Genomic DNA, 144,179 nt, shown 5'->3' with positions numbered 1-144,179 from the left:
CTATAAAAACATGAAAGGGTCTTCACCGACTATGATTTATCTAAATGTGAATTTTGTTGTTTTGTTTGTTTAAAACAATGTTCAGTTTTGATGAATTTTTTCAGTATCAATACTGAGATATTTCTTTAGTTCTTGAAAAATTTCAAGTATTATCTCTGATATTTCCTATAGTTTCCTATAGCTGTTCCTCCTAGAAATCCTCTTAGATAAAACTGAAGCTTCTCATTCTGTTCTCTAGTTCTTTCCACTTTCAAAACATGTCGTCTCTTTATTTCTCTCTGATATGTTCTGTGGTGCATCTTCATTCCCAAATTCTAGTAATTAATTTTCTCTTCAGGATTGTCTACTTGTCTACTACTTATTTCCTATAATGACATCTTTTTTTCAGACATTTTGTTTTCATTTCCAAGATTTTCAAAAGGAAAAGATTGTGTGTGCTTTGTCTTTACTGTCTTTACTAGAACCTCTAACTGACGTTTAAAATAAATTGTAAATTTGCCCTAGCCACTCTTATTTGGTCATTTCAAATGCTATAAAATTTACCTGGTTTGTCAAGTCACTATGAATTATTGCCCTGTCCTCTGATGTGTCACCAGCTATCTTCCTCGTTAGTTTTCTTTCTACATTGATGAGGCATGTTCTTTTTTTTTAATATATGAGAACATAACAACATCTAATAAACTGATTATGTTAAGTTTTTCAGCATGCCCCATACCACCTGAACGCGCCCGATCTCGTCCGATCTCGGAAGCTAAGCAGGGTCGGGCCTGGTTAGTACTTGGATGGGAGGCTGACATTTTAAAAGGCATTATACCTAGGTGTCTTTATTGAGTTTGTGTAGAAAATTAAATTAGAAAAGAAAAAACATCTAGATATCTTTACAGAGATTTCTTCTTCTCCAAAAAGATTAAGTAATTCTATGCTAGACACTGAACTCAAAAGCAGAGTTTAAAGAAAATGACATTGTATAAAATTTGCTTCAGTACAATCATATTCAATGACTCCTACTGTTGTGCCTTCCAACCTCTGCTCTTAAAAACAAGCCCTTAGAAGATCACTGCAACCTTAAATGATGTTGATTTTCTTCAGATTATGCTGTAACTTGACAGGAGCCAAAAGAAGGCCACACTGCAAATGATATATGTTGGTTACTAATGTGACCAACATTTCTGCTGGCATTCAGACACTTCTTGTCAAAGCTCTTAGACCAGATAATGCTTCCCTACTCCTTTAAAGAATCATCTGAAAACACTACCCAGAGTGCTATAGAAATCCCAGAATTGTTTATCTGTAGATAGGTCATGTCTTAGGGGAAAAAAAAACCCCAAAAAACAACAGTCTCTAGAAAGTTTTCTTTTTTAGTCTCTTGGTACTAAGGTGTATACACACACACACACACACACACACGCGTATTAGGTTAAGAAATTTAAATCTCATAACATTTTTTTTTTTGGTAGAGGAGTTTTTATTTATTTATTTGCTGGTTTTTACCTATGAAGTTTAAACTAATGCAAGCATACCAGAAGACCTGGTACTAGTTTTCTTTCTGTAAATTAAGATATAGCCAAAAAAAAAAAAAAGTTGGGTGGTGCAGGCAAGAAGGTAAGTTTCTCTCTAGTCCATGGGAAGCATTTAAAAACACTGGCATATATATTAATGTGTCAGGTTAATCATGTGTCCTTATTCTTGGTGTATGTTGAGATTTTAGCATTTATATCTACAGACTTTAATAAGCAAAATAGTCTGGGGCGCCTGGGTGGCTCAGTTGGTTAAGCGACTGCCTTCGGCTCAGGTCATGATCCTGGAGTCCCGGGATCGAGTCCCGCATCGGGCTCCCTGCTCGGCAGGGAGTCTGCTTCGTCCTCTGACACTATCCCCTCTCATGTGTTCTCTCTCTCTCATTCTCTCTCTCTCAAATAAATAAATAAAATCTTTAAAAAAAATAAGCAAAATAGTCAGAAAAAACAATAATTTTTAAACAAATGATTATTTAAAACTTCTTTACTACAAAAAGCCCTTACTTTCTAAGCTGACAGGACACATCTTTGATATTATAAAATCTTTTATAATATCAAAGATGAGAATTTGTTATTCAGAACTTCAAGCTTTCATAATGTTTTTAGCGTTAAGAATGTAAAATCTTTGATGGCAGCGCTACTCTCATTTATTTTGTATACCCAGCACACGGCTAGGGAAAGTTGGTGCAAAATAAGTGCCATTTGATAAATTGAATGAGGGCAATAAGCTTTTAGCTTTGCTTCATTATTCAAACATAAGTAAAAATGTTTAACGCTTATGTGTAATTTTAAGAAAAAGGCAAAAAAAAAAACACATGCCTGTATCATTCTAAGAGAGAATTAAGGAAACAGAAATAAAATTAATTGCCAATGAACTGGTACAAACTGAATTTTTCAGAAGGAATAATTAACTTACAGAAAGCTTACAGACATTTGAAAGAACATGCCACAAAACTGCATGTCATAGGATTATAAAAATAATAACATTTTATAGACAAATGAGCCTATAAGGAACTTTAGATATCTTCTAGTTCTGTTTCAAGCACCTGCAAGACTGAACCGTCACATAAATTGAGCATTGCTGAGAGGTCAAATTACACTTTGGGGAAGATAGACAGAGTGATGAATAATAATAATGATTGCACTTTACATTTATATAGCAATGTATACCATTTAATCTACTTTTATATCCATAGCTCTAGAGCAGAATGCAAAGATTTCATAATATCAAAATTATGATCTAGCTTACATCTATCTACACTTTGCAGCTTATATGCTTTCCATACTTGAGTACCTCCTTTTCCTGGAAATCCCAGGAATTTTCAATACTCAAACTAATGCATTACTCAAAAATCAGACCTATGGTATAGACAGTATCATCTCTGTAACTAAATATCATTTCTCGGGCGCCTGGGTGGCTCAGTTGGTTAAGCAACTGCCTTCGGCTCAGGTCATGATCCCGGAGTCCTGGGATGGAGTCCCACATCGGGCTCCCGGATCAGCAGGGAGCCTGCTTCTCCCTCTGACCCTATCCCCTCTCATGCTGTTTCTCTCGCTCTCTCTCAAATAAATAAATAAATAAAATCTTAAATAAATAAATAAATAAAATCATTTCTCAATATAAGCAGTGATCTCCAGATTGAAGTAGACATATTTGTACTGATTTTTTATAGTGATGGAAAACCAAAGCAAGTACCATTCAAAATTTCATGTCAAATATATTCCCTAATGTAGCTGAAAAGTCTGTATGATAATATAAAGACATTACTTTAAGACTTTTTTTCTGAAACTAGAAATACAATAGCAATTATTCTAATGCCTCTTTGCTTCTGCCCACTGTCAATATTCAAGCAATGTCTGCATGGTGACCACTCTGCATGCTGTGGTAAAAATTCCAGAAAGGAAAAGTTTGGGAGTTGAAAAGACTGACAAATAGTACTCTTCAATTTTAAGAATTTATCATTCCAGTAATTTTATACTGCTAATGCGTAGAAAATATTTTTCACCACGGAACACATTCATGATTACAAATAAAGTATCTACTATGTTGTTTTCACAAGACTTTCATTCCAATTAATGTGAAACACTTGGATATAAGTTAGTGAGACAAATTCTAAGCCTTCATGAAATTATTTTCAGTATTATCATTACTAATAACTACATTAAGTCTCTTTAATGCATATTTATTTAAAATATTTTCCTCACCAGTTTCCAGGATAGTCAATGATCTGAAAAAATATCATTTAAGACAATTTTGGTAGAAACAGAAAGTCTAAGAGAGTAAAAGGAGCATCCTCTATGGCGGAAGATCAATGGCTATTACAAATTTTATTTAATTGGATGCCATGCTTTTTGGAAAATAGGTAACTAGGGCAATGTATCAAGTTGCATAATTTCCTTTTTTTCCAGTGAAACCAGACCATGAAAACTTATGCTGTGGGGTGGGGAGAATGGAGACAGAAGGCCTTCTGCATTGCTGAAGACAAGGGTGGCGAGGATAATGATAGCTGCCCAATGAGTCTTCATATATCCACCAAAACAATCCACAGCTACCAGCCCCATTTCTTTCTTTTTTTTCTTTTTTTATTATTTTGTGAAGTTAACCAACATATAGTACGTCATTAGTTTTTGATGTAGTGCTCAACAATTCGTTAATAGCATATAACACCCAGTGCACCAGCACCATTTAAATGATACAAAAAAAAAAAAAACCCCACAAAAAACTAACAAAACATATTCTTAGCATGGCTAAAAGCCAAAGCACACCTAAAACCACCAATCAAATGTAATTGTTAAAACAAACATTAAAACCCGATAGGGTCCCTTTCATGATCTTGCCACAGACCTTTGCATTTAGTATACCAGACACTCTCCTTCCCACCAGAGACACCAGAGAGATTTCAGGATCACTGGTGGGAAGATCCTGCCACAATAAAAATCCATTCAAGGAAGCTTTGTCCCCAGGCACTAAGGGGACTCTCTTCTCATAATGGAAGGCACCAAGGTAGACAGGTAGCATAGGCACTGGCAGCCTCTTCATTACTCTGGATCTGAGTCTCCACTCCCCTGCCAAGAGACCAGACACTCTGTGGCTCGGCCTGGAAAACCCGTCCTGTCCTCTCAGGTAAAGCTAGCCGAGACCAGTGGAAGCCACAGTAGCACCACATAAATAAACTGGCAGATCAAAATAATACTGCAAATGTCTGAAAATTAAATTGCAGTTAGAACCGCAATCCAAAATGCAACCCAGGACCATGTGCTAAACCTAACCAAGGTGGCTTTTCGCTAAAATAAAACATGAACTTATGACCCAGAGTCTCTTAACATAAGACAAAACGTTCAGGATACAATTAAAAATCACTTATCATACCACGATCAAGAAAACCACAACTTTAACGAGAAAAGACAATCAAATGACACCAATACCAAGATGAATCAGATGTTGGAATTATCTGAAAAGGATTTTAAATCAGCTGCCATAAAATGTTTTGGCAATCAATTACAAATTCTCTTTAAATAGATGAAAAATTAAAAACAACCTCAGCAAAGAAGTAGAAGTTATTTTTAAAAAGAACCAAATGGGAATTATAGAACAGAGAAATATAATAAATGAAATTTGTAAAAGACGTGCTGAATAGATTTAATAGTAGAGTGAAGATGACAGGAGAGAATCAGCAAATTTGAGAACAGGTCAGAAGAATATAACCAATCTGAACAACAAAGAGAAAATGGACTGAAAAAAAAACCAAACCAACCTCACAGACCTATAGAACAATAATAAAAGCTCAACATTCCTATTATTAAAGGAGAGAAAAAGAATAGGCTGAAAGAATACAGGTGAAATATCCCCAAATTTGGAATCTACCTGTTTTCAAATTTTCATATACTTACTGGCTATTTGTAAGTCTTTGGGGAAAAAAAGTCTATTTCAGATCCTTTGCTCATTTTTAATCAGTTATTTATTAATATTTTTGTTAGTGAGTTGTATGTGTTCCTTATATATTTTGGATATTAACCCCTTGTCAGATATGATGTTTGCAGATGTTTTCTCCCAATCACAATACACAGATTAAGCACACTACCTTTCAAAATTGCAATGGTGTTTTTTCACTGAAATAGAAAAAACAATTGTAGGATTTACATGGAACCACAAAAGACCCTGAATAGACAAAGCAAATTGAAAAAGAACAAAGTTGAAGGCAATATACTTCCTGATTTCAAATTATATTGCAAATCTATGATAATCAAATCAGTATGGTATTGGCATAACAATGGACTCATAGACCAATAGAACAGAACAGAACAGAAATAAATCCAAACATAAACAGTCAACTAATTTTTTAAAACTTTCTAAAAGATTTTATTTATTTATTTGTGAGAGAACATGTGCATGCACATGAGCAGTGGAGGGGAGAGGTAGGGGGAGAGGGACAAGCACACTCCCCGCTGAGCAGGGAGCCCCATTCAGAGCTCCATACCAGGATCCCAAGGTCATGACCTGAGCTGAAGGAAGATGCCTAACCGACTGAGCTACCCAGGCACCCCAACAGTCAACTAATTTTTGACAAGAGTACCAAAGAATACACAATAGGGAAAGGATAAATAAATGGTCCTGGGAAAACTGGATATCCAGATATAAAAGAATGAAATTGGACCCTTCTTACACTATATACAAAAATTAACTCAAAGTGGATTAGACTCAAATATAAGACCTGAAACTGACGCAGGCCTGACTTCAGAAGTGCCCTGGTGGAGGAGCTCAACAGACCGGTCACAGGGTCATCGGTGAAAGCAGAGGGGAGAGTAGACACTGATCTGAGCTTAGGGTGCAACTTGAAACCTCTATGGCTCTGGAGGTCACATGGGAACTCGACAGAGCTGGGCATGAATCCTGAATGGTGGGGAAACTTGAAACCATCACAACCAAGAGGTGGGATTCCATGACACCCGCTCCTGAGGTGAGCAGCCCCCAGACCCCTTTGCCCCCATTAGGGAAGCCCCACTCAACCTGACTTGTCCCCGTGGAGTGAAGAGAGGCCCCACTTTTGAGTGTTGTGTGTCAATAACAGTGTTGTGTCACTGGTGGTCATGTTGATTAGTTGAAGAGAATAAAGGGAATAAGATTCCCCCCCCCAAAAAAAAGACCTGAAACTGTAAAACTCCTAGACAAAAACATACAACAAAACCTCCTTGACACTGGCCTTGTCAATTATGTTTTAGATATGACACCAAAAGCTTAGGTAACAAAAACAAAAATGAACAAGTGGGGCTACGTCGAAGTAAAAGCTTCTGCACAGCAAAGGAAACAACAAAATGAAAAGGTAACCTATGGACTGAATAGACATTTCACCATAGGGAACAGAAAGATGTCTAAATAAGTACATAAAAAGATGTTCAACATCATTAGCCATTAGGAAATACAAATTAATACATGATCAGGTAACTCTATATACCTGTGAGAATGGGTAAAGTAAAATTTAAAAAATACTAACAATACGTAATATTGGCAAAATTCAGAGCAACTGCAACTATCACACATGGCAATACAAAATGGTACAGACACTCTGAAGAACAGTTCCGCAGTTCCCTGTAAAGTTGAGCATACCCTTAACCACGTGACTGAGCAAGCACTCCTGGGTATTTACTCTAGATAAATGAAAGTTTATATGCACAGTAAAACCGTACACAAGTGTTCATAGAAGCATTATTTGTGAGAGCCAAAAGCTAGAAATAACCGAAATATCCTTCAAAAGGTGAACGGATAAGTTATGACATATCCACACAATGGAATAATACTACTCAGAAGTAAAGAGGAAAACTATTGACATAAACAATGACCTAGATGAATCTCAAAGATGTCGTGCTGAATGATTACATGTCTCAAAAATCGTATGCTGTGTGCTTCCATTTACTTGACATTTTAAAAAAACCGAAAACTATAGTAATGGAAAACAGGTCAGTGGTTATCCAGAGTATGGGAGGATGTGATGCTGTCACTATGAAGTGAAAACATGAGAGGTCTTTTTGGCCTTATGGAGAACTCTATATCTTCATCGTGGTGGTGATGCAGACCACCATGTGGTGGTACCCAAATGTATACATGTGTTAAAACTCCTAGAACTGTGGGGCGCCTGGATGGCTCAGTCATTTAAGCGTCTGCCTTTGGCTCAGGTCCTGATCCCAGGGTCCTGGGATCAAGCTCTGGAGCCTGCTTTTCCCTCTCCCACTCCCCCTGCTTGTGCTCTCTCTCTCTCTTTCTCTGTCAAATAAATAAATAAAATTAAGGAAAAAATACCTCCTAGCACTGAGAAAAACATCAATTTTACTATATGATAATTACAAAATACATGGTGGAGGAATAAACAAAGATAAAGTCATTATCTCAAAAATCAGAGTAGTAACTACTTCCAGGAAAATATGGAAATGTGATTAACATGGATTCCAAAGGAGATCCTAAGGTCCTGATAACATTCTTTACCTTAACCTGGACATTTGCATTTGGCATGTCTTAAAATAATGGATACAAAATACATGATAGTGCTTGTTTCTTTGGTAAGAAGGAGAATAAAATGAAGGAAACAGAGGAAACTATAAATTCACCTGTAATATTTTACTAAAAAGAAGAAAATGACTGCATCAAATATGGTGACATTTGGTAAAGCTTGCTGGTGTGTGAAAAGTATTAATGACAGCATTAATATCTGTATATTTGAACTATTTTATAATTTAAGGGCAGACTGATTATATTTTTATCAATTGATTTTTTTTAAATGTGGGCCTTGAACTCAGAATCCCAAGATCAAGAGTTGCATGCTCTACTGAGTAAGCCAGCTAGGTACCTCCTAGACTTTTCTTTTTTTTTCTTTTTTATAATGTCCTTTTAAAATTAATTAATCAGTTTATTTATTTATCAGACAGAGCACAAGCAGAGGGACAAGCAGGCTCTCTGCCGAGCAGGGAGCTGGAAGCGGGACTCAATCCCAGGACCCTGGGATCGTGCCCTGAGCCAAAGGCAGATGCTTAACCGACTGAGCCACCCAGGTGTCCCGCCCCCCATAGATTTTTCTTAAATGTGAATTGCTTCTGTCATTTATGTTACTTTCCTGGCCCCTTGTGCATTTGCATTTGTAATTCCTGCACTTCACTGAGAGGCTAAAAATATTCCTTAGGCCTGTGACAACTGACAATCTTTGTAAACACTTGACTGCTTGGACCGGAACCCTTTGCTTTTAATTTTTTCACTCTTAGTTTACTACCACTATGGTTACCAACACTGCTCCTATTCTCTCACACTCAAGACCTGTTGTTCTAGGTCATCCAGACTCTGAGCAGGACAACTCTTTTCTTTGGGGCTGCTTTCCTTGAGATGCTGCTTCTCCACTCCTTTCTAAGTCTCTGTGAGAAAGATTGGGAACGTCACTACTGGGGCAAATTAAGGAGGTAGATATTGTCTCTTGTTGCTCTGTTTTCCCACAAATTAGAAAGAAGCCCCATCTTTGGAGAGGAGTAAGCTGGAGTGGTTTTTGATAGTTCGCAAGTGAGGTTGTTCCTGCCAGACCCTGGAAGCCTACAGGACCCCCCATCCATCAAACTATATTTTTCTGTACTCTCCCTAGGAAATCTTGGCATGATAGGCAAAACTGGATTTTTCTAAAGTCATCCTTAAAAAAGCAAAGCAAATTCCTGCCCTATGGAAATGAGGCTGGATCCTTACCAAACTACTAAGATTCTGGTAACATATCCACGTCTACAACATATCTCTTTTTAACATTTGTGCAAAACAAAAATATATAAAATTTCTAATCTAATCTTATAATCTATAAAATTCCCCCCTGAGGGACTGAGGTAAAGTAATTGGTTGCTTAAACAAAATGAAACACATTTCTTGACTTATGAGTCTGAAATGATCAGTTTTTTAAAATTACCTTTCACTTTATACAAAGTAGGTACATTTAATTAGTTCATCAATATGAAGTTCACTTAACAAGTTCACTGTTGGTAATAGATCCTAATATTAAGTTAATAGAGTATCAGTGTATGTTGGGAAAATGGGAATCTATTCACTTATGCCAGAAACACTTATGAAAATGTGTTTGAAAGATATTTCAGAGTTTGGGTGAAGGTAATTAGCATCTAAGCACCACTTAATAAAATACTTCCTTACAAGAGGCTACTTCTATATGACAGCTCAAGAAATTTATAATAAGGAAAGATGTAGATTGTGCCTGTCATTTAGCCCATCAAGTCTAAAAGAAATGGCCTTCCCTTCCTTTCAAGAAAAGGAGATGGCTTACCACTTAGAAAACACTTTATTTTTTAAACTCCTCTGATAAAGGCTATTTTTTTTCTTAAGTATTTTTAAATATAACATGCAAGTGTTAATAATTTATCTTGTAAAAAATAAACTATATACTCTGTAATATATATAACCCTGGGGTGTGTGTGTGGGGGGGTTGTTTCTTGCTTGTCATGTACTTATGTCTTCATGTGTTCATTGTATGGTCCTTCTACGTTATATAGGTGTGTGTGTGTGTGTGTGTGTGTGTGTCTGTGTATAAAGCCTTTATATGACCATGTTACTGTTTCTGACTGAAGGAACTGTGATTCTTTAGGTGAAGAATTTTGCATCCCATAGTACATAGCACAGCACCACACGTAAGACAGATGCCTTTAATAAGATTTAGGGGTAAATTTCGTTTTCTCAATGAGGCCAATTGAAGATAATACTTTACATGTGCTTGGAAGTCTGTGGTATAGAAAGCCCTTCCCACACACATTAGCTCAAAAAACACTATTACCCTGAAGCAATGCCTTATAATGTAAACTGCTTTGGATACTTACCTTCCAATCTCTTCCTCTATTGTGCTAGCTCTGTGGTCTTAAAGGACACAGAACTCTTGATTCCCCTACTCTGCGCTCAAGCCCTAGGCAACCATTAGTCTACTTTCTATATATAGATCTGCCATTCTGGACATTTCCTATAAATAGAATCATGATATATGTGAGTTTTGTGACTGCCTTCTCTAACTTAGGATGTTTTTGAGGTTCACCTATGATATATATACATATATATATATCAGTATTTCATTCTTTTATATTGCCAAATAATATTCCATTTATATTGCCAAAAAATATGCCACATTTTTTATCAGTTTATCAGTTAATGGAAGTTTGAGTTGGTTTTACTTTTGGCTATTATGAATAATCTTGATAAGGACATTCAGGTGCAAATTTATTTGTGGACAGATAATTCATTTCTCTTTGGTAAACATCAAAAAGAATTGCTGATTCATTTGACCATTATTTATTAACATTTTGAGACACTGCCAAATTGTTTTCCAAAGTATTTGCACCATTATACATCCCAGCCAGCAGTGTGTGAGGTTCCAGTTTCTACACATCCTTACCAGCTCATTATTTCCTACCCTTTTTATTATAGTCATCCTAATGTTTTTACTATGGTCATCCTGTTATTATTAATTATTATTATTACTACTATTATTGTGGATGTGAAATAATTTTGATTTCCATTTCCCTAATGATTAAAGACTGTTGACATCCTTTCATATGCCCATTTCCAATTTGAATTTCTTTTTTGGAAAACTGACTATTGACTATATGGTTGTCCATGTTTTGATTTATTTTTCTTTCTATTATTGAGATCTAAGAGCTCTTTATGTATTCTAAATACAAGTGTCTTATCATATATGATTAGCAAATACTGTCAGCAGTCTGTGAATTGTCTTTTCATCTTCTTGATTGTATCATTTGCATCACAAAAGACTTGAATATTAATAAAACAGTCTACTTTTCTTTACTCCTGTTTTCTTCTAAGAGTTTTGTAGCTTTAGCTCTAAATTTACATCTATGATACATCTTTAGTTAATTTTTGTGGCCCGTAAGAAGACATACAACTTCATTTACACATAGGTGACCATTGTCTCAGCATCATTTTTTGAAGAGATTTTTCTTTATTAAATGGGCTTGGTACCTTTGTACCATAAAAGTGAGAATTCATTTTTGAACTCTCAATTATATTTCACTGATCTAGAGATTTATACTTATGTCAGTACCGCATTGTCATGAGTACTGTAGCTTTGTAGTGAGTTTTGAAATTGAGAATGTTGACTTCTCCTAATCCTACTTCTGCAAAATTGTTTTGGTTATTTTGTATCTCCATATTAATTTCAAGATCAGTTCTCCAATTTCTGGGGGAAAAAAAGCCACCTGGGATTTTGGTAGGGGTTTCATTGAATCTGTAGGTCGATTTAATGAGTATTAACAGTATTGTCTTCCATCCAAAAACATGGAATGCCTTTTCATTTATTAGGTCTTATAAATTCTGTTCAATAATATCTTTAGTTTTGTAGAGTATAAATTTTGCACTTCTTTTGTTAAATTTATTATTAAGTAATTTTTTTTTCTTTTTGGTACCATTCTAATCTTATCTTCTTAATTTTATTTTTGGATTGTGCATTGCTTGTGTGCAGAAATGCAGCTGACATTTGTATATAAATCTTATATTCTGCAAGGATACTCACTAATACTCATTTACTGAATTCATTAATTACTTCTAATAGTTGTTTGTGAATCTCTTAGGATTTTCTAAATATGAAGACCACATAATCTTCAGATAATTATAGTTTTATATAGTATTTTCCAGTCTGGATGTCTTTTGTTTCTTAATTTCCTCTTCATATTTAAAAAATAATTGTGCTATACAGAGAGATCACAACTGATAGTCTTTTTCTTCAGGTACTTTAAATATATTATGTACTCTCTTCCAGCCTCTATTACTTCCATGAAAAGTCAGCTGTGAATCCTATTGAGGACCCTTTGTATGTAATAAGTATTTTTCTCTTGCTGTTTTCAGGATTTGTTTTTTGTCCTTGCATTTCAAAAGTTGGACTATGATGTATCTAGGTTGGATCTCCTTGATTGATCCTACTTGGTTTATGCTGTTTCTGGAATATGTGGATTAATGCTTGGTTTTTATCAAATCCTGACAGTTTTTGTTTTTAATCAAATTTTGATAATTTTCACCCATTATTTCTCCAAAGATTTGTTCTTCCTTTTTCTCTCTGCTTGTGAACACCATTATGCATATGTGGGTATGGTTGATGGTATTGTACAGATCAGTGAGGCTCTGTTCTTTTTTTTGTATTCTCTTTCCTTTCTGTTCCTCAGGCTGGATCATTTCATCTATCATTCAGTTCACTAATTTTTTTTCTGCAATCTCAAATCTGCTATTGAGCATCTCAAGTGAATATTTCATTTCAGTTATTGTAATTGTCAAGCACAGAATTTCTATTTGGTTCTTTTAAAAATAATTTCTATCACTTTATTGATATTCCCTATATGGTGAGACACATTATAATGTGTGTGGGCCTCATACAATCACTTGAGCGCCTAAATAGAAAAAAGACTGAACTTCCCTCAGCAAGAGAGAATTCTGCCATTCTTCCAGTAGACAACTTTTGGACTTGAATTGTAACATTGACTTTAAAGACTTTGAACTTGTCAGCCTCCATAATTGTGTGAGCCAATTTCATGAAGATTTATCTCTTTACGCATACGCATATCCTATCTGTTCTGTGTCTTTGGAGAACCCTGACTAATACAAAGGTAAACAGGCATTTCAGAATTTTAGGAATTTCAATACCTAATGAAGGGTACAGTTTTTCTCCTGTGTTTTACTCTAGCAAGGTAAGTGATGCCAATACCTTGCACACCTAGAATCCTGTAGGTCTGCCTCATTCAAGGGAGGTAATAAATATGAGATACAAGGATGCTGAACTGTTCCTAGTCATATATTTGGAAAGAAGATGACATTTTGACCCCTTTATATCCATACATGACACAGATGATAGCCCAAAGCATTCCAACTTCAGACACCCAGATTTACTCCCATGATTGTAGGCTAAGTCACTGAGAACCTCCTCAGTGTATCCACATCCCCTTTTAGTTCATGCCAAAGCTTGCTACCTGCCCATGAATTATGAAGGATACACACAAACTGAATTATTGGCAACATAAGCACTTTTTGAGAGGCTTAAAAAAGATGATTGGACCTAATGACTGTGGTCCTTGTATATTTTCCACTATAAAACAGGGACTAAAACCAATCTTATCCATAACTTAAAGACTCACCTAAAGAAAGTGATGTAGAAAAGGTTGAAAAATACAGAGAATACAGTTTTTATTATCTCTGCAAATATAAAGATGATAAAGCCTGGGAGGGAATATAATAATTTACTGATTACTTCATTTGTAATAAAGAGGAGTCAAACATGTTGTAAGTTGAAGCTGACACAAAGATGGGGCTTAGGATGCAAGATAGAGGTTTTTGTTTGCTTATTTGTTTGTTTGTTTTTAGGATCAACATGTGTGAAGGAAATGGGGAAGAACACTATTGAGCAGAAGGCCTGAAAATCCTCAGTTGGCTGGGGGAAGACATCTGGAATGAATATTGCCCATTAGAATTGTCCTGTATCAGGATGATATGGCTTAGACTATATACCTCACCTTGCCCAATAACAGGATGTAAGCTTCCCTGGAGAAGGTTTGGTCTTCAGCAGCACAATTCTCTGCAGCTCGGGTATGTTCAAGAGCCTCTAGCTGTCTGAAAACTGTATTTTCTGCATCTGGGCAGCAAGTCTTATGGCTACATACCATGTACCGAAGGTCATATAAATCTGCTCTAATAAAGCCAACACATCTGACACAGAAGCTATGATTGGAGGTACAATTTGTTTTATACTTTGGTGGTTTACATTCATCCTTCAGGACCTATCTGATTTTTGCAGGAGCCAGACTGGAAAATTCACAGTACTGTAATGAGTATGACCAACCTGGCATCTTTTATATCTTTCATAGTGTCATTGATGTCTGTCATCACTACCCCACCCCTTTGCCCGGTTGTCAGCATACATAGGATGCAGTATTGTTTCTGATTTACTAACATGATGGCGTAAGGTGGGATAGTTTCAGAGACTTTACTCAGCCTACCTTAGTATGATAGCTCTTACCTCACTGACCTGGGAAGATGGAGGCTGCATCAAGTGTTAAGCATCTAAATCCAAACTATGACTACAGAGACTAGGAAAATGATCACCAGGGGTCTGTGGATCCGTTGGCTCACTATATGGTCAACTTTGGCCATTCATTATTTGCCCCCATATATTCATATTCTAACAGGGGTACCATGGTCTCTAGTATCAGTGTCAACTCAGAATTTTTATTCAACATCCTCAAAATGTCTGGATATTCATCTTTCCCCTCTGCACTATAACCCAAATAAATGGTCATAGGCCCCTTTGGGGAAGAACTGGAATAATCTTATACCATATGATTATGCCATGTATAATCACCATGGTTTTACAGATATATTTTCTGCTAAGTAGATTCCAGGTCTAAAAATTAGCCCACATCCAAAAATTGATATGGAAACTATAAATTTTTTTTGAGACACTTGCCTTCAGATTCCTTGTTATCCATCCTTTATGTTTTCTTCTTATATAAGTTTAGTGATACTGTTTTTGTTTGTCCATCTTTCTCCTGGGAATGCTATGTTCCAGGATCTTTCTGCATAACTCTCCGCAGCTCAGACTTGCTTGACTGATAGTATGACCTTTTCAATATTATACCAATTGTCACTCCTAGCTTCTGACAGTTAGATTCTGACACTTTGTCCTCTATTGTTTTAGAGTCCTATGACCCCTATTGCCGTCAATAAACTAAGTTCTAGAATAGCCTCTTCTACCATCAGCTATGACAGGCAGAGGAAAGCCATCACCAAATGTTCAGTGTTGCTGGAGCTCCCTCATCACCTATTCTTTATTACTTCAATAACTGGTGTAATTGTTGGGTCCTACTGTAGCACATAGTCATCTGGGGAATTTTCCTGACTAAGCTGCCCACTTTTCTGAGCAATTAAATTCATACCTCCACCACATGCCACAGTAATTCTAACATCTCAACTTCTCTCATCATGGACAATCATTTTTCCTTACTTCTAGGATCCATTCTAGTAGTGAATTTGCATAAAAATACTTTTAAGATTACATTAATTTCTTTTACCATATTAACACAACCACTTTTCTGACATTTCTAACCTTCTTTAAATAGAGGGAATAATGAATGGCAAGACTGGTAGATTTAAAGACCTTTCCTTTTTTAAGTTTGTCTATTTTTTATAACAAGAAGTTCTTAAGTATTCTCACTTACCTTAAATTTCATATCTTTTAATGTGTCTCTCAGGACCTTTTGACACTGCTTTCCCAGTATCTAAGCATACTGCCTGCCAATTCATTTACTTAATCAGAGTTTGTGATTACTTATCTTTCCTTTGAATAAAGCTGTTCAAATTGCCCATCCTTCTCTACCATTTATTCTCTCAAACATACAAAAGAGATTATGTACATAATATAGTTTTTGAAAAATAAGCAAAAAATTGAAGACAATTCTTTTTTTTTTTTAAAGATTTTATTTATTTATTTGAGAGAGAGCACATGAGAGGGGGGAGGGTCAGAGGGAGAAGCAGACTCCCTGCTGAGCAGGGAGCCTGACACGGGACTTGATCCCGGGACTCCAGGATCATGACCTGAGCCGAAGGCAGTCGCTTAACCGACTGAGCCACCCAGGCGCCCTTGAAGACAATTCTTAAAAGACAATGATGATTTAAGTTTTCAACAATCTTCCTTCATATATATTACTCTTTGCTTCTCTCATTACTTAAAGGATAGCACATATTTAATAAGATAAAGTGCAAACTCATTTTTACTAACTTTTTTTAAAATTCTTTTTTTATTTGACATAGAGAGAGAGAGAGAGCAAGCACACAAGCAGGGGGAACAGCAGAGGGAGAGGGAGAAGCAGGCTCTCTGCTGAGCAAGGAGCCCCATGCAGAGCTCAGTCACAGGACCCTGTGATCACATCCTGAGCCGAAAGTAGATGCTTAACCAACTGAGCCACCGAGGCACCCCTACTTTTTACTAACTTTTAAAATTAAGGAGGGCACATGATGTGATGAGCACTGGGTGTTATATGCAACCGATAAATTACTGAACATTACATCTGAAACTAATGATGTACTATAAGTTGGCTAATGGAATTTAAATTTAAAAAAAAATGAGATAAAATAGACTAAGAACCACTTGGGCAAACTCCAAATACATAAAGTTTTAAGAAGCATGGTTAGCCTTTTATTTTCGAAGGCTGATATTTTTTCAGAAAATGTTTAATACCTATTTTTTTGTCCTCATTTATTATAGTATGTTGTTCTAATTTGTATTCAATAACTGTTGAATTGAACTTAATTGAACTACATCTTTTAAAAAGCAAAACCATTTTTCCTCATCCTTTATTTCCTTCTTTCTTTATAGTTACAGTTTTCAGAAAATTTCTATAATTTAAAAAATTTTTTAAATTCTTTATACCACTTGAAGAAAAAAATTGTTTCAAGTCCTTTTATATGAAAGCAATTATTTATCATGGTTGCTTTTCTCTATTTGGTATCCTGGGGATATAGTTCAATAGAGTTTTGGAAAATTCTCATTACTCTTCCTGGCAATATTCTGGTGATTCTTTGTACTTGCTGACTTAATTTTCTGTCTCTTCATTGAGTTTATGGCTTTGGCCACTGTGATGAGGAGCAAAGGAATAGGAAAGGATTCAACAGATTTTATAAAGGTTAAAGAAGTCCACCATTCATTTCAACTGCCAGTTATATACTGTACTCCATCAGACATGCTAATTCAGAAATCCTTACCTTAATGCCAGACAGTTAAAATGAATATATTATCATGAATATTCATGATTGTATTGAAAATAGAAAATTGCATAATGTTCAACTTCATCTAGTTGCTTTTCAAAAATTGTATTTGGATGGCCCTCCTTAGGTGTCATTACTTAAAAGGCCATCATTTTTTAAAGGTTTATGCAGTGAGTTTAGTAGGTGTGCTAATGTAGGTGATTTGATATTTTCACTGGTACTGCAACTTACAAAAGAGTTTCCTCTCATTTAAACCTTTCAGGATGAAGTCAAAACATACTTTTATGTAGACAGACAATAAGCACTTGACAACTTTGTAAGTGAAATAAATTACTCCATTTTGCTGCATTCTCAATATTTGCTTTAGGATAAAGTATGTAAGACAAAACTCTTGTGGTAAAGTAAAAATAAGTCACTGCTCTTTGGCAGCTTGAAGGAGGTAGTTGAGATCTCATATTCTTTTTCCTCCTGGTGATACTGTTTTAGGCCAATGGTTGTCAGCTATGTAGATTCAATGTAATATCTTTGAATTATACTAAGGCCAACATGAAGGGATTTACCATTTATGTGCTTCCATTTGACTCATCGCCATTGTTGAAGATAACTGTTTATTCACTTTCTTTGTGGAATAGAATTCATATGCCTCATAACATAAGAAAAAAGCCTATCTATTTATGTATATATCTACATATATATATATATATATATCTTATGTCACATGGCCTTCTTCTTGAGTGCCATTTAACTCGTTTAACTAAAGAACAAAAATTCCTTCTTAATGTATATGAAGTTATTTTTTCAAAGAAATCTACAAAAAAAGACAAAAATAATCCTTTCATCATATTTCTCTGTTAAGTAGATGTTAGGTAGTGATAAGGCAACCTTTGATGGGGCATTACTAAGGCTGTTTATGATATGTCCCAAATTTTTTCAATAATGGAAGATAGAAAAATAATCACCCTATCTGAGTATCTTACTATTTTACTGTTAGGTCAAAATACTTTACTTGTGAGGTAAGTTATTAGTAGAATGGGCAAAGACAAACTCAAGTATAGACTTACCAACTAACATTTTTATAAGTAAATTTTAGATATTCAGAACTAAAATGACAGAGAAAAATCATACTACATTCAGTTAATACAGTTAAAATAAATTGAGGTAGCAGTTGGTAATATATTTTGCACCTAAGTTATTGGTTATACAGTTTAAAATTTTCAAAAATGAAAATTAAAAGGGCATAACTAAATTTGGATATTAAATATGGATTTCTGCTTTAAAACTTGTAAAGCTTAATCAGCAGGTCTTCTATCTTGGAACCGTATTTGACTACTCAAATTTTTAATTTTTTTTTAAAAGTGGGTTTCGTATAAATATTTAGCACATCATTTCCTTCTAGATCTTCCTTAATCTTTTCTTCCCAGTTCAAGTTAAGGTGCTCTGTTTAAATTAGTTTATCAAGTCCACTTCCATAGTCATTAATTAACTAAATATAAAGACTATGTTGTATGACTCAGAGACTTCTGCTGTCTAGGAAAAATGTTTAGTATCTATTTTTTTGAGATTGATTGGTGATAAGATGACATTTGGAAGTTAACAAGAAACTATTTCTTAACAGGACTTTTCTTTTTTTTTTTTTTTTTTGAAACTAAGTACCACAAAACATTACACTAAAACTTGTGGGACTAGCAAAATAAAAGGAAGCTAATTTGTGAGAAGACACTTTTAGTAAAACCTAAAGCTCTTAACCTAATTTACATAAACACCTTATTTTTCTACTGGTTGAGCACCAGCACATTTCCTTAAGGGGTCTAGCTATAGTTCTTCTTTATTGCTAGATATGGTTATATAAAAGTGGGAATCAGGTGGCTCTTCCATTGTTTGTCTTAGTTTAGTAAAGTACTTAAAAGATTATTAGCTTAGTATTTTCCTGATTTTCTTTAAACTCAAACATTTCAGTGTCTTTAGCAAGGAGAATTCCAAATACTGTATGAAACCTAGAGATTAGAACTATAGTATGTTCTTATGTAAACAAATCAATTCCAGATTTTCCTGTGTTAAACTCTACAGTTGGTAAATATTCAATAATGGAAAATCAGAATTATGATCTAATGTAATAGGAAAATCCTTTGACATTATTAGTCATCTCTAGTTATGTAGGTTATATATGGCACTAATTTTTGGTTCTGGAAGCAGCGGCCTCAAAAATTAAAGCAATATTTATCACACAAAGGGAAAAAGGATGGATGTAATGCCTTTCTCTGTGCTGTTTCTTAAATAAGGACTCTAACACACTGATTCCCCCTTTTTCTTTTATTCTCACTGCTGCCCTAATTTTCATCTATACCCTCTATATGTTTATTTCATTTTCCTGTTTCTCACCAATTCGTGTCTTTTCCTTACCACAAGTATATCTTTATTCATATACCCTTTTATCTTCCCTTTGGTTGCCTACTGCTGATTACATCTCCCCAGAAAATGATTATGTTCATTGAGTCAATATTAATGAAAATAATAGGATTATCTCTGTTTTGATCACCGATTTTTTGTTTGTTTTTGTTTTTTTTGTTTTGTTTAATTTTCTTATCTACTCACTAGCCCACAATTATAAGCCAAAGACTCAGTATAGAAAGAGGTTTAAAATGGTTTCAGTGGGCCTTGGTTTCTCATCTATTTTGAGATTTTACTACTTGTTTCTCTGATGTATTTGATTGAGCCAGCTTGTTTCAGCATGCTAATGAGTGCCTAAGCTCCTTGGAGGGTCTTAAGAGCCCTCAGACCAACTCTCATCGAGGAACAGTCCATTGCAAAGAGTAATTATTTTTCCCCTCAAAGTTTTGTGGCTTTTCCTAATGTAGAGGTATATGGGTGTGCTGGAGCAGAGGGAAGATGTAGGAGACAGGCTGAAAGATGTATTTGTGTGAAGTACAGAATAGCAATGAATAAGGGAGAGAATGAAAACATAGTACTTATATTCTCTGTCTGATGATCAAGGTTAGTTTAGCAACAAAGAATGCCAAATAAATGTTAAGTGAATATGTGATTTTTTTCCCTCAATTCCCTTCTTATTTGTCAACATTTTGGCTGTAAAAAACACAGAATTAGATATATCTCTATGATATCTCTTCTAAATTCATGTAACTAATGTTTGTATTAAACACTTCTCATATGTACTGCCTATGTTCACAGTGCAATTGGGCTGTCCATGATCTGCTTTATGATACTTTGTACCCCACCACCCTCTTTATCACCAGAATTCAAACCAGCACCAGGTAATGAGCAGATAAAAACATCTTGTCTGACTAATGAGTAAATTTTTCTTGATAACTAAGTGAAATATAAACACAGCTTGTGATTTTGTTTCTTTTTTCTTTTGATTATTTTGTATTATGTAGTTGTAACTTACATCTATATGATGCCAGGTTTTTGAAAAACCCTACTAATATGCTTGATATAGTTAAAAAATGGGTCTTTGCTTTAACTTTATCTTAAGTTAGCCTAAGCTAAGCTGTTGACCTTTGACATTTTTGCCACACAAAGTGCATAACTACTAATACTCAAAATAGGTAACAAAAATGTAATAATTTAGTAAATTTAATCTTCAAGGCAATACACTAACAATAATAATACATGTAGTATAGAAAACAGGTTCTTTTTTCCAGTTTATTAAGAAATAATTGACATACATCATTGTATAAGTTTAAAATTTTAGTATCTTAATTGCTGACAAATGGTTTAATATTGTCTTAGAGCTTAGCAAAAGAACACTATTCAAGCAACTCTTAGCAACAAGAATGGAAGGTGCTTCAATATGTAAGAGATTCAAGCTTGTTGATATCTCTGGCATCAAAAAGATTTAAAAATGTTTTTTATTTATGCTCAAACAGCACAATAGGTAAACTCAGTTTTAATCAAATTTGCTGTAACTAAATATGATGTGTGTTGAAAATTTTAGAATAAATTAAATACTGTCTTTATTCTGACTTAGAAATAATCTGCATTAGGCTAAGAAAATATTAATGCAATCAGTATAGTAGGCAAAACAGGAAGAATAAATTGCTATTAAAATAATGCATGTGTGATTTTTAAATTTTTAACTATGTTGTTTCAAGTATACGCAATCCAGTAGATAAAGAAGTGAAGAATCTTATTATAATATCTCTTAAAATTTATCTCAACAAAATAAAACATACAACCCAATTATCTATTAAAATTACATACTAAGCTTTGAGTACAAAAGACTAGTACAAAATGAAGCTGCCAATGTTCTCAGTCAATATAAATCATCTACAAATTGGAAAATAATTTTATTTATTTTTCCCTTACAAAATAATGATCTTTTTAATTATTAAAAAATTGTGATGTGTCTACCTAAAACATCTATATACTACCCACTAGGCTGCAGTATTATAGAACTTATTTATTTATTTTAAGAACTTTAAAATTACAATCATGTCTTGCAAATTTTAAATTTGCTAGTATCTCTATAGTTAGATTTTTATTCCATCTCTATGATAATTTTGTAGTTCTTTAGAGGACATTCTTAGTTGAAGTTAGTGCTAACCATATCCATCACCTTATTGAGATGTCTGTGTGTAAAAATCCATTATATAGTTTAAGAGGAATCTAGCTGCCTTTCCTAAGAATTCATTTCACATATGATTTCATTTAAAATTGCAGTGATTCCACCTCCAAATTTTTCTCAAATGTTTGAGTCATTAAAATAGATTTAGCATCCAGTAAAAAAAAAAAAAATCAGTACTTTTTTTCCTATGAATTCTTAATTGTAATTGTTCTGTTTTAAGAGTAAATAAAAACTAGCCTACTGTATTATAATAAATAGACTATACATGGGTAATATATTTTGATTTATACAGTTAAAATGCTACCTATCAATATTGTAGAAACTTTTTTTTAATATTGTAGAAACTTAAAGAAGTTTATATAAAGACACAAATTCAGCTTTTTAAAAGATGGTGAAGAAAGAAAAGTTTAAATTGTTTACAATTTAGGTTTTTGAGTTATTATTAAATGTTAAGTTTGAATAACTAAGTATGAGTCATTATACATTTCCCCCAAATACAGTAGGGGTTAAGTTTAGATATTGTATTTTAACAATTAATGGTTCAAGTTGTAGAACATTTTTCTAAAACATGAGAATTAGGAAAATTCTACAATGTGTCTTTCCATTTCTAAATTATGTTGATGCCATCTTTTTGTTTAGTGTGATGTGTGATCAGGTCACTATGTTACTTTTCATTCTTTACTGTTAAAATGCTTATTTTAAAAATTTATTTCATATCTAGCCTAAATAGCCCATTCTTACTGATGTAAGCATGATAAAAATACAAAATTCTTGAGATTGTATAGTCTTAAATAAAATTGCTCTGATATACACATATATCAGATACATATAAATCTATTAGTAAATTCAGTAATAGTTGTCCAAAATGCGAATGTAATAAAATATCCTAACAAATTTGTGAAATGATATTCTAACTCTGAATACTGCTAGTTACATGATACATCCCTGGGCTTTTGAGTCACTTAATAAATGCCCCTGGGAAGCTTACCACCAACCATAATGCCACCCCATGTAAAGGTTTTCTGGATAACTGGACACTTAACTGCAGAGGAAATTAAGCAAGAGCAAATAATAATTAACTTGGTCTATCATTTATAAATGTACAAATATTAATATATTGTTTGATAAGAATACACTATACAACCATTATAATGAAGTTCTAATGGTAGTATTGGGTTGACTGAAATGGCAGACATAGATACCACTGTGGTAAATCATGTAGCTTTTATGCATTTAAAGAATTCAAAATAAAGTCAGTACTGTTAGAGTGTCAGCAACATTATCTCATATGAAGTAAGCTACACAACTCTACAGCTCACTATGTAAGACTTGGGACCAGGGACTGTGGGGACAATGAAAAAGGAAATTCTTCTCAAAAAGCAGAATTAAGGGCTATCTGATTGACTAATCATGGCATATACCCAATGTAATGGAATGAAGTCTTCCCAGTTCTTATCTAGTAGGATTTGGTGTGCTATGAACCAAGTTTTTCTGAGTTTTTCACATTCCCCCTTGTTTCTGAGTGAGAGTTTTTACTCTGTATGTACTGTTTCGTCTCAACCTCTGTATTTGGGGGATTGTGCAGAAGATAAATCCTATACTAGTTTATGTGTCACTTAGAGGGCCAAACTCTAGACATACAGACAAGCCTAAGCACTCCATAGAGACCCTAGGCTTGAGTTGGATGTAGTATTTTAGAGATAACTTCAAGCAAATTGTCATGTGGCAGTTTCTTGGAATATTCCTTAGGAGGCCACCCATGCATGCCTCATGCCCGTCCTTTTGCCATGCCTTAATCCTTATCTTTGGACTGTAAATATTAGTCTTGGAGCCCAATCTTTCATGAAGATAAAGGGTATAATAGGAGATTGTGGCATAGAAAGAGGTTTTGATCTCTGGGGAATTGGTGGAACAGATTTTTCATATCAGCCTATTTCCAAATTGTTACATAATAGAGAAATAAACTTCTATGAGCTTAAGCCAATGTTATTTTCATTCCCACTGCTCATATCTAAATCTAATCATAACTGATAACATCAATCGTAATAGAAAACAAAGAATATCACAACTACAATAAAATCAATACCATATAAACAATATTCACTTAGCATGTGCAATTAAATTATAAATCAAAATAAAAAGTTAATTTAGGGGCGCCTGGGTGGCTCAGTCGTTAAGCGTCTGCCTTTGGCTCAGGTCATGATCCCACGGTCCTGGGATCGAGCCCCGCATCGGGCGCCCTGCTTGGCGGGAAGCCTGCTTCTCCCTCTCCTGCTCCCCTGGCTTGTGTTCCCTCTCTTGCTGTGTCAAATAAATAAATAAAATCTTTAAAAAAAAAGTTAATTTAAAAAATTCTTAATATATTAATTTTAATATATACTTCCTTATAATTTGTGGGTAAAAGAAGATATGAGAATAGGAAATAAAAAAAGTTAAATGACTGATAATGAGAGTACTATTATTAAAAATCTGGGATTTAGTCAAAGTAGTTCTGAGGGAGTAATTTATAGAAGTAAATTCACTTATTAAAAAATGAGAAAGATTAAGAGTACCTTAACTTAGACTTTAATTCAAGAAGCTAAAGAAAGAATAATCAAATAAACTCCAATTAAATAGAAGTAAAGCATTTATAAAGATACAGACAAGAAGATAGTAAAACATAGAAGAGCGAGAAATGATCAAGAAAACACAAAACTATTTCTCTGAAACATACAATATATTAAAAAAAACTCTCACTAGTATAATCCTGAAACATTAGAGAATGGATAAATAAGCAACTTTAAGATTGAATAATAAGCCATAATTAAAAATAAGATTTTTAAATATAGAAAATTATGAGATGTTATTTTAAGGAAATATGAGGTACCAAATTGGCCCATAGTTATAAGAAAACCTGAATAACAAAGGAAAAGAATAAAAACCATTCAAATATCTGCCTCTCAAAAGACAATAAGAAAAATGTTTTAAAGGCAATTTCTACTATATTAATACAGATAACCTTTGGTACGTAACTAATGCCTTTCACATTTCCACACATATGCAAAATATTGCAATGTAGAAATAATCCAAGAGGATCAATAAATACAAATTTCTTATGGTGATGGACTGCATCTTATGATATCTTTTAAAAAATTATGAGAACAAAGATGTTTTATTTTTAGCTCTACTACACATTACATTGCAAATCATAGAGTATACTTTAATGAAGAAATAGATCATAACATTATGTCTTATTAATTTAAGAGAAAAGCTTTTTTTAAAAGAATGAAGAATAAACTAATTTAGTATCTAAAACCTCTAGGATTTTATAGATATTTACAAATAATTTTGTATAGAAGTAGACATTTTGCCAATTGTTGAAAAATTAGTCAACTTTCAAAATGAGTCTTTCTGCTGAGTTGATGCTATAAAACCCAAGTTTCATGATGACATTTATAATCATGATTTATAGGAGAGCACACTTTTTCTTAAACTAAGCTCCACTAATTTGCTCTCATGATTGACTGCCATGTTTTATCTCAAGGTTATCCTTTCTCAAGGATAAGACTGGTAGGATGTCAGAGGAAGAGTGCAAACATTCTGATTCTCCTTATAACACTCTTATAATTCAGTGTTGAGAAAACCAAACTTTGTTTCAGGGAAGATCCAGTAGAGAAGTCTGAGTATTATTTTGACCACTCTTGATGTATTCACTTAGGAAGACCACATATAAATATTCCCTTTCCTCATTCTTTTTTGTTTATATCTTTATGATCAAAATGATATTCTTCCACTAAACATCTTCTCTAATGAATTAGTTATTGGTCCAGAGCAGAGAGACCCGATGCTGGTAAGCAGACAGCTCTTTTGAACACAATATTATCTGAAAGATTGTAATTGTTATATAGCTCAATATGGAGCCCTTGGTTTTTACTTCAAGTAGAGAGACACATGAGAGCTTGCTGTTGTGCACAGCATTGGTGTTATATGAAAATTTAAAAATAACAAAAACATTTAAGTGCACCTTTTTGAATTAATTTAATGTGCTTGTCATGTGGAAATACCTCACAGTTCACATGAACTTTATATTACTGCAAAACTGTCAGAATTTATTTGAAGAAAATGTGTATTAGCAAATAACAAGTTTAGAATAATTACAGCCAAGTGATAATTATACACAATATTAAAGGTTTTTAAAAAATGTGTTTTTTTAAGATTTTATTTATTTATTTGACAGAGAGAGTGAGAGAGCACAAGCAGGGAGAACAGTAGAGGGAGAGGGAGAAGCAGGCTCCCCGCCAAGCAGGGAGCCCGATGGGGGCTCAATCCCAGGACCCTGAGGTCATGACCTGAGCCAAAGGCAGATGCTTAACCATCTGAGCTACCCAGGCGCCCCTAAAAAATGTTTTTTAAAGTAGTATTACATAAACTCAGCTCTCTATAGTCATCAAGTATAGGAGAATAAAATCTGCTTAGTTTTATAGAAGATAAATTTTAATATATGAGAAATATCTGGAAAATTATATTTATCTTTGTAACTATTTAGCTTTCAGTACTATTCAAAATCTATTCCTATCACAATCTGTATGCCTTGGTTGATAAGTTAGACGCTTTCCTTGGATATCAAGTTGGATAATTTGCTAGTAAAAAGCCAGTGAATAGTAGTGAGTATCTATGTGCTTCCCACAAGAAGTTATTTGAACCTCAACCTCAAACACACTATGTTAGAATAATAGGTTTTTCACATGGTTCTTTTTTATGTATTAATTTCCACATATTAATTTGCAAATAACTTATTCTAAGATTTGAATTACATGCATTATATGTTATTATCATTGATCCTATTATTATTATTATGGGAGTTTCAAAGGTAGATTCTAGTGCAGATGCAGGTACAAAGTCTTTCCAAGATATTCAGTGAAATGAATGAAAGAAGCAAAAAATAGAGATATGTAAACCTCATCAATGTTAAAGCTAGCAAATAGATATAGCATCATCTTACAAACAATGAGGAGTAACACCAATATCTAGTGAAATTAAAATCAGATGGGAAAAAGAAATTGTGGCTTGACAATTTCTCTACTCAAAGGAGGATGCACTATAATATAAAGCAATCATATGCATTTATGGAGCACCCTTTAGTATCCTTTTGTTACGAGTCATGAGTCAGAGACTTGTCAAAACAAGAGAATATGGAAATCATCCTGTATGTACCCCATTACCAAATTATGAATCAGCACTGGCATCAAGGATAAAAAAGAAACTACACAATTATACTTAGCCATATATTCTTGCCCCTGCCCTCTTGTAAAACTGAAGAGTGAAGATGAGGGAAGATGAAAGGAGAGTCGAAGAATAAACTATGACCCAACTTTATAGTTGCAGAGCAACTATCAAACATAAAGCATATGCACAGAAAAATATATTCTAATCCAAAAATAAGAGCACATAGTGCAGCACTTCACTCTAATTCAATTTCTCACCTAAGTAGCTAGTTCACTCAAAACCAGAGACAAAAACAAAAAGAAGGAAAAAAAACCTCAAATGGGGTATGAGTTATAGGGACAAAGTAGGACACAACAGGCAGAGAAACAAAGGAGAAGTGATTCCAGTATATAGAGGAATCATATAGAAGCAAAGTATACTGAATGTAATGGAGTTTAGACAATATTTCTCCTTCCTTGTAGAACACTGAATAACAGAAATCACTTAAATCTTTAATACTGAAAAAACAGGGTTAATTCTAAAAAACAAGCTAATGGGGCTAATAGGATCTAGATACATTTTCCCTCATTCAAATATCATGAAAATATGCAAGGAATAAAGTATGCAAAAAAAATAAGCAAACATATATTATGTAGAAATTGATAGTGACCAGACTTTTTTTAAGATTAATTTATTTATTTTAGAGAGAGAGTGCGAGTGAGCAAGCGTTGGGGGGGGGATAAGGGTAGAGGGAGAGAGAGAATCCTCAAGCAGACTCCACGCTGAGCACAGAACCTAACTCAGGGCTTGATCCCAGGACCCTGAGATCATGACCTGAGCCAAAATCAAGAGTAGGCACTTAATGAACTGAGCCACCCAGGTGTCCCATGGCTAGACTTTTTTAAATTGCATATCTGAAGTAAATATTTCTACATTTCAAATTCTTACTCATTTATTTCATTTGGTTATTTCATGTATATTTTTAGCATATTCTGGCATAGTGATAGGATCTGGTCATCATATAGGGAGCAAAATCAGACACAGGCTTTGCCTACATGTAACTTTACCTCTAGACAAATACACAAATGTAAAGAACAACTGAAACAAGTCAATAAAGGAGAAATACTATTCTAAGTGCATAAAAGGGGGATTTAGCCTTTTTTGGGATGAGGAAGCTTCCCTAAATTTGAGTTTCAAGCTGAAAGATAAGTGGGACTTAGTTATGCAACTGGGGGAAGGAAAGATAATTCCAGACATAAACAAAACCATATAGTAGAGGGAGATATGAAATAATAGTAAAAAGAGTGGTATAGCTGAAGCCTAATGTGGAAGAGAGCTAATGGTAACCTTTAAATAACAGCTTCAAACTCTTAAAAAAGTATTGAAAATATGAATTCTTTAGTAAATGTGGGCTAGTTTACATAGAAGCATCTTCTTGTTGGAAAAACAAAACATACTTAATTCTAAATTATAGATAAAATATGAAAAAATGATCTTCAAAAATTAAAGATCTGAAAGATACATTAGCAGGATAAATAGGAGAGAGAGCAAGAGGGGATGTAAACAAAGCACTCAAAGTAAGGGTTTCTCTAGATCAAATCAAGATGTGATATTGAAATGTGATTGTGATGGACTTGAAAAGAGGAGAATGGGATTTAGCATCCTATTAATGTTTATCCACAAGCGGTTCCACCTTCAAGGTAGAAATGAACCAGAAGTAAACCACTAGCACTCCTATCTTCCCAAGAGCACTATGAGGAGACCTGACATGCCACTAAATAGAATAGTGTGGAACAAATTTTTTTTTTTTTTGAGAGAGGGATAGAGATCACAAGTGGGGGGTTTGGGGGCAAAGGGAGAGGGAGAGAGAGAATCTTAAGCAGGCTCCACACCCCGCCCCCCATGACCCTGAGATCATGACCTGAGCCCAAATCAAGATGCAGTCGCCTAACTGACTCAGCCACACAGGCACCCCTGGAACAAATTTTTAAAAGCCTAAGAGGGCGCCTGGGTGTCTCAGTTGGTTAGGCGACTGCCTTCAGCTTGGGTCATGGTCCCCGGGGTCCTGGAATCGAGTCCCACATCCGGCTCCCCCTGCTCTGCAGGGAGCCTGTTTCTCCCTCTGCCTCTGCCTGCCACTCTCCCTGCTCTCTCTATCTGTAAAATAAATAAATAAAATCTTTAAAAAAAAAAGTTTTAAAAGCCTAAGAGACGTAACAATTTTAAACTACTATGTGTCCAAAAATATAACCTCCATATATTTAAAGTAAAAAATTGGCAACTCTTGGAACTCTCTTTCCAGGAATTTTAGCATATCTCCTTTTCAAGACAAACACTTATTTTAAAAAATCATACTATGCTGTTTGGCCAGTGAGCAAATTCTAACAAATTCTAATAAATTTGAAGCAATTGAAGTCATATAAAGCTTGTTCTCTGATCATAATGGAATTAAGCTAAAAGTCAACCGCAAAATAAATAATAAACTATTCTGAAAATTAACTAAGGTCTTTAGAAACTTGATGTTGAGGGGCACCTCAACTGAGGTGGCTCAGTTGGTTAAGTATCTCAGTCTTGGTTTCAGCTCAGGTCATGATCTCATGAGTCGTGAGATCAAGCCCTGCTTTGGGCTCCATGCTGGCTGTGAAGCTTACTTCAAAAAAAAAAAAAAAATCAAAAACAAAAACAAAGAGGTAAAAAAATAAGGCATAAGAAACTGGAAACACATACAGAACTATCTCAGGTAGTTATTACTCCCCACTGGGTTTTATGGCCCTCATACCTAAAAGCCATGGTTGTCAAGATGTTCTATTTTTCCTGATGCTCAAATTCTTAAAAACTAGTATCTGAGTTAAAATCTGAGTAAGATAAATGATTAATTCTTTATTCTAACAACTGTAAATAAGATTGAAACAAATCTTAGAGTTCCTCAAAGTGTAAGATTCCCTTTCTTCATATATTGGAGGGACCCACCCCTCCAATGAAAATCAAAACATAATTTTCAATAATGTTCAATTCCAGTAGCACCAAAGATAAGTGCTAAGAATCTGTCCCTCCCCCTACTCACACTTGCACACACACACACACATCTCTAAAACATATTAATAAAATCTTTAAAAATAAAAAAAGAAACTTGAAGTTGGGGGACATCAGCAAGTTGATAAAACAGGAAGCCCAGCCCTCCTTTCCCTCATTGACACAATTATTCAACACCAATTTCTCCTTTGCGAGAAATCCAGAGATCAGTGGAGAGGCTCCTACACCCCTAAGCAAGCATGGAAACAGGCACATTTAAGCTGATAGGAAAATTAATGGGACATTCTCTCCATAATTCCTCTCCCAGGCACACCACCACATAATCAGGAGGAAACTGAGCTCTAGCTTCTTCCAAAGGAGGGAGAGGACTGGATAACACACCCAACATTCTGAGTTTTCAGGGGACTGTCCAAGTAACTGGTTTCTGTCATGCCTGAATCTGAGCACCAACAAGGAAAGGGCCCCCCTTGCTAGGAGCTGCTGAAAATAAAGGAGACCATTTGGACTATAGCCATACTTACTGGCTATATCACCTCCCTCCAATTTATTGCAGAAAACATCAGGCAAATATTCCCAATCCTTGTCCCCCCCTGAGAAAAGAAAGCATTGGAATATGCATCTGACATTCCAGCTTTCTAAGGAGGTGCCAAAGGGACAAGATTCGGAATCACCTGTCTTAGAGCATTCACAGGACTTGGCACGCCACTGAGAGCAAAGGGGGCAGTTTGGCATAGTATGCAGTCACCACCTGATCCCCGTCCTTGGCTCAGTGTGACATGATCAAGAAAATACAGTGTCTGGCGCATCTCTAGGCAGGGAAAGAGAACACTGAAACATACATCTAACATCTAGATTTTACGGGGGGCTGCCCACGGGACTGGTTTCTTTCTGATCTGTCTCAGAGTGCTGATGGGAAATAAAGAAATCTAGATGCCTGGGGGCTGCTGAGAGTTGAGCTGTATACTGCTGCTTCAGAGGGTCCACACTACAGCGGACGGAAATGGGAAAGGTTACGTACTCCTTAAAAAGAAACCAGAAAATCCCTTTAATCAGGAATTTATACGTGTAAATCTAGACAAGATATGGCCCCAGAAAAGATATGAGAGACTGTAAGAATCTCTAATGGGGCTGATTGGCAAAAGGCTTTCCTCGTAGGAAGCTAGTCCCCAGAGACTGGGGAAAATGGCTGTTTTTTCAAATGTGCAACACCAATACAAAGTGTCAGGAAAATGAAGAAACAGGGAAACATAGTCCACATAAAGGAACAATAACAACAACAACAAAAATCTACAAAAGCTGACCCTAAAAAAATGAATCTATATTAATTGCTCGACAAAGAACTCAAAATCACTCCCATAAAATGCTCACTGAAATCAGGAAAATGATGTATGAAAAAAAAAATTAGAATTTCAACAGAGAGATAGAAAATATTTTTTAAAAAGCCAAAGAGAAATTCTGGAGCTGAAGAATAAAACTGCCCTGAAAAAATATTACTAAAGAGTTAAACCATGAACAAGAGTAAGCAAAAGAATCAGTGAATTCAAATAAAAGCCATTTGAAATGATCCAGTCACAGAGGAGCAGAAAGAAAAAGAATGAGAAATAGTAAAGAAAACCTACAGAATTAATAGGACGCCATCAAGTGGACCAATATATACATTATAGGAACCCAAAAAGAAGAGATAGAGGAAGGAGAAGAAAATTTATTTAAAGAAATAATGATCAAACTTCCTATTACCTGAGGAAGAAAATGGACACCCATTCTACCAGTCAATATCTTCATTGGTATCTATTTATATTTAAGTAATTATTGACTAACATTTGTTGATTTATATTTAGTGATTACTTAAAGATTTATCATTGTTTTCTGTATGATTTGTAGCTCTTTTGTTTCTCTCTTCCTCTCTTATTGTCTTCCTTTATGATTTGAGATTTTTTACATGTGTGTGATATACATTAATTATTTTTTCTTTATCTTTTTTGTATCTGCTAGGATTTTTTTCTCTTTGTGGTTACTATTAGGGGTGCATAACACTTTCTATTGTAACAGTCTTTCTGAACTAATAACAATTTAAGTTCAACCACACAAAAAAAGTCTATACTTTTATTCCCCCACACACTTTATTTAAATAATATCAGAATTTACTTCATTTTAGATTGTGTATCCAATAACCATTTTTGTGGTTATGGTTATTCTTAATTCTTTTTTCTCTTACCTTTTATACTAGGATTAAAACTGATTTATGAGCCACCCTTACATTATTACATTATTCTGTATTTGTCTATGTATTTACTTTTACCAGTGAGATTTAAACTTTCATATACTTTTATGTTGCTGCTTAGCATATTTTCATTTCAACTTAAAGAACTCCTTTAAGCACTTTTTGTAAGGCAGAACCTGTGGTAATGAACTCTCTCAGTTTTTGTTTGGGAAAGTCTTTATTTCTCCTTTATTTTTTAAAGGACAATTTTGCTGGGTATATTTTTGTTTGGTAGGGTTTTTTTTTTTCTTTCAGTACTTTTAATATATCATTACATTCTTTCCCAGCCTGCAGTACATTTGGTGTGAAATCAACTATAGTTTTTTAGGGGTTCCCTTCTATGTAATGAATCACTCTTCTCTTTCTGCTCTCAAAATTCTCTTTGTCTTTGACTTTTGACAATGTAAGTATAATGTACCTTGCTGTAGACCTCTTTAGATTTAATCTATTTGGGGACTCTTGGGCTTTATGAATTTGGAGGTCCATCTCCCTCTCTATATTTTATTTTGGGCCACTATCTCTTTAAATATGCTTTATGCCCCTTTCTGTTGCTTTTTTGTCTTGTATAATTTGTATATCGGTTTATTTGTTGGAATTCTGTAAGTCCCATAGACTTTCTTTGCTCTTTTTCATTCTCTTTTTTCTTTTAGTTCTTATGACTAGGTAATTTCAAATGACCTGTTTTTAGCTTATTAATTCTAATGATTGATTGAGTCTACTGTTGAAGATGTCTAATTGTATTTTTTCAGTTCAGTCATTGTCTTCTTTAGCTCCAAAATTTCTATTAGTTCTTTCTTAATGGTTTATGTCTCATTTTATTCATGTATTGTTTTCCTGATTTCATTTAGCTGTGTACATGTCTTGTAGATCTGGGCTACTTTGAGATGATCATTTTGAATTTTTTGTCAAGCAGTTCATAGATCTCCATTTTCTTCAGGTTAGTTACTGGAGCTTTATTTTCTTCTTTGGTAGTGTTATGTTTGCCCAGTTCTTTTTGATATTTATAGTATTTTGATGGTGTCTATACATTTGAAGAACTAACCACTTCTTCAAGTCTTTATAGACTGGCTTCAGCAGGCAAAACTCTTCAGTCAGCATGCCCAGATATTCTGAGTGAATCACCTGGGAAAGTCTGTAGGTTTTCTTGTTTGTAAGGTCCACAGGCAGTTAGGCTTGATTCTTAAATCTATAGGTGGGAAGGCCTGGTATCTGGGTCTACTGGACTGACCTGGAGCCAGCATCCACAGGGGTGGGCCTGGGGTTAAGGTCCATGGCAAAGTCATACAGTCACTTGGCTCTTTTTCCCCATAGATGAACTTCTAGATGGAGGGGATCTTTTTTAGCATTACACTATATGAGCTCTAAAGTGAAACTGTCCTTCTTATTCTCTTCACTGTGCTTTTCTTCATTTCTGTGCCCCACCTGGTTGCTGTAATCACTCACCTGGATTCTTAGGCTTTTGTGAAGGTATTTTGCCCATTGAGGCTTTTTAAATTGGTATTTCTATGGGGGAATGAGGGCTGGAATTTTCTATTTGGCAACATCCTGAAGTCACTCCTTACTGTTTTTCTTATCTTTGTCAAAATAATGGAGATGTGAGAATAAAGAATCAGTACACTTAAAGAAAGATTAGTAAAAATTACCCAATCTAGGGGCATGTGGGTGACTCAGTTGGTTAAGCATCTGCCTTTGGCTCAGGTCATGATCCCAGGGTCCTGGGATTGAGCCTCTCATTGAGCTCCATGCTCAGCAGGGAGCCTGCTTCTCCCTCTCCCTTTGCCTGCTGCTCCTCCTGCTGTGCACTTTCTCTCTCTGTGTCAAATAAATAAATAAATAAATCTTTTAAAAAAAATTACCCAATCCTTCCAAAAAAGAAAGACAGATAATTAACAAAGTCTCAGAAGTTTGTTAGACAATATCAAATGATACAATTTGTGTAATTGAAAACTCAGAAGGAGTAATAAAAAATGAACAGAATATATACTTAATGAAATAATGACTATAAACTTTTAGTGAAAACATTATTTGAAGAAACAAAAATCTTTATTTTTATAATTCCACTTATTTAAATAATTATTTTAAATAAATTTAACTAAATAGATAAGCAAACATAAATAAATAAAACATGCTAACTAATCGATAATATCAAAAAGCAGAATAAAGGTTTACTTCATAAAGAAATGGCAAAGTGGCATGAGGATTCTTTGGGGAGAGTAAGAATTGTTCTTGATTACATTGGTGGTTTCACAGGTATGTGTTTCTGTCAATATTAATTGAATTATATATTTTAAATGTGCATGACCTATTGTTTATAAAGTATACTTCAATAAATTGCAGAAAGTAAAAGTGAGTAACTATTAAGAGTATGAGTAGTTTATCCACAACAGAATTATTTAAACAGCCAAATAAAATATAAGATTTCCAATTTCACAAATAATTTAAGAAATTCAATTTTATGAAATAATCACATATATTTTTTCACTGAGTAGGCTTTCAAAATTAAAATATGATAATACATGGTTATGGAGTATGATAAATAGATGCTGCAATAAAGTGTTATTTGTATTTTTAACTTGCATATTACCTTAAGTTAAAAAGATTTACAAGGATACATACAGTTATTCACTGGGTTCTCTGTAAAAGAAAAAGAAAAAAGAAAAACCTAAATGCACACTAGTAGAACATTGATTAAATACATTATAGTTTATAAAGTGTGAAACAGTGAAAGCATGGGTAAGAAGTTTACATTGCGTGCATTTGTTCTTCCATTAGAATGTGTATAGTGTAAGCAAATTATGTAAACTTTCTATTTCAGCCTTTGTAAAATGGGAATGACAGTACCTACTTATAGAACAGCTACATAAGTGCTCAATATTGATCGTATTCTTCTTCTTCTTCCTCCCCTCCTCCTCTCCTCTTCTTCTCCTTCTTCTTTTCATCATCATCATCATCATCGCTATTATTATTTTACATGGTATGGCTTGCAGTCAGTGAGTTAAAAATATATTAGGACATGTAACTATTGTGTCAAACAATTATGGTATATAAAGAAGTATGAAAATAAAGAGATGTGCTAATATATATAAAGAAATAAAAAGACAGTCTCTTCAACAAATGGTGTTGGGAAAATTAGACAGCCACATGCAGAATAATGAAACTGGACCATTTCCTTACACCACACACAAAAATAGACTCAAAATGGATGAAAAACCTAAATGTGAGACAGGAGTCCATCAAAATCCTAGAGGAGAACACAGGCAGCAACCTCTTCGACCTCAGCTGCAGCAGCTTCTTCCTAGAAACATTGCCAAAGGCAAGGGAAGCAAGGGCAAAAATGAACTATTGGGACTTCATCAAGATAAAAAGCTTTTGCACAGCAAAGGAAACAGTCAACAAAACCAAAAGACAACCGACAGAATGGGAGAAGATATTTGCAAATGACATATCAGATAAAGGGCTAGTATCCAAAATCTATAAAGAACTCACCAAACTCAACACCCAAAGAACAACTAATCCAATCAAGAAATGGGCAGAAGACACAGACATTTTTCCAAAGAAGACATCCAAATGGTCAACAGACACATGAAAAAGTGCTCAACATCGCTCGGCATCAGGGAAATCCAAATCACAACCTCAATGAGATACCACCTCACACCAGTCAGAATGGTTAAAATTAACAAGTCAGGAAACAACAGATGTTGGAGGGGATTCAGAGAAAGGGAAACCCTCCTACACTCTTGGTGGGAATGCATGCTGGTGCAGCCACTCTGGAAAACAGTATGGAGGCTCCTCAAAAAGTTGAAAATAGAGCTACCTTATGACCCAGCAATTGCACTACTGGGTATTTACCCCAAAGATACAAATGTAGTGATCTGAAGGGGTATGTGCACCCCAATGTTTATAGCAGTAATGTCCACAATAGCCAAATTCTGGAAAGAGCCAAGATGTCAATCAACAGATGAATGGATAAAGAAGATGTGGTACACATATACAGTGGAATATTATGCAGCCATCAAAAAAAACCCCAACAAAAAACAATGAAATCTTGCCATTTGCAATGACATGGATGGAACAAGATGTTATTATGCTAAGCGAAATGAGTCAATCAGAGAAAGACATGTATCATATGATCTCACTGATATGAGGAATTCTTAATCTCAGGAAACAAGCTGAGGGTTGCTGGAATGGTGGGGGGTGGGAGGGATGGGTGGCTGGGTGATAGACATTGGGGAGGGTAATGTGCTATGGTGAGCGCTGTGAATTGTGTGAGACTGATGAATCAAGACCTGTACCTCTGAAACAAATAATACATTTTATGTTAAAAAAAAAAAAAAAAAAAAGAAGATAGTAGGAAGGGAAAAATGAACGGGGGAATCGGGGGGGGAGACGAACCATGAGAGACTATGGACTCTGAGAAACAAACTGAGGGTTCTAGAGGGGAGAGGGTGGGGGGATAGGTTAGCCTGGTGATGGGTATTAAAGAGGGCATATATTGAATGGAGCACTGGGTGTTATACACAAACAATGAATCATGGAACACTACATCAAAAACTAATGATATAATGTATGACGATTAACATAACATAATAAAATAAAATAAAAAAGAAATAAAAGTTATCTCCAATAGGAATATCAAGTTAAAATACTGGGATAAATAATTTTGCAACTTTGCAAAAGTTCCTCATCAATAAAGTAATTCATTAGTAAGTAAATGACAGCTCTTGTCTGCTCCTTGATTCCTGACATGCATTCTGACAGCATTTAGAATAACAAAAGAAAAGATATGCTTTACACGACTATGTCGCTAAAGCAGGACAAGGAGTTATTTAAATAAGAAACCTTAAATATGTAAACTATTCACAACCGTGAGTGAAGAGATTTAAAGAACCCCAGAGGTTATCTAGTGAAATCTTATTTTACAGGTGAGCAAAGTAAAGTTCAAGACTTTAAATAATTTCAACTAGGTAAATCGCAATGGACTTCCAGGTCAGTGCTGTCTTAATTATATCAATCTTCTTTTATAATTGGTTATAAAATTTTGGCCATAATTTAAAATGGCATCATATGTCAACACACATTCTATTTTGAAATATAATGTAAATACACAAAAGTACTCAGCAGTATTCTAGGAGTCCATGATATTAAAGCACCTGATAAGAATAAACCATTTTTTACACATTAGCAATCATTATCTCTGGATGAGATCAAAGGCAGTTCTATTTTACAGTAAAACAAAAATTCTTAAGTTTATCTTAGCATAAGTTATATATAGCACTTCCTTGAGTTAGACATTATAGTTCTTGTCTGTACTATCTATATGATTCCTATTTATAGATAAGGGAAGCAAAACAGAGAGGTTAAGTAACTTGTCCAACATTGCATAAACTAAAAATCCAAGATTACAACGAGGTAGTGCTCATAAAAGAATTAAACTAGAAATTATCATAAAGACAATTTTAAAAGTCTCCAAACACATGGCAATCAAACAAGATACTTCTAAATAAATCATGGACCAATAAAGAAAGCCCAGGATGTATATACAATGTATATATGAAAGTGAATGAAACTAAAGGTACAATAATCAAAATTCATGGCATGCAGATAAGACAGCATTAAAAGGGAAATATGTTGCATTAAATGTCATAAATTCCTCATTTAAATCTGTGCCTCTGAAACAAATAATGCAATATATGTTAAGAAAAAAAAAAAAAGAAGAAGAAGAAGGTAGCGGGAGGGGAAGAATGAAGCGGGGGAAATCGGAGGGGTAGACGAACCATGAGAGACAATAGACTCTGAAAAACAAACTGAGGGTTCTAGAGGGGAGGGGGGTGGGAGGATGGGTTAGCCTGGTGGTGGGTATTGAGGAGGGCACATTCTGCATGGAGCACTGGGTGTTGTGCACAAACAATGAATCATGGAACACTTCATCTAAAACTAATGATGTAATGTATGGGGATTAACATAAGAATAAAATTAAAAAAAATAATAATAAAATGAGGAAACATTCTAATCAATAATCTATGTTCCTATCTCAAGAGACTAGAAAAAACAAAACCAAGTAGAAGGAAGAAAATCATGAAGAGCAGAAATCAACAAAATTGAAACTAAACAAAAAAAAAGATGATCGGTGAAACAGTAGGTCATCTTTACAAAACTCAACAAAATTGGTGAATATCTACCAAAACTGACAAAAATAAAGGGAAAGATACAAATCAGTATTATCTGGAATGAGAGAGAGGATATATAGAGCCTGCAGGTGTTAAAAAAATAATAAGGAATATTGTGAAAAAAATGTATACTTATAATCTTAGAATTACTGGAATAATACTTGAAAAATCATAAAGTACAAAATACATCCAAGATGAAATAGATAATATGAATAGCTTTATAAATGTGGAAGAAATTTAATTTATAATTTAAAAGCTTCATATATTGAGGCTCAGATATTTTCACTGGAGAATTTTACCAAATATATAAAGAAAAATTAAGAGCAGTTTCACAGATTTTGTTCAGGAAGAGGAAGAAACACTTTCCATTTGATGAGTGTAACTCTGATACCACGGTAGAATAAAAAAAAAAAAAACGAAAAACACTACAGATATATCTCTCATGATTTTAGATACAGAGATTCTCAATAACATATTAGCAATCCAAATGCAACAACATTAAAAACAGTACACATCATGACAAAGTAGAGTATATTCCAGGTATGGAAAGCTGTTCCAACAATTTAGAGATCAATTTAATCTACCATATCAACGCACTAAACTGGAAAACAAAAACAAAAACAAACCAAACTGGTGCAGCCACTCTGGAAAACAGTATGGAGTTTCCTTAAAAACTTAAAAATAGAACTACCCTATAATCCAGCAATTGCAGTACTGGGTATTTACTGAAAGGATGTAAAAAAAACACCAAAAACCAAAAAACTGATTTGAAGGGGCACATGCACCCCAATGTTTATAGCAACAGAATTCAAGAAATGAAGCAGGGGAACATTGGAGAATGAAAAAAGCGGGAGGGGGGGAAAACCATAAGACACTCTTAACTATAGAGAACAAACTGAGGGCTGCTAGAGGGGAGGTGGGCAAGGGGATGGGGTAAACGGGTGGTGAGTATTAAGGAGGGCACTTGTATGGGTGTTGTATGTAAATGATTAATCACTAGATTCTACTCCTGAAATGAATATTACACTATATGTTAACTAACTAGAATTTAAATAAAAACTTGAAACATAAAAAAATAAGTCAAATAAAAAAATGGTAAAAGAAACAAGAGAATTAAAATTCTGCAGAAGAAAATATCTATTTAACAAAAAAGACAACAGTAATAAAGAAATAGAGGAAAAAGATATAGATATATAGAAAACGAAAAGCAAAGGGACAGAAGTAAATCTGATCTTCTCAGTAATTACACTAAATATAAATTGATAAGATACTGCAATCAAAGACAGAGATTAGAAGAATAAATAAGGAAAAAAAGCATGATTCAATTATACGCTGTCTGTAAGACACATTTTAGATTCAATAATACATATATTTAGAGTCAAAGGATGGAAACTGATATATTATGGGAACAATAACCAAAAAAGAGTTAGAATGACTACACTAACATTGGACAAAAATGTATTAAGACAAAAATTCTTACCAGATGCAAAATGGATATTTTATAATGCTAAAAGAGTCAATTCATTATAAAAATAATAGTTAACAACATATGTACCTAAGAACAAAACTTCAAAATAAATGAAGTCCAACCTGGCAGAATTGAAGAAAGAAATAGATAAGTCAACAATAATATTTGGAAACTTTGATACCTCACTTTCAACAATGAATAAAACAACTAAGCAGAAGAACAAGGAAATAGAAGACATCAACACTATAAACCCACTGGCTCAAACAGACATCTCTAGAATAAACCACCAATAGCAGAATATATCTTTTATTCAAGTGCACATAGCACATTCTACATTATAGACCACTGATATGCCCTAAAATACAGCTGAAGTCATGCAACGTATATTTTCTTATAGTCACTGAATCAAATCAATTTAAAACCAGTTAAAAACACCATCTTTTTAAAAAATTTCTTAGTAATTTCATGATATAAAATTTTAATCATTTTTTTCAATTTTGAACTTAATAGAGAACACGGAATGTTTTTAAGAACACAGAATTCCATTTTTAAAAATTCCAATGTTTATGTAATTTTTAAAGATTTTTAACCCAATCTTAGCTATATGTTTTACTAGCAATTTACTAGTGTAAATGGCTGAGAATAAGAGTGTAAAAAAACTATACAAGAAGAGTTGAAAATTGGACTGTATAGATTATAAAATGGGAGCAATTCTATGAAAAAGTGAGGGAAATATGAGTACTGAAGACAGAGAAGAATGATTGCAATGAAATTAACTAACTGAAAAATTTTAGGACTAATTAATTAGATATAGTGAAGATCAAAGACAAATGCAGAAAATCAAAATATATAAAATAGGTGTTAACAACTGTCTACACAGCAAAACATGAGGCATTGTTCTCAGAAGCTTCATCTCTCTCATTCCATCTTATACAAGAATGCCTTTCAGAATTAGAGAAAGTCAATTTTCTGAAAAGCAAAAATGCTAACACTTATTGACCATTGTTTTATGCCAGGGTCCATTCTAAATATTCCCTACATATCAATTGATTTAAGCCTCATTCTGACACATGAAAATAGCTTTATAGATGTGAATACTGTAGTTCAGAGAAATTAACAAACTTGCCCAACATCATACAGCCAGCAATTTTTAAAACCAGGATGTCAACATAGTTTGTCTGGCTCCAGAACTCAGTTGCTTATTTAACACTGTCTTCTGGACTATGCTAATAGCTTTTGAAGCTGCACGTAAGCATGGGCAACTTCAGGATTTGATTATTGGACTCACTGTTTTACCTTGGAAAAATGGATTGCTTAATTCTATGAACTTTGAAAAGATAAAAATACAACTAAAATGGATTAATACTTTATAAATAATATTAATATATTTTGCAATGCCTTATTTTGATACGATGGTCCAATAACAGTCTGAAAAACACTAGTTTAATTACCATGCACCCTACTATATTTTCTCCACTGTATTTTTTGCCCATTTTATCTTTTTGAATTTATAAATTTTTGTCTCTCATCTGATCTTTGTGATAAAAAAATGAAATTGGTAAAGTGCCTTTGATCTCAACCTGTAATAATTATTAGATTTTTTCAACTCTTGAACACTAGGAAGGATATTGTTTACTAAATTGCTACATGTGACCTGTCTTCATTTTTAGTCCTTTGGAGAAATCAGCTGCTTCAAAATCAACCCATAAATTGTTTAGTAGGGAAAATCAAAATTCAATTTTAGACATAAAACATATAGTTTGGGGATGACTGGGTGGCTCAGTTGGTTAAGCATCTGCCTTTGGCTCAGGTCATGATCCCAGGGTCCTGGGATCAAGTCCTGCGTTGGGCTCCTTGCTCAGTGGGGAGTCTGCTTCTCCCTCTGCCTTCTGCTCTCCCTGCTTGGGCACGCTCTCTTTCTCTCTGACAAATAAATAAATAAAATCTTTAAAACAAACAAACAAACAAAAAATATATAGTTTTACATAGAGAAAAAAATCCAAACTCAGATGAACTAGAATATCATAATGAATTAGACAAAAAAGATATTGGGAGGTATGATAATTTAGAAATAAATTTTAAATTGGTTAATCATATCCACCATCTCAATTTTTTTTAAGTTTTTATTTAAATTTGTTAGTTAATATACAGTGTAATATTAGTTTCAGATGCACAATAGTGATTCAATACTTCCATACAACTCTCAGTGCTCATCGTAATTAGTGCACTCCTTCATCACAATCATCCATTTAACCCATTCCCCCCCACCACCTCCTTTCTGGCAACCATCAGTTTGTTCTCTGTAGTTAAGAGACTGTTTCTTGCTTTGCCACTCTCTCTTTTCTCCCCCATGCTCATTTGTTTTGTTTCTTGAATTCTACTTATGAGTGAAATCATACGGTATTTGTCTTTCTCTGACTGAAAAACACTAGTTTAATTACCATGCACCCTACTATATTTTCTCTGACTGAATTATTTCGCTTAGTATAATACACTCTAGCTCCAACCATGTCATTGCAAATGGCAAGATTTCATTCTTCTTTATAGCTGAGTAATATTCCATTGTGTCTGTACCTCTTCCTTATCCATTCATCAGTCAATGGGCATTTGGGCTGTTTCCATAATTTGGCTATTATAGATAATGTTGCTATAAACATTGAGGTGCATGTATCTCTTTGAATTAGTATTTTGAATGTATAGTTGTAACTCTGCAAATAAATTTTCTTGGGGAGTCAGGTTTAAATAAAAATGTATTTCCATTCTAAGACAACTTTCGTTTTCTTGTTATTGGGGTATTTTCGTTTGTACAAGATATGACCAGATCACCATCACAATATCAGTGCAGACATTAATAAATTATCATTTTATTTCAGATTCTGTACTCAGAAGGATAATTAATTATTCCTGCTATCAGTGGTGCTTGTACTATCAATGTGAAGGTATTTCTATGGAAAAAGAAGCAATGTAGCTAACTCTATTTTTATCCAGTTAACACTAAATTTCTGCTATGGAAATAATTTTTAGTCATACAGCTTTAAAATTAGAATGAATTAAGAGTCTTAAAGTTAGAATTAGAAAAGTACTATTAAAATACTTTTAAGGAGGGCACTTGTGATAAACATTGGATGTTATATGTAAGTGATGAATCACTAAATTCTACTCCTGAAACCAATATTACCTTATATGTTAACTAACCAGAATTTAAATAAAACCTTGAAACAAAAATTAAAATAAAATACTTTTAGAGCTATGATCAATTTATATGTTATGAAAATCCCAAATTCTGTATAGAAAAAGTTTAAATGCTTCTCTCATTGCTCATCTATTTAGTAGAATGATGTCATCTGTGTTATTAGTCAAAAATTCTTCCTGTTATTCTTCTTATTTTTCCTTAGAGAATGTAAGCTAATATTAATCACTAAATATCCCTTTGTCTCCCTGGTGGTTCTTTAAAATGTGGCTTTAATAATGAACTATGGTCTTTCTGCTTCTGATATAGTTCAGGTGTTTGCAGATCACTAAAAAGAACAAGCAGCTATGATTTCACCAAACTTATATCTATAAATATTACAGAGGATCAGAATTTTACCCCACAATTGTATTATTGTTTAATTATAATGTGCTAAGGAGGATTTGTGAGGAAAACTGTTTCTTCTCTTTTGCCTATTGGAGGCTTCATGAGACCTATAAAAGAAGTGAGCTAATTCTAACCAATCTAAGAATTTTGCATGACCACATAGGTCTAAGTAATTCAGCTACACACAGCTAGGGGGATAGAAAGGCAAGATGCTGCATAGAAATGGCCTTGAATTGCTTTCCCTCATTGGCAGAGAACTAGAAAATGAGTGGGAGTGGAAGTTCAAAACAGTTGTACCTTTTGAGTGTTAGACATATCAGATGAGAATACAAAATTTCTGGATATATGGGGGGGCTGAGAAAAAGAAATATATATATGTTTTAAGATTTATTTATTTATTCAAGAGAGAGGCAGAGAAAGAGTCTTAAGCAGACTCTGTGCTAAGCATGGAGCCTGACACAGGGCTCGATCTCACGACCCTGATATCATGACCTGAGCTGAAACCAAGAGTCAGATGCTTAACCAACTGTGCCACCCAGGCGCCCCAGAAATACATACATATATATATATATTTTTTAAGATTGATTTATTTATTTTAGAGAGGGAGAGGGAGATGGGGATGCAGGGCAGAGAGAGAGGGAGAAAGAGGAAGCAGACTCTGCACTGAATGCAGAGCCCCCAATGTGAGGCTCAATCTCAGGACCCGAGATCATGACCTGAGCTGAAATCAAGAGAAGGATGTCTAGCCAACTGAACTACCCAGACACCCCAATATATGTTTAATCTTTAGAAAAAGAGACTATAGGAAATTCTTCATGATCTGCCCAACTGCCTATTATTTCTCCTTATGAGAAAAGTGCTAACACTTCAGAATGTGAATTACAAATACACTTAAAACAACATTTCCTGAAATGTTTAAGCTAAATGAGAAGAAATGAGCAAAACTTTTTTATAAAGTTTCTTTCTTCAAAATTTGTTAACAAAAGGCCTATCTCCTGGTAAAGGAGGTATGTGTGAGTCTACCTGAAGGTAAATTACCCACTGTATCACTCTAGAAAAAAAAATAAAAGTAAGACTGTCTAAGCAGAACTGTAAGAGGTTTATTTTTATTTATTTTTTGTTTTATTTAAAGAGAGAGGAGGGGAAAGAGAGAGAGAGTGGTGGAAGAATGGCAGAGAGAGAAGGAGAGAAAATCTCAAGCAGGCTCCACGCCCAGGGCAGAGGCTGACTTGGGGCTTGATCTCACGACACTGAGATCATGACCTGAGCCAAAATCAAGAGTCTGATGCTTACCGACTGAACAACTCAGGAGCCCCCAAACTGTAAGAGGTTTAGAGTAGGGGTTTCAAATTTCTAAATTTGAAATATGCCCAACATAATTACCATTCCTATGCTCAAAACCTTTATTATAAGGCTCATTTGAAAAAAAAAAAAAATGAAAGGCTATGGGTGTTTTCATTCAGGCTGAGGTATAATTACACATGTTTTGCTTCTATTAATTCATCAAATGTCAAAAACTGGGGTCATAGAATATGGAAAATAAGAAGAAATTGATATTCCTATTGTACCTGCTTTCAACTGATGGCAAGCTGATAAGAAAGAAGCAGGATGTACTCATAACTTTTTTATTTTCTGATTTATTTTCAAGGTCACTGTATCATAAATTATCTGCTTTATGTATTTTGGGCATTAGGAATTGGAAACCCTTTTCTGTTGTACTACACTCCTATTTTCACACCCTAACAAGAGGACCATTTCGCTTCATCTTTCGGTTTTACAAAGATTAGAGTGCCCCTACTTACAGCCAGTGGGATGGGATTTTCCAAGGAATTAAAAATGTATAGTTCCAGGGGCGCCTGGGTGTCTGATTCCTGATTTTGGCTCAGGTCATGATCTCAGGATTGTGAGATAAACCCGCAACTTGGACTCTGTGCTCAGTGGGGAGTCTCCTTGAGATTCTCTCTCTTCCTCTTCCTCTGCCCCTACCCCCTGCATTCTCTTTCTCTCTCCTAGAGTAATTCAATCAATCAATCAGTCAATCTTTTAAAAAATAAAATAAAATAAATATGTGTAGTTCCAGCAACTTGTCTCTTACCTTGTGGTTGTAAAATAGAACAGAAAAGTTGAAGCATAAGATTTCTTTCTTCGTATTATACGGAAGGAAAAATTCTTCCTCTATCCTTCAAGGTCTTCCAGCTGCACTAAGATAAATTTACATGAGACAGATAAATAGGAGGAAAAAAATTATTACGTGCACATGGAGGTCCAATAATGAAAATGAGATCTAAAGAAATGACCAAGGCAGGCTGCTATTATACTTTTTAGACAAAGAGACAATAAATTTGTAAGGAATTGACAGGATAAAGAAAACAAATGTTTGGGAGCTTTAATTAGTAAGGAATTCTAAATGGAATTTGGGCAGAGGTAGTGATTAGAATAAAGTAACAAGGTTTGCTTCTGTAGCTTTCTCAGCTTTAAAGTTCCTCTCTCTGGTGATAAGGATGTCTTTTTTACTTCTTAGTACAGGGAGAGTACATTTCAAATGGGATATTTACTTCCTGATTTCAGGAGGACAGAGGAGGGTCTGAGGGTCCTTGCACTGACTGTTATTTAAGTAATTTCTATTTTAAATAACCAATATGCCAAAGTGGCACATTTTGGGGTAGCTTGCCCCCGCTCCCATAGTATACTTTCTCTTCTAAAGAATAACTAAGTTCAGGGGCGCCTGGGTGGCTCAGTCGTTAAGCGTCTGCCTTCGACTCAGGTCATGATCCCGGGGTTCTGGGATCGAGCCCTGCATGGGGCTCCCTAATCCGCGGGAAGCCTGCTTCTCCCTCTCCCACTCCCCCTGCTTGTGTTCCCTCTCTCGCTGTGTCTCTGTCAAAGAAATAAATAAATCTTTAAAAAAAAAAAAAAGAATAAGTTCAGGACTGTAGTTGTCCGAGAAGGCATGGACCGATCACTTTAGGCAAAATCACTCTAAACAATGGGCCAGTGCTTTCCCTCTTGTCTTGTTTCCTGACCTTTATTTCCATTTATACTAATGTTCCAGTGTGGGATTTTTTCCTCCCATTTGTATTATTACTATTATTATAATTATTATTTTTATTATTTTAACATTTTATTTATCTATTTAAGACAGACAGAGAGAGAGCGAGAGAGAGCGAGATCATGAGCGGGGGGTGGGGGGCAGGCTCCCCGCTGAGCAGGGAGCCCGATGCGGGGCTCGATCCCAGGACCCTGGGATCATGACCGGAGCTGAAGGCAGCCGCTTAACTGACTGAGCCACCCAGGCACCTCCTATTTTTTTTTTTAATTTGTAATTTTATTGTTCTTCCTTTTGCTATAAGAATAAGAGTCTAGTTAACAAATAATGGTGCTCATATAGGTGAAGTAGTTACAACAGGCATTTTACTTACCGATCATTTCCCAGATCTAGCTTAGGCTAGTAGACTACTTTGCAAGGTTTATCTCAGCTTACGTGAGTTCTTGAGTTACTGAGAATCGAAATTAAAGCCCAGTTATAAATGAAATATGACTTTGCTTGTCATTATTTTCTGTTACTTCTCTTAGGAGCCTATGCAGAGTTATTCGTTATTTATTTGAGGCTGCATTTGTCGCCTAGGTAGCAGGGGCACCAAATCTGGTAAGTAGTGGAACCTGCGGAAATACAGGGGAAATACGACAGCTTGTCCTTTTCTTCTCATAACTAAGTCCAATTTGAGAATATAAACAGCCATTTTAGGTAATGCTCAATCTTTTGGAAGATAATTGCTCAACTCCCTTTTATTCTCTCTCTAGTTCCTCTCAGGGAGAGGTGTGATCATCTGACCTCATACTGGCAAAATAAATGACTCATCTTTACCTCCAGGTGTTCTCTGAATCCTCTGACCAAGCTGCAAAATGGCTGGTTTGGTTAAGTTTTGGTGTGGCTGGCCTGGTCCCGTCCTGGGCATCCTCATGTTGTTTGCTGCTGGCTTTTGTGGTCAGAGTTGTAGTCTTTCTCAGATGGATCAGAGCTTGGAAACTAAAACCTGCTCACTTAGCTTCCTTGGGCTAAGCCTGTATGTAGCTTCACAGTTATGTTATGCCCACAGCACTTATTATTATAAGGTCATTTCACTCCGCCTGGACGGACTTTATGGTAAGCCTACTAGCTCCTGACTCAACATCAGTGCTGTACAGGGAAGCAGCTGGAGTGCAACATCATCCAGCCTGACCACGTTTCTCTGCTTTTTTCTTTAAATTAAAAAAATTGTATTTACTCAGAAACATTCAGAATGTCAACAAAACAGCTGCAACTTTTTTTTTCTTTGCAATTACAGAGTGGTATTAACAGTTAACAGAAAGATTACTTCATGTAGGCTACATCAGAGACGACTGAAGATGAAAAACCTGCCATCCCCATCCATAACTAATCTGAACTGGGCACCAACAAGAACCTGCTTTCGATTTCCATACCGATTTACCGTCCCCACACTGTCCCAGGCAAGGTTAGTGGCCACTGAAAATACCATCAGGACAGGGCTATATAAAGACATCCGATAGTGTGTTAACCATACAAGAAAAAGACACTGTACAGCTTAAAAACAAATCTTACACAGCCTTACATTTCCATTCTTTTTCTTTAAAAACAGCTGTGTACAGGGTGGAGGAGTGTAAAATGATTTAGAGACCAGAAAAAAAAAAAAAAAAAAAACTGCGCTTGATCCAACTTCATTATCATCATCATCTTCTTCACCTTCCTCCTCCTCATCTTTATCTTCCTCGTCTTCTTCCTCTTCCTTCTTTTTCTTGCTTTTTTCAGCCCTGACGACTCTCTCTCTCTCTCTCTTTTTTTTTTTTTTTTTCTGCATCAGGCTTTCCTTTAGCTCGGTATGCAGCCACATCCTTTTCATATCTTGCCTTCAGCCTAGCAGCCTTTGGCCACCTGCAGCCGTGTTACTACCGCACGTCCCTCCCAGTTTCTTGGCAGCACCACCAACGGAGAAGCTGGAATGTTCTCCTTTGACTTGGGGGCGATGATCAGAACAAACCAAGAAAATGGCGAAAGGAGGCCACTTGGGTGCATTGTGATCTTTGAACTCTTTTTGGTTTCCCCTTGAGGGGGGTATGTTTCCATTTCTCTTTAGCAGACATGATCTTGCACCTCTCTGAGCACTTCTTGGAAAACTCTGAGAAGCTGACTGAAGAATCTGGGTGCTTGTTCTTTTGCTCCTCTGGGCCAGTTTGGACAAAGAATGCATATGATGACATTTTGTTTCTGGGCTTCTTAGGATCTCCTTCACCCTGGTTTAATTCTTTTCCTCAGTGAGGCACAGAGTCGCTTAGTGTCCGGCTCGCTCTCACTTGCCCCAGTGCTGTCTCTCTGGAGTTCAATGCACGCCAACGTTCTCTGCCTTCTTAACTGTTCTACCAAGGCCTCCCCTGAGTCTCCCCATAAATTTCAAGCACAACATCAGAGAGGAGCAAGTGTTGAGGCAACAATAACAGCAATGTTGAACAATTATCTCAAAGAAAGATCATTATGTAAAGGGAGTGTGGGAATCAGCAGCTGGGACTAAGTTTTAATTTTTTTCTTCCAGCGGGTAGGTTCTTTTGCTGAAGATAAGTAAATTATATGAAGAAATTATATTTCTTCTCCACATATGACTTGCTGAGAGAGTAAATTTGTGACTCCCAACACATTTATAATTGTTGTTTACTTCTTTAAAACTTCAAAATGGCCCTGTTTGCGTATGCATATATGAGAGCTATTTTTTGGTCTAAGTGTCAGACTCCAAAAGGAATTAAGAACATTAGTTTTTAGCATCAAGACAAGCACAGACAATACTCACCATTAACTATTGGTTAATTCTATTACAACACTTGTAAAAAAGTGATACCAAATTAGACCTGCTACAAAAAGGAAGATTTGATAGCATCAGAGTGAACTTTATGTTAAATGACATTTAACAGGGAAAATTATCCCCTGGAGTGAACCAGCTGTTTACTCTCACCGATATCGAATTGAAAAAATAATTCAACTTGTAGATATATGCTACCATGGGCAAGAATTGGTTCCTGGCTCTCCCAATGCTCATAGCAACAATCTACAAGGTAAATTTCCCTCCAGCTCTGAAAAATCATATTTATTGAAACAAATAAGTTTCCAATTACAAATATTTGAATGAGATACACAGATTAACTTGTTTAAAAATATAATTTCCCTTAGAAAAACAAATCCAAGAATAATTCCTCATGATGTAATGCATTAGCAGATTAATCTAGTCCTCTGATAGATGACCATAAAGTTACAGAATATAGAAACCTGTCTCAATATGGAATCTCTGTGGAGACTCAAACTACCAAGTGCCAAGTTGCTCAATAAATGCTAATTGCCAAAGATGATAATAATATGTTAACTCATTTCCCGAAGGGTCTTCTTTTTTTTTTAAAGATTTTATTTATTTGACAGAGAGAGACACAGCGAGAGGGGGAACACAAGCAGGGGGAATGGGAGAGGGAGAAGCAGGATTCCCGCAGAGCAGGGAGCCTGATGCGGAACTCAATCCCAGGACCCTGGGATCATGACCTGAGCCGAAGGCAGACGCTTAACCACTGAGCCACCCAGGGGTCCCGCCAAAGGGTCTTCTTTTTCTCTGTTGGTTTCCACGTCCATCTACCTTAAACATTGAAAAGGAAGAAAAAAGTCAGTACTCATAAGAAGTATAATATTTTCTACAATTTGTGACATTAAGAAATCTCTCATTATACCTTTTAATTGCACAAACACATATACACATGCACACACACCATTCAGTGCAGTTAATTAGTTTCTAATTATTAACTTTGGAAACTTCTCCTCTCTGAATTATAACAGACACTTCAGAACTTACGCGGCTGAAAAGAAAAATGAGGAAGAGACCTGATCTTCTGTTCATTAGCTTTGTCATGATTATTCCTTCTCTTGCACAATATAGCCATTTAGAGCTGGTCTTACCTGGTCCATGGGATACTATTGCTTTGGCTGGCAACAGTAATATAAAGGAAGTCACATGAACCTTATTGATACTACTAGAGACTGATGCTTCATTTTCAACCACATTCACTTTATTTTCAGTTATTGCCTCTCTGGTTTATGTTTGCAGAATATTTTCCTTATCTCCTCCTTGTCCCTTCAGAGAATCACAGCATGGCAAAATGTCCCTATGTTAGGGAGCATTATGAGAAGGAAAAAGGTAAGGGCATGTTTATGCCATCTTCCTGCTTTATATCCATTACCAGTTGGGCATCTTCTCTCCTTTTAATCTGATCTCTTTTGTGTTTTGGTTACCTGGGGTAAAAGGAGAAGCAGGTATTGTCTTTGTTTAATCATTGACATAATTCTGTCTTTTCATTTCCTTCAGGTTTCTCCCCCTGTACATATACAAACATGAAAGCAAGTTAAAAGGCTTTTTTTGGCTGTTAGGATACTGGTTTCCTTTTACCTGGATAGATGATTTTGTGCTTGTGAGTTATGAGTTCTGGAAAAATTTTCACAGATGGTTCTGAAAACAACTACATAGCAAATGGCTCCAGGTTTCTCCTACAATAACACAGATTCATGTAAGTGTTTTGTGTCCTTTGGGTAAATACCTAGTAGTGCAATTGCTAGGCCATAGGGTAGCTCTATTTTTAACATTTTGAGGAACCTCCATGCTGTTTTCCAGAGTGGCCGCAGCAGTTTGCATTCCGACCAGCAGTGTAGGAGGGTTCCTCTTTCTATGTGTCCTCGCCAACATCTGTTGTTTCCTATTGATTTGATTTTTGTGTAAGGTAAAAAATCCAGCAGCTTTTGTGGAAAAGGCGACATGGAATTGTTTTTGCATTTTTGTCCAAATCAGGCCGGTTTGTATGGATCTATTACCAAGCTCTCTATTCTGTTCCAGCGATCTATATGTCTAACCCTCTGCAATTGGCACAGTCTTGAATACTGAAGCTATATAAAAAACCTTGAAATCAGATAGACTTATTCCTCCCACTTTATTCTTTTTTCTGTCAACATTGTTTTAGCTATTCTGAGATCTATACATTGCCATATAAATTTTGGAATAATTTTGTCTACATTTACAAAAAGTCTTGATGAGAGTATGACAGGAATTGATTAAATCTGTGTTATCAATTTGTTGAGACTTGACATCTTTATTCTGTGAAGTCTTCCAATTCATAATCAGAAAATGTTTCCCCATTTACTTAGATCTTTAAAAACTTCCTTTATCATCATTTTTTAGATTTTGGCAAGCAAATATTTCACATGTTTTGTTAGATCTATACCTATGTATTCCATTATTTTTGAGCCAGTATATATGGTATTGTATTTTTAATTTTGGTGATCATGTGTTCATTGCTAGTACATAGAAATACAATTTATTTTTGTATGTTTATCTTGTATTTTATAAACTTGGTGAAGTTATTTGTTAGCTCTATGGGTTTTTATTTTTATTTCTGTATATTTGTTGGGATTTTTATTTTTTTTATTTATTTTTGTTGGGATTTTTAGATAGGCGATCACATCATCTACAAATAGGGACAGTTTTATTTCTTCCTTTCTAAAATATGTGTATTTTACTTCCTTTACTTGTGTCATTGCAGTGGCTAGAAAGTCAGGCACTGTGTTTTATGAGTTGTGAAGAGACTAGTAAATCAAAAGTCAAATGTTGTATATACATCGTCTTCTTACTCAATATGTGATTAGTTTACCATACATTTTACAAAATAAATAGAATTTTGATAAAGATTTTTTTCTGAACGCTATGCATAAACATATTTACAAACAGAACTCTTAATAATGTGAATTATCCAAAGATTGCTTCAATTTTCTTGCCAGGCACCCTATTAAGCATATCATATATGTCACCATTAAGTAATAACATTCTTTTCTCTTTGAAAACCTCTCGTTTATGGCCCTGGCTTACAGGTCATCTATATTGATCATTATTCAGTTTTCCCTCTAACGTGAAAATTCGGTGATATTATGTGATAAAACTGGGTGGCAAATTTCTCATATCTTTGCTGCCTCAAGAAATATATATGAGTCCTCTACAAATTTCTTTCACTGTGGCCTTTATCACCCTCTTTCATGAAGCTCAGAAATGTCCATTTCCCTATCTCGCCCCAAATTCTAATGTTTTATTTCTAATTTGATGCATATTTGGATTGCGAAAATTGTCCTAGGAGCAATCGTGTGCCAAAAAAAAAAAGTGCCATGAGAGGAGCAGTTACATATTCATGTATTTATTCCTTAGAGGCAGAGTCTGGTCTCAAGCCACTGACGTGCTCTCTAGTTGATTCTGCGACACTTAGAGAAAGCAGATGTATTTCCTCAGGCAACAGCTTCCTTTTTCTGCAATTGGGCAGTCGGGGGTAGCCGTGCTGGCATGTCATACTTACATACCTGCTCTAAGAGGTGAATGCTTCATAGCTAGTACTTTAGTTCTGTCTGCATACATTTACATAATTATTTCAGGGCCCAAACTTATTTATTTCTCTAATAATGTAGTTGTCTAAAAATAATGCTCTACTATTTTGCCTTGTAGCAACTGAAGCAAAAATGAAAAAAAAAATCCTATATAAAATAGCTATTTTATAAAAGTTACAAATTATATCATTTCAAAATCTTCAGGTGTATTAATTTTACTGTATTGGTACAGAGGAAGGAAATATGGTTGAGATGTACTTTCCAAGAACATAAATTCATGATTTCTAAACAGCAACTAGAATGCAGTTACCTTTTGAGGGCTTTGAAATATCTCTGAGGCAAGGAAAAACAATGTAACTTTTGGGCAGATTTTAAAGCTATAAATTTAGTGAAGTCCCTGTTGAACTAAACACTCATTGTGCTACATTTAAAGTCACTTCCACATTCCCACTTAAATCTTGAGTAATAATAAATTGATCATGAAAAAAATTTGCCTTTAGCCAAGTAAAAATTAGAAAACTGAAAAGAGTGTAAAAGATTTTAGGGCTCTAGAACAAAGGATGAGCTATTGCAGAATCAATAACTCAAAACCCTCAAACAGTTGCAAAAATGTCAGCAGGCAGATAAATGTTAAAAAGAAAAGGCAATGTTTGGCAGTTCTCAAAAGAAAACTTGTTAGTCAATGAAGCCAAGCCTGATGTTGATGTGTGGTAGTTTCAGTAAAGCACATATAATGAACCACCAAGATCATCACACATACGCATAATCATCATCAGAACGAAAGAGAAAGGTAAATAATCCCATTAGTTGAACTCAGAAGAAACAAAATAGTTCTTAAAAAGCTCAATTAATATACTTAGAGAAATTCAAGGTGATATCACCCATATAAAACATAAACAGCATGATATGAATAATAAACATTCAGGGAGAAAAAATAGCCATTGAAAAGTATTGAAAATAAAGATAATGTTGATAATTCCTTTATGCGTGAAATGTAAAAATAAAAAGATCACCCAGAGCAACTTCTCCTAATTTTTGTCTTCTTCAAAGTGCTAATATAGACCAAAAGCCCTAAGAGACAATCGACTAAAGGAAAAATTTAGTCACTCTAGACCAAAACAGTGTTTCTCAAAATATGGTGTGTGGGCTACTTGTATTAGAAACAATGGAGGTGTTTAATAAATGAATAGAATTTTCTAGACCCAGAAAACACCCACTAAATCAGAATTTCTATAAGCAATGCTGAGACAGATGCATTTAATAAGGCTTCCTACGCAATCTTAAGATTACTACAGTGACTACTATCTTAAAACCATTTAAAAGTTCAAAAATCTTAAATAACTTTCAAGTATTTTTATTTTTTAATTTTTTTTTATTTTGTAAAGATGTATTTCTTTATTTGAGAGAAAGAGTGGGGGGCAGAAGGAGAGAATCTTCGAGTGGACTCCCTGCTGAGCTTGGAGCCTGACACAGTGTTTGATCGCAGGACCCATGAGATCATGACCTGAGCCAAAACCAAGAGTCAGATCCTTAACCCGCTGAGCCACCCAAGTGCCCCACAAGTATTTTTAACCCCTCTTTTTAACCTTTTTCTGTATTTGAGAAACACTTTTATGCTTTTTATCTCCATATTACACTTAATCTCTATGAAAATGTTTGTCTTAATTTGGAAACCTTCCTTCATCACCAAATCCCAAAATTCAGAAAGCTTATTTAATTAAGAGTTAGTGTAATGTATGACTCATAGTGTGCTTATTAAATGTTTTTGAATTGAGTCCAGAGGTTCACTGTCCAGCCTAGCATTAACTAGCCACATGTGGTTACTGACACTTGCAATGTGCCTAGCCAGAATTTTTATGACTTATAAAAGAAAGGTAAAATGTCTTACTAATATTTTCTATAATAATTACATATTGAAATGAGTTACTTAAGAATGCAAACAATAGAAACAACAAAAATCATTTTTAGGTGCTAATTCTTCTAAGTATTATTAGTGCATTTATCCCATTCTCTCTAGACTATTAAAGTCTATTCCAAAAGTCATAGATTGTATGTTTTTGTTTCCTAATCAGAAAAACATTCTCATTAAGCATTAAGTCCCTTGAGTTTTAAGCAACAGATTGCCAAGAGGCACATGTGAAATGATTAGGGGATAAGGAGCATCTAAAAGTTTACCTTTGTATTCACCCTTTCTTGTCTGAAAAGTACAAATAACAAATGAGAAATCTATTAAGGTTTTAATTAATTCCTTTTTCTAACCAAGAAAACTATGACAAGTTTCCCTGCCTAATAGTTTGTTTGTTTATTTTCATAACTAGGTAAAATTAGGAAGTATAGGGCCAAGATTCTCACATGAAATCATCATTACTTTAAAAATTATTTCAAGTAAAAAGGGAAGGGAGATATGATCTGCTCAAGGGGAAGAACATACTAGAAAAAATACATATGGTATTGATTTGTTTTTTCACTACACATTTATTTGTACTTCATGCAAACATAGATACTGATTTTTATTTTTCCAAAGAAATATCAGGTTTCATAAATTGTATGTGGAAAACACAGAAATATTTTTTCAATATAATGATGTAACAGCAACTAATTACTGTTTTTCATCTCTTTAAGTTTACCAATTCCATTTTATTCATTTTACTATCATATAATTGTGATCAGCAAACATTGTGAATACATATTCTTACCATGTTTTATATTTTTTAAGTTATTTCACATCCTCTATTCTTTTTTTTTTTTTAAGATTTTATTTATTTGTCAGAGAGAGAAAGGGAGAGAGCACGCAAGTGCACAAGCAGGGGGAGCGGGCTTCCATCAAGCAAGGAGCCTGATGCAGGACTCGATCCCATGAACCTGGAATCATGAACAACCTGAGTTGAAGGCAGACGTTTAAGCAACCGATCCACCCCACTGTCCCTACGCCTTACCATGTTTTAAAATCATGTATGCGGGGCACCTGGGTGGTTCAGTTGGTTAAGTGTCTGCCTTCAGCTCAGGTCATGATACCAGGGTCCTGGGATCGAGCCCCATGTCAGGCTCTCTGCTCAGCAGGGAGTCTGCTTCTCCCTCTCCCTCTGCCCCTTCCCCCACTCGTGTGCGCGCTCTCTCTCTCTCTCTCTCTCTCTCTCAAATAAAGAAATAAAATCTTGGGCGCCTGGGTGGCTCAGTCGTTAAGCGTCTGCCTTCGGCTCAGGTCATGATCCCAGCGTCCTGGGATCGAGTCCCACATCGGGCTCCCTGCTCAGCAGGAAGCCTGCTTCTCCCTCTCCCACTCCCCCTGCTTGTGTTCCTGCTCTCGCTATGTCTCTCTCTGTCAAATAAATAAATAAAAAATCTTTAAAAAAAAAAAAAGAAATAAAATCTTAAAAAAAAATAAAATAAAATCATGTATGCATGAATAAACATGATTCTTGAATGTCCAAGATTCAGATTGGTATTGAGAGATTTCCACTATGGCATTAACTGTCATCATGTATCAGAATAGGAAAAATGGGTCTAAAGACAGTCCTACTCTATTAATATTCAGACACCAGTGCTGAATCTCATTTATAGTCATATCTTTAATGGAAAGCAACATATCACTAGGTAACTGAATGAAATTTATTTTTCTGCATAGCCTTTACACCATTTTTCAACTCAATATTAGAAAATAATTGTCTTATACATTCTATCATCTCTCTCTGTCTCTGTCTCTGTTTTTCTCTCTGGGTGTTTGCTTATTGTTAAGCAATAATGTGATGGACAATTAATTTCTTCTTTATCTGTATTCTGCATGATATTTAATCACTGCCCTTTCCCCTGCTTTAGTATATTTGGGGGGAAAAAAAGAGGCTATTTTAATCATAAACAAAAGACTTGTGGGGAAAAAATTAAAAGTGTCACTGTTATAACTAGACCACAATTTAGAGAAAGTACGGTTGAAGAAACAGATGATGTATGTAGTCCATACATAGCCACAGTATTTTTGGAAATCTGTGTGTAGAATGGAAATATGAATCAAAGTATAATAATGCCATAGTATTTGAAAAATTTGTTCAAAAAATAATTGCAGCATTATCATTGCACATTTGCAAGAGTACAACTTATTGTACTCTTATTTCTATCTCTTATTTCTATAGGAAATATCTTGCATGATTTATAATTTTTATTTTGTTTTTATTTATTTATTTATTTTAAAGATTTTATTTATTTATTTGACAGAGAGATAGAGAGAGAGAGCACAAGTAGGCAGGGCATTAGGCAGAGGGAAAGGGAGAAGCAGGCTCCGCTGAGTAGGGAGCCCAATGAGGGGCTCGATCCCAGGACCCTGGGATCATGACCTGAGCCAAAGGCAGACGCTTAACTGACTGAGCCACCCAGGTGCCCCTACTTTGTTTTGTTTTAATGTTTAAAGGAAAACTTTCAAGTCTTCCTAACTTTCTAGATTTCATTTTTTTAAACTAATGCATGATGTTTGATGTGATCCACTTTACATTAAATATCAACAATTATCACCAAATAAAAAGTGGATGCCCAATAGTTATTTGATGAAAGGAAAGCTGTTTAAAAAGAAAGGAATTTGAAGAACACCTCAATATTTCATTACTCAGGTAATAATCAAAATAAACTAATTTGTGTTTTAAAACTACTGTATGACCTGTGTTTGTTTTCAGTAAAAATAAAAACAAAACTTGATTTTGCTTCTTAATAGGACATAGTCTCATGATTTTTATTCCCATTTTTTTTTTTAAGATTTTATTTATTTATTTGAAAGAGAGAGAGAAAGGGAGAGATAGCACAGCAAGAGAGAGGGAGAAACAGGCTCTCTGGCTGAGCCCGACTTGGGGGGTGCAGGGGCTCCATCCCAGTACCCTGGGATCATGACCTGAGTGAAAGTAGACTCTTAACTGACTGAGTCACCTAGGCACCTCCTTTCATTCCCAATTTTAACTACAAAAACAAATGACTATAATATTGTATTATTCCCTCATTAGAGAGCTGAATATTATAATAAACTGGAGTTAATTAAAATATAGAGAATGCCAAGACATTCCTAGGGAAAGAAGATAATCAAAGCTGCTTTCATCCCTGAAAAAGAGGCATGAGGAAGAGGGATCAGCAGTCAATATTGATAAGAAAAAAGCCATATTAGTAATAAACTTTAACATCCATGTGTGAGTTGGTATAACAGATGAAAATTACCAAGAGCTTCAGTTGCAGAGAGTTTTTCCCACCATCTGCTTTTTCCCAAAGATCATCTCTGACTGCTTGGGAATAGCATACCAAAGTCTGGGTTCAAAAGAGAACTGAGATGGAAGCACAGTGAAAGAGTTGAAAGAAATTTTTCCCACATATTTCTATACTTTACTGAGGATAAGCTAATGGTTGTTGGCTGCTGGCTCTTGAAGGCTGGGAGCACAAGAGGAGACCTGAAGGAAATCACTTAAAAATTCTCTGAATCTTCACTGAGTGTACTTCAGAAGTCCTTCAAATGTTGGAGATAATGGCAGCAAGGCCGAGAGATTCAAAAAACCAGGATTGAAATTAGAGTGTGCAAAAATTCCACAAGAGCACTTGTTTTATGAAACCGCACAGGCCTAATACTAAAACTGATGAAACATTGTAAGAAGAAAATGACAGATTAATATCTGTCATAAACATAGACGAAAAAATATTTTACAAAATATTAACAAATTGAGTCCTACCTACAATAAGTAAAAAGGATAACATTTTATACCAAATTGAATTTAAAGTCAATTGAACTTTCAAGAATCAGTGTGTATAATTCAACATGTTAATTGAACAATGAAGAAAATTATGTGATTATCTAGATACTGGCAGGTGAAAAAGATTTGGGAAAAACCCTCATAATCTCAGTAAATTATGAATAAAAAGGAAATCCCACAATCTGATAATGGGCACCTATAAGAAACTTACAGATAACATCACATTTAAGAATGAAACATTGAATGTTTTAACCCTAAGGTTGAGAACAAGGCACAGATAATCTTTTCCCAAATGCCAACTAATTCATTTGTAACTTATTAAGATTATTTACATTTAGATATTTAATTCCTGGTAACTAAATAGATTCTCTGCTAAGATCTGAGTAAGTGTAAGAAGATAAATCTATTCTTCATATCAAAAGTATACTGAGCTTAATTTTCTTACATAAAATTTTTCTGTTAAATGCACACTTTTCTTTTCTTTTCTATATAAGATAACTGAATATTTTTCCACATTCTAAAGTATAGGCAAACAATATCAGTTTATCACTTGTTAAAATAGAAGTTATAAACCTAATTTGGAACAAATTGGAGACTAACAAAAAATATTGACATATTTATTCTAAAGCCAAAATTTGGGGCACCCGGGTGGTTCAGTCGGTGAAGCGTCTGCCTTCGGCTCAAGTCATGATCCCAGGACCCTGGGATCGAGCCCTGCAACATGTTCCCCGCTCAGCGGGGAGCCTGCTTCTCCCTCTCCCTTGGCTGCTCCCCCTGCTTGTGCTCTCTCTCTCTGTCAAATAAATAAATAAAATCTCAAAAAAATAAAGCCAAAATTCTTGGTGCAGTATCTCACTTTTACTTTTCTAAATTCCAAGTCCCAGACCAGAGCACAGGCTACTTGTATTTTCCTAAACAATTACGTAAGTGCAGCTTACGTTCAACATGTCAGATCGACCTAACCCCCAAACAAATCCTTCTAACTGGTGAGCGTAACACATATACATTACATGTGTCTGAATAATTATTTTTTTAAATCTCTATAGTATGTTATTAATGTATATTAATGTATATGTTTCCACTGTGTGCCTGGGAGAATTATTCAGCATTGTTAAATAAATTATTCTTACTTCCAACAGTAGGGCACGCTAAAAAGAACACCCCACATTAGAGGTTTATGAGGTGGAAGATGTGAAGGAGAGAATACATAGATGTTCTACCACCAAGACTTAGCATGACAACATTTAGCAGAAAAAGGGAATCAGGCAATAAAGAATAAAATGTAAAAATCATTGGTAGGGTGGTTCAGGTCAGACCGTATCGAATAGATTTTCAAAGTCCATCTAACAAATTTGGTATACAATAACAGAAAGATAGAAATTTAATATTATTCATTTATATAAGTAGTAAATAACACTACAAGAACTTATAAAATTGAATATGTATTTGAAGCTGGAGAATAATTTTATTCATTAAAAATGTGACTCATGATTATTTTACATAAAGTTGGTTATCAGTTATTATTTTCCAGAATATTACTTTATCCAAAAACGTTTTTCTTAATAGAATGTTCTTGCTTTTGGCTCTTTGTGACTCTAGATCTAGAGGTCAGCGAAGTTCTCTCATTATAAGTCATGCATATTCAAAATGTTCATGCATATTCAAGTACTACCGATCTTTTTTGCTTACACTAAAGAATTTCCAAAATAATAAAGATTGATCTTTCTTTTGTCACCCTTCTTTGAATGTCACTTGGTTTAGGTTATGTTTACATAAACCCTATCAGTTATACAATAAACTTGCCAAGAATGTAAATCACAGGTCAATTATGACAGATTTTATGACTAAAAATATACAACTAAATTTTCTTTTCATAATGCTGAGAAATATTGTTATCAGAAAAAACATAATTGGTGGGCTTTGGTTTTGCATTATGATTTGTGATTGATTTTAAAGATACTTTACTTTAGGGGTGCCTGGGTGGCTCGGTCAGTTGAGTAGCTAACTCTTGATTTCAGCTCTGGTCATGATCTCAGGAACCTGGGATTGAGCCTTGCCTTGGGCTCTGTGCTCAGCAGGGAGTCGGCTTCAGGATTTTCTCTCTCTCTCCGACCCACCCCCACCTCCACCCCCACCCCCCGCTGTCTCCCAGGTGGGCTCTCTCTCTCAAATAAATCTATAAAAAACAAAAAAAGATACTTTATTCTTTCAGAACCTGTTATTTTCTGTTACATTGTTTTTCAACTTCAGATTGTGGAAGTAAGATTTTTTTTTTTTCAAGATTTTTTTTATTTATTTATTTGACAGAGCGCGAAAGAGACAGCAAGAGAGGGAACACAAGCAGCGGGAGTGGGAGTGGGAGAGGGAGAAGCAGGCTTCCTGGCTGAGCAGGGAGCCTGATGCGGGGCTCGATCCCAGGACCCTGGGATCATGACCTGAGCCAAAGGCAGACGCTTAACGACTGAGCCACCCAGGTGCCCCAGTAAGATTTTAAAGATAGAAATTAATGCTTCCTATGGTCCAGTATGGAATCAAAGCCTTCATATCTTTTCCCCTAAAACCCATGTGAATAAAACTTTCCTTAATATAAGTATACTTGCCTCTATTCCTGATACTATCTCTATCAGATCTGGTTTTAGGGTACAGTATTTGCTGAGGAGATGTTACAGAATGAATTGTTTCCCCTACAAAATTCATATGTTGAAACTCTAAGCTCCAGTGTGACTGCATTTGGAAATGGGATCTTTAAAGAGATAATTACAGTTAAATGAAGTCATGAAGCTGAAGTCCTAATCTGATAGGACTGGTTTCCTTCCTTCCTTCCTTCCTTCCTTCCTTCCTTCCTTCCTTCCTTCCTTCCTTCCTTCCTTCCTTCCTTCCTTCCTTTCTCTCTCTCTCTCTCAAGGAGCTTGAGTTAAAGACCAGTGAATATATCCAGCTGACCTTAAATAATTATCTAGACCCAAACAAAAAATCTCTGCCTTGAGAATGAGAGCAGTGGTGGATTCCATTTTATAGATGAGGCATGTGGGAAGTGGTTGTGAGGTTCATGGTTATAAATAGAGGAACACAATGGGTAGAAACAGAAGCAGAAGTCCAGTCTTACAAAAATAACCTCGATAAAGCTATAGAAAAGCATGATAAAGGTGTAGAGATACTACTATTCGGAAAGACAGAAATGCCCAAAATTATGTCAATGGATGTAATAGTTCCTCTTGTAAAGTAAGAGGAAAACAGTGGAAATACAACTATTATTTTTAGGCTGATGGAGTCGATAGAAAAGTGGGCAGTTTATTCTGTATTTATCTATCACTCCTGAAACACCAACCTTCTTTGTCCTTCTCTGTGATTTATGAGGCTAATCTGGTTTTGTTTGTTTGTTTGTTTTACATTACTTGGGATTCCTTTCTTCTTGGCTTCTATTTGGGTTCAGATGATGCAAGTTACGAGCAAGAGATTGGTGAGTCGGAGGAAAAGTTGGGGAATTACTTCCTGGTTATTTCCCACCAGTCTGTGATGGCATAGTGGTATATATTTTCTACCTATAGCCATAGCTACTTTGTGGCCATCCTCTCCCAAATTTAAATTCTCCCCAGGTTCCATTTACCACCTTCCTTTTCCCCTTAAGACTAGGAATAATAAATAATTCACATTGTTGCTAGTTACTGGGTGTATGGACTTCCTTTGTTAGGTTCCTTAATCCATCCACATCTTTGCATATGATCTCTTTATTAAACTCTCTTTAATTGTCACCCTGAGTAAGCCATCCTTCTGAGACCTAGACTGCTAAAGTAATTAGTACTATGAGTGGGTCTAAGAAAAGGGCCCTCAAAATAGGATTCTAGAACTTGGTAGGTCATATATTTGATTAAATTGTGGACAGCCTCCTTGTTTGAGAACAAGAATGGAACAGTTATAATACATGGCAGGCAGTGATATTATGATTGCTTAAATTATTAACGATAGTGGCATTAAAACAGAGTTAGAGGGCTGAGCATTGGTAGAAAAAGTGGTTGTAGCACTTAGACATATGGCATCAATGGTGATTAGACATATGGCATCAATGGTGATTACAGTGTATTGGGTAGCCTGGAAGTTTCTGTTGCCCTAGAGAGTATACATAGTAAAGTAAAAGTATAATCCTTTAAATTAGTAAATTCAATAAATCTGATTAAAAATTAGAAAGCCTGTTTGACAATTTTAAAGTAATCTCTTATCTGATGTAGGTAAAGGCCAGACATGGCTAAAATTAAGCCTAGAACATGCACTCAATACCTGTAGAAAAGAAGAACCAAATAAATACACACCTGTGCCAGGTATCTTATGTTAAAGAAAGGGTCATGATAAGGAACGATTTGGAAACTAAATGGAATGCAAAATGGAATTTTTGTATAGACCCAGATAAATTTGATAATGTTGAAAGTCCTAATATTTCAGAAACTTCATTAAGAGTAGAATCATCTTGCTATTCCCAACTCAAGTATCTGAAGGAACCATTTTTTTCCAGGCACAAAAAGTCTTAAAGACACTATGTGGGTCATTGTTTCACAGAGGATGCTTATTTTCCTTGGGATAATTCATCACCTCTCATTGATTCCAGACTCACAAGGAGAGATAAATCTCTGTGTACTCCTGTGTAAGAGTATATCTGGGAACAGGATTTACAGGATTTGCCAGATTTTAGTGGCAGGAATCTGAATGGAATCTAGGATAAAAGGCAAAGATGCTTGTTAACATAATTATATTCCCCTAGGACTCAGAATTTATTATATTGGATGAGTTGTGTGGTTATAAAAGTCTTTAGGATACTTCAAAAGATGAACAAGTTGAAAACCAATACAAAGAAGAGTTTCTTCATGCTGAATGAGTTTATAATCACCTTCAATTAAAGCATGTGATCACAGAGCAAAGTTAAATTGTTATGCTATTATGTATGGAACATGTGCACATTCATTATTCAAATAAACCCCAAAGGATCATCAAGCTTTCCAAAGTTTATTCTAATATCTTAATATACATTGACATCAATCAGATATCTAAATTCAATGTTCTAATTGAATTAATGTGATGAATTGAAAAGGGAAAAAAGTGACATTTTCTTTAAATATCATGATTCCTCAGGCACAGATGTGTCAAATTTCCTTTTTAACTGTAAATAGAAGTTACAATAAATACTTGTGAATTGCAGGAATGACTGACTCCTTTCTCAAGGCTTGAAGTAATATTTAATTAATCAAAGAGCTGGAAAATCCAGGATACTAGATACCTGTTGAGTAGGCAGAAATGTATTATTCTGCTGTCTATCCACTAATTTTAAACTAAAACAATTAATGACAAAACAAAACATTTAAAATATCCCCGTATTATCACAGAGTTTTTAACCTTTGTTTATGGCTGAATAGTTTTTCATCTTTGTAGATCTGGGCTTCCTACATTTTAGAGTTGGATACAAACATTTTGGCTCTAAGGGAAAAGGACTTGTGGGGGGTTATAATCTTTTTTTAAATAAATATAATTAGTATTGATACAATTAATATTGATGATAACAAATAACTCCATTTACCTGATTTAAGGTGAGTGTGATGGATACATCTTTCATCATGCATTATTAGCAATATTAACAAGATCTCTTGGAAAATCCTGCACCAATTTTTCTCATTGTATTGTATTTTTTGACATTGAATTGTATTTTTGTTGCATCTTCAATGAACAAAATAATTAACACTAAAATCTTATTTCTAGATTTCCCTCCACAAACAAAATTGGTAATAAATATAATATAATAACTATATTGTTAATAATAAATTACACAACAATTTGGATTCCTTTAAAAATATTTTATATCTGAATCAAAGCACAGTTTTATGAATTTGAATGAAAGAAAAACTGTTACCATTACATAACTAATTATTCTCTGAACTCTAGAGATTATTTTATGCCATAGTAGAAGTAATAAATGGAGTTAAGTTACAAATAGAATTAACATAAGTTATTACAAATTCAGTAAAACTTATTTATGTACATCAGGAAAACTTCAGATTATGACTCTTTTGTTGAAAATAGTAAATATTTTCTCACATGACAATTAGTACTACAAATTCAACCCACATTTCTGTATTTCATAAGTTTTATTAACATGTCCAGATTTTTTTCTCAATAATAACTAAGATATAGACTACTCGTGTCATGAAATTTTCCCCCTATGAGCTTTATAAACATTACTTAACTGCCAGCAAACTTATGTTACTGAGTGGAACCCTTTCCAGGTTAATTTTTTCGTATGTCTTCTACCTCTACTCTTGTAGGATTTCTTCTCTAGACTTGAATTTCAGTCACTGCTCCAGTATGAGTCTTGGTGTTGATTGTTATTTATCAATTTCCCCAGGCAGATTAACTCTTTTTACTTTTCGTGAGATCTTGAAAAAATGAGTCCTTCCTTTTTATCTACAATCCACTTTCTTAAAACACTATTCTATTGCATCTCTTTTTAGTGATGAAGTCATAAATTAAAAAAGGAAGTGAGGAGGTTCTTAACTGGGGAGAGAGAAACAAGAGGCTTCCAAGGTAATTGGCAAAATTCTATTTTTGGGGTATAATGAGATTATGTTATTATTATCACTATTATTATTATTTAAATACACATCATACATACATTTTCATCTATGCTATATTTATGATAAGGAATGTGAAAACATAAGAAAATATAAAAAGGGATGTGTTATATAGACTTTAGTGTGTTTCTTGGAAAAATTTAAACCTTGAGTTACTTTTTCCTTCTATATCATGAAACCGGAGATCAATGACTAAATAAAACAAGACAATAAGAACAACAATAAAATAAAATCTTTAGGAGGGAAATATTGCTATAAGAATCATAATAAACAAATAATTAAAATAGAAAGTCATTAAAAGTTATAGGAAGATTTAAAAGAATAACATAAATAATCACAGAAGAAGAAAAACCAAGATGATTTAATTGGAGAAAAGTTCATGATCAGAAACAACAGACATTAGATGTCCTATATGAATCAGCTCCTGTATCTGAAACATGTAATAAAAAAATAGAACAGAGAAATCTATCTATATAGTTCACATGAGAAGAGGCCAAAAACATCCTTGTAAAATTTTGTGGTGTCTTTTCACTGCAAGCTAGAAATGGTAGTAAATGACACTTTAAAGCCATTAGATCCTTGTTTTCAATGGAAATAACAGAATTCCAGACAGAGGTGATTATGAGTGTTAAACTTTGGGCACAAGGTGTGGGTGATTGACATAATAAGCTACAGAGGTCTGTGACGATGGTGAACTCATCTCAGCATCCCAGGGAATTAAACAGACGGACGTTTCTTAAGGGCTACATGAATCACATAAAGAGAAGAATTGTAGGTCTACTGGGCATAAAACTTGAACTGCTGTAAGAGAAATTCATATTTGTGTGCCCAGTTCCCAGATGTAAGCCAGTTAACACCCAGGAACTCTTTTTTGAAAGACTTTATGTTAGGAAAGCAAAATGTAAAATATTTTGTAAAGGGCAAGAAGATAAACAGGTACGCTTTGCTAGGCATTATCTAGATCTACAGGCACCTTCCAGGTTTACTAGATATTATAGACATTAGAATCTTTCATTGTATCTGAATATTTTGCAACTTTGTAGAGAAAGAAAACACTTGTAAAAGGCTGATGACGGTGTAAATAATTTTGTAAGAAATAATGCAAATGTATGGTTCCCAGTGAAGATGCAGTTAATGAAGGGGTTAGTTTTACATTTCATTGCAAATTCATTTCAGCATTTCTGATTACCTCTACCTGCGTGTATTCTTTGAATTCTCCTTTGAACTGGTATTTTACATTACTGGTTCCCTCTTAATGGGAAAAATAAAATATTTGACACATTTCAATTTATATTTGTATGAGAGTTACCTTAAAAAATTATTTCAACAGTTTTGGAGTTCATCCACTGAGATGCCCAAAAGAGTCACCTGACAGAGAGAGGTAAACCATAGGATAGTTTAAACTGATGTATCTATCTATGTAATATGCAGATAGATAAATCTACATATATATACATATATTTATATATTTCCAGAGAGAATATCAAGCATCAATAGAAGTTTAACTTTTATAATCACTTCTTTAGAAATTTTTCTTTACTGATTTTATGTTGTGATGTGTTTTGTTTTCTGGTGCATGCATGGATGATAAATTAATCCCATTCGGGACAGCAGTGATTGGGATTTTGGTTTTATAGTCTGAGTATTTGATGATCTCTAGAGATGGACAATAGAGATATATTATTTGTTAGATGAGAGACAATGGAGGACTAGTTTGTTTGTCCTTTGTGTTATTTTGTCTGTTTGTCTGTTTTAAACTCAAATTGGTGAATAATTTTATGTCTGAGAAGGAGGAAGCCTCCTTGAAGTCTGAACTGAATATTTGTGTTTCTGTTTGTACTCTTGACCTGTTGCTGAAATTATAAAACTGAAGCTTTAAACAATCTATGTATTTATGTGTCTGTATTTGCAATTCAGAAGGCTCTTTACTTCTGTGATGATGAAATATTTTCCCATCTCCAGAGAGTATTAAGTAATTGGTTTATAAAGGTAATTAAGCATTTATTTCAATAGAATTTTCCTAAAATTACCAGGAAGTAAAGATACTGACTTTCTAATATTTTAAATGCTGTGGAATTAAAAATAATTCCTTCTTTCAGCAAGTCAGATAACAAATATGGATAGCAAGTCACACAAATATGAATTTCTCTTACAGCAATTCAAGTTTTATGCCCTTTAGACCTACAATTCTTCTCTTTATGTGATTCATGTAGCCCTTAAGAAACGTCCATCTGTTTAATTCCCTGGGATGCTGAGATGAGTTATTGACGAACTGTCTTCCAAACATTTAACATTTTAAATAACAAATGACATAACTAAGGTAAATCTGGTGAATGAAACTAGTGTGTGTTCAAGCACTTAGATGGTTCATCAAAATGCTTGTATTGCAGACGTTTCTCAATTATCCATGTCTTGGTTTTCTCTGTGAAATAGAAATCCATTACTTTGGGCAATAGTTACAATTACTATGAGTGGTTGAGACTATACTAATACAATAGTGACACAACAATGAAACCCTATGTTTGTGTGTGTGTTTTAAGACCATTTTTAAAAATAGTTTTAGGTTCTGAGCAGAATTGAGGGGAAGATACAGAGAGTTCCCAAATACCACCATCCCCGACACATGCGCAGCTTCCCTCATTATCAACATCTTCCCAACCAGAGTGGTACATTTGTTCCAGTTGATGAACCTATACGGACACATCTTAATTAACCCAGGACCATGGTTTATATTATGATTTCCTCTTGGTCTATGCATTCTATGGGTTTTAACAAATGTATAATGACATGTATCCATCATTATGGTATCATGAAGAATATTTTCATTGCCCTAAAAATCCTCTGTGCTCCACCTGTTCATCCCACTGGAACTGTAACCGCTGGCAATCACTATTTTTACTGTCTCCAAAGTTTTGCCTTTTCCAGAATGACATATAGTTGGAATCATATAGTATGTAGCCTTTCAGCTTTTTTTTTTTTTTTTTTTTTTTGCTCAGTAATACATTTACTGTTCCTCCATGTCTTTTCATGGCTTGATAGATTATTTCTTTTTAGTCCTAAATCATATTCCATTGTCTAAATATATCACAGTTTATTTATCCATTCACCTACTGAAGGACATTTTGGTTGCTAAGTTTTGGCAATCATAAATAAAACTGCTATCAACATCCATGTGTAGGTTTTTGTGTGGACATAAATTTTCAACTCCTCTGGGTAAATAGCAAGGAGCACCATTGCTGAATTATATGATAAGAGTATGTTCAGTTTTTTAAGAAGCTGACGAACTGTCTTCCAAAATGTCTGCACCATTTTGGATCACTACCAGCCATGAACGAGAGCTCCCGCTCCAGCATATCTTCACTATCATTTGAGGCTGTCAGTATTTTGAATATTGGTCATTCTTATAAGTGTGTAGTAGTATCTTACTGTCACTTTCATTTCCATTTCCTTGATGATATATGATTTGGAACATCTTTTGTATACTTATTTTCCATCTGCATATCTTCTTTGGTGAAAGGTCTTTTAAGGTATTTGTCATATTTTTTATTTGGGTTGTTTATTTTCTTATTGTTAAGTTTTAAGAGTTCTTTGCATATTTTAGAGTATGTGTGAGTGTGTGTGTTTAAGACCAAAGAGTAATTGTGTCCTAAAACAGATGATCTCACATTTTTTGACCTCAGGATTTCTTTACATTCTTTAAATCACTAAGGATATATGTTTTTAAAAATATTTTACTATATGAAAAATATAAACTAAAACATGTTTAAAATATTTATTGATTTATTTAAAAAAATGAATGCTTTTAAAAAAATTACTGTCCTAAAATAATGTATCAGTATGTTCCAGAATGTAAAAGAACATGATGAAAGATAAAATTTGGAAAGTGAATTTTATTTTTCTTGATTTATGATGACTTCATCTCTGAATAAGCTATATATTAGAACTTTGGTAGAATTTGCTCAGTTTTGATGGACTTGCTTCTTTGGTTTACTTTGTCCACATTAGGAAAGATTATATGTAATATGTAATAATCTGTGTGATCTGCTTTGATATCTGAACTTCAATGACTTGAATAATTTCCTGTGCTTTCTGTAAACATTGTTATGTTTTGCATTATTTAAGGAATAGGAAAAATGCTTCACACTAATAGAAAGAGCTAAGGTGTTTGGTAGTCACATTACCTTCTTTTTATTTTGAGTGGTTTATTAATATTTTTATTAAATAGTTAACCAATTAGTCTTTCTCAAATACTAAAAATTATGTCTTTTTTCTCCAGCTTTATTGAGATATAATTGAAACATAACATTGTGTAAGTTTAAGGTGTACAACATGACAAATTGATATACATATATATTGTGAAATGCTTACCAAAATAGGTTAGTTAACACATTCATCACCTCATATAAGTTCTTGTTTTTGTGTGCATGATGAGAACATTTCAGATCTACTCTCTTAGCACCTTCAAGTCTATGATACAGTATTATTAACTGTAGTAACTGTACTATGAACACATCTCCAGAATTTATTCATCTTATAATTGGAAGTTTTTATTCTTGTTCTTTGACCAACATCTCTTCATTTTCCAACCCACGTACCCTCCTCCCCAACCCCATCCCCAGACACTGGCAATCACCAATATACTGTTTCTATGAGTTTGACATTTTTAAACTTCACATATAAGTGAGATCATACAGTATTTGTCTTTCTCTTTTGACTTATTTAACTTACGATAATGCCCTCAAGATTCCTCCATGTTGTTTGCAAATAGCAGAATTTCCTTTATTTTATGGTGGATAATATTCCATTCCATATATATTTGTGTATATATGTATATATATAGAGAGAGAGAGAGAGAACACAATTCCTTGTTCATGTGTCTATTGATAGTCACTCAGCTTATTTCCATATCTTGGGTATTGTCAATAATGCTGTAGTGAACATGAGGATGTATATATCTCTTCAAGATAGTGATTTCACTTTCTTCATATATATGCCCAGAAGTGGAATTGCTGAATCATATGGTTCTTCCATTTTCAGTTTTTTGAGGAACTCCATACTCTTTTCCATAGTGGCTGCACCAATTTACATTCCCACCAACAGTGCATGAGGGTTCCCTTTTCTCCACATCCTCATCAACACTTGTTATCTCTTGTCTTTTCATAGTAGCCATTCTAAAGGATGTGAGATGATATCTCATTATGGTTTTGATTTACATTTTTCTGATGATTAGTGATATTGAGCACCTTTTAGTGTACCTGTTGGCCAATTGTATTGTTTACTTTGGAGAAATGCATGTTCAATTTCTTTGCCCATTTTTAATCAGATCATTTACTTGTTTGTTTGTTTGTTTGTTTTTCCTATTGAGTTGTATTAGTTCCTTACATTTTTTTATATTATCCTTATCACATAGATGGTTTGCAAATAATATCTCCCACAATGCAGGTTGCCTTTTTATTTTGTTGATTCTTTCTTTCATTGTGCAGAAACTTTTTTGTTTGTTGTAGTACCACTATTTATTTATTTATTTATTTATTTATTCTGCTATTGGTGTCATATCCAAAAAATTGTCTGGGCTGCACCTTAGCTGGGCTTTAAGGCTGTGCAGAGTTCTTGTTCAAGCTTCTGGGTCAGTCAGGGCTGGAGGCTAAGCTCAATGGTTGAGTATGGATGCTGACTTGGCTCTCTACCTATGCAGAACAGTAGGATGGGCTCTGCAGCTGCCCAGGGTCTTTGGCTGAACTAGTTGGGCAAATGGGGCTGAAGGCTGTGCTTCACCATAGCATAGTCAGTGACTGTTGGCTTGCCTCTTAGCTTGGGTGGGGCTGTAGGCTAGTCTTTGAGGCTGTCCCAAAGTTGCCAATCAGATTTCTTGGTCAACAGGTCTGGAGGCTCTGCTCAGCATTTGAGTGGAGATGCTGACTTGCTTCCCTGTATGGGTGGAGATGTAAAATGAGCTCTGTAGCTAGTAGGGTCCTTTGGGGACTGAAACTATATAGGACTTCCCCCTGGGCTCCTTGGCCAGATGGGACCACTCACTTTTCTTTGCAAATGGGCAGAGCTGCTAGCTGGTACCTCTGCGTGGGCACTGCCATCAGCAGGAATGTGGTTCACCAAGATCTTTGTGCTAATTGCTGTGAGCCCCCACCTATTTCCTGTACCCCTAGCTGATCCCTGATGATCTAGTTCCATTTATTTCCCTAGTGATGTCCCATGAAGTGAGACCTAAGTGGGCCTCCTAGAAAGCATCCCTTAGCACTGAGAAAGCTGAATGCCCTCCTTGGGTTTTCTTTTTCCTACTGGAGAAACTGGGAGCCCTAAGGGACCATCTTGGTGTGGCATTGTGCCAGTCTTGGGGAAGGGCAATGCAGTCAAAGTGTAATTACTTCTCTTACTCTTCAAATGCATTTGTTGTTGTTGTTTTGGTTTGGTTTTGTTTTTGTTTTTATCATCTAGGAAGGTACTTCAGCCTTACTTCTGGGTTCTGGGATTTCACACAGGCATCTTATCTATGCTAGTTAGCCTTTTGTGAGGGGAATTAAAGTTGGGAACAAAACTATTTGCCAAACTTGCTGACATCACTTCCCACAATTCTGTGTTAAACAAGTGCTTACTCAGGATTGGACTCTAAATTTAGAAAAAAATAAAAGGAGATATTCAGGCTATCTTTACATCTAAAATAATATTTGAGATTTCCCAGAGGACCAATGGAAAAATCATGAAGATTAGTTAATTACTATGAGAATAAGAGGAAGGCAAAATAGATTAATGAAAACTATTAGTTCTCTTGGATTATTTTCTTTAAAGCTACCCTTACTCCATTTATTTATTTATCTATCTACTTATTTATCTATTTGCTTTTAGAGAGATTGTGATCAGTTTGTGGGGAGGGGCAGAGGGAAAGGGAAAGAGAGAGAATCTGAAGCAGGTTCCACGCCCAGCATGAGCCCTATGGGGCTCCATCTCATGACCCTGAGATCGTGACCTGAGCAGAAATCAAGAGTGGCTCTCTTAACCAACTGAGCCACCTACACACCCCTACTCTTATGCCTTTTAAAATGTAAATGTGTTCATTTATTCAGCATATATTTATTTAGTACCTACTGTGCTGTAGGAATTTTCTAGGAGCAATATGTATATAGCAGTAAAACAAAAAATAGAAAAAAATTCCTTTCTTCACGGAATTTTCATATTGGGAGAGGAATATAGAAAAAAATTAAGAAGTGTAAACACAAGGTAATATGTGTGGGTGCTAAATAAAGTGAAAAAGTTCTATTGAGTGACTGAGATTTGAACAGGCTTAAAAAAAGTAGTGGAGAAAGTCATACAGTTTCATGAGTTATTAAAGAAGAAACTTCAAGCAGAGAAAAGAACCATGTAAAGGCTCTGAAGTGAGATGATGCTTGTTGAGATATAACAATTCAGAAGTCAGTGTGGTAGGAATGGAGTGGATGGAGAGAGTGTGAAAACAATGAGTGGAGAATGACCATGTAGGACCTTTTTAGCCATTACAAGGTGTTTTCTCACACTGAATGAAGTGAAACCCACTGGTGGGTTTGTGAAGAGGAATTACTTGATCTGTCTGTCTTTCAAGGATCCCTCTAGTGGTGATAGGGGCTAGGAGCCAATCAGGAAGTTCAATTAGGAAGATATTACCGAAGAACAGATTGGATACTGTGGAACAGAGTACTTGTGGTGTGGCAGTGAGAAATGACAGGACTGGTATATATTTTGAAGAGAGAATTCACAGAATATTTTGATAAATTAGATGCAAAATGTGAGAGAGAAAAACCTAGGAACCTGGAAGAACAAAATTGCCATTTACTGAGATATAAGCTTTGTGGAAGGAACAGGTTTGTTTGTTTGTTTGTTTGTTTTTGAAGAAGGTTGGATTTAGAGTTAGTTCTGTTTTGGATATATTAATTTTCTGATGCCTATTCAAATGTAGAGAGAGGTAGAGCAAGGAGTTGAATATATGAATCCAGTGGTCAGAAAAATTACCAAGATTTATAATATAAATTTTAAATTCCTCAGATCAGAATATAAGTGTCATTTCACATATAGTAGTCTCTTATTTTATTTTTTTATTTTTACTAAAACTGTCATGGAATTTATTTTAAAATCCGTATTACTTTCATAGTTGATTACTTGCACCTCTAGTAACCTCTATTTCAAAGTTAATTTATTGATATGCTAAATTTACATATTTTTTGAGTTATTGAAGAAGTATTCAGGTTAAATTACATTTCTGTATAAAAAGAAAGATATTAATGGGGGGAGGAGGGGAAAAGTAGAAAATAGACACAAGAAGATAGATGACAATTATACCTGAAGTTACCAATCCCTTTTCTTCAAAGTAGGACTTATTTATTCAATAACATTTGCTGAGGACAAAAATTCTTAATTAAAAGGAAAAAAAAATATTGTGAGCTACTGCTAAATAAAAAGAAAGCTTTTCTACCTCACCATTATACTCACAGCTGTAATTCTGGTTAATTTTACAATTCCATTTTTTTTCCCCAATAAACACATTCACTTGCTTCTATAAATGCATTCGAGGTCATTATAACTGTTCGTCTTCCTGAATGGATCCCAAATCTTAGCTGGAGATAGATATGGGAAGGAGAGGAAATAGAAATAACTGGAAGGTTTCTATGAAAATGTATGAAAATGACATATGAATTCTTTATTTATATGTAAATAACTAATACAATATTTAAATATTATTTAATGATTTCTTTTATCCATTCTTTTCAATAAATCCTTAATCCAATATTTTGATAAATCTAGAGAAAATTATGGTTATGATATGTAAATGAATAGTGTTTACATTCTCTAAGGGTTAACACATGTTGACAATAGCATTGCTATCTTAAATGAACTATTTGTAATAATCACATTGAATTGCAAAATCCAAATTTTAACATTGAAAGTACAAAATGAAACTGCCATAACTTCAATCTTGTTCTCTTACAAAATTAAATTAAAAAATAAACTTCCAAAAATATACTGTTTATATATTTGTGTATATACTTACTAGGAATTTCCTTAGGATGTCTCACATTCAGAAAAAATAATTCAAAATGATATGAATTAATTTGTCAAAAAATAAACATAATAAAATCCACAAATGCAGTAAACATACCAGTATCCTGAAATATATTGATAACATTTATCATATTAATATTTAAAATGTTTGCATGAAAAAGTTAAGCCTGTTGTAATCTTAAAGAATATACTACATATATTTATGGAAATATTACTTCTAAAATTGCTAAAAAATAGCAATATGTTGCCCATAAGATAAATTCAGTTTATAGGCATTTCTAAAATGGTGGAGATTTAAAAAAGAATATTTATTTACTCAGTATGAATACAAAACTATCTGACAGAATCTATCTGTTCAAGAAGAAACTTTAATTTTATCACTATTATTTCAGATTGCAATTTAATATATAATTGGGTAATAATTAACTTCTGTCCCTTCCACTAGTTAATAAGCTAGTAAATGGATGATGAACACATGAAATATCTATTTTTCTCTCCTAAGAATATATTCTCAAGGGAGACAGTCAGTTGAATGTTTGATTTCTGCCATAGAATTTTCAATTTGAATGTCACTATATACATTGATCAAGACATTTTATCAGTTTTCTCTCAAAACAGCTTATTGCTACTAAGGATGATTTTTAACTTGATTTCCACAGTATTTTGGGAATATACTTTTAATGTTAAATGAAAGCTGAAGGGACAATATGATCAATTACATCCAAATTACCTTTATTTAAGTCTTTTTAAGATGAACCTTTTATCATGGAAAAGGTTGAAAGAAAGGTACATTGGTACTTTAAAATATGCTTTTAGTGTATAAACAATATACATGAAACAAGCTTCAGCAAGAGCAAGACTTAAGCAGAAATGAGGAAACAGGCTATCCAGAGGGGAGAGCTGTTGATGTGGCGTGGGGTTGATGGAGAGAAAAGAACAGAGAAAAACCTGCCAACTTAATGTCTCATTTGAGACCTATAATAAAAATAATTTAGCAAAGACAGAATCGTGTTGCTTAGATTATTGCTGAACATATTTTTAATAATGAAAGTATTCAATCTTCTAAAGGCAGAAAAGTTGTTAGGCACAGTTAAAAAGATCTTAAAGATTAACTTAAGAAAACATTGCTTTAAAAAGTATTTTTATGAATATAGGTAATTACTTAAAATTTATATAAAATTTGTTTATAGTGGCTTTATTTTTGGTCCATAATAATTTCACTGACTGTTTAACACCTGATTGATTATGCACGTAGTTAATTGATCATGTTCTGAAGTGTGATTTCATGTTCTGAAGTGTGATTTCATGCTCTGGTTGTTGATTCTATATTAGGATCATATTTACTTAAAACCAGAAAAACCCCACTACATTATATTATTTCTTAATGATAAGTATATATAACCAAAGTTTGATCAGTATAGTAATAAGTCCTACATGATCAAGAAGACTTATTAATATATATATTCTAATCAAATAAATTTTCAAGTCCAAAAATATAATTATTTCTTTTGGTTCCACCTCTCTTCACTTATTACCTCCTCATACTGACATGATAGCTTTTCTTTGTGAGCATACCAGTTATAGCTGTAGCAGCTGGTGTGACCATTGCTGGATCATTATGAAAGTTCATGGGTACTTTGCTGCTTGCTGCAGCTGCTTGCTCTCTCTCTCTCTCTCTCTCTCTTTTTTTTTTTTTTTTGGTAACAGACAAGGATGCATTGTGCTATTTGCCTGCCCACGTAACCTGAATTTGAATAGCCTGGTATAGAACTCAAAGCACAGTCTCTGCAAATGCAAATCACCTAGAATATGCAAATTACAAGTTTGTTTAAAAACGTGGGTGTTTGGTTAAGGATGCTAAATCATCTTCCATCCAAAGATACTTTGCTTAATTACAAACTTGAAATGCACAAAGAAAACAATCCTATTCTCAAATCACTCAGATCCAACATATATTTTGTTGGCATCGTCTTAATTAAATCTGGCTTCTGAACATTAATTATGAACTCTATGGAGATAGACTGAGAAAATATAAAATATATGTATTTGTTCTGACTGTTTAATGTGAAAGTTGCTTTTGCAGAAATCCCAAGCACTAAGTAACTGTCTCAAGAAAAGCACACAAATTTGTTATTATGTGATGCAAGGATTTAAAGTGAAAAATAAGCTGATATGATTATATAATATATCCAGGAGACAACTAGCTTCAAGCTGGGTTTATTATTAAAAAAACAACAACAACAACAACATTCTGAAGCATCTTCTTAATATAATATATTACTAACTTAGCAAAATGCTTTTATTTATATAATATATGTAATATATGTTTATATATGTTTATGTACTTTGAACATACTCTTGTATCACATTAAAAAAACTAACAACATAATATTAATATCACTGTCGGATCTGACCTAGCTTAAAGAGCCTCCATCAAATACGTCAAGTCAACATTTCATTTCATTTGAAGAAATAAAATATATTGAGATATGTTTGCCAACAGGGCCAACACTAGCCTCTATGGTGCTTTTACACAAATTATCAAGAAAAGATTATTCCTCAAAATACTTTAGTCTGATATGTCAGAAATTTGTCAGAATATACTGTTGTAAAAAGAAGATATTTGACTGCTTGCTGTTAGAAAATGGTCACCATATATATGCAAGTTGACTTTGTCTATGAATCAGATGGTGCCTCACAAGGTGGCAAAACTGTGTTAGAAACTTTTGGTTTGTTTCCTTGAGAAATATGCTCTAAAACACTCCATTTAAGGTATATGTATGGATGGACTGTCTTAATATGTCAACTACAGGTTACGGAAATGCATATACTGCCAACCAATCTTTAACAGGAGTGACAAGAATACACATGTGGAAAGGATAGTCTCTAAAAAATGGTGTTGGGAAATCTGGATATCCACATGCAAAAAAATGAAATTGGACCTTTATCTTACATCATACCGCAAAACCAACTCAAAATGGATTAAAGACTTAAATGTAAGACTTGAAACTATAAAACTCTTAGAAGGAAACATAAGAGAGAAGCTTCATGGCCTTGGTTTTGGCAATGATTTTGTGGATATGACACCAAAAGCATAGGCAACAAAAGCAAAATTAGACAAGTAGGACTACATCAAATTAAAAATTTTCTGCACAGGGCGCCTGGGTGGCTCAGTCGGTTAAGCGTCTGCCTTCGGCTCAGGTCATGATCCCAGGGTCCTGGGATCAAGCCCCACATCGGGCTCCCTGTTCGGCGGGAAGCCTGCTTCTCCCTCTCCCACTCCCCCTGCTTTTGTTCCTGCTCTCGCTATCTCTCTCTCTGTCACATAAATAATAATAAATAAAATCTTTAAAAAAAAAATTTTCTGCACAGCAAGGGAAACAATTGTCAGAGTAAAATGGCAACCCATTGAGTGTGAGGAAATATTTGCAAAAATTAAAATAAAGAAATTAAGGTTCACTGCAGGGTCAAATCATGATGACTTGCTTTTCTAACATAGATCCATTTTATCCATTCTCTTAAATGTTCAGCCTAAAATTTGTCTGTAACGTCCTCTACTAATTATATAACTTCCTGTTATATAAGTACCTGTTGCCTATTCTCATAGTTAATTTTCTTCATGTTTCTTCATCCATCAATTGTTCTTGATGACACCTGTCAGTTTTTCTATTTATTTTTCTTTATAAATAACCAGCTTTTTTGCTTTAAGTATTTCATATATTTACATATTTTATCATTATCTTTTTAATTTTTATTTATTACCGATTTCTTAAGGAAGTTTATAACATACGCTTTTAATGCCATAAAGTTTTCTTCTGCATATACTTTTTTTCCTATACATTTTGGCATGTAGTGTATAGTCTTCTGATTATCATTCGTTTCTTATAGTTGCTGAATTTAGGTTTGATTTCTTCATTAACTTGAATTATTTAGATGGATTCTTGTAAATTTTCATTCCAATTGATTTGCTTTTGCATGTCCTTTATTATTCTACAAAAAACACCAGTCTTTTGACAACAAATGATACAGACAGTAAATATTAAATTACAAATACAAATACAAATAGAAAATCCATCCTAAGGAAAACAAAACAAAACACAAAACACAAAAAAAAACTTATAATTCTAAAGCTCAATAAAATGCTATTGATTGGGGGCACCTGGGTGGCTCAGTTGGTTAAGCGACTGCCTTCGGCTCAGGTCATGATCCTGGAGTCCCTGGATCGAGTCCCGCATCGGGCTCCCTGCTTGGCAGGGAGCCTGCTTCTCCCTCTGACCCTCCCCCCTCTCATGTGCTCTCTGTCTCTCTCATTCTCTCTGTCTCAAATAAATAAATAAAATCTTAAAAAAAAAATGCTATTGATTGAATTTCAAATTTACCTTAAGTTTCCTGGTAGCCATGACAAAAAGGAAATACTGTCAATTATACATCAAAGTTATCAGATAGAAAGTAAACCTTACGGTAAAAAATAACAGAAATGAAACTATCTTTGATATTATAATCTGACGTAAATCTTCATGTATGTCTTATATAGAAGATTCTAACTTACAAAAATAATCTTAGTAATATATTTATAATAAATGTGGTAGAAAAGACCATGTGATATATATTTTTTAATATTTGCTTTAAGGTATTTATAAATGTGGTGGCTATATATTCTACATTTTGGATATTTCCAATTCTTTCTTTTAGACACAGGTGCACTCTTTTGCCCACTGTGGTTGTCTGGCTATGTGAACAGTTGAATTAATGGTTAAGTGTAAGTATTGTCCATATGGGTTTTCCACAGCACTCTTTTCCTTCTGTCATGGTACAATGATGATGTTCAAGATGGTAGCTGCTCCTTAGCCTGTGTGTCAGAGTGAGAATAATTCAGAGCAGGACCTCTGAGACTCATAATGGACATAAAGCATGAACAAGAAATAAAATCTATGTAGTTTACACTGTCTAGGATTGGGGAGTTGTTTATTACTCAGCATAACCTTGTTTCACATAGTGGATTTCAAAATAGTTTTATGTTGTATTAAAATGTTTAGAGCAAGTTATACTTCATATGGTATCTTTTGATCCAAAGATATATTTGAATAACCCAAAGGACATAAACATAATTTTTTTTCTCCAGTTATCACTTCAGCTTTTCCAGGTTCTGGATAGTGGACAGTTGCCATTTGCTCTCTTAAATAGAAGCCAGAAAGTATAGGGTTACTATAAAATAAGGGGTAATTCGAACGTTCTGAAATCTAGAATGAGTCTGTCAGAATTATAGCCCCATTATGATTATTAAAAAGTCTACCAAGTCTTCTTGAAAGAATGTACAACTTCTTCACTTGTACACATAAATTACTGAAAAAAAAAGGTAGAAATAGTCTGCAAGTCTCTCAACCCTTTCAAAGTAATATGAATTATCAGCTGACTCTTATATATTAAAATTTATTCTACAACATTTACTCCCTAATTTTAAGAGGGAGAATTTAGATCTACAATTTTTTAAAAGATTTTGTTTATTTATTTTACAGAGAGAGAGAGCATGTGTGTAAGTGGGGGGAGGGGCAGAGGAAGAAGGAGAGAGAGAGAATCTCAAGCAGACTCCACACTGAGTGCAGAGCCCAACATGAGGCTCAATCTCACAACCCTAAGATGATGATCTGAGCAGAAATCAAGAGTCTGATGCTTAACCAACTAAGCCACACAGACATCCCAAGATCTACAATTTTTTAATGAAAATTGTTATGAAATTTTAATTGTCAGCACTCTAAAGTCAAGAACACTGCCCTCACATCTCCCACCTATGTGCTTTTTCAATTCTCTTTTAAATTTCCTTCTCTTCTCACACTTCTCTTGCTTTGCAAAATCCAACTCTATGTGCCAATATAGGTGGGTCAGCCTCCCTCAGAATTTCCCTGACACTTAACTCCTTTTCAAATATTTCTTCTTTCCTATCTCCATACTATAAATTGTAGATCTGAACTCTTTCTCACATTTGAAAACTTAAATAAACTCAATTTAAGTACTAACAACTGAAAAGATAGTGGACTTCCCTTTCATGGTTGTGTGTCTCCTTGATCATAGGAGCAACCTTTAATAATACACAGAAATTGCATGGCATAGAGGTATTTTTGAGAGGTGATACTCTCAGTACACTTCAAATTATGCTACATCCATCAAAGCTCACTCCATCTATTAGAAATGATGACTACCTTAAAAAAATCTATATAAAATAAACTGGCTCAATTTCTTTACCATAAGGACATCTATTTGTTACATTAGTATACATGAGTAGTAGTAGAAGGAGGAGTAATTGTAGTATTGTATTATCTTAATAGAATGTCAGAATCCCCCCAAACCCTAACCAAGTACTAGGGTTCTCATGAAGGTCAGATAAATAAATATCTTAAAATTGCAAAAGGTGCCTTTTTCAACTATAAAACCCATTAAAGGTAATGATAGTTTCTAGAATATGAGTTAATTGACATATGACTAACCTGTCAGTTTTAGCCAAATGAACACATACAGACACGTGCACTATATACCAACACAATCTTTAAATGATTGACTTTGTCATATCTGTAGCTGAAACAATATTCTCACCAACTTGGGAGCATTAATTAAATCATTCAGTTTGGGATGCTCACAGCCTAAGTGTCATTATGCAGTCAAAAAATGTATACATTATATATGTTTCTGAACAATACATTTTGTTAATACATATGCTGCCCATTTATATTTGGCTATTCCAACCCTTACATCTGTGCTCAGATTAAAAATGAAAAAGCAAAGGAAATATGTAAAGATGCAGAAGACAAAACAATTACAGATAAGATTTTAAAGACATGGGATTCAAAGGGAAGAATTACTGAGGTTTGAGCATGTGGGGAATTGAAAGAAGAAATGACAGCCTAAGTGTGAAGTTGTAGTAGAGAATTGAGAATCTGATGTTCCTGGAGAAATAGACATGTGGAAATGCGGTGAATTCAGATAGGAGGGGAGTCAGGAACACTCATTGGTGGAAAGCAATAACCCCATACTATCCTGCTAATGACTTTTCCCGAACAGACTCTTCATAATCAGATACCATTTTAGAGATTGAAAGGATTTAATAGTCATTAGTTAAAACCTCTAATTCAACCTACTGAATTGCTTTGGGTCACCAAGCCAATGAAAGGTAGAGCTAGGAGCAGAACACAAGTATCTTAACACCACACCAATCTGCTTTTACTTCTGCTTCAGAAAAACATGAGCAAAACAAAAGTATGATATAAATGATAAGATTTATTGGTGATCAAACATCTGTTCAGTATATTTTTCAATAAGAAATACATTTCAAATTGTCAACCACTTCTGTTCCTAAATTGCACACTACAGTTGTGTCATGAAAATTGCATCCTTAACATACCTAAATTTGGATTAATCACTCCATGAAACTGTTCTTTTATAACCCACTTAACTTTCTAGAGAATTTATTGTCACCTTACACATTCTACTGCTGTAGATGTATTCTGAGTTAGCATTTTCAATCTAATATTATTTTGTTCAAATTTATGAGTGAATTGGGATTGCTTGAGTACATGGCTAATTAGATTCAATAACCTAATTTTTAGGAACATAAAATATTATTTTATATTAAGTATGTGGATTAGTGTCAATAATATATACTTCTACTCTTAAATTAGTAATATCTCTTAAATTTTGGTTGAAATGCAGTGACTCCCTAATGTGCTCACTGTTTTTTTAAAAAAATTATTATGCAGACATAAAAGTTTTCAAATAATTGGAGCTAACCAACTTTAATCACTAATGCTTATTTCTATTTTATCCATTTTTAATAGAGTTTTTTTAGAATCCCTTCCACATGACATTGTCTCTTTAAACAAATAGTAATCATATCTGAAATGTTTCCCGAGGAATCTAGCTTAAATTCATTTACATTACAGATCTTTAGAGATGAAAGAAATGTAGTCTAGCTCAATCCCTTTATTTTGTAAAATAATGAGCTCAATAAGAGAATCACCTTCAAAGGTACTGGAAGACCTAGGGCTCTAACCCAGATAGCGGGACTCCTTCTAACCGCCTCATTTGCCTGATTCCTTTCTGAACTCTACAGTTGTGAAGGGAAACAGAATCTTTTGTCCCTCTATACACTCTATAGTGTTGAGTTCTTTCTTATATTGCAGTCCTTATGGTTGTGTTTTGCTTTGGTATAATTTCCTATGTTTGGTTGCATTTAAAACATTGTAGCTTGGGAGCCTCCTTTTGATGCTAAAAGTATGTTAGAAATGACAAACTAGTTAAGTAAGCATTTTATATAATGAGTATAACCTAAGTGTAAGAAGATAGGACTGAATGAGTACAATAAAATATATTTTTTCTTCTCTGTTTACTTTGGGTCATATATATTAGCAGATTCAAATTTCAGATTATGTTTAATTTCTCAATTCTAACATGGTTATTTCAGTGACTTGTGAAGTTTTATCATGATGTTTTAAGTCAAATAATAGAATAGATTTTCTATAATTCCTAATGCCTTACCTAAATCCAAATTCAAATTTATTCTGGAAATTATTAGCAGCTGAAAAATATATATATATATATATATATATATATAGTCAAAAAGTAATCATCTAGAATTTCTGTTAAAAGTGGAATTAAAAAAAATATATATATATATACACACACACACAATGTGTGTGTGTCTGTATTGATATATACAAAATGTCCAAGGGACAGAGCCACAAAGACATATCACACCCACTCAATGTCTTAAATTAAAACTGAAAGAAATACAACAAGTGTTCTTCTTTATTTGCGTTCTGAATCACTGCAGACTAGGGCTGATTGTATTGAATTGTACAAAATGCTATGGACGTATTTCAGCTCACCAAGAGGTTAATGAGCTGTCCATTTTCATGGTCTTTATATAACCTATACCATTCAAATCCATACCATTTCTCAAAGACTTTGGAACAAATTGTTCTTCTATAGTGTTCAGGAAAGAAAGAACACAAATTTTCACCTCTTGTGGATTACAGAAGGCTCATATTTTCTAGTGACTCTTTTCTTCAGAGTCCAGTTTTGCTCCAGGCTTGCTTTCTAGAGGACCCTGATATGGAAGGACGAGTGTGGTTTCCTCTTTGGAAAGCAAATGTCATTTGGTAGCTTTGTTTCAGGGTTATTTGAAAGTTGAATACCTTTCTGAGGAATTGTTTCTACAGTGATTGCCAATTTTCTGCTTGAGAGGTTTATGATCAAATCATCTTTGGTAAGACTTTTTAGTTGGGATTCTTTCTACTGCTGATGTTCGAGGACATTTGCTAGCACATGTTAAAATTTCTTTTTCTACTGTAGTTAACATTTACAATTTTTAACACCCACTAAAATGAATTATACAAAGCATATGGCTTAGAAACTGGTAGATTTAATTTCAAGGAGGAGTAAATGCATATAGGACTTTAAAATGGAAGGTGGGAAGACTCTGGGTAAAACATTACAAAGAAACAATAGTTTTCAAAATAATTTTAGAGATGTGAAGATTTTGCTAAAGGATAAATGATCCTCTTGGAATCTAGCAGACACATAGGGAAAGGTCTAATATAAGTTGATATAACAACCACAATTAACACTTCAGTAAACAAAGTAACTTAGATTAAAAAAATCTTATTTTCTTTTTTTTGTTTTTAAAGATTTTATTTATTTATTTGACAGAGAGCGAGACAGCTAGAGAGGGAACACAAGCAGGGGGAGTAGGAGAGGGAGAAGCAGGCTTCCCGCGGAGCGGGGAGCCCAAAGCGGGGCTCGATCCCAGGACCCTTGGATCATGACCTGAGTCGAAGGCAGACGCTTAACGACTGAGCCACCCAGGCGCCCCACAATATCTCATTATTTGTCCACAGACATCACCTTAATGGCAGTATTCATCATGGTCTTTAGTATTCTCAGAGAGTGAGCATTAAGTGAAATAATGAGTGACATTCTTTATAAAGATGATGTAATGATAATATTCATCCTGCTTGGAATTAACAGATCTGATGTGACACACATTGCCTAACAATAACCACAAATTGAAAGTGCTCGATGTAACAAAATTGTTTATAACAAAAAAGAGGAACATTTACATCTTTTTTCAGAAACTGCAATCACTAATTCCATTATATCTGATCTCCCAATTGTTTAAGGTTGTAGTAAATTAGATGTGGAATAACTTCTATTTCAAAATATCAAGGTCATTTTAACTTTTGGTTTAATATGCTCCATGCCAGAAATACATGCTCCTACTTTATTGTACTTTCTAAAAGTGAAATATATGTGGAGTAAATGCATAAATGTAAACATATATCCATTCCAGAGTGTTCATCTCAATCTAATCAGTCTAAAATTAAAAAAAAAATTGCTAAGGATATTAGTGAAACCATTTACTATTGTAATTTATGGATCATTCCCAAAAGTAAGACACACATCAAAAAATGATGATAAAATGATGGTGACTTTCAAGATAACTTGAAAATTTTTTAAATACCTCTCAATTATTTATGTTATACACAAAATTATTACAATTTTTTAATTTTGTATTGTTTTATATATTGGGTAGTTTACAATGTTGTATTGTGTATCAAAATAGTAATTTTGTTGAGGCCATATAAAAAAAGAGAGATAAGAGAAGCCTCAGATTCAGTGAGTCATGATTTTAGAAAGCCATAAATTCCCTTTTTCTAAATCTAGGCTCAACATCTGACTCTTTTGTATTTCTAACCTTGTATTAAATTTCAGAAATGTGTCCACCATATGGTAGTGAAATATTGAGATTTGAGTTTGTTAACTTTTCTATTACAGCTAAAAACACCAAGTAGAAACTAAATTAAAGCATTATTATAGTCTCCTCCAGCTTTCTCAAAACAATTTAATTTCACAAAACACAGTTTATTAGGTTACATATGACTTGTAGGTAAAGATTAAGGGATATAAATGCAAGAGGATGAACATTTTCAGAGAAAAATGTCATTTAATGAATGACCACAGCATACAAAAATTAGAACATGACTAGTCTAGAAAACTTTTCTAAATGCCTTTAAATTACTTTGCATCCATAGAAAGCACATTTTAAAGCAAATACTCATAAGGAAAAATAGCAAATATTAAACAATAAGACCCACAGACATGAATGTACACTGCAAATATTGAGAGACTGGACTATACTTCCTGAAAAAGCAGTCTTGATGGGATTCAGGTTCTGGTTTCATTCACTCATTAATAGAAGAATTGCATTGTGTCAAGAATTGTGCTGCGCAAATGATAAGTCATTCTTACCTTCAAGTGATTTCAATATAATTGGGTATTGGAAAGGGTAGAGAAAAGAGAGAGAATGTTACAATACAGGATAATAATTTCTATAGTAGAACTACAAGAGATGATATCAGAATATATATAAAGGGTTCCCCAAAGCTGCATTTTGGGTGCAGAACAACCTTACAGGAAACTTCATGGAGGAGGTGATGATTGAGACCTGGGAGTTGACTAAATTGAGGAAGGAAGCACATACAACCACTTGAGAGGAGACCTGTCTAATGTACTTCATGCAGCTTGGAATAGTTCCCATGCCTGGTGCTACAGCAAAGAAGAAATTAGTGGTGAATTGAGACTGATGGGGAGCGTCACTTATGAGGCAAGAGTCTGAGAAATTTGTTAAGTGGTTTGTCCCTTTTATTACACATAGTGAGAAATAGCAAAAGGACTTTAAACTGGGAGTGGCATCATATATTTTTACTTACTTTAGCAGTTGAAGGGAGTAAGGACTTTAGCAGTTGAAGGGAGTAAGGACTAGAACTAGAGGTATGGGATTGCTTAGGAGACTGTTTTTATGATCTCGGTGAGAATTGAGAATGACAGTCCTTGAAGTTATGGAGGATGTAAAAAGAATGGGGCAAATTAAGAAGGTATAAGTAAACTGAATCAACTGAATTTGATAACTAATCACATGAGCAAAAAGAGAGCTGAATGACAGTTTCTGATTTTATAATGTTGAAAACTGGGTGAAAGCCTAGGTCATTCACTGATATGGGCACTATAAAATTAAAACAGATTAAAAGTGGAGAAGGAGGTAAATAGCAGATAAAAAGTTTGGTTTTATCCATGAACTTAAACTATTTTGGTTTATCTGGTTGGAGATATATAGTGGAGATTTGGTTATACAGTTTTGGAAAACCATATTAGATTGAAGATTACTTGAGATTCATCAGCATGTAGATGGGTGTTGAATCTTTGGCATACTTTTGGTGAGATTAAATGAGAAGACTGAAAATGGAACTCTGTAGAACATCAATGGTTAGCAGATTCAGAGAAAGGGGGAGATAGAGGATTACTGGAAAATGGGGGAAGGGAAATCAAAAGTATCATTACATAAATCAAAGAAGTGGAAATTTCAAGATAGGCATCCCCAAAACAGTTTCAAACTACTAAAATAAGGTCAAATAAATTAGAGCCTTAAAAATTTCTGCTGTATTTAGAGAAATGACCATCACAAGAATAGTTTTAAAAGCATTATGGGCAAGAAAAACAGACTGCACTGGGTTACAGAATAAATGAGAGGTAAATAAACAGAAAAAATTCAGCAGCTAATTAATGAATTACTGCTATACATAATACCCTATACAAGATGTTTGAGGTAAAATTATAAAGACAACAGACACGGTCCTTATTCCATAAGATTTTCTAATAGGTGAGGTAAGGCTCAGTTACATGCACTCTGATAAATCCTGTGACTGAAGAATTGCAAAATTTACTTCTTTTACATAGTTTGGTCTTTGAGGGAAAAGTAAGGGTTAAAGTAGAAGCTAGGAGGAGAATTGGTTCATAATTGGAGCTTTCCTCATTTTTAAATGTAGATCTTTGATGAGAGGGTTTTAGATATTCTATATGTATTATATACATACTATAGGTATGTGTATGCTATATATATATATATATATATATAATATGCACAATGCTTATAATACAAAGCCTGCAGTTATGTTGTTCTGTAGGGAAGTAAAAACAGCACTAGAAATTAATACCCTGTCAGTTGATATTAAAGGACAAGAGATGAGGAAAGCTCAGAACCTTAATTTGAAGGTGTGTGGCTGAAGGCTTATAAGGTAAAGATGAAGTAGGGAGAAGAAGGATCTTTTAACTAATACTAACTACTAGTATTAAGTGTAAACAATACCCAAGTCTAGCTTTTTTTTTCAAAGTGGTATTGTCAACAAAAGCTGTAATTTTAATTTTGCATTAGTAATACTTAATCCTATTCTTAACATGTAAGATAATTGGTAGCACAATGAGCTCTCTTTTCATGTCATTAATTACAAATGAAGCCAAGAATCAGAACAAAATCCAAATGATTAGCCAGCTTTAGAAATAACCTGAACTAAGAAGTTACTTATAAATGTTTTAATAGTGTTAGAATATTTTTAAATATTATCAGTGACAAGTAAGATATAGCTAATTTAACATGAGATCTTATAATTGAATGTGACTTTAGAGATTATCTGGCTCAGAAAAGCTCAAAACTAATTAATGCCCAGTTGGCTCAATCTAAGTCAGTTTCTAGGCCTGCTGCACTTTAGCCTGGGGGATAGGGTTTGCTCTGATAACAATTCAATTCCCAAGATGACTAGTTAGCTTGACTCTATTCCCATGGTTAGGACTGCTCTAATGAGTATCAACAGGAATTTGGTACAAATTCTTCACTACTCTTAGATCATGTAATATGTGAGTTCTACTTAATGAGAATCTGTTGTGTGACTTCATTTTCACACAGAATCAGATAAAAACTAAGAATTTCTTAATCCCAGTCCAGGGATTTAAAGGATAACTATTGAAAAATTAAAGAATCTATTAGTGGAAAATGACTTTTAGAATGAGGGGAGACACTGCTTCACATCCTAAAGTAATAGTCCCCCATCCCATCAGACTGGCAGGATAGTCTAAAATAATTCATTCATAAATGAGTGGTCATCTCTGTAAATGCTTGCAGTGTTTGAGTTTCTGGAAATAGATAAATGAGATATTATAGAGGAAAGAGATGCTTTCTTAAATTTATTGCAGTTTTCATTAAGAAATCAATGAAAGAAGAGAAAAAAATATACACAAGCAAAAAAAAAAACCAAAACCTAAAAAATCATTAGAAAGACAATCATGTCAATGAACCTTAAAAAACATTAAAATTAGAGACTGTCAGACATGTCAGTTCTTGAGAAACTAAACTCATCCTTTAATTACCTTTGAAACATAATAATTTTATAAATGAAAGCATCTGCATACACAAAATTTTTCAAAGGCTTAGGTTATTTTAGTTTTAGGAAGTTTATTTTTTATTTATTAGAATTATTATAATATTGCAGACCTCTATTAAAACAAAAATTTCAAGAAGAGAGCATAAACTAGAAAAACCCTGATCTCATAAAATCTTGGCAGAAAGAATTTAAGAACACCATGAAAATAGAAAGAAGTTGTTAACATTTTTTTAAAAGATATTATTGATTTATTTGACAGAGAGGGAGAGAGAGAGCAAAAGAGAGAACACAAACAGGGGGAGTGGGAGAAGGGGAGAAGCAGGCTTCCCACTGAGCAGGGAGCCTGACGCGGGGCTGACCTGAGGCAAAGGCAGACGCTTAATGACACCTAGCACCCCAACATTTTTTGTTCATACTAAATAATATCTTCTGATAACCACTGGATTAATCTTCCCATTATAATATAGTTTTTCCCATAATATAAAACTCCATTACTAAACACAATTAGAAAGTAGTAGGAAAAAAATTCCATTTGTACCCGACTGTGAAGATTTTGCAAGTGGAAAAATATATACAGATATGGGCAAAGTTTTCTTTAAAGAAATATTTGCAGCAGAAAATCTGCCCCCCAGAAAGTCAGAAAAGCAAAAAAGAGTGAGACCTAGTCTCTCTGATCCTAAGATGAAAATTTCAATACTATTAATAGGCTTTCAAATGTTGAACCTGGAGTGACTATTAGAGATTATTTATTCCACCTTGCTTGTTAATTGTCTCCCTGACTGAAAGAGAGTTGGCAGAACAACAAATCAACAACCAGCCCACTTCCTGCCAATTTGATTTCCCAGGGTATGTATTATATGTATGTGCATTTGTCTCTACCCTTACACAGAGATGACACACATATAGAGCAGTTCATGCCAATAAACTTTTTATTTTAAGTGAAGGCTTTGGCTCGATTTTCTCAGGCATTCTCTTTTTTTTTTTTTTAAAAGATTTTATTTATTTATTTGAGAGAGGGAGAATGAGAGAGAGAGAACATATGAGAGGGGATAGAGTAGGAGGACGAAGCAGACTCCCTGCTGAGCAGGGAGCCCGATGCGGGACTCGATCCAAGGACTCCAGGATCATGACCTGAGCCGAAGGCAGTCGCTTAACCAACTGAGCCACCCAGGCGCCCTCAGGCATTCTCTTATTCTGGATAATCAGTTTTGACATTCAACCCAAATTTTGGGTTGATTATATCAAAATGTATTTTTAGGATTATTTTTTAATAGTTTGGGATATCAACATAAATCCTCTAAACTTTACCTTTGACATCTCAAAAACTGACATGGAAATAAAATAGAAAAGAGAATCCTGGAGCACAATGAGTCTGAGACACTTACTTCTTATCTCCTTTCATCAGACCCTATTTTGTGGACCAATAGTTCTCAAACATTAGGTACAGCAGGATCACTTGGAGATTTGTTAAAAACAGAATGCTGAGTACCCCAACCTCTAAGTCTTTGATCCAGTAGGCCTGTTAAAATTGAATTTCTAGCAAGCTCCCATGTAGTGCTGATACTCCTGGACCACACTTGGAAAACCACCTTGCAATGCCTTCCATTGATGGGGTTTGAAGTGGGATGGAGAAGAAGTAGAGGAGGCAAGTCCAATCAAGAAAGAATCAGCCTGAAGCTTCTTCCTGAATCAGAAGAATGAAAAGGAAAAGAAAAATAAGGAGTAAAGTAAATCAGTGTGAAAAGCAACAAGACTCCCTTTCCAGCAAAGCACTTTATGGAAATGATGTATTTATCTTCTTGAGATTAGCCCTAAGAACTAAGATGGATTCTCCACTCAAAATTTCATTTGCATATTGAGACTGATGACACCACACACACATAACCAGAGGGCATGAAAAGATTTATTGGTCACATAAAGAGATCACATAACGAGGGAGAGCAAGGCTGGTTTCCAAGCTGATCCAAAAATGGCTTGAGAAAAGATCAAAGAAGGCACTGGCACTGGCTTACAGTTTTATGGTGGTAAGGGGGTGGGTTGGGATGGAGGTCTCCACATGTACATACTTGTGTTTGTATGGTTTGAACTTTCCACTGGTGCCAAAAGTGGGAATATTCAGGCTTTCTTTTCAGCTTTCTCAGACGTGCTGCTGAAAGGAAGGGGAGCGGCGGGTTTAAAACCTATCAACGGTTAAACATCAAAAATGGAGTCAGATTTTTATCCAGAGAGGCTGGGTGCTGGGTGGCAGAGGAATTCCAAAGGCCAGATCCTCCTGGCTTCTCCCTTCTCCATTGGTCTTTTAAACACTCAAAAGAAAAGCTCCTACATTGGGTCAAGGGCCATGGATGGTCCCCAATTTTTACCATTCTAGTAGTCAGGGCGGGGCATGTTTCTCTGGTGTGCACAGGGATTCTGTGGCTGACTGGAGACATTTGCCCTGACTTCAGGGAAGATGCTCCCATCTGCTCCGGCTGGGAGGATGAGTATGGGAGAATGCTCCCTGGATCCACCTTCGTCCTCAGATCCTCCTCCTCAATGAGTAAACTGACATTTCCTCCAGTTCATGTCCTACCCACGACTTGGAGCCTACAGGAGTGTGAAGACAACACCCCAGGGGCAAGAGCTGGAGGTCACTTTGAGAAATTGCAGATTCTGTTTGGTTGATGGTGAAAGAGGGAGCTCGTGCTCTGGCTCCTTAGCTCCAGATGTCCGGGCTCGGGACGCAGATTCCAGAGGTCCTTCGTGGAGGCCCCGGCCTTCCCTGTGGCCGCCAGCACGCACACAGCCACACCCAGCACGTGCTGTCTTTAATGTTAATAGTGTCCTTGTTTATGTCTAATGTCTGGTACCCTTGCAAATTATTTTTATTCGTTGTTATTATTATTTGTTCTTGACTTTTAACTGTAAGAGGTAACAAAGTGTCTTTGGTTAAAAAAAAAAATGGAGTCAGATTTTTTTACTACAATTCACTCCTGAAGATTTACTGATAATGGAAATATAACGTTTCATTTAATTGAATTTGGGTTTGTTTACATAAGCCATTATGGCACTCTATAAGGCCCATAGCCTGAGGCTAATTAATTCCTTTTTCAACAGTCCAACACTATACATTTTAACTAGTGAAATGAGTGCCTTGGCCACAAGGATGTTTGGATCTTCCCAAAGGAGAAGAGTATGTTGAAGGTGCTCACATTCAAGGTGGGCCAATTTGTAGCAGTATAAATAGACTTAAGTAAAACTTGTAAATGAGGGGGCGCCTGGGTGGCTCAGTTGGTTAAGCGACTGCCTTCAGCTCGGGTCATGATCCTGGAGTCCCGGGATCAAGTCCCGCATCGGGCTCCCTGCTCAGCGGGGGGTCTGCTTCTCCCTCTGACCCTCCTCCCTCTCCTGCTCTCTGTCTCTCATTCTCTCTCTCTCAAATAAATAAATAAAATCTTTAAAAAAAAAAAAAAAAAAAAAAAAAAAAAAAACTTGTAAATGAGGAATGGATTATCTTCAAAAGGTCTACAAAAGATGTTGAGCTTCTTTTGGGGTGCCTGGGTGGCTCAGTTGGTTAAGGGTCTGCCTTCAGCTCAGGTCATGATCCCAGGGGTCCTGGGATGGAGCCCCATGTCAGGCTCTCTGCTCAGCTGCAAGCCTGCTTCTCCCTCTCCCACTCCCCCTGCTTGTGTTTCCTCTCTCACTGTGTCTCTTTCTGTTAAATAAACAAATAAAATCTTAAAAAAAAAAAAAAGGTGTTGAGCTTGTTTTAACACTGTAGACGCTGATGGGGTCAGTAGCTGTTTCCTGTATTCAGTTGACCAGATAATTTTCAGGAATTCAACAGAGATGTTGGGGCCATGCACTATGTGTAAGGATATGAGCCATCCTGTTTTTTGTGTGTCCTTTGTGACTATTTGTATGTTCTGAATACATGTGTCAAATGAATTTCCTCAGAGAAAAATGTTCTTAATATAAAATTGCAACTGTATTCATGGAGAAGTTGGATGTGGTTAAAATCTTTCCTACAAAGACTGTAAGGCAGGACTGTTGAGGTACCCCATTGGTAGCCAAGTAAAGAGATATTGTGTCCTTTTGAAAGTGAAAGTAAACTGCAGCTGAGAGGCTATTGAAATAGATATTTAACAGAACTTATCCAAGTCAGTAATGGAAAAATATTTACCAATTACTGATTGTATGGCGTCAGTAATTTCAATAATAATAGGTCTGGGGGCCTTAATGAGTTGGACCAATCACAGAGGTTGTAGTAATCCACCCTGAGATACCATTCATTCTTTCTAAGTATAAGAACAGGCCAAATGGAGCTATTTAATGGAGCAATGAGGGTTATCACGCTTCTCTAAAAGGTTGACTATTTTAACTGGTGGGGAAGGGCAGGGACACAGGGTGTTTTGTCAAGCCAGTTGTAAACGTCAGTGACTTAATTTTTATTTAATACTTGTTGAGTTATAGCATCCATACCTGCTATGGGTATTTTAGAATATAACCATGGGAAAGTTAGGCAAAGCACTAGTTTAAACTAGAAGAATAAGGTAAAATATAAATATTTCTTTTCTATTTTATATTTGGTAACTCAAGAGTATAAAGGGCAATTTCTTGTATTTAGTGGATTTCTAAGCATAACTCTAATTTGAGCCCCACTATTGATTAAGGCCATGGGAAGTTTGCAAATTGGTGCATCTCAGTAGATGTTAAAGTTAACTCAGAGCCTGTGTTGTAGAAGTGCAAAATCCATCAGCACCATTTATCTTCTGTTATAAAAATTATTTTAGTGAATATATAGTATTCAACTGGGTCAAATTATGAACGTATTTTTTAGTTTTTGTTTGTTTGTTCTTCCCCTGTCTAGTTTCCTTTCCTTTCTTTCTTTCTTCTTTCTTTCTTTCTTTCTTTCTTTCTTTCTTTCTTTCTTTCTTTCTTTCTTTCTTTCTTTCTTTCTTTCTTTCTTTCTTTCTTTCTTTCTTTCTTTCTTTCTTTCTTTCTTTTCTTTCTTTCTTCTTTCTTTCTCCTTCTTTCTTTCTTTCTTTCTTTCTTTCTTTCTTTCTTTCTTTCTTTCTTTTTCTTTCTTTCTGTAATTGCTGAATATATTTTGGGTGTGGTGTTGTCACTACCTTTCTCATATTTATAAGTTTCTTCCTTCAGAAAGTTATAAATTGGTATCATCAGGGTAAGAAATCTTTTCCCATGGCAGTAATTGCTTTATTGGATTTAAGGACCTTGAGCTTAAATGTCAAGCTTGAAATAAACCCTTGACTATCCCATGGGCTGGGGAAGGGGCATGGGTTTCTTCCTGTAACTCTGAGGATCTGGATATTTTTTTCAACAGAGGTATGTGTAGCAGCATCAGCAAAGGCCAGTTGAGGGTCCTAGTGAGCCATTTACTTTAGAAATATGACCTCAGCATGCCACAGGATAACTGCTCTTCCTCTACACAAGTGACCACCCAATGGGTCCACATATTGCACAGGGTACTAGTCTTTCCCCCTGAGAACTCTAGAGATTAAGACCAATGCCTGGTTGACACACACAACCCACAGTTACAGCATAAGAGTTGTTCCCTGAGCCTAGTGTCAATCACAGATTATGCTGGATTGGAGATTCACAATCTAGTCTAAAATTTACAGATGAGTCTGAACTGAGATATGCAATCCAATGCCATTTTAAAGAGGGTTTTAATCTCACATTCTTGCCCCTAAATGTTTGAAAATTTTGTCTTTAGTCGGTTAAATCTCTAACAGAAATTTCATGAGACTCAGCAAATGCAACACAAAGGACAAGCACAGCAAAAATCACAAGCCAGTCAGTAGGCAACATCTCAAAGTACATGCTAGACCACAAGCAGAAGAGCCATATAGCAAGCCAAAGAAAGAGAAGAAAGACCCTTAGTGGTGGTGGTCATCACATATACACTCTGCTCCTGGTGTCCATTGTTGTGGACTTTCATAGAGATGGGATGGGTCACTCAATCCAAAATTAGGTTTGGATATGGGGGCTGAGGAAGCCACTTGCACGCCAAGAGGGTATAAAAAATTTGTTATTCATATGAGGCTTTTTGGGTAAATCATAGTATGTTCCAAGACTGGTATAAAAATGTCTTGAGAGAATAAGAAAGATCAACTGGCTTAGGGTTTTATGATAGTTAGGGAGTGAGGCTGGGGTAAGAATTCCCCATAAGCATGAGCAAGGCTTATGTGGTATGAACTTCTTTATGGTGCCAAAGGAGGGAACAACTAGGCTTTCTTACTACTTTGTCCAGATGTAGACAGAAGGGAGAGGATCAAAAGTAGACTCTATTACAACTCTTTTATTATCTCTTCAATCCTTTTATCATGTTTTCATTACTTTGTTGGGTGGAGTAGGAGAAAGACAGCTTTGGCCCACTCATATTATTGATTAAAAAAAGAAAATCCCCAAGACTAGAAAAGAGGAGAGAGGACTTGATATTCATTATGAATCTTCTTTATGGAATTCTTTGTGATAAATATTTTCATGCATTTCTATTTCCTTTATTTTTCTCAAAATTAAACCAAAAGTTTGTGTTTGAAATTGTTTTCCTATCATCACACAGTTGTAAAATAACAAATAAATTTGAGAGAGGCTGAGTGCCTGTTTAACCACAAACCACCCTCTTTCCCATTACTCCAGGATATCTCTCAGTTCAGGTGTTTTTGTTTTGTTTTGGTTTGTTTATTTGTTTGTTTTTCCCCATGTGGTTCATCAAATGGATAAAAAAGGCAAAAGTTATAAAAATCAAATGAATAAAGTAATCCAATACAGATTGCAAGTCAGAGCTATTTTTTGTGTAGTCTAACTACATATCTAGGTATCTATGTATCTGTATTTTCTAAGAATCTTAATGGTTAGCATTTGGGGACTTGGGTTTCAGTTAATGGTATTGTATTTGTGCCTTAGGGAATGAGAAACTGGCATTTTATTAAGTAAACTTTTATCACTTGAAAATTATCTATATATAGTCTCATTAGATTTTTCTTTCCTTGGAGATTGAATAACTTACTTTGTTATATTGTATATCTTTTTTGGTATAATCACACTAAAATAGATTTTCTGTCACAGTGGAGGGAGAAGTTGAAGGTAAATGCATTAGTTACTCTACTTTTCTAATTTCTTTGGTAAGAATTCTGCATGTTGAGATTTTAAATATATTATAGGGTTTTTGTAATTATTTCTTGTATTCTAGCTATTCGAGTAGTCAAACTAAGAGATACATTTGCAAAAATTCCATTTGGTTTAGACTAACAAGAGTTACCAGTCCATATTTCTTCAAACATCACAATTTCTATTTTTTTCTCAAATAAATAAGCTTAAAGAGACAAAATCAAGTACGCACCTAAACAAGTTTAGTAATGGCTTAGTATATGATTCAGTAATGATAAACAGACACTGCAAGTGAAAAATCAAAAAAATAAACATATCCAGTTTCCTCACAAGTCTTTGATATTGTTTAAGAGGATGGGACCCTCGAAGAATAAAATCATGACCTTAGAAATGTCTCCATATACAGTTTCCATGATATTCATATTCAGAGAGATGGTAGAAGACAGAGTCAGGAAAATATTTTTGCTAAGTGCTCAAATTATTCACTTAGTCATTGCAGACTCCAAAGTGAGACAGTGTTGTCAGCCATTCTATAACATGACCTAATGGAATTTGGCTACCTGCTACATAGCCAGCCTTCGTATCTTATGATTGTCTCTTATATTTTGAATTGAGCGATGTTCTTTTACCTTTTTCTTTGACTATTGTACATGTTTTTATTCTGAAATTCATTTACTCTTTTTTTTAAAATATTTTATTTATTTATTTGAGAGAACATATGAGCATGAGCAGAGGGCAGGGAAAGGAGCAGAAGGAGAAGGAGAGGGAGAGGGAGAAGCAGACTCCCTCTGAGTAGTTGAGCAGGCAGCCTGAGGCGGGACTCCATCCCAGAACCCCAGGATCATGACCTGAGCCAAAGGCAGATGCTTAACAGACCTAGCCACCCAGGCCCCCTGAAATTCATTTACTCTTTGATTCATGTTTTCGTTTACTAACATTTTAATTACCAAGAGCATGCTAGACATTGTCTTGGGAGCTAGGATGAAAGATAGCACAGGGATGAGTAAGAGCTATGCACAGCAATGCTGCCTCTAAGGAGTTCATAGTCAAGTGGGAGGTCAAGTCAATAGGGAAACAGGCTAAAAACCAATATGTATAAACAACATGGTATGTTCTGTATTAGAGAGGCATGGATTGAGGGCTTCAGGAGCATAGTGGGTAGTGACTGAGGGAAATGGAGAGAAATCTTGCTAAGGGAATGTGGCATTTATCCCATCTGAAATTCATTAGACATTTCTAAAGTTCTTACCTTTCCTAGTATATTCTAAGGTTCTTTAGTATAGGGATTTCTATACCATTTTGCAGCCTTAGTGGTCCTAGAACAGTCTGTGTATGTTTATGTGTGCCTGTGTGAGTGTTTGGAGTAAGGTTTACTGTTCAATGGAATATGTATATATATATACATACATATATATATATGTATGTATATATATATAAAATAAAGGTAGATGATTGGCAGAATAATATTCAATTAAATTAAGTGTGGGCCTATTTCCCTGTAGAGGAACTATCTCTTGATTCCTCTCAACCCACTTCACAACATAGAAAAGAAAAACAAAACAAAACTTTGTTCATTGACCTTTGCTCATAGTCCTTAGGGTTCTCAGGCAATTAGGAATGAATTTGGCCTTATAGAATACTATGCTATATTTGCAAACCACACCTTCATCTCACCTGACCACATTTTTGAACCTTCACATCGCCACACATTCCATATAGTCTTCATGCTATAATTTGTACTGGGGAACTAGGAAAATCACAGCAGAAGCTATTCAGCTCAGATATTCAGCTCTTTGAGGATACCTTGACTTTTTGTCCCATGGTTATTTGGGCATTGCTCCTCCCAGGTTCCAGCTACCTCCTCTTTTATTCTCTGCATTGAAATGGTATCACCTCATTAACTGGCATCTGTATTATTCATGGTTCTCCAGAGGAAACACTATATCTCTATCTCTATCTCTATATCTATATATCTGTATCTATCTATTTCTATTCATATATCGGTATCATCTGTTGAGAGAGTCTCTATATAGGGAGGAGGGTCAGAATTTTAAGAAGTTGGCTTATGGCTATGGGCTTATGGAGGCTGGCAAATTGGAGATCCGTAAGGAAGGGAAGTCCAGTAAGCTGGACATTCAGGCAAGAGTGATATTACAGTCTTGAGACAAAATTTCTTCTTCTAGGAAATATCAGTCTTTATTCTTAGATCTTCAACTGCTTGGTTGAGGTCCATCAATTTATAGATAGTAATCTGCTTTACTCAAAGCCTATTGATTTTAAATGTTAACCAAATATTTTTAAATGTTTCACAGCAACATCTAGACTGGTATTTGACCAAACAACTGGGCACTGTAGACTAGAAAAGTTGACATATAAAAATAACTATCACAGAATTCATCACAAACATGAAGCTGAATGTATCATTTATTCCAGGTTATCTTAGATAGCCAGACCCAAATGTATGTCTTCCCAAAGAAAGCAACTTGTCAGAGACAGGATAACTCTATTAAAAGGACCACTGCAGGGCTCCCTGCTCGACAGGGAGTCTGCTTCTCCCTCTGACCCTCCTCCCTCTCATGCTCTCTGTCTCTCATTCTCTCTGTCTCAAATAAATAAAATCTTAAAAAAAAAAAAGGACCACTGCAATAAAATAAAAGTGGTATCTGCAAAAAACAAAGGTAATATATGTTTTATCAATAAAGTCTGTTTACAAAAGTAAATTTACTTATCTTTAGAAAGGCATCCACATTTTGTTACTGGGATGGAATAAAAAATATTAGAAACATGTTGTCAGGAACAGGGATCCTAGACACAATTCTGGAGGCTTAGAAGTCAGAAGTCAAGTTGGTGGTAGGGCCATGCTCCCTTTGGAACCCTATGGGAGAGAGTTCTTCCTTTCCTCTTTCTGGCTTTTGGTGGTTTGCCAGCAATCCTTGACATTCCTTAGTTTGCAGACATAGCACTTCAACTGCTGTTTCTTTTACCACATAGCATTCTCCCCTTATGTGTCAGTGTCCTCTCATTTCTTATAAGAATACCAGGCATATTGGATTAAGAGGCCATCTTATTCCAATATATCTTCCTCTTAAGTTAATTATATCTGCAATGATCTTATTTCCAAATAAAGTCACATCCTGAGCTACTGGGGGTTAAGATGTCAACATATCTTCTTGGGGGACACAATTCAACCATAACTCGTCTTCGTGGATATCTCTCTGGGACTCAATTTTATCATCCATAAAATGAAGGATATAAAGAAAATAACTTCTCAGGTCACTTGAAACAATTATATCCTATAAATTTAATTGCTGTTTATGACATCTTTATTTACTCAACAGAAATTCATGAAAATTATAATACATCTAGAATACTGGAAACATAGAAATAAGTAACAGTCCTGACACTCAATGTCTTCCACTTCAATGGGTAAGATGGAAAGTAAAATGTAGTATGGAATTGTAATGTATATTGGAAACATTGTGAATAGCTGGGTGGAGTAGGAACAATGAAATGCTTCTTAGAAAAGAGTTTTTATGAGTTATGAAAGATGAATGGACGTTTGTGATTTAAGAAGGTAAGGATATGTTTTTAAGCAGAGGGAAGAACTGAATGTGTATTTGCAAAAGCATGGGGGTACAAGAGAAATATGCCTTTCAATGAACAGCAGGTAGTTTGACCTTCAAAGGAGCCTCAGCTCTGGGAAAGGAATTGGTAGGAAATGAGAGTGAAGAGATAGAAATGGTAAAATTGTAAGAGTCATAACCATAATTCTAAGGAATTTGAACTGTATCCTATAGCTATGGTGAACTTAATGACTAGTATCTAACAAGAGAGTGTGTTCATATGCTACATGTTATTTAAATTCAGTCTGATAGCAGAGTGGAATATAAGGGATATATTATGTCTTTGTGGAAATAGAAAGAACAACTAAAAAGCAAATGATATCATTCAGACAAAAATATTAAGGGCTTAAAATATATCAGTGGCTAAGAGAATGTAGCCAAGAGAGTAGACAAGGATAACAAGGAGATAACAAGGGTATAAAGTTGCCATAATTTGACGATGAATTAAATTTGGAAGAGGCAGAGGCTGATGAAAAAGGAGTCTAGGATTTGTCAAGATTTCTGGTTAATCCTAAAATGGTGTATTTCATTGAAAGGGAAAATTCTGAAAAAAAAGGAAGCATAAGAGTAAAATTGAATATTGTTTTGTAAATGATGAGCTGGAAGTGGCTTGGAACATCTAAACAGAAATGCTCCATGAGGTTGAGTATGTAGGGCATTCTGACTGAACTCAGACTCAAATGGAATAGAAAAAAGTTCCCTGATGTATCCAGGGGAATTGGTGGGCGCATACTATGTGATTGAGTTGGACAAAGCTCTCCTTCCCACTATTAAGGAATTTCTAGCCCTGATTTGCACAAGAGAGGAACGTTTTCCTGATTAAAAGGAATTGGAAATTCCACCTCTTCTTTGTGTTCCAAGGTAGTAAACCAGGACTGATGAGTCCAAGAGCAGAGCTGGGCAATGAGATTCCTGCAGAACCACTGGGATGAATAAGGATGAGAAGAAAAGATTGGTTCTAATACTATCAGATCATTGATATGAATCGTTAAGTCTATACACGGGACATGAAACTATACATGAAATAAGTCCATGTATACACAGAATAAAATTGCATTGAACTATATATAAACACAGACACACACACTCAAATACAGATTTTAAAATGTTGAAAACTGAATACGGTATAGCCTAGTTAATAGAAATGTACAAATGTCAGTTTCTTGGTTTTTATGTTGTACTACATCTGTGTAAGTTGTCATTATTGGGGGAAGTTGGGTGAAGGGTCCATGGGACTTTTTGTACTATTTTTGTAACTTTTTTTGATTCTACCTACAATTATTTTAAGTAAAAAAATTCAAAGGAAAAGAAAAAAAATGAGCCAGAGGCCAATGCTGCTGTCTGTAGCCCTCCCTATCACTAACTCGACTGCTGAACAAAACTGGATATCCTTATTGCAGACACATGGGTTTTGAGATGGTGATTATTTATGCCAGTCATCTGAGGTCACATTTGAAGAATAGAGTTACTACAGAAGTAATGTTCCTGAGAATAAGGCTGCTTTCATTTCTTTATATAATTTTAGTACATCTGTTGTATAAACTTAAGAAAGTTACTTAATTTTTCTATTCCATAGCTTTCCCCATTTGTAATGGAGATAATGGTTGCTAATGGTTGTAAAGAAGATTAAATGAGTTAGCATATGAAAACACTTGGATCATCTTTTTAGAAGGTATTATCTTTGTGATCAAGTGTTTACTGGTAGTTTCTAGCAAACTGCCTTGCATATATTAAAAGAATATTGGCAATTACATTTATGGCAACTATTTGAAAAATCATATCATTTGAATGCTTATTTCAATATGTAGTACTAATCAGCAAACATGGTTTAGTTATTTTTGCTGACATTAGAGCTTTTGATGTTTCTGAATTAATAGACATTCTTATAATCACAGACCTCAACTGTCAGTCACAAATAGCAATTTGATGAAGACAGTGTACTACAGCAACCCCTTAAGTATTTATTAGACAGATTCATCTACATTTTGTGCAGGAGGTCTGATTTGCCAAGAAGACATTGACCTTGCAAGAATCTATAAAATTTGACCAACTCACACTGTTTTTAACTGATTTGCCTTCTCCTAAAGTCTATGTATAGTAAAATGAATGGTTTTTTATTTATGTTATTATGACATAAACCAGTCAGTAAGTAAAAAAAGTACATGAAAAATATAAAGCTTAAATTGAAGAAGAAGAAAGAGAAAGAGGAGGGAATGTTGAAGGAAAAGAAGGAGAAAGGAGAAGAATGGCATTCTTGATTGACTTACCAGAGAGAAATATGTTCTAAAGCACAATTGGCCTATCTGACCAACATTCATAAAATTTAATAATAATTTTGGAATTTCTTTTGAAAATATTTGTATTCAATTCAAAACTGAGCTGACACATGATTATATTACTTATTGATTCATCAATTTCTACATTGAAAATTTCAGTGAAAAACAAAAGCCCTTACACACTGATTTTAAAGTTCTATACATTAAATTCTTAAATGGACTGGGAAAGTAACCCCTTGTCATCTGTAATATTTTCTACCTACTATATTTTTGGTACCTCCTGAAAAAATTTCAGTCATTAATTAAGTGTTTAGTTTCTAACAATTATTTACAATACCACACTATCTTGTTTACTATGTTATAATAAGTTTTGAAAATGGATATGTTCTTGCCACAATGTTCTTATTTTTCTCATTGTATGATCTAATGTAAGTCCTATGCATTTCCATATGAATTTTAGAATCACATTCAGAATTTTTATATAAAAAATCTGCTGCAGTTTTTATTTGGATTGCATTGAATCTATAGATCAAAATGGAGAGAATTGACATCAATACTGTGTCTTCCAGCCCATTAACAAGCTATCTCTCCCCATTTGTTTAGATCTATTTTAAATTCTAAGCATCATTTTTAGTTTTCAGTGCATAGGTCTTTTGTGAGATTTATCCCAATGATTTCATATTTGATAATATAGTAAATAGCATTTTAAAAATTTTCAATTTTCAATTGTTTGTTCTTACTATGTAGAAATACAACTGATATACCTTGCATCCATTAGCAACTACCCTTCCTTCCCCACTAATCTACCCTCTTGTCTCTATCATTTGCCTTTTCTGAACATTTCATATAAATAGAGTATTTTGGCATATGGCCTTTTGTATATGTCTTCTTTCACTTAGCATAATGCTTTTCAAGGTTCATTCATGTGGCATCATACTTCAATACTTCATTCCTTTTTATGGCTGAATAATATTCTATTATTTGGACATACCACATTTGTCAATTCATCCATTCATGAGTATTTTGGTTGTTTCCACATATTGGCTATTACAAAAAATGTTGTTATGAACATTCATGTACATATTTTTATGTGAACATGTTTTCAAGTCTCTTGGCTCTATACCAACAGGGGAATTGCTAGGTCAGATGATCACTATGTTTAACTTTTTGAGTAACTGCTGAAATGGCTGCATCATTTTACATTCTGACCAGTAATATAAGAGGGTTCCATTTTCTCCACAACCTCACAATACTTGTTATCTCCTTGTTATCTTTTTTTTTTTTTTAATTATAGCCATCCTGGGGGGTGTGAAGTAGTATATCATTGTAGTTTTTATTTACATTTCCTTAACGACTAACAATTTTTCATATGCTTATTGTCCATTTATATATTTTCTTGGAGAAATGTCTGTTCAAATCCTTCACTCATTTATTATTTATATTATTTCTCTTTTTTTTGACTTATGAATTCTTTACACATTTGAATAATAAACCTTTATTAGATATATGTTTTGAAAGTATTTCCTCCAATTCTCTGGATCATCTTTTCATTTTCTTGATAGTATCCTTTGAGGCACATACCTTTTCAATTTTCACAAAGTCCAATTTATCTATTTTTCCTTTGGTTGCATTTGCTTTAAGTGTCATATTTAAGAAATCATTGCTTAATCTGAGGCCACAAAGATTTACAGCTATGTTTTCTTCAAAGAGTTTTATACTTTCAGATCTTACATTTACGTCTAAAGACCCAAAGGCCATTTTCAGTTAATTTTTGCATATGGTATAAAATAAAGTTTCAACTTCATACTTTTGCACATGGATATCAAACTCCATTTGTTGAAAAGAATATTCTCTCCCCATTGAAATGGTCTTAGCATCCTTATAAAAAAATCAGTTGACAATAAACGCATTAGTTTATTCCTGGAGTTTCCATTGATTCTATTTATGTATGTAATTCATCATTAAGTCATTACCACTTTATCTTGGTTAGAGCAGCTTTGTAGTAAATTTTGAATTCTAGAAGTATGAATCTTCTAAATTTATTCTTTTTTTTAAGACTGTTTCAGCTATTCTGGATCCCTTGTACAAAAAAAAAGCTAAATGGGATTTTGATAGAAATTAGGTGAAATTTGTAGCACAATTTGAAGGGTTTACCCCTTTTACCAATAGTAAGTCTTCCCATTCATGAACATGAGATTTCTTTCCGTTTATTTAGGTCTTCTTTAATTACTTTCAATAGGTATTTGGTAGTTTTCAGTTGTACAAATCCTGAATATCTCTTGTTATATGTATTCTTAAATATTTTTTGATGCTACCAAATATGGAATTTATTTCATTTTTAGATTGTTGTCAGTGTATTAAGTTGATTTTTGTACACTGATTTTTGTATCCTGCAACCTTGTTGAATTTATTAGTTCTAATAGTTTAGTTGTGTGTGTGTGTGTATGTGCGTGTGTGTGTGTGTGTGTTCCCTAGGCTGTTATATAGATAAGATCATGTGATCTCAAATAGAGTTTTACTTCTTCCTTTCCTATCTAAATGCTTTCTATTTATTTTTATAGCCCAATTGCCTTGGCTAAGATATCCAGTACAAAGTGTTGTATAGAAGTGGTGGGAGGATGTCTTTGACTTATTCTTTTTTTTTTTTAAGTTGCCTTCTAGCCCTATTATGTTATCATGAAAATGTGTTGGATTTTGTCAAATGCTTTTTCTACATCTTTAAGATGATCCCCTGGGTTCGCTTTATTCTATTGAATTTATTCATTGGTTTATTACATTGGTTTTATTATGTTGAATGTATGTTAATCTTGAATCCTATAACATTGCTAGACACACTTGTTAATTCTAGTAACTATTTTTTCAAAATTTTCTATAAGAGAATTATGTCATATATGAGCAAAGGTATAGTTATGCTTTATCTCTTCCAATCTAGAAGGTTTTATTTTATTTGCTTTATTGTGTGGGCTTTTATCTCTAATAAATTGTTGAATAATTGTGTTAACAGTGGATATTCTTGCCCTATTCCTGCATTTCATAAGACTCATTCAGTCTGTCAACATTAAGCATGATGTGAGTTTTAGGTATAGATAACCCTTATTAAGTTGAATGAGTTATTTTTATTTATTATTTGCAGAGAGGGTTCTTTAAAAATCAGGAATGAATGTTAAATTGTGTCAAATGATAGGTTATATATCTATAGAGATGATCATATGACTCTTATTTTTTAGTTTGTTAATATGGTGAATTAAATGGATTGATCTTTAAATATTTACATTCCTGACATAAACCCCACTTAGTAATGATGTGTTACCATTTTTATATAAAGTTGATTTTGATTTGTTAAATTTTTGTTGAGAAATTTTGTGTTTACACACATGAGAGATATTCATCTATAGTTTGCTTTTCTGTAATGTCTTTATCTGGTTTTGCTATCAGGTTAATGCCAACTCTATAGAAGAGTTGTAAAGTAGTCCTTCCTTTTTAATTTTCTGGAAGAACTCTTGCAAAATAATGGTATTATTTTTCCCCTAAGTATGTATTAGAATTCACCAGTGAAGCCATATGAGTCTGGAGGCTTCTTTTGGGGAAGATTTTTAATTATAAATTTAATTTTTAAAAATCAATATAGAACTAGTGAAGCTATCTTGTTTTTCTTTAGTAAGCTTTGATTGTTCATCTCTTTCAAGAAATTTGTCCATTTAATCTGTTATTAAATTTATTGGCATAAAGTTTTTAAATTCATTATTGTTCTTTTAATATCTGTAGATCTGTAATGATGCCAGAATTCTGATTCCTGATATTGGAAATGTTTGTCTTTTCTCTTTTTTTCCTGATCAGTCTAACTAAAGATTATCAATTTTACTAATCCAAAGATGAGCCTTTGGTTTTATCGATTTTCTCAATTTTTCCCCCTGTTTTCTGTTTCACTAATTTCTACTCTAGTCTTTATCATTTTTATGCTTTTGTTTATGTTGGATTCAGTTAGCTCTCTTTTTCTAGGTTTTTTGTTTTTGTGTGTGTGTTTTCTGATTGAATCTGACATCATTGATTTGAAAACTTTCTTCCTTTTAAACATGTTGTGGTTTCAATTTCATTCAGTTAAAAATATCTTCTAATTTCCCTTTTCATATCTTACTTGATCTATGGGTATTTAGAAGTGTGATAGTTTCCAAAAATGTAAAAATTTATGATAGTTTTTATTATTTTTAACACTTTCATTATGATTAGAGAAAATACTTTGTATTACTTAAATCTTTTTAAAACTACTAAAACTCCTTTCATGGCTCAGAATATTATTTATCTATATAAAACATTTATGCAAACTTGAAAAGAATGTGTATTCTGCTATTGGGAAATTGTCATAAAATTATCATTTAGGTCAAATTAGTTGATAGTTGGTTTTTAAGTCTTCAATACCCTAATTTTTTCAATACTTTTTTTTTCTTTTTTTTTTAAATTTATTTATTCATTTGAGAGAGCGAGAATGAGAGAGAGTACATGAGAGAGGGGAGGGTCAGAGGGAGAAGCAGACTCCCCGCGGAGCAGGGAGCCCGATGCGGGACTCGATCCCGGGACTCCAGGATCATGACCTGAGCCGGAGGCAGTCGCTTAACCAACTGAGCCACCCAGGCGCCCCTAATTTTTTCAATACTTATTCTATCAGTTTTTGAGAGTGGGCATTGAAACCTCCTACTTTGTTGTGGTTTTGTCTGTTTCCCCTTGCTATTCTGTCAGTTTTTGTTTCATGTATTCTACTTTGCTTCATGTAAAATATTATTAGGTGCATAAACATTTTGAATTGTTTTATTATCTTCAGTAATTGAAAACTTGATCATCATGAAGTGACCACCTCAAGACCTAAAAATACCATTTGCCGTGAACTACACACTGTCGTCTTTCAAAAATTAATTTTATCATATATTTTCTTTTCTATCCTTTCACTTATACCCTATTATTGTCTTTATATGTAAAATATGTTTATTATAGGCACCATATAATTGGATCTTACCTTTTTATATAATCCAATGTTCTCTATCTTTTATGTGGAAATATTTAGGTCATTTATGTTTAACATGAATATTATTTTTTTTAAGATTTTATTTATTTATTTAACAGAGAGAGACACAGCAAGAGAGAGAGCACAAGCAGGGGGAGTGGGAGAGGGAGAAGCAGGCTTCCCGTGGAGCAGGGAGCCCGATGCGGGGCTCGATCCCAGGACCCCAGGATCATGACCTGAGCCGAAGGCAGACACTCAACGACTGAGCCACCCAGGTCCCCCTAACATGAATATTGATATGGTTAGGTTTAAATCTTCCAACTTGCTGTTTGTTCCTTGTCTTTCCATTTGCCCATTTTATTTCCCTCCTTTTAAGACATCTTGCAGTGTAGATGTGCTTGTGATGAATTCTTTAATTTTGTGTGCCTAAAAGTTTTCGTTTTACCTTAATTTTTAAAAGATATTTTCTCTGTGTATAGAAATCTAGGTTGACTGTTTTTTTCCAATACTTGAATGATGTTGACTTCACTGTTTCCCTGAATGTTTCATATAAGAAATCTGTCATTCTTATCTTTGTTCCTCTGTACATAAAATATGGTTTTATGCATTCCTCCTTTTAGTGCATTTTTTAAAATCACTGGCTTTGAGCAATTATATTGTGATGTGCCTTCATGATGTTTTCTTCATATTTTTTATCCTTGAACTATTGAGATTTATGGGCTTGTAGTATTTATCAAATTTGAAAAATTTTGGTCATTGTTTCTTCAGCTATTCTTCTCCCACCTCTACGGACCAATTTGTCCCACAGCTCACTAATGCTGTGTTTAGTTTATCTCTTTTTTTTCTGTAGTGTGTTTCACTTTGGATAGTTTCTATTGCTATGTGTTCAAACTCAAAATCTTTCATTTTGCCATATAATATTCCTTTCACCCTATCCATAGTATTTTTTACCTCAGATATTAAAACTTTCATCTCCAGAGGCTCAATTTTATTTTTAATTATTAATTTTAATTTTAGAACAGTTTTAAGTTCACAGAAAAACTGAAAGTGCAGAGTTCTTATATGCCCTCCCCACCCCGCACATGCATAACCTCCTTCACCATTAACATCTCACATCAGTGTGGTAGACATGTTACAATCCGTGAACCAACATTGACATATCATTATCAACCAAAGTCCATAGTTTACTTTACAGTTTACTCTTGGTGTTATACATTCTATTATTTTGGACAAATGCAGAATGACATGTATCTACCATTGTGGTAACATACAGGATAGTTTCATGGCCCTAAAAATCCCCTGTGCTTCACCTATTCATCACTCTTTTCCCCTTTACCCTTGACAAACACTGATCTTTTTATTTTTTCCATAGTCTTGCCTTTCCCAGAATGTAATATAGTTGGCATCAATGGCATATAGCCTTTCAGATTGGTTTCTTTCACTTAGCAATATGCATTCAAGATTCCTCTATGTCTTTTCTTAGCTTGACACCTAATTTCTTTTTAGAGCTCAATGTTTTATCCACTGTATGGATGTGCCACAGTTTATTTATTCTCTCACCTAATGAAGGAAATTTTGGTTGATTTTAAGTTTGGGTTTTTATGAATACAGATGCTATAAACACTTATGTGCAGGTATTTGAATATATGAAAAAATATATGAAAAAATATATGAAAATATACGAAAAATATATGAAAAAATATTTGCATATATTTTCAACTCATTTGGGTAAATACCAAAGAAAGCAATTGCTGGATTGCAAAGTAAGATTATGTTTAGTTTTATAAGAAACTGCCAAACTGTATTTTAAAGTGGCTGTACCATCGTGCATTCACAACAATAATTGGGAGTTCCTGTTGCTCTGTCTTCAGCATTTAGAGTTGTCATTGTTTGGGATTTTAGTCATTCTAGTAGGTGCAAAGTGAGATCTTATTGATTTGAAATTAATGACATTTGATGTTGAGCATCTTTTCATATGCTTATTTATTTATTTTAAAGATTTTATTTATTTATTTGAGAGAGAGAGAAACAACAGGAACTGAGTAGAGAGGGTCAGAGGAAGAAGTAGTCTCCCCGCTGAACCAGGAGCCTGATGTGGGACTCCATCCTAGGACTCGGGGATCATGACCTGAGCCGAAGGCAGTTGTTTAACCAACTGAGCCACCCAGATGCCCCTTCATATGCTTATTTATGACATATCACTAATATGATTATTATAATTTCTGTGATATATCATTTATATATCATATACCACCTATAAGTCATCATGGTGAAATGTGTGGGTCTTTTGCCTATTTTTTTAATTGGGTTGTTCATTTTCTTATTGTTGAATTTAATAGTTTTTCAAATGTTTTGGATTAACAATCCTTTATTAGATTTGTCATTTGAAAATATTTTTTCTAGTCTGTGGCTTGTCTTCTCATTCTCTTGACATTGTCTTTCACAGAACCAATGTTTTTCATTTTGTTTAAGTAAACTCTACTTCCCAACGGGGGGGGGGGGGTTTGAACTCATGACCCTGAGATCAAAAGTCACATGTTCTGTGACTGAGCCAGCCCAGCACCCCCAAAACTTTTCATTTTAATTAAATTCAACTTATCAATTATTTCTTTCATGGATTGTGTCTCTGGTGTTTTATCCAAAAAGTCATTGCCAAACCCCAAGTCATCTAGATTTTTTTCTTATGTTATCTTCTTGTAGGAGTTTTATAGTTTATAGTTTTTGCATTTTTAAATTCAAAAGTTACTTTTTTGTGAAAGATATAAGGTCTGTTTCTACATTCATTTTTTTTCTTTCTGCACTTGGATTTTCAAGTGCAATAATTTTATCATTAATATTTCATTTTACATCTCCAGTTTTTCTTTTAGTTTACTTAACATAATACATTTTAAAAACCATATCATCACAAGATAAATTTTCCCTTTTTTCTTCTTTATTTTCTTTTTATTGTGACTATGTAAGAGGATGGATATTAGCTAAACCTATTTTAGTATACATTTTACAATATATATATATAAATCAAGCCACTGTGCTGTATGACTTAAACGTATACAGTGGTGTATGTCAATTGGTTCTCAGTAAAACTGGAAAAAAGAATCTAAGAAGTAACAAAAATGTTTTAAAAACAATATTAATATACTCGTTTGCTAATTCTAAAATTTATTTCAGTTCTACATATCTCCTGATTAACAGAGTTTTCTCCTCATTATGGGATATACTTCCCTTTTCCTTTGCACACCTGAATTTTTTTTTCCTTGGATGCTAGATGTTTTGAACATTACTTCATTGGGTATTGAGTATTTGGTTTTTCTATAAATATTATTGAGTTGCTGAGCTTTTTTCTGGTATGCATTTGGTTACTTGCAAATGGCTTCATCTTTTCAGGTCTTGGTTTTAAGAGTTAAGTGAGATTTGCTAGTTGAGACAGCAAATGAAAAACAACCCTTAGATGTTTTGTTTTGTTTTGTTTTGTTTTATTGGCAAGGCAAAATCTTTCAATGTGCTCTACTTAATGTCCAACAGATTATGAGTGTTCCCAGTCTGTTTTGTGGAAACAGGAATTATTATAGCCCTGTCTAATCTTTGGGTACTCTCTTCTTCTCATCAGAAATTATTCCATCTCTAGTCTTGGTCATTTTCCTCACATGCATGCCCTAATCAGCATTCTGCTGAGGATGCAAGGGAGAGAGCTTGAGCAGATCTCTGGAATTCTCTGTGCAGTTTAATTTTCACTTGAACTCTGCTCTATGAACTGAAGCTGCCTTGTCTCCTCAGACTTTTTAGCTCTGTCTCCTAAATGTAGGGATTCTGACAGATCTATCTGGATTCTTTCTCCCTATTCTATAGCCTGGAAACTCACTCCAGAAAATAATCTGGGCAATTGTAGAACATATCTTTGGTTTCTACTCTCCTAAAGATCAGAAATTTTGTTGCCTAATATTCAGTGACATAAAAACCATTATTTCACATATTCTTTGTGTTTCCTGTTGTTGTTTTTGTTTCAGATAGGGGCGTAAATCCAGTCCTTGTTAATCCACCTTGGCCAGAAGCAGAAGTTGTTTATTTGATGGTTTTATTCCTTATAATGTACCACATTCAGTCATAAATTGTCATGCTTAGAGATTCTGCAATCTCCTTTAATTTACCACTTGAGTCATTGAAGACAATTCTTAGGAAAAATTGAAGAAATATATCCATCTCAAGTAATTTCATATCTAAATTTCTCTTTTAAAGATAGTATAATTTAAGGATTAATGGACTGAAAATTATTTTTAAAGAAAGTTTCCATTTATATTTTAAAAGAAAAGCTCTTTAAGAACTCAAAATACAAGTTTCTGCCTTTCAAAGATGGATATTAGACAATCTAGTGTCACTTTTAGTAGCAGAAAGACACCTTGCTACTGTTCTGTTGTTTATGTCAGGAGACCTCATTGACAAAGGAATCATTTGAAAATAGTATGACACTAAGCTGCTAGATCTTTGTTCATGGAAAATATCTATAAACAGCCATAATATTTTTAAGATATGAGAATGTTTAAATTCAGAATGATGAAAGGCAGAAAAATATAGAATAAAGAAAACCAACCAAGTAGTGAACCTATAAAAAAGGAAGACTGAGTTAAACTTAAATATTTAAAACAGGGGTTTATGGTAAAGATTGAATACTAAACAAGATCTAGTTCTTGCATATATACAAGAACTAAGAAGAAGGTAATAACAAATTGCTATCTGGAGCCAATTTCCAAACGAGAGCTAATTGCAATTCTACCGGACAATCTCATAGGTTTTGTAGTTATTGAACTCAGTTAACAAAATGAGTGGCTAGAGAACAGGACTCTTCTGCTACTTAATGCAGTGAATAGGGTGCTGCTGACATCACACTGACAAATGCCTGTCAGGGACAGTTTCAAGTTATTCACAAAGGGTAAAACAGTGTTCTAACTTTACTCTCTTAGGGAGATAAATTACCCCCATATAAAGTAGACATCATGCTTCTGATCCTGAATCAGCTCTGAGAAAGCACAGGGTTTAAAAGGATTTATTATCAGTCTTCTATGATCTTTTTTCAGTTCAGGGCCACATACAAGCTAAATGTGAGATGGGAAACTTGTCTTTGACACCATCCCTGACTTTTGTCTGAATACCCCTCTTTCTGTTTATGCTTAATCTCATGCTTCACTTAAAAAAAAGAAAAAGAGAAAAAAAAAAACTGGACTAATTGATGACCATGTATCTCATTCTATACTTCCCTGCTACTTTAAATAAACATTATGAACTCTCCAAAATAGGCTCTCAAGTTATTTAAAAGAAAAGTTTCTTTTCTAAAAAATTCTTCAGACTATTATATTTAGCAAAAAATAACCCCTAAGATCTTATCAATTCTCAATAGCAATTCTATATTTATATTACTACTTTGAAAATACAGCTTGAGAAAATGGACAGATATCAATATGTCTTTGAAGCTGCCATATTATGAGATCAACTTGCATGTTTTGAAAAAATATCCCTTTAAAAAACAGCACAATGAGGCTATTCACTATGTATCATTTTAAATATTAAATATGACTGAAAAACTTGAAGTGTCATTATCACAGATGAATATAAAACACATTGAAAAGTATCACAATTAACTGTCATAATTGATTTGTTACAAAATATTATCAGTGTGACATTAAGACTTAAAGTGAATTAACATGTAATTGATGATATTCAGCATATATACATACTTATGTAATGTTTGCTTGACTATTTATACAGCTCAATAGCATGCTATCATACATTTCAGAAGGGATTTTCCCACTGAGTCAGATTTAAAATGTACAGCTTCTGGATGCTACTTTCTACAGCATTTCTATATCAACTGTATTTCATCTTTAAGTGATTGATTAACTCTGAGATTCTCATGAATCAATCTTTCTCATTCTTCATAGCTTTTTGCTATGAAATATGAAATACAGCTTTTCACTCTTCACTATGCTAATTATCACTAACATTTTCTAACTTCCCTTTTAGCTTAGAGAATTCAGTTAGCACTCCTAGAGAATCTTGCCTGTTTTTCTCCCAACCCCCACATCAATTTATCAACAATGCCTCTCTTGTATGCCTCCACAGCCCCTTGGGCGTACATCACTCATAACACTTAATATACTATATTGTGGCCATTTATTCATATATCTGTTTCTCCTATTAGAGAACAAGCTTTTTGAGATCTAGGACTGTTACTCCTTTGTAATATATGCCTTATGGAATATTTCCTTTTGTATATGAAGCTTGCTTATTTTTAGGTAAATGTTATCAATCAAGTCCACTCAGATAAATAATATACTTTGAAAACAATGTATACCGTAGATGTGAATAAATAGATGTGTGTAAATGTGTCTGTCTTTAATCACAATTAAAACTGTATAGAAAATATAAATATATAGAAAACCTTACATACATCAGCACAAGGAAGAAAAAAGAGCTTGTACTCATGATTCCAGAATTGTTAAGATCTTTCATATTTTGTTGAAAAATTAACCACATTGGGCGCCTGGGTGGCTCAGTTGGTTAAGCAACTGCCTTCGGCTCAGGTAATGATCCCGGAGTCCTGGGATCGAGTGCCACATCGGGCTCCTGGCTCAGCAGGGAGCCTTCTTCTCCCTCTGACCCTCTCCCCTCTCATGTTGTTTCTTTCTCTCTCTCTCTCAAATAAATAAATAAATAAAATCTTTAAAAAAAAAAGTAACCACATTAAGAAGGTTACCAAAGCCCGGTTCAAAACTTGACAGATACATACAGCCTTGAAAGAAATATGTAGAAATAAACCAACATGCAGCCAATCACCCTAATTCCAAGGAGAAAAAAGTGGGCTCTGAATAAGGGTGGATTCTGAAAAAATGGGAAGAATTGTACATAAATCCATTTTTTTCTCCTGGAGATAAACAAGTGAAATCTGCTGGCACTTTAAAAAAATAGTTCCAGTAAAAAACCATAATGAAACCACAGCGTGGGAGATCAAGTAACATGTCTGGAAATGATGTTTGCTTCTTATGTTTAACTGTTGTAAAGTCGGCATCAAAAAAGGAGGAATCTGTAATATCATGGCCCAGGCCCACAACAATGGAATACCATTAGGCATTTTTTTAAAAAAGAAATAATACACCAGAAATATAGATGATTCTTTTTCATAATCATTACGCTGAGTAAAAGTGGATCTATAGAAAATAATACATATTTAATGATTATATATATGAAATTCTAGATCAGATAAAACAAATTAATAATGATAAAAATCAGATCCAAGCTAACCTGGACTGGGAGGTATGGTGATTAACTTCAAAAAGGCCCAAAGCTATCGAGGGGTTGGGGGAGATAGAAACATTTTATATCTTGAGTGCAGTGTGGTTACATGGGTATATATATTTTTTCACAAGTAACTGAATTATAAACTTAAAATTTATGCAATTTGCTACATGTAAATTATGTCTAAACAAAATTGATTTCAAAATATCATTTGCATTGGAATAAAAAATAAAATACTTAAACACAATTTGACAAAAATTGTGAATTCTATACAATGAAAAATAAAAATGTGGAGAGAAATTAGAAAAACTTAATATATAGATATACCACCTTCATGGATTGGCTTTTTGAGTGGAAACTGACTGTTTAGTCTAACAGTTTTATGGCAATTAAAAGACATAGCTATCTCTGACTTATTTTGCTCAGCATAATACTCTAGCTCCATCCATGTCATTGCAAATGCCAAGATTTCATTCTTTTTATGGTCGAGTAATATTCCACTGAATATAAATATACCACCCCTTCTTTATCCATTCATAAATTGATGGACAGGTGGGCTGTTTCCTTAATTTGGCTATTGTAGATAATGCCGCTATAAACATCAGGGGGCATGGATCCCTTTGAATTAGTATTCTTTTAAAGATTGTATTTATTTATTTTAGAGAGAGAGGGTGAGTGGAGAAGGGCAGTGGGGGAGGGAGAGGGAGAAAGAATCTGAAGCAGACTCCACACTGAGTGCAGAGTCAACTTGAGGCTCAATCCCATGACTGTGAGATCATGACCTGAGCTGAAACCAAGAGTCAGACATTTAACTGACTGAGTCACCCGGTGCCCCACTATTTTTGTATTCTTTGGGTAAATACTTAGTAGTTCAGTTGCTGGATTATAAGGTAGTTCTATTTTTAACTTTTTGAGGAAACTCCATAATGTTTTCCAGAGTGGAAATGCACCAGTTTGCATTCCCACCGACAGTGCAAGAGGGTTCCCCTTTCTCCACATCCTTGCCAACACCTGTTCCTTGTGTTGTTGATTTTAACCATTCAGATGTGAAGTGATATCTCATTATGGTTTTGATTTGTATATCCCTGATGATGAATGATGTTGAGCATCTTTTCATGTGTCTCTTGGCCATCTGTATGTCTTCTTTGGAAAAATGTCTATTCATGCCTTCTGCCAATTTTTAACTGGATTATTAATTTTTGGAGTATTGAGTTAAATACCATATGATTTCACTCATATGTGGAATTTAAGAAACAAAACAAAAGGAAAGGGGGAAAAAAGAGAGAGAGGCAAACCAAGGAACAGACTTTTAACTATGAAGAACTGATGATTACCAGTGAGGAGGTAGGTAGGAGAATGGGTTAAATAACCAATGGGTGTTGAGTGCACTTGTGATGAGCACCAGTGTTGTATGGAAGTGCTGAATCACTGTATTGTACACCTGAAACTAATATTACACTATATTTTAACTAATGGAAATTTAAATAAAAACTCTTAAAAAGGACATAGGGTAGGCCAAAAATCTTAAAAGATGAAAACAAATTTGTAGAGTTAACACTACTTGATCTTAAAACTTAACTATAAGACGATGGACTCTGAAAAACAAACTGAGGGTTCTAGAGGGGAGGAGGGGAGGAGGATGGGTTAGCCTGGTGATGGGTATTAAAGAGGGCACATTCTGCATGGAGCACTGGGTGTTATATGCAAACATGAATCATAGAACACTACATCAAAAACTAAGATGTAATGTGTGGTGATTAACATAACATAATAATAAAAAAAGATTAAAAAAAACCTATAAGATTACCTTAATCAGAGAGGGTGACATTTGTGTGAGAGTAGGTAAATAGACTAATGGAACAAAATAGGGAATTCAGAAAGAGAATAACACATACAATGCACTGACTTTTGGTAAAGGTTCTAAGGTAATTCAATGGGGAAAAGAACATTTTCATCAAATGATGCAGAACAACCAAATGGACATTTAGAAACAATAAACAAGTTTGATTCCTACCTCAAGCTATACACAGGAAATATAGATAGATCATAGACCCTTATATAAAGAGTGAAACTTTAAAAAATCCAGAAGACATGGAAAAATATTTTCTTATAGTAGACTTAAAAAATTTACATATTTGACTTCATTCAAATAAAAAAAAAGCTGTCCATCAAATAAGTCATTGAATCATTGCATTGAAAATGCAAGCCAAAAGCAGACAAATACAGTACAAGAAAATTACAAACCAGTATCTCTCATGAACATAGTTGCAAAAATCTTCAACAAAATATTAGCAGACTGAATTCAATAATGTCTAAAAATAATTGTACAGCACAACCAACTGGGGTTTATCCCAGGTAGGCAAAACTGGTTCAACATTAATTAGAATATTTAGAGTAATCCATCACATCAAAAATCTGAAAAAGAAAAATCACATGATCCTACCAATAGAGTATAACATAACGCCACTAGATTAATAATTTTTAAAAAGACATTCTGACTAGAAATTTAAAACATGCCATTTAATTCTTTGGCCAAAGAGGAAATATTTATGTAAATTCCCAAATTTTTGGAAAAGAATGATGCTGAAAACAGAACATCAGTATCTAAGAATCTATGGGATACAGGTAAAGCCATTATCACAGAATAGATTACAAAATTAAATGTTTATATCATTAAATATTTATGAATTGAAAGAGCACAAAATTTAAAAAAACTTAAAAATACACATGAATAAATTAATGAATAAAAAATAAAATAAAAATTAGTGCATTACAAAACAGAAAAAATACACAAAAAACAAAAGCATAAGTAGGAATTAATAAAGATTAGAAAGATAAATACAAAAATTAAAAGTCTAAAAGCAGGATTTAAAAAGAAAAAACAACAGGGGTGCCTGGGTGGCTCAGATGGTTAAGTGATTGCCTTCAGCTCAGGTCATGATCCCAGGGTCCTGGGATCGAGCCCCACATTGGGCTCCCTGCTAGCGGGAAGCCTGCCTCTCCCTCTCCCACTCCCCCCTGCTTGTGTTCCCTCTCTCACTGTTAAATAAATAAAAAATAAAAAATAAATAAATTAAAAAAACAAAATAAACTATCATGTAATATAATGAAGACAAAAAACAATCAGAAAAAGAAGTAACAAAAACACAAATTAGACCTGGAAAAAAGGGAAATAACTAAAACTAGAGAGAATGTGTATATGTGTGTATGTATACTTCTGCTATTTTCCCAACTCTGTATAAATACAATTTTAAATAAACTTTTGACTTATATAATCTAAAATGCACAAATGATCAATATACTATTTAATGAAGTGAGCATAGCATTTAACCATCACTTAGGTCAAGAAATGGACTTATTGGCACCACAGCAATAGTCCTTTTTATCACCCATTTTCAATACCAACCCCCATTTCCTAAAGGTAAGCACCATTCTGATTTCTAACATTATAGATCAATTTGCCTGTTTTGATTTTATGTAAATGAAATTATACATTTTTGTGATCATGACTTCTTTTATTCAAAATTATGAAATGATTCATGTCATTACATATAACCATAGTTTAACTCATTTCATTATTTAAATACCACTATTTATGCATCATAGTGTTGATGGTCATATGGATTATTTAAAGTCTATTGAATATAATACAGCTATAAACATTTTTTTTTTTTTAGAGGTAGAGAGGGGCAGAGGGAGAGGGAGAGAGAGAATCTTAAGGCATCTGCACACCCAATATGGAGCCTGACATGGGGCCTGAACTTACAACTTTGAGATCATGACCCGAGCCAAAATTAAGAGTAGGACCCTTAACCACCTGAACCACCCAGGCGCCCCAGCTATAAACATTCTTTTACTGAACACAAAATAGGTACCTACTACAATTTCCTCAGCCTTGTTGATTACTCCTGCAACATATCATCCCTGTACCAAATAGTTATCAGTCCTGAGATTTTTGACTTCTCCAGCTACTCTGTGCTTAAATAAAATAAAACACAACAGATTTGGGATCTGACCATCATTCATCAAATGAACCAGAAGACAAAATTTTAGACCCAGAATGAATTTAATCCCTACAGGTGAGGGACTGCCCAATGCAAGAACAGGAGGTTAGAGGAAACAGGCCATCAGGGCTGCCAAGGAAGCAAACTAAGCATGTCATAGAAACATGCTTTCTTAGTCCATGGACTACCTTGACACAAAGTTTTTCTTTGAAGTTTCATCACAATATTCCTACTTGCAAAGTGGAAGCGTTCATCCAGTAATTTCTTCCCAAATGATCATGAAGAAGTAGCTGGCATAGTAAGTCATTTTACAGTGCTTTATATTATTTCTGTTTTATTTTCCTTTTTTCCTCACTCTTGCATTTGGGTGTTTATACATCTCAAAGTATTACTTTTTTTTTTTAAAGATTTTATTTATTTATTTGAGAGAGAGAGAATGAGAGAGAGCACATGAGAGGGGGGAGGGTCAGAGGGAGAAGCAGACTCCCTGCCGAGCAGGAAGCCCGATGCGGGACTCGATCCAGGGACTCCAGGATCATGACCTGAGCCGAAGGCAGTCGCTTAACCAACTGAGCCACCCAGGCGCCCAAAGTATTACATTTTTATCATTACCTCATGTTCTATAGCACACAGCCTAAAACAATGAATACGCACACAGTTTTTTGGTGCATATAGACATGCATTTCTGTTGGATATATAGGTAGGATGGAATTGCTGGTTCATATTACATACACATGTTAAATTTTAGAGATTAATGCCACATTATATTTCAAAGCAGTTGTGCTACTTTTTTTCTTTTTAATTTATTTGAGAGAGAGAAAGCATGGTGGGGAGGAGAAGAGGGAGAGAAATATTAGCAGACTCTTTGCTGAATGTAGAGCCCAACGCAGGGATTGATCTCACAACCCTGAGATCATGACCCTGAAATCACAACCTGAGCTGAAACCAAGAGCCAGACACTTAACCTGCTGTGCCACCCAGGTGCCCTGCAGTTATGCTGCTTTTTAAAGGTTATTCCAGGGGCACCTGGGTGTCTCAGATGGTTAAGCATCTGCCTTCAGCTCAGGTCATGATCCCAGGGTTCTGGGATAGAGTCCTGTGTCGGGCTCCTTGCTCAGCAGAGAGCCTGCTTCTCCCTCTCCCCCTGCCTGCTGTTCCCCCTGCTTATGCTCTCTCCCCGCAACCTGTCAAATAAATAAATAAATAAAATCTAAAAAAAAAGATTACCTAGCTTTAAAAATATATAAAAAATAAAATAAAGGTTATTCCATTCCCCGTGGTAGTCATTAAAGTTTATGCAAATAAATTTAAATCTTTAAAATACTTATTTTTCTTTTCTTTTTTTTTAAGATTTTATTTATTTATTTGACAGAGAGAAAGAGAGCACCAGCAGGGAGAGTGGCACCAGAAGGAGAAGGAGAAGCAGGTGCCCCGCTGAGCAGGGAGCCTGATGTGGGGCTTGATCCCAGGACCCTGAGATCATGACCTGAGCCAAAAGCAGACACTTAACTGACTGAGCCACCCAGGTACCCTGAGATTCATATTTTTCTAGAAAAATAAAAGTGCATTAAAATTGATCCCAGTAGAGATGGAAAATTTAAATAGACCAAATTATAAATAGGAAATTAGGAAAGAAATTGAGTAATTACCAAAGGAAAAGCATGAAAACAATATGGTTGCAGAGGGGATTTCCAAAAAACTGACAAAGAGCAAATAATTCCAATGCTAGCCAAAATGTTTCAGAAAATAGGAAAAAACAACTTTTACATTATTTTGATATTATTTCACAGTCATGACAACTCAGACTAATGTCATTTCTGAATATTGATGTAAGACCCTGAGGTAAAATTGTAGCAATAGAATCCAACAGCAAGACCAAGTGCAATTTACTCCAGAAATGCACCAATTAGGAAATCTATTAATACAATTTAGCATTAGATATAGAAGACTTTAATTTTCTTACTGTTTATTTTACTATATTTTGTTTAAAAGTTAATTTTAGTTGTTGCCCTTAGGATTACAATTAACATCTCAATTTATAATAACCTAATTCAGATTAATAACAACTGAATTTAAATTTTGTACAATATAGTTCCTTTCCCTCTCCACTCCTTTGTGTTAATTATCACACAGATTACATTTTTGTACATTGTGTGCTTATGCACACAGATTTATAATTATTGTTTTTGTAGTTGTCTCTTAAATTAAATAAGAGGGAAAAAAGAGAATTGCAAACAAAATATGCATTTATACATCTTTCTATGTTTTTGTTACCTATCTTGGTGCTTTTTATTTCTTTCTGTGGGTTCAGATTACTGTGTAGTGTCTTTTTAATTCAGCTTTTAGAGCTCCCTTAGTATTTCTTGATTAATTTCTTGTCAGCAATTAATTCTTTCAGTTTTTATCTTAGAATGCTTAATTTCTTTTCTTTTTTTTTTTTTTTAAGATTTTATTTATTTATTTGACAGAGAGATAGCGAGAGCAGGAACACAAGCAGGGGGAGTGGGAGAGCGAGAAGCAGGCTTCCTGCCGAGCAGGGAGCCCGATGTGGGACTCGATCCCAGGACCCTGGGACCATGACCTGAGCCGAAGGCAGACGCTTAATGACTGAGCCACCCAGGCGCCCTAGAATGCTTAATTTCTCCTTCATTTTTGAAAGATAGTTTTGCTGGATTTAGAATTTTTAGTTGATAGTCTTTTTCTTACTGCCTCTGTCCTCTATGGTCTGATGAAAAATCAGCTGTTAATCTTTTTCAGAATACCTTGTATACTATGATTTACTTCTCTCAAGGATTTCAAGATTTTCTTTGTCTTTGTCTTTAGACAGTTTTATTATAATGTGTCTAGGAATGGATTTCAGTGAGAGAGTGGGCTTCTTTGAGCTTCTGGGATGTGTAGACTATTTTTTTTTAAGTTGTGAAGTTTTAAGCCATTATTTCTTCAAGTATTCTTTTGTCTCTTTCTCTCTCTCCTTTCTGAAACTAATATTATCCATAGGTTGGTATGTTTGATGGTATCTCAGAGGTCTCTGAGATTCTGCTTATTTTTCTTCATTCTTTTTTTTTCCTGTTCATTAAACTAGATATCAATTGGCATATCTTCAAGTTCTATGGACTGCTTAAATTTGCTATTGAGACGGTCTAGTAAATTTGCATTTTAAATACTGTACTTTTCAACCACAGAATTGCTGTATGGGTCTTTTTAAAAAATCTATTTATTGATAGTCTTATTTGATGAGACATTGTCCTCATAATTTTATTTAGTTCATTAGACATAGTTTCATTTAGCATTTGTATATGTTTAATATGGTCGATTTAAAATCTTTTTCTAGTAAGTCCAATGTTTGGACTTCCTCAGGCACAATTTCTAGCAATTATTTTCCTGTGTAAGGAACATACTTTACTGTTTCTTGAATGTTTCATACTTTCTTTGTTGAAAAACAGGCATTTTAAATAATATGCTCTGATAACTCTGGATATCAGATTCTTCCCCCTCCCCAAGGCTTTTTGTTAATGCTATTCTTTATTGTTGTTGTTTGTTTATTTGTTTCATGACTTTTCTAAACTAATTCCATGAAGTCAGTGTTCTTTGTCATCAATGGCTTCTGAAGTTTCTTCTCGGTTAGCTTAGTGATTAGCTAGTGATTAGACAAAGATTTCCATAAAATTCCTGAAACAAAAAAATAGGTCTCCAAGTCTTTGATAAAGGGCTGTGGGTGTATATTGATGCACACTTAACACTCAGGCAGGCAGAGTTTTGACAACTCAGCTTTAGGTTTCACTTTCCACTTGAACATAACTTCAAGGGTTAGCCAGAGGTAAGAGTTTAGGGGTTTCTCACATCTTTTCAGTGCATGCGCACAGCGTTGTGTATCCACACAGTCCAACCTATGTGTGTCTTTCTAGGTTCCTAGTAATATGTCAGAATTTTTCAAAGGCCCTGCAGACATATTCTCTAGCTTTTCCCTTTAAGCTTTTGTTTAGCTTTCCATTTGCCCTACTATTATCCAACACCTCAGGCAGCCAAAGAATTAATCAATTGACTCTAATTGTTTTTTAACAAAAGCCCCCAGGAAAAAAGACTTTTCATTCCAGGTGACCTGCATAAAGAAGCCTTGTGAGGGAACCACCATACAGTTCAAATAATATTATTTCTCTGGAAATGAAACTTTAAAGGAGGTCCAACCACCTTTTGGCCCCTCTATTGGCTACTAGACTGCTGTTTTTCACCATGTTTGCAGGCCATTGATTTTCAAGTCTACTGTAGAGCTGAAATGGGGGATGGGAAAAGGGCAAGTGAAGTCACAAAGTTTATTGTTTTCACTGACATTTAGCCAATTTTCTTGAAAGAATGCTCTTTAGATTGTTATAATCTTTTGGTTAATTTCTGGAGTTCTAAAAAAGTTGATTCTGTCAATTTTTGTCAGTTTTTTCATTGCTTCTATGGACAAGAGAATTTTGGAAGTCCTTTCTCCATTTTTGCTAATGTTCTTACCATTTGTATTAATTTGCTAGGCAGCCATAATAAAGTACTACTAACTGGGTGGCTTAAACAATAGAAATTTGTTGTCTCATAGTTCTGGAAACTAGAAGTCCAGAATCAAGATGTAAGCAAGATCGGTTCCTTCTGAGGACTGTGAAGGTAATGTTTTCCAGGACTTTCTCCTTAGCTTATAGAAATAGCCATCTTCATGTTCACATGGCATTCTTCCTATATGTGTATCTGTCTCCAAATTTCTCCTTTTTATAAGTTCACCAGTCATATTTGTTTAAGGTTCATCCTAATGACCCCATCTTAAGTTGATAATTTCTGATAGACATCTCCAAACAAGGTCATATTCTGGGGTTATGGGGTGAGGACTTCAATATATAAATTTTAGGGGGGCATAATTCAACCTATAATGCTATTTTAATTAATCTATATAGAAAAGTCATAGGACCATAGATGCAGAACACTCATGCTATAAAATGCAAAACACATTTATATTAAAAGCCCTCAATGAATTAGAATTTGGTGAGTAATTCCTTAACATGGTATCCTTATTTATACATGTGTGTATATATATGTATTCCTCACTCTCTCTAAATTTACACCTTATGTAATGGGGAGATATTAAAGGCTTTCCTGCTATTTTCAGGAAAAAAAAAAAATGGGATGATTGTTGTCACCACTGCTGTTTTATACAAGACTAGGAGTTTTAGCCAGTGCAATTAGACAACAGAAAGCATTAGAGGCATAATAGGTAGAAAAAGATGTTTGATTATGAGTTATTATATATTTGGATAATTTCAAAGAATCAATGTGAAAAAAAGTTTCTATAAACAACATGAGAACCTTGTAGGCTATAAAATTGACACAAAAATCCATGATCTCAAGGGTCCAGTTTCCAAGTATGACAGAGTAGCTTGCAAAAAATCAATGTCACTGCCAAAACAAGTGGAAAATCCAGATAAAAGTACTGAAAATACATTTGCTACTGAGGCAGTCAATAGTGAGCATGCCTAATCCTCGAGAATTCAGCAAATGTCTTGAGGCAGAATCAACAGGTTGATGTACTCATTTCTCTGCTACTTTCTTCACATCAGAATACCAACCTCTAAAGTTTTTATGTCAGTCTCTCTTCCCCACAACACTGTCAAACTTCTGCTATTTTCTCTGTATCTTGACAGTTGCGTCCTTCATGGCCATGAACTGAATGTTTTGTAACTTGCTCATTATCATAATTGTCAAATTCCCTAAAGAATAAAATCAATTGCAGAAATTTGTTTAATTTCTCTGATCTTTTTCCCTTCAAAGTTTTTTTTTTTTTTTAAGATTTTATTTATTTATTTGACAGAGAGAGACAGCGAGAGAGGGAACACAAGCAGGGGGAGTGGGAGAGGGAGAAGCAGGCCTCCCACTGAGCAGGGAGCCCCATGTGGGGTTCGATCCTAGCACCCTGCAGATGCTTAATGACTGAACCCCCCAGGCATGCCTCCCCTTCAAAGTTTTTAAGGAACATAATTTTCAATCTAAAATTCCATATGCAGGCAAATTTTTCATCACTGGTTAAGGTAGGATAAATGTATTTTTCAGGCATGTAAATACTTGAAGCTTTAATTCCTATTTAGTTTTTTATTAAGGATTCATATAAAAGACATATCCTCATTTAGCTTTGGAATCAAATAATCAGTGGATGCAGCCTTAGGAGAATGTAAAATAAAGTCCCAGTATAGTAGCTGTGTAAAAGGAACAAAAAACCAAAACAAAAAACCTACATTTGTTCCACTTTGATGAACAAGTTAAGAAAGATTATTTTTTTTATAGTTTTCTTTTTTTTTCTTTTAAAGATTTTTATTTATTTGTTTAACACAGAGAGAAAGAGCACAAGTAGGCAGAGCAGCAGACAGAGGGAGAAGGAGAAGCAGGCTCTCCGCCAAGCAGGGAGCCCGATGCGGGGCTCGATCCCAGGACCCTGGGATCATGACCTGAGCCGAAGGCAGCCGCTTAACGACTGAGCCACCCAGGCGCCCCAAGAAAGATTATTTTTGGAAAAGAAATTATTTCCTGCAAAATAGTGGATATAAGGAAGAGACTGAAAAAAGTATAAATTTGATTGAGAAACCCAATTTAAAAAATAAAGGAAATTCAAATGTTTAGGAGAAACGAAAAGTTATAGAAGGGAACATGGTCCATATATGAAGCAAACTTTTAAAGTTAGAATGGAAATGTGTATATTCAAGGAAAATGACAAATTGATTTCTAGTTATAAAAAATAATGCATTAAGAATATTGTGAAGGAGACTTAGCCTTTCTTCTCTCAACAAGAAAAAAAGAAAGGCAACCAGAAACTCCAGGATAAAACACTAATATTATCTCTTATATTGTTAACAATAAAGAGATACATAGTATAGTTGGTAAAACAAAAACAAAAAGTTGTGAATGTATTACGTTTGCCCACATAAGCAATAGATAAACTAAAATATGGATTCAGATAATACTTAGAGAAAGTAGAGAAAAAGTAATAAGTGTAAACTAAATTTCACAATATAAAGCCAATAGATGAAGTTTGGGAAATCAAGACATAACAGCATACACATTTTTTTTAGAGGTAACATTAGAACATTTTAAACACATTTGCATTTGAAACTGATATCAGACTTGGGAAAATATAGGATAGGTATCATTGCTTTTTATTATTTTCTCCTGTACTATTTAATATGTACAAACATATGTTGATTAAAAAATTCTCAGTGGAGTGCCGGGGTGGCTCATTCAGTTAAGCATCTGACTCTTGATCTCAGATCAGGTCTTGATCTCAGGTTGTGAGTTCAAACCCCACACTGGGCTCCATTCTGGGCGTGGAGTCTACTTAAAAAAAAAAAAAAAACAGTAAATGGGATAAAAAACAGATGGAAACAGAAGAGTGAAATAATGAACATAAACTAAGCTGAAGGATTCTCTCCTGTAAAAAACAGGAGGGAGAGGGAAGGAAAAGAAAAAAAAGTTAAGAGGCATGAATGATCGATCCAGAAATTCTGGTATGAATCTAAATTAACTTCTACAAAAAGAGAATAGAGACAGAGTTGGTTTAGAACTAACCAAAAGCGGGGCTCCTGGGTGGCTCAGCCGTTAAGCGTCTGTCTTTGGCTCAGGTCATGGTCCTGTGGTCCTGGGATCAAGCCCCGCAACGAGCCCTGCATGGGTCTCACTGCTTGGCGGGAAGCCTACTTCTCCCTCCCCTACTCCCCCCTGCTTGTGTTTCCTCTCTCACTGTGTCTCTCTCTCTCTGTCAAATAAATAAATAAAATCTTAAAAAAAAAAACTAACAAAAGCCTAATTAAAGAACACTGTTCTAAACTAGTAAGTGATGAGTTTTTAGATTCTAAAACTCTGTGAAATGTCAAATAGAATAAGAAAAAAGAAAAACCCATAGACATATAATGATATTATTTTATAACATCAAACATGAAATTAAAACACTAAAATTTTCTAAGAAAATATTTTTAAAAGATCACCCCAGAAGACACTAGAAAAGACCAGTATCAGTCTTCTATCAGCAACAATGGACATGAGAAGACAGTGGTACAATGTTATTAAAAGGCAGAAAGAGGGGTGCCTGGGTGGCTCAGTCAAGTGGCTGCCTTCGGCCCAGGTCATGATCCCAGGGTCCTGGGATCGAGTCCCACATCAGGCTCCTTGCTCAGCAGGGAACCTGCTTCTCCCTCTCTCTCCCTCTGCTTGTGCTCTCTCTGTCAAATAAAACCTTTAAAAAATAAAAATATAAATAAATAAATAAATAAATAAAAGGCAGAAAGAAAATACTTTAATTTTTTTGCAGGATTTATTTTTTTTAAGATTTTATTTATTTATTTGAGAGAGAGAGAGAACATGAGAGGCGGGAGGGTCAGAGGGAGAAGCAGACTCCCTGCTGAGCAGGGAACCCAATGCAGGACTTGATCCTGGGACTATAGGATCATGCCCTGAGCCGAAGGCAGTTGCTTACCAACTGAGCCACCCAGGCACCCAGAAAGAAAATACTTTAAACAGGGAATGATTTTACTGGATAATAACCGTTCAACTGGAACAATTTCAGAAAGTGTATCACATGAAGTACCTTCACAAATCATTTATTGAATATATCCAGACCATGGTATACATTTACTAAAAAGTATGTGCTATAGCTCAGTTACTATGTCAAACAGGAATGGTATATTAGTATGTCATTGCTCAGATTAAAGAGAAATATGCATGAGAATACCAAGAAGAAGTCAAAACCCCATAGTCTCCTCTCATAAGGAGGAAATAATGGTTATTGAGGCAAGGACTATACAAACTTCCTTAGTTTGAGTTTTGATATTTTTCTAAAATGGAACCATACTACATTTAGAATATAAAAACTGGAAATATTAGCTTTTTTATATTTCAGATGAAGAAACCAAAACATTGAAAAGTTGAGACTTCCAAGTAGAATTGGTCACAATTAGCAGCCAAACCTAAAAACTTACCACCTTTAATTTTTCTGGCTGTAACTATTCTGATTTAGCCTGCATAGTTACAATGACATTTTGCCAGAGTTCTGGTTTTTAAAATTTCTCACGTTACATTAAATAAAAATATGCATTATTAAAACTCTCACCTACTTTTCCTGGTTAGGCCTTCTGAAGTAATGTTTAGTATTTTGAAGGGCTTTTTAATAAAACCTCCTCTGTCTTTGAAAATGCAGATATCTCTATGAAGGATAACTACTTTAGATTTGTGAAAGGTGATTTCCTAATTTAGTGGGTTTTGGAAACTAGATAAGAGAAATTCCTTTGGGAATGTGATTTCCATACTTAATGCATTGCAGAGTTGAAAAGTTCTGGTATAGGAAGCAGAAAAGAGCTAAAAACAAATGTCACCTACTTAACAACTTTACTTAGTTGTCCAGAAGTAATCCCCAAATGCAATCCATCTTAAAGCAAGACAGTGTCCTCATATACTGCTTTGACTATTTTCTATTAAAAATATCTTTTCTGAAGTATTTTTCCTAAAATGAACTTCTACTCTCTATATTTTTTATCTAAAACACAAATGTTTGACAATTAATTCAACATATTTTTGATACATAGACTCCTCCAGATCCATGTTGTGAAACATTTTATATTGCTGTAGAGCAAGCTTTTGTTTTACTGTTTAAACATTTTAGGAATTTGTTTATAGATTCATTTTACAGTTATTAAGAACATGAGGTGTACATAACATATAAAGATAGGAATTTAAAAATATTCTGTTATATTTTACAGTTTCTATAATTAGATATAATAAATAATTTCCTTTTATTGTTGAGATGCCAAAAATTATCAATTTATTCCTTTGTTTGAAAATATATAATAATATGACACTAGGGAGTCTCACTGACCTTGCTTCAGTGATAGTTTCTGTAATAAAGTTTTTGGAGGCTTAAAAATATGCATGTTTTGTAATAGCAATGCCTTATGAAAAGTAATTCTCGTTAAGTATGTTCTTTGTTCATAAAGTTCTTGCTCTCCTTGGTGATCCTGTTATGGCTACTCACTTAAGATGTTTCCTGAGCACTTTGATATGTTTTCTTATGATATAAACAACATAATAAAATACATATTGCCATAATAGTGTGTGGCAAGACATTTTTGCTAGGCAGTGTGAACAATTTTTAAATGCCATTATGTGATTAAGCAGTGAGGTTATATTACACTGTGAAGTTCCATAATGGGTGTTGAAATTGCCTCTCAACATCACACTTGGGAGTATCTCTGAGATTTTTACATGACAATTTCACAGGGTTATTAAAAAAAGAATAAGTGAAATCATTAAAAAACCTTTTTCTTAGATAAATTTAAATGCTTTCCATCACCCAGTTTGCAGTCATTAAAGTCTAATGCTTTTTCCTGGGAAAATATTTCATATAGATTTTTTAGCTTTTTTTTTTTTTTACTGGTGACTCAGAATTTGTTAAATATGACTTATTTAAATTTGGTTCCTATAATGAAAAATAATGGAGGAAATTACCTTCAACTCAATTTCCAAGGTGACAGTTTATCAATCATAGTAATAAGTGGTTGGGTTTCTTCATAATATATTTGACTCTCTGACTTTTTCCATCTTTCTCCAACTCTCAGATTTCCTCCAATACTTTGTAAAATCTTCTTTTTTTTCTCAGATGAGAGTGAAAATGCCCTCCCCAGTGAGTAGCTGTGGAAGTTTAGTAAACAGAAAAATATTCAAAGGATAAGAGAGTCCAAGGGTATGTAAATGGAGGACATCAGCCACTCCTATAAATTATATATAAGCATACCAGAATCAAATATTTTAACTTACTCTTTGGTTACACAAAGTGACTTATAAGGTTATTGCTTATTTATTAAATGTCAAGAGGCCATGTCCATATCCATAAAGTATTTTCTAAATCACCCAAAAGTTATAGCAACAAAGGCTTTTGACCTCTCAGTTCAGCTAAATTTTGAGTGCCCCGTTTTAGAATTTGTTCCAACAGAAAATGGTGCTGGGACAAGTGTATTCAAGGGCAGATAGATTATTTAAATGTGTGAGGGACACTGGCAGGGGAGAGAGATATAAAACAGACAAGGAAATTCAGCTAATAAAGTATACACTATCAAGCCATCTACCACAGTCATTGAATGGAGCTTAGCTTGTTGGTGAAACTCTGGGAAGCACTTCAAACTACACAACTTAGAATTATCCCTACCCAAGAGTAAGAAAGCTGGAGATAAATACAGTAACTCTGGAGAGTCATTGGGTGATGCTACTGGGGTAGGCAAGTATATACTAATTCTATAGCACTTTTGGATTTTCAAGAGGACATGAGCAGAGTGACCTTCCATAGATTGAGACACAAGCACTGAAACACAAAGAAGCAGACAGTGACAGTTGGAAGTTTGTGTGGAATACATGGGTAAGTCCAAAGAATGGGAATGGACACTACCAGTATGTATTATATCTGCAAAATATTGCAACATTCCTGCTAACTACATTACATTCCCAGGTTTTGTATTGTTTACAATTTGATAATCATATTTCCCACAGTTTCAATTGATAAACTAAAAATGTTTATCAGTAAAGATTGTATGACAGAGTTTAGATTGTATGACAGAGATTAGAGAAAATAGATATACTTGAATAGTAGGTTTACTTGAATAGATCATCCTTGGATGATCTCATACAAATTGTGGGGTCAACACCAATTTATGTGATGGGGACCCTTAAATTCAACCATACCCTGGATGTCTTTTCTGAACTTGAGTCATTTGTCCAGCTATCTTTTGTAGATCTCATTCTACATTCATTCTAATAATGACTTAATAAAATAGCAGCTAACATGGATAATATCGCACTAAGCACTATATTAACCAATAAGCTTTGAGTCTTCACAACAAGCTTAGAAGTAGATACTGTTACTATAGCAATTTAACACACCAGGAAATAGATTTGGAGGTTTAATTAGCTTGTTCAAAATTAGGTAATGTGTGATGGAGTATGGAGTTGAATCAGGCATTCTGACTCTATAACCCCTGTATCAGTTAAAGTTTAACAAGGGAACTAGAACCAGTAGATGATGTGTAAGAAATTTATTGCAAGCAATTGGTTTTATGTAATTGTGGGGGCTAGCTAGGCAAATATTAAATCTGTAGGGCAGGCTATCAGGGAGAGCAGGGCATAATTCTTGGACATGAACTTAGACTGTCCACCACTGGGGTCTGTATTTACTGACTTTCTATTAGTATCAAGGGCAAGATGACAGATTTAAATGAGCACATGTTGATAAAATTAATCAATATTCTAAGGCTTTCCACTGAATTATTTATCTATTTATCTATTTATTCAATGTCCATTGAGTGCCTATTGTAAAACATGTACAAGAGGTATAGAAATGAATATGAGATGAATTTTGCCATAAAAAGGTCAACATTAGTTTTATATCATCTAAGGAATCTAGTAATATTATTGCATGGTAATTTTTAAATCTAGTAAATTTATAAAAATATTACAAGTTAGGAAAGAAAATTTAAAATTGATGGCTAGAAATATGTATTTATGTGGTAATTTATATGGAAGGATGACTGATCAAACTGAACAGACATGGGATAGGAATTTTTATTTTATAAAAACCAATTAGTTAAAAAGTTGAAAGTGTGAATGTTATAACATGACACTATTATAATTTTACACACACAAAATCTCAGAACATTTTAAACAACAAAGCAATTTGGCAGTTCATATTTAGAACAAAAATCCTATCAAAGTAAGGATGAGAATTGGTTTAATAGTTTCAATTATGAAATTCAAGGTGACCAAATGGTTAAAGTCTATAAGTTGTGTTTTTTCAGCACAATCATTTTACTTTGTTGGGTAGAACTACAAACAGAATTAACAGGTTGATAGTGTGGCAGAATGAACCAAAGAATTGATTTGTTCCCAGTTTGATATGTTAAATGAAAAGCAACTGAAACCCCCCAAAAGATCAAGGATTTAATGGTACTCAACATTACAGTTATTAAGCATTTTGCTATTTTGAACTAGAGGTAAAAAGAAGATGATAGTTGAAATTGTTTTATTCACTCAAAAGAAAATGTTCTCTTCCCATATTTCACTTTCAGAACAGAAAGAATAAACTTTGAAAATTAGAAATAAAGAAGTTACTGGGATAAGGATTGCCTATAAATTGGATCTATAATCCACTACATATTTTTCTCTCAGATTCTTAGTAGCATTAAAAAAAACCCAAACATCCCTTTGTACTCCCATACCAATTTTATTTTTAATTTAAAAAAAAATTGTTCTGGGACACCTGGGTGGCTCAGTGGTTGAGCAACTGCCTTTGGCTCAGGTCATGATCCCAGGGTCCTGGGATCGAGTCCCGTATCAGGCTCCCTGCTCAGCAGTGAGTCTGTTTCTCCCTCTTCCTCTGACCCTCTGCCTGCTTCTGCTCACTCTCTAAAAAAAAAAAAAAAAAAAAAAAAATTGTTCTATGGGAATTCAGAGGATACATATAGAAATAAGATATACATAGGATACACATAGGAATCTACTTCTCTTGGTAATTGATTTGCCTCTCTACCCCCTCTGCTAAAGAAAGAGTATATATTTTTTCAAGATTTAGTTGTTTTCCAGTGGGAAGATATATTAGAAAATCTAATCTTCCATACAATTGGTGCAGAATATATATTTAGGTTTTGAACTCTGTAAATATTTTACCTATATAAAAATTAAATTAACTAAAAATTACTAGACTGAAACAGAACAAACCTATCATGAATACTCAGTATAACTGATATGAAAAACTACCAACTATTTTAGAAATCACAAACTAAATTGCCTGGAAGACTGGACGCATTTATCGGGCACTAGAAAACACCAAAAAAGGAACTAATATATAAAAGTTAATACTCTTGACACCAAGACCATAGTATGAGAAGTGGAATAGAAATAAGAAAATGACCTTTTGGTTAATACTAATTTTGTAATATATAAAACTTACAGGGACTTCAAAGATTTAAAAAGTTATAGTATGCATTTTTATTTGACTCTTTTCAGAATGACATTGTTTTAAATACTTGAAATATGACTTTAATTGTTGTAATCAAAATTAGGTTTTTAAAAACATGAAGTAGTATTCTCATTTTATATATGGCCTTTTCCGTTGCTTTGCCGTCACTTGTCAAAAAATTCTTCATGTGATTGGTTGAATTGCCATGCATTCTCTGATAGTTTTGAATTTACTTTTAAACATAAGAAGTGAAGCCATAAAACTTTTAGAAGAACACAGGTGATTTTCACTCAGTTGCTTAAACCAGGCATTTCAAACTATGGCTTTTTACAGAAAGAGATTTCAGACCCCTGGCTTAAACTAATCTTTGATTGTCTCTTTTCATTCATCATTTATGTTTAGCCAATTCCATTAAAATTGCCAGTTATGTAACTCACACATCCTATCAAATTTATTTTTCCTCTACTCCTACTGCCATTACTCTTCCACAATTTCTCTACTTGATTGCTGTAAAGTTTCCTAAACAGTCTTTTGGCTTCCATCCATTCTCTCCAATTCTTGATACCAGCTGCTGCACTGATATTTCTTTTTTTTTTTGTCTTTATAATTTTATTGTATGTCTTTTAAGTACTTAACTGTGGATAATAGAGATCATACATCTCGTGTCTTTTTTTTAAATTTTATTTTATTATGTTATGTTAATCCACCATACATTACATCAATAGTTTTTGATGTAGTGTTCCATGATTCATTGTTTGCATATAACACCCAGTGCTCCATGCAGAACATGCCCTCTTTAATACCCATCACCAGGCTAACCCATCCCCCCACCTCCATCCCCTCTAGAACCCTCAGTTTGTTTCTTAGGGTCCATAGTTTCTCATGGATCCTCTCCCCCTCCGATTTCCTCCCCTTCATTTTTCCCTTCCTACTATCTTTTTTTTTTTTTTTAACATATAATGTATTATTTGTTTCAGAGGTACAGGTCTATGATTCATCAGTCTTATACAATTCACAGCACTCACCATAGCACATACCTTCCCCAATGTCTATCACCCAGCCACCCCATCGTTCCCACCCCCACCACTCCAGCAACCCTCAGTTTGTTTCCTGAGATTAAGAATTCCTCGTATCAGTGAGATCATATGATACATGTGTTTCTCTGATTGACCAAATGCAAACAAGATTATGATTGTTTAGAACCCTTCATTGCCTTTCCTCTGCTAAGTTATTTTATTTTCCATTGTTAAATTATATGGCCCTTAGTATGACACCTAAGAGCCTTCACAAACTGGCCTCTGACACTCTCTTCAGCTTCCCACATCACCTAACCTCTGTCATATTCCATCCTTATAGAACTGTATTGTCAGTCAAATGTTCTGTGATAAGTAATTTTCCTGACTTTTCACATGATGCTTTTTTTGTCTGTAATACAGAAAATGGCAAAGACGTAAACTGAGAAAGACAAGGCTAAAAATAGAAATGAAAGAAGCCCATATTTACCTAGAAGACTGGATTAGGAAAATAATAGGAAAAGAATAAAATCATATTAATTAATAAAATTATATTAATCATAAGACAAAGAAAATAAAAAAGATGACACATGACAAAAGATGAAAACAATAATATGCTTTGTTACTAGTTCATTTTAAAATTAGTGAGATCCAGTTAAGATCCTCCATCTAAGAAAAAACGTAATTATTGACCATTTGCCTACTGTTTATATGTTTAATATATTTATTTGAATTTAAGCTTTCTCATATATTTGACAAAGAATGGAAGATAGAAGAAAATAGTGTGTCTTTGTTTTCTCTTTATTATCTCCAGTCGATCCTTTTCTCAGTCCTTCTCTAGAGGTCAGCAAAGAGTGGATGCTTATTAATTATTCCTGAAGTTAACTGCTTTTTGTGGGGAAGGCAGTATCCATGATTCTCATCTCTCTAGAATTTAGATGTTTCCACAGAACAACCACTTTGTTTATATTTGTATATATTAACATGAAGAGGGTACTCCCCAAAATACCTACCATGAGAACTGTTTCAATATTTCTTGACAACACTCAACGTTTCTTCCCAGCTACATGTAAATCTTTATTAAATCATCTTCCTTTTCAGAATAACTCCACACATTGATGGCAATTATAGCAGAAAAACACAGTGTTATTACTTTCAATGAACCTTTTATTTCTTGTTAAATAGAGAAAAGCTGCCTTAATGTCATCACTTTGCAATTTGTTTTCAGTGTAAATGGATAGGACAGGGACAAAAAGCTTTAGATACTATTTTCTGCCATCTTTTACGGAGCTCAGTTAAGGGAGTAGCTTTTTGAATTAATGCATTACTGAGTACTTTTATGATAAAATCTAAAAGTGTTTATGCTGATTTTTGCTCTAGCTTACAATTGTATTACATAGGCAACACTGCATTCTCTGGAAACTGTCTATTGCAATGGCTATGAAAACACTAATGGGAGAAACAAAATATTGATGTTATGGGACATTTGTCACTAATATACAAAATTGTGTGCTGGAAGAATAAGTGGTTTTACTTTATTAATTCTTTTTTATGTTTTTTCTTTTTAGTGGTAACAGTTAAAAAAACTAGTAGTCTCTACTGTGAATTTATGTGGCAATTTAGAAGCAAACCTCACAATTCCCAGATTTGTAGCTGTAGGTGTAGTTAAATATAGTTAAGTAATATGTCAAAGTCTTTGTTTTAAAAGGATCAATGGAGAAAATAATAAACATATTCTGATATAAATATTGAAATGTCTTAAAGACTAATAAAATAACATGAGAGACTAGATTTAAAGTCTTAGAGGCAAGGAACATTGGGACTCCATAAGGAGCAGCTATTTCCAGTGAACAACAAGTCAGGCTATAAAATATAAATTGCAAGTTAAATGTTATGAAAACAATGAGGGAATTAACAATAATAGAAACAGGAAAACTAGAATTTGAACTCATCATAGATGCAAAGAACTTTGAAGTTGTTTGTTCTTGAGGGGGAAAAGGAATGATGTAGTCACATTCAGTACCGTTTAGTGACATTCATCCTTTATTTATTATAAGTTTATTTTTACTGTTCAAATATTAAAACAAAGTACAAACTTTGGAAAAGAATGAATATAATTAAACATATATTTTAAATGTTTTATCTTTTTGCTAAGGAAAATAAACACATTTTTAAGTAGTTATTGAAGGTATGTATCCTGAAGAATTTATTATATTTAATGAGAAGAACATTTGGAAATATAAATTAAACTGATGAGTTGGATGTAATGTTTTAATGTTTTATATAACTTAAACATTCAAGTTCCTTGTTATATAATGTTGAAAACTCAACATAAGAAACTATGGGTTCCAAAATTGTGCATTCCAGTGAAACAAAACTTGCTTTTTAATTTTGCCTAATTTTATCATTGAATCACTAAGGTGGAGGTATGAATGTTCTAAAAATTCATTCTCTCCAACCAAGTCAGCAAAATGGCACTTCCCATTGTCCTTGGGAGTTAGGTGTGGCTTAACTTTCTTGAGTGTTATAGAAAACAAACATACATAGGTGGAGAGATATGCCATATTCATGGCTTAAAAGATTCACTATCATAAATATATCAACTTCACAAGTTATGTACAGATTTGATGCAATATCAATCAAAATCCCAATTTTTTTCAAGAAAAATTTGTGACAAACTTCATACTAATGAAATGTGAGCAATATGATTTAAACCATGTCCTGGACTGGGTCTTAAGAATGAGGTCCTTTAAAGGTACCTTCTTCTTTCTACTGTCTGGATCTGGACGTAGTGATTCCATTTCAGTTATGCAAATTATGACAATACTCTTAGAAAACCGAGAGAATCAACCTAAAACCCTAATTAACCATGGGTTAACAAAGCCATCCCTAATTCATGGATTGCTTAACTTGGAACTCTTATGTTAGAAAGTCTTATTTCCATAAATTATTTCTGGTTTTGGTTACTATGTCACATTTATTTGGATTGTAATTCCATGGTCCACTGAAGTCAATGTGACTTGCTTCAACCAATGAAATGTGTCTGGGAATAAAACACTTTCAGGAAGCATGCTTGAAGAGCCAGTTCATTGTCCATTGTGTTACTTTTCCTGTGTCACAAGAATAGCAGTATTCCAGATAGCAATTTCTCTGTCGAACTAGGTTTTGGACTGCAGACAACATGAAGCAATGCCTATGCCAATCCATTATGGATACTTAGTGTGTAAGCAAGAAATAAACCTTTATGATAAGCCACTGAGATTTAGACGTTGTTCACTGCTGTAGCAATGAACCCTATCTTGACTAATTTGAGAAGCTTAGCCTGAACCTTGATCAATACAGACCCACACAGCCATTTCATGGTTTAATCTGGCTATATGAAGGAGTACTAGGGTAAAATAAGAAGTAAAATATTTAATTTGTGTAAGGAGTATAAAAGAAGCAAGTACAACACTAAATGCAAAATATCTTTCAATATTTTTCTACAGATTTAATGGAGGAAAGGAAATAAATAGCTCAATTCTATGCAATTAATAAAATCTAAAGTTTCATTAACAAAATAAGGGAGAAGATGTGGTGAGAAGAATTGAGATTTTAAGATACAGCATCGGTGAGCTTCTCATTTTAATTAGAAAGTAAAGAGGAAGAATTATTAAAGCAACTACAAAAATATGTCAGAAAGGACAGTGCATAAATATTGATCCTAGGGAGAAAGACTAAAAGTTGGGAAGAATGACTCATCATGCTGTTTGCAGCTTAGAAGCAGGTATTAAGGCAGTTTTGAAGAGGTCACTGGACATGTTACATGTATGGTTTCAAACCAAAGCAATTTAGAGAGAGCTCAGGGAAAAACTAAAGGAAATAGCAGGAAAAGAATATACACTCTAAACATTCCAAATTGAAAAGAAAATAATATGAAAACAATAAGTGGAAAGGGTAAAGTCAAACAAAAGCATTCAAAGATCACTGAAATGTTTGAAAGCAGAAAGAAAAAGGCAAAGGTTGATTAGAAAGAGGAAAGTGAAAAATTTGAAATAGCTATTCCACAGGTAAAAAAAAAAAATGGGAGGCCAAACAATGAGTGAGGTGGGGCAAGCCAGGATTTCTGGATAAAAAGTGCCAACAGAGAAAAAACAGCAAGGGATGATACAGAATCAAGGAGCAGCTACCAATTTAGAAAATAGAAATAGAACTGATTCCATAGAAAATATCTCTTGTTATCCTTGAAATCCCCTGAATCAATCACTATTACCTACATGGTCTGCTTTCTCTTCAGGAATTATATTAAACAATTTCATATTATTACAGCTTGATTACAAGTCAACTAATTTTACAAATTTATTTTATTTTTCTACTTTATTTTTAACAACTTTGTTGTGAAATGCAACATACACAGAAAACACACATGTGCATAAAATATCTATATATGGATTAATAAACAGTTATAAAATAATCTTCCATGTGACCAGCGTCTGGTCAAAAATAAAACATTGGAAGCTACTCCCCAAACTCCCTTTGTGTCCCTTCCTGTTTACAACCTCTTCCGTCCCTTCTCTATAAATAACCACTTTCCTGTATTATATGGTAAAAATTAATAAAATTTTAAGATAGTTTTACCATGATAACTGCATTCCTAAACAATATAGGTACGTTTGCCAGCTTTTAAACTTCACGTAAATGGAATTATTCAGTATATATTCTTTTGTGACGAATTTCTTTGACTCAACATTATGTTTGTAAAATGCAAAGAGGTTAATGCATAAATTTTAGTTCATTCATTTTCCTACTGTATAAAATGCTGTTGTGTACTTCTTCTACAATGTATCCATTTAGTATTGATGGAACTTTGGGATATTTCTAATTTAGAGCTCTTACAAGTAATGTAGTTAAGTACATTTTTGTCCATGTATCTAGAAGAACTTAACGCATGCACATTTAGGAGTAGAATTGCTAGATCATAGGGTGGTTACATTCTTTACTAGATAATGCCAGACTGTTTTTCAGTATAGTTAAACAATTTAGATTCCGAATAACAAGATATAAGAATTTTTGTTGCTCCAGGGGCGCCTGGGTGGCTCAGTCATTGGACGTCTGCCTTCCGCTTGGGTCACGATCCCAGAGACCTGGCATCCAGCCCCACATCGGGCTCCCTGTTCAGTGGGGAGCCTGCTTCTCCCTCTCCTACTACCTCTGCTTGTGTTCCCTCTCTTGCTGTGTTTCTTTCTGTCAAATAAATAAATAAAATCTTAAAAAAAAAAGAATTTTTATTGCTCCACATACTGGCCAATAGCTTGTTTTCTCAGAATTTTAAATTTTATCTCTCTTATTATTGAAAATTTTTATAAGATTTATTGGGATACTCTCTGGTAGTTACTAATGTTTGTAAATTTTGTAGATTTGTTTGTCTTTGTCTTATCAATTTGTACATGTATTTTCTTTCTATTCTGTATATCTAATTGTCCCAGACCATATATTGAAAAGAATGCCCTTTGTCCATGTCCATGTCCAAATTTATGTGAGTAATCCTGGTTTTCTATTTTAAAGGACTTTGGATAAACCTAGATTTTTTTTTTTAGCTGAAATGTTTAAAATAATTTACCAGTGAAGTCATCTAGACCAGCATTTTCTTCATGGGATTATTTGTAACTACTGATTCAATTTCCTTTTTTTTTTTTAAGATTTTATTTATTTATTTGACAGAGAGAGAGACAGTGAGAGAGGGAACATGCAGTACAAACTTTGTCATATAGTAAGTGTTCAAAATGTGTAGATCTGTTTTGAGATATTTGCTCTATTTAATTAATCTAATTATCAATCCATGAACAAAACATTAATGTCTTGTTTACTATAGAAAATGAAATTTATTGTTAACTAGTTGAGCAAGTCTCCTCTATTTTTTTTTTTACTCTTTTCTAAAACTGGCCTAGTTATTTTTGAATTTTGATTTTAGAATCAGCTTGACAATTTTCACAAAAAATTATTGGATTTTGATTAATATTGCCCTGAATCTGTACATCAATTGTGGTAGAGATGATATACTTATGATATAGAGTCTCTAATATACCAACATGTATGTAAAAATTAAAAATGACTTATGTATATTTTTTAAATAAAAGAATTTGTAAATATGGGTTTTAGATTTATCTTTAGTTACATGGTAGCTTTTATACTAGCAAAGTTTGAATTTTTGTCACTGAGACCTATAGAATTACAAATAAATTTTATATGATTTGTAAGTTCTTATTAATTTTAACATTTTATTAGCTATTTTCTATAAACACAAGCATATACTCTCCAAATAATGAAGGATTATATTCCTTTCTTTCTGATCCATATACATTATATTTATTTTTCTGGCCTTATATATTGGTTATGACATTTAGTAAAATGGCAATAATGATCAAGAGAAACTTTGTCTTGTTTCATATCCCAAAGCGAACATTTTCAAAGATCCATTAATGAAATAATGTTTGCTACAGGTATTATTATAGATAAGTTTTATCAGAATAAAGAGTTCCTTTTATATTCTTAATTTACTATGAGTTGTTTGATCTTGCATGTATTTGAATTTTATTAAATTCTTTCTTTGCATATATAAAGACAGTCATATAATTTGTTTTTCTTTTTAATACTTATGGCAAGTTTCTCTTGTTTAACTTCTCATTTGACAATAAACTTTTTGTTCCTGGGATATTTTAGGAATTTTGTATACATATTCAGGAGTGAGATTAAACTTAAAATTTCTTTTTCAGTATTGTCTTTGGTAGGTGCTGCTGTAAGATTATGGAAACTTCATAAATTTATGTGAGTAATCCTTGTTTTCTATTTTAAAGGACTTTGGATAAACCTAGATTTTTTTTTTTAGCTGAAATGTTTAAAATAATTTACCAGTGAAGTCATCTAGACCAGCATTTTCTTCATGGGATTATTTGTAACTACTGGTTCAATTTCCTTTTTTTTTTTTTAAGATTTTATTTATTTATTTGACAGAGAGAGAGACAGTGAGAGAGGGAACATAAGCAGAGGGAACATAAGCAGGGGGAGAAGCAGGCTTCCCGCTGAGCAGAGAGCCCCATGCGGGGCTCGATCCCAGGACACTGGGATCATGACCTGAGCCGAAGGCAGATGCTTAACGACTGAGCCACCCAGGTGCCCCTCAATTTCTTAAATAAATATAAGATTATAGAAATATCCCAATTCATTTGGAGATTATTTTATTGTTTTTTTTCTTTAGTAATTTGTTAATTTTAATCTAAATTTCAAAAATTTGATATAAGGCTCTTTTGAAATTATGGAGTAAGGACCTTTGGAATATAAATTGGTACAGCCGCTATGGAAAACAGTATGGAGTTTCCTCAAAAAATTAAAAATGGATGATACCATATGATCCAATAATTCCACTATTTCCCTGGGTAAATTCCTGGGGAAAATGAAAACACTAAATTGAAAAGATACATGAACATCTACATTCATTACAGCATTATTTACAATAGCCAAGTCATGGAAGCAACCTTAGTGTCCATCAATAGATGAATGGATAAGAAAAAGTGGTATATATACACAATGGAATATTATGCAGCCATAAAAACTATGAGATCATGCCATCTGAGAATTTGAGACAACACAGATGGACCTAGGGGATATTATACTAAGTTAAATAAGTCAAATTGAGAAAGATAAATACAGTATAATTCCACTCATAAGTGGAGTCTAAAAAAAATGAATAAACAAAAAGCAGAATCAGAACTATAAATACAGAGAACAAACTTATGTTTGCCAGAGTGGAGGTGGGTATGGGAGTGGGCAAAATGGGTGAAGGGGAGAGGGAGATACAGGCCTTCAGTGATGGAATAAGTCACGGGAATAAAAACCAGAGCATAAGGAAAACAGTCAATGATATTGTATGACAATGTAATGGGGCAGATAGTAGCTTATACTTGTGATGAACACAGCATAAGGTATAAACTTGTCAAAGCACTAACTTATACATCTGAAACTAATGTAGCATAGTGTGTCAACTACACTCAAATAAAAATAAATGAAAATTCATTTCTTCATAAATGAAACAAAAAATGAAAAGAACAGGACAAAATCACCTTTTTAAAAAGTGCGGAAATAAAGACAATAATTGAAGGAGCATTAGTGATGAGAAGCTACTGAGTCTCAATAAAAACAATTAGCTTTGTGGTGTTCAACTTGCCCTATCTCATCTTTCATTCCTCACTCTCATGGTTGCCTTGAAAACTAACGCCTTTAGAACGAAGGGAGTTGTGAAAACTAGCAGCCTGGAAATCACCAAAAGGAGCAGCCTGGGTTTATAGTTCCTCGAAACCTTACCCACAGGAAATGAGATGAACTGTTTGTCAGCTCACTGAAAACATCTTACACACAGGGCTTGTCATTTGACCTGACTCAGAGCTCATTCTGTGGGAAAGCCCTACACTCAGGGTGTTTGGCGATTTTTTAATGTCCCACCTGCCTGAAGTGACAACAGTTAGGGAAAACAAAAAGGTCACCAAAAAGCATAAAAGGAAGATTGGGGAATAAGATATCCATTAGGGGCTTTGAAAACACTATGACATACTATTTGGAATATAGATTACTACAGACATATGCAGGGCTATGCATATATTTAAAGAAGAGTCTGAAAAGGTCCCAATTTCTCACCTCTGGCTGGTTCTGAGTCTCTTAACAAGCAGAGAATAAAGAATAGGGAATAGTTTTAAATTGCTGGAGATAGAAAATGTGCTAAAATCACAAACAGTCCATCTGCCAAAGGTGGAAGACTTAGTTGTTCAAGGCATTTAAGGAAATACCTGTTCAATCAGGTGACTACAATGCAAACCAGAGATGCAGGCTGCACGTAACAGGGAATACAGACATTCTGTAATTGGTCCAAACTAAGCAAAATATATGAAAAAAAAAATGGACAAAACTGAAAGGATACAATAGTTCTACAGTAATAGATGGAGACTTCAATACCCCACTTTCAGTAATAAAGAGAACAACTACGAAGGAGATCAAAAAGGAGAGAGAAAACTTGAACACTACAAAACAACTAGACCTACACTGGACTTACTTTCATAAGATCCTATTGTTCTGTTTTGATGTAAGAAACTTAATCATACACTATGATAAAGTATCTGGTGTCACACTATCCCTCCCACTGTAAACAGCAACAATCAGGCATTGAATAATAGGCTGTGAAAGATTATGATCACTGAGAGAAGGGAAAATATCAAAGGAGCCCCATCATCACCTTAGGTGTTTGTCCGGAGACACTTTCCTGACATACAGCAAGGTGCTCTTCAAGCAGAACAAAGTGGTGGAGCTAAGCTGAGGACAACACATATCAATATGCAAGTCAGCCAAAGCAACTAGAATCCATGTGGCAGGGTAATGAAGAAAAAGCTGTGTGGAAAATAGCCTCAGAAGTCTATATGGGAGTCCTCTAAGACTTCTTGACTGAGGGATGGCTGCAAACACACAAGACAAATCTACATGAAGTTTTCTATAATATGGTTGCTAAGAAGTTGTGTGCAGAAAACAAGGATCAATCAGTTAAGAAACCCAGTTAGTACCCTAGACACGAAATGAGACAGCAGTTGCTATTTATAATTAAGGACCACATGTGATCCTTAATTATAGATAGCAGCTGGTAAAATACTCAAGATATGCCATAGAAAAGCCCTCATATGACCAAGCTCAACCAAGATTCATAAGGGAGGCAGAATTGGGAAGTTGAATTTCAACAAGTTAGAGAGGTTTAGGAAATACCTTGGATTTTTCACAGATCTGTCCCCAATAAAATGTAAGCCTACACATGAAGTAAGCCTTCACAGTTATTGAAGTAATAATCAGAAACACACACACACATACATGCACATATGCATGCACCCTATTGAGAAAGATAACAGAAACCAGCATCCCTACAACGTGTAATCACAATGTTCAATATAAAATAAAAATTTAAAGACATAGACTTCCAGTTTCTGCTTGGAATATAGAACTAGAAAGAGCAATATTTCCGGCATTACAACAAAATAGCCATATAAACTGCTAGCTCATGAGTTTTCTTGAACCTCTAAGAGCACTAAAGTCATAGGAATTTTCTTGAACCTATAAGAAAGTGAAGATTATAGGGCAACCAACTGGTCCAAAATCTATAGAGACAGACCTGCAGGGAGAGAGGATACCTGAGCATTATTTCAACTTGAGCAGACACAGACAGACATTAGTTAGAAGAATTCAGATAGAGTTTTGAAATAATTCATAGTCTAAGTATGCACTAGCAAGAGTTATACAGGCCTTGAGAGCCATGGATTTAGAGAGAGTTTGAAGCCATTTGAAGTTTCTTCTCTGTAGACTCCTCTGTATACACTCACAGAAAAGACTGCTAAGAATTCAGAAAAAGCATTCTTTGTGGTACAGACCTAAGAGAGGAAAAGAGCAGTCTCTGAAAGAGGCCCAAATATTTACTCAGCCATGGTAATTCCATTTTCTTTTTCTTGGGGCTCATTTTCTGAGCCTCCCTTGTAATCATCAACAGACATGAAATAAGCAATGGTCAGTGAGATGGAAGACATGAGCATCCTGGGACGCCTGGGTGGCTCAGTTGGTTAAGCGTATGACTTTGGCTCAGGTCATGATCCCAGAGTCCTGGGATCAAGTCTTACAGTGGACTCCCTGCTCAGCAGGGAGTCTGCTTCTCCCTCTCCTTCATCCCTTCCCCCTGCTTGTTCTCTCTCTCTCTCAAATAAATAAATAAAATCTAAAAAAAAAAAAAAGAAAGATAAACATGAGCATCCTGGAAGCTCTCTAGGAAAATTTCCTCCCGCAATAAAAAGAGATAGACACCAAAATAAATTTTTGCTTCCTTCCTCTCAAACTTCTTATAATGTGAGATAATCAAATATCTTCATCATACAGACCAATATAATCATATCAATTTTAAATTATTTATAAATGATACTATGACCCCCTTTCCTAATCTTTCTGAAAATTTACCATGGTAAAAGCCCATCAAGAACAAAAATAATTCATTTAGTCATTGGAAACTACTAATTAAACAACTACTTCATGTGAGGAATTGTCCTAAAGGAAGGGATACATTGAAGAAGAGACTCACGTCGTAACCTAAGGATGGTGATGATCATCATGATGATGAAAAAGTAGGTGATCGTGAGGACACCAACAAAGGCAAAGTCCACTTAGGCAATTACAAAATGGTTA

The 144,179-nt window shown here is 34.3% G+C and overlaps 1 pseudogene; it reads right to left on the bottom strand.

Annotated features, from left to right (window-relative positions):
- Positions 1-30,943: 30,943 nt before the first annotated feature.
- LOC135365469 (high mobility group protein B1-like) lies at positions 30,944-103,403 on the bottom strand (annotated as a pseudogene).
- Positions 103,404-144,179: the final 40,776 nt, after the last annotated feature.

The sequence above is a fragment of the Mirounga angustirostris genome, unplaced genomic scaffold (genome assembly GCF_029215605.1).
Source record: "Mirounga angustirostris isolate CCGP_5_RB_7025 unplaced genomic scaffold, mMirAng1.0.hap1 SCAF_8, whole genome shotgun sequence".
NCBI lineage: Eukaryota > Metazoa > Chordata > Mammalia > Carnivora > Phocidae > Mirounga > Mirounga angustirostris.
Note: the sequence above shows the minus strand (reverse complement) of the source record. Positions and strands in the feature narration are given on the sequence as shown.